Source organism: Castor canadensis, chromosome 6 (genome assembly GCF_047511655.1).
Source record: "Castor canadensis chromosome 6, mCasCan1.hap1v2, whole genome shotgun sequence".
NCBI classification, from domain to species: domain Eukaryota; kingdom Metazoa; phylum Chordata; class Mammalia; order Rodentia; family Castoridae; genus Castor; species Castor canadensis.
In genome coordinates this window covers 35,319,792-35,463,970 of record NC_133391.1, presented here as the reverse complement: position 1 = coordinate 35,463,970, position 144,179 = coordinate 35,319,792, and the positions used below count along the sequence as shown (strand labels likewise).

General features: G+C 41.4%; 3 protein-coding genes, 2 long non-coding RNA genes and 1 pseudogene across 14 annotated transcripts; 4 read left to right on the top strand and 2 right to left on the bottom strand.

The window, feature by feature from the left end:
* The first annotated feature begins 12,679 nt into the window (after nucleotides 1–12,679).
* C3ar1 (complement C3a receptor 1) lies at nucleotides 12,680–20,939 on the top strand. 6 transcript variants are annotated; one of them, XM_074076123.1, is made up of 3 exons: nucleotides 12,680–12,862; nucleotides 13,829–13,866; nucleotides 16,933–20,939. In XM_074076123.1, the coding sequence occupies exons 2-3, from the start codon at nucleotides 13,838–13,840 to the stop codon at nucleotides 18,401–18,403; spliced, it is 1,500 nt and encodes a 499-aa protein (XP_073932224.1). In that variant the 5' UTR covers nucleotides 12,680–12,862; nucleotides 13,829–13,837; the 3' UTR covers nucleotides 18,404–20,939. The 6 variants fall into 6 exon arrangements, with proteins under 6 accessions (XP_073932224.1, XP_020014919.2, XP_073932223.1 ...); XM_020159330.2 differs by having other exon boundaries at nucleotides 13,829–13,898; XM_074076122.1 differs by having other exon boundaries at nucleotides 12,680–12,924.
* Nucleotides 20,940–21,621: 682 nt separating this feature from the next.
* On the bottom strand, nucleotides 21,622–40,933 carry Foxj2 (forkhead box J2). 2 transcript variants are annotated; one of them, XM_074076120.1, is made up of 12 exons: nucleotides 40,796–40,933; nucleotides 35,076–38,194; nucleotides 34,495–34,841; nucleotides 33,089–33,163; nucleotides 31,788–31,856; nucleotides 31,471–31,611; nucleotides 30,775–30,973; nucleotides 27,797–28,213; nucleotides 27,269–27,370; nucleotides 26,504–26,713; nucleotides 26,064–26,162; nucleotides 21,622–24,369 (listed from the first exon to the last, which is right to left on the bottom strand). In XM_074076120.1, the coding sequence occupies exons 3-12, from the start codon at nucleotides 34,825–34,827 to the stop codon at nucleotides 24,281–24,283; spliced, it is 1,734 nt and encodes a 577-aa protein (XP_073932221.1). In that variant the 5' UTR covers nucleotides 34,828–34,841; nucleotides 35,076–38,194; nucleotides 40,796–40,933; the 3' UTR covers nucleotides 21,622–24,280. The 2 variants fall into 2 exon arrangements, with proteins under 2 accessions (XP_073932221.1, XP_020014921.1); XM_020159332.2 differs by lacking the exon at nucleotides 35,076–38,194 and having other exon boundaries at nucleotides 40,796–40,928.
* A 226-nt stretch (nucleotides 40,934–41,159) lies between these two features.
* Nucleotides 41,160–46,200, top strand: LOC109683472 (uncharacterized). 2 transcript variants are annotated; one of them, XR_012448880.1, is made up of 3 exons: nucleotides 41,160–41,298; nucleotides 45,327–45,454; nucleotides 45,902–46,200. It is a non-coding gene; the product is annotated as an uncharacterized lncRNA (long non-coding RNA). The 2 variants fall into 2 exon arrangements; XR_012448881.1 differs by having other exon boundaries at nucleotides 41,171–41,309.
* A 10,018-nt stretch (nucleotides 46,201–56,218) lies between these two features.
* On the top strand, nucleotides 56,219–136,189 carry Slc2a3 (solute carrier family 2 member 3). Of its 3 annotated transcripts, XM_074076126.1 has the most exons (11): nucleotides 56,219–56,286; nucleotides 58,880–58,957; nucleotides 127,323–127,415; nucleotides 128,016–128,176; nucleotides 129,701–129,941; nucleotides 130,147–130,309; nucleotides 130,720–130,907; nucleotides 131,790–131,894; nucleotides 132,250–132,351; nucleotides 132,855–133,058; nucleotides 133,740–136,189. In XM_074076126.1, the coding sequence occupies exons 2-11, from the start codon at nucleotides 58,937–58,939 to the stop codon at nucleotides 133,953–133,955; spliced, it is 1,494 nt and encodes a 497-aa protein (XP_073932227.1). In that variant the 5' UTR covers nucleotides 56,219–56,286; nucleotides 58,880–58,936; the 3' UTR covers nucleotides 133,956–136,189. The 3 variants fall into 3 exon arrangements, with proteins under 3 accessions (XP_073932227.1, XP_073932228.1, XP_020014920.1); XM_074076127.1 differs by lacking the exons at nucleotides 56,219–56,286; nucleotides 58,880–58,957 and adding an exon at nucleotides 96,652–96,677; XM_020159331.2 differs by lacking the exons at nucleotides 56,219–56,286; nucleotides 58,880–58,957 and adding an exon at nucleotides 124,994–125,374.
* LOC141424375 (small nucleolar RNA U3) lies at nucleotides 88,441–88,621 on the top strand (annotated as a pseudogene).
* On the bottom strand, nucleotides 125,397–126,306 carry LOC141424060 (uncharacterized). Its single transcript, XR_012448882.1, has 2 exons — nucleotides 125,991–126,306; nucleotides 125,397–125,604 (listed from the first exon to the last, which is right to left on the bottom strand). It is a non-coding gene; the product is annotated as an uncharacterized lncRNA (long non-coding RNA).
* Nucleotides 136,190–144,179: the final 7,990 nt, after the last annotated feature.

Sequence of the window (144,179 nt, the reverse complement as noted above, 5' to 3'; positions counted from 1 at the left end):
AAATGAATTAGAGGTGTGGCTCAAGCAAGTGGTAGAGCTCCTGCTTTGCAAGTACAAAGCCTTGAGTTTGGTGGAACTGAGTTCAAACTCCAGTCCCACCAAAAGAAACAAAAACAAAAACCTTTTTCATTCATAGTATCTTTTGTCCAACTAATTTCTACTTTGGACCTCCCTAGAATTACACTTTACTCATTTGTCTCAAACACTGAGAATAAGATGTACTCTTCATTTTTAAACAAAAATCAATCCAAATCTATTCATCTGCCAGGTTTACAGTTGTGCAGAAACTACAATAAGGTTTACATGACAAAAGATGCACCTAACCATGTAACTGTAATATTTTATCTTTGATTTATGCAAGCGGAAATATTAAACATTAACATTAAACCATTATTTTTGCTTAAATCACAGACAGTGATAAAGTTTGTCTCTTTAAAAAGATAGTTTTCAACTTTGATCACAAAAGAATTGCATCTGTCAAGGCAACTTTGCATGAATTTTCTCTATGTGTGACTTTCCAAGTTTAACCAAGTTCAATTACAGCACTTTTCTTGAGAATGATGGAGGCCTCTCTCATCTCAAATCTTGGTTAATTTAGATATAATTTAAAGATGAAAATAATTACAGTATTCCTAACTTATCCCCATCAGTAACATATTTTCCAGCTTTGTTCTTTACCCATCCATAAAGAGTTATCTACCGCATTTTAAAATTGTGACATACTTTTGCTCAGAATACTGCTATCGATGGTATTAAGGTATAATTTTCCTAGGTCCTGATGTTGCTACATATGCTGTGATAATAAAAATAATAGTGAGATTTCAATCAGAGTTTGTACATGTGTCTTATCTAGAATGGACATCAGTGCCTTTTCATTTAAATACTGCATTTTAAACGAGAAAGACTTAAATCCTGGACATAGTAAATTGTTTGTCCAAAGACATAGTTGGTTATGTAGTCAGGGTGGGAACCTCATATATCACACTTTGCAAACACTTTCCACCTCACCACACTATTTAATAGCAGAAGCACCCAATGCCAGGCTCTGGTGGCTCACTCCTGGTAATCCTACTTACTCAGGAGGCAGAGATCAAGAGGATAGCAGTTCCAAGCCAAAATAGTTCGTAAGACCCTATCTCAAAAACACCCAACACAAAAAAGGGGCTAGTGAAGTGATTAAAGCAGTAGGATGCCTGCCTAGCAAGTGTAAGGCCCTGAGTTCAAAAACCCCAGTACCACCAAAAAGCACCCAAAGTACTGGTTCAAAAATAATATGAATTGTAGTTTTGCACACATATTTATGTTTTTCACCTAATATACTTAAGTCATAAAGATATTTCCCAAGTATGCAAAGATGTATAAAATATTTATTGCACCTGGACACCCTTAGCTGATGCCTATAATCTTAAATACTCAGGAAGGAGAGATTGGAAGATGATGGTTCCAGACCAGCCTGGCAAAATAGTTCTTGAGACCCCATCTCCAAAATAATCAGAACAAAAATGGACTGGAAGTGTGGCTGAAGTGGTAGAGATTCTGCTTTGCAAGTGTAAAACCCTGAGTTTAAACCCCAGTCCCACCCCCCAGAAATATATTCATTGCATTATTTTTGTAATAAAAATGTTCATCAATTGGGAACTGATAAAATAAATTATGGCACATCTATAAATGAAATACTATGTTCCTATTAAAAATCAAAATTGATCTTTATGTGCTGATATGAAAAGGCAAATTAATAAATAAAAATGCAAGTTAGAAACAAGAGTATAATATTATGTCACTGGTAGAGTGTTTGCCTGACATGCACAATGTCCTGGATTTGATCCTCAGCAACACAAAAAGGTGGAGGAGGATGTAAAATATTTATACTTGGTAGGCATAAAATAATTGTGGAACTATAGATAGTCGTATCTATATTTATAAGGAACATCCTGGGAAATGCAATGGGAGAAAAAAGAAATTCTTTTTTATGTCATGCCCTACTTTATGTTACTCATAATAATAAATTATAAATTTAAAAACATAGAAGTAAAACTACGTATTTGTTTTGAAGGTATACATATAAAATAAAAGTATAAAAGCATGTATCTGAAGGTAAGGAGGGAAATAACAGATTTTGGTAAGGAGTATGTCAGGAGTTTCTACTCTATTTTAATGTTTTATAACTTTAAATATATATATAATTTATTTTGTAAATTGAATATATAATGTATATAATTTATAAAAAAGCAAATATAGCAAAATATTAACTTCATGATAAAACTGCTTAGTTATGGCTCACTAAAGCTAATGTTAACTATATAATTTGTTTTAAATTTTTCACAATAATAAAATGGAGAATGGAACTACAATGAGTAATGATGATAGAGTAAATAATGATGAAATGACCACCTGATAAATTTCAGAGTGATATGTGAGTTGCCAAATTTTACATAGTGTTTACAATGGGTTACATGCAAGGTTCAAACATGTATAACACACTCATATACTTAAACATATGTAGAAAAACTGATAGAAGTCACACAGCTAACATTTTACAACAGTCACCTCTGGGGAGATGGACTTCAGAGAAAAGTAGAGAAAGAATATTAACTTCTTTATACATGTCTACATTTTATTTTGTTTGTTTGTTTTGTGGTACTGGGGCTTGAACTCAGGGCCTTCACCTTGAGCCACTTCACCAGCCTTGTTTTTGTGAAGGGTTTTTCGAGATAGGGTCTCGTGAACTATTTGCCTGGGCTGGCTTCAAACCGCAATCCTCCTGATCTCTACCACCATCCCCGGCCTGCATTTGATGTTTTACAATATGCACAAATTAGTGTTGTGATTAAAAATGAACTCTTTTAGAAGTGGAAAACACATTAGCAGTCTTACCATGATTTTGTGGTGTCTTAATTAAACAGTCAGTGAAGTCACCCATTATGTAATGTAGCCATCCCTACCTCTTGTTCCCCAATGTTGTGCGGTTGCTATTATGTCAGGTTCAACTGGCCCAGCTTGGAAACGGACAGTCTCTGAAGGACATGGCTCAATAGGAGACACTGAAGTCCCAAATGAGAACTCTTCGTTAGGGTTCTGGATCCTGATGCTGTCAGGAAAAATATCCCCTTTGTACTTAGTGTCCAAGCTATAGCAGCTATGGAATGTGATGATACGTGGGTCCAGAGAGTGTGTAAGTGAGTCATTCTTTGAGAATCCCCACTTTATAATGGGATGTGAGGCATGTGGCAGATGCCAGATGTAATGTAGACAAGGATCAGACACTAGAACTAGAATCCACTTCCATCCCCCCTCCCCACCAACCACGATTCCCAGCTACCCCACCAAACACAAATCCAATGGAAGGAGTTTCTACTCACTGAATAGTTTAGGTACTACAGGATAATTCGTTATGGAAATACTGGATTTCCAGAGCAATGTCTGGAAAGTGACAATTCTTAGAGGACATTTCTCACACCATCGGTGGTTAAAAAAAATTAATTATCTGTCAATACCCAGAGCTGACAAAGACCTAAAGCAACAGGACTTAGGCAGTACCTAGTAAAGTTGAACATGTTCATGCCTCATCACCCAGGAGATCGCCACTCAGGGAAGACAACTCCTACAAATATACTCAAGGAAAAATGCACACGAATTTCATTACAGTATTACTTAGCATTTATAATAACAAGACAGTAGAAATAACTCAAAGGTTCATCATTAGAATAAATATATTGTGGCATATTCACATAATGGGACAAATGAGCTACATGCTATATGTACAACATGGATAGATGACACAAGCACAATGTCAAGTGGAGGAAAAACAAGTTAAAACAGTTTGAGAAACATATTTAGGTGGTAAAGAGAGTTCAAAAATATGAGGACAATGTGTCAGATGCTAGTGGCTCATGACTGTAATCCTAGCTACTTGGGAGGCTGAGATTGGGAGGATCATGATTCAAGGCCAGCCCAGGCAAACAGTTTTTGAGACCCCCAACTCTAAAATAACCAGAGAAAAATGGACTGGAGTGGTAGAGTACCTGCTTTGCAAGCATGAAGCCCTGAGTTCAAACCCCAGTTCCACCAAAAAAAGAAAAAATATATAGATATATGGATATATAGATACATGTATATGTATACATATATATGTATGTATATAGATATATATATATATGGAAATGACACATAAAAATCACAATTGTGGTTACCTGATAGTGGAATGTACAAGAGGGAGATCAGAGAAGTCCCTGAAAAATACTAATAACATTCTATTTCTGAAGCCCATGGGTGGTAATTTTATTATTTTCAGAAGATACATATTCATTATTAACAATATTCCAAATGTATGACATACCATACAATACAATTTTAAAAGGGATATGATGAATCAACTGAGTTATCGGGTACTGATTTCAATGATAAAAATTCCGTATAATGATAATAATAATAATTATATTACCTAATATTTACTTTGTACCTTTAAGATTAGAAGATGTTTCCATATACACTTCTTCACTTGTTTCTCAAAACAATCTTACCTCATAAGTATATTATTCTCATTTTTATAAAAATATGCTGAGATTCACAGGTCAGTGATGGTCCCTTTAAAATTTCAGTATCAGGAAAGAAAACCCTAAATTTCTGATACCAAGGTAACATGTATAACCTATATTTAAATGTTTGCATATATTATTAGTATTGTTCCCATGGTTGTTTTATACTAATGACTAGCGTTTATTAAGTACCTAGTACTTTTCTACATGTCTTAGGTGCAGTATATCTTTAATCCTCACATGAGATGGGTACGATTATTATCATGTCCATTTTACAGATGAAGAAGCGATACAAGTGTGATTGTCAACTGTCATAAGTGGCAGATATGGATCTAATTATCTCCAAACTCAGATCCTTAAGCAATTTGCAATTCTGCATCAATAATTTGTTCCTTCTGCCTTCAACATCTTCATCTACAAAATGAGCAGAATAGCTGGGCACCAGTGACTCACACCTGTAATCGTAGCTACTCAGGAGGCAGAGATCAGGAGGATCTCTGAAGCCAATCTGGGCAAGTAGTTTGCAAGACCCTACCTCGAAAAAACCCTTCACAAAAAAGGGTTGATGGAGTGACTCAAGGTGTAGGCCCTGAGTTCAAACCCCACTACCACAAAAAAACCCAGAAAACAAAAAACAAAAAAAACCAGAATATACAAGAGTTATAGCAACTATATTAGATTTCTATTTTTATGGGTTCCATATTTATGAATCACCTACTCAATAAATTTAGCTGTGACCTAAAAATCAGTATTTGGGGCTTTCACCTTAATTGTTTTTTTAAGTCAGAGTAAAGGCTTTAGTTTAGTTATTTGGGGGCATTTTATAGAGTATGTGTGATGCTGGAAACTAAAGCCAGGGTCTCACACATGCTAGGTGAACACTCACTCTACCACTGAGCTTCACACAGAGTCTTTCACTTCGTTCTTGCAAATGCAAAGAATGGCAAAAAGTTTGAGTCTCAGGTCATTCAAGAAACCCAGATGAGGTTGAATAAGATCCACTCTGCTTTCTTGTTTCCTTTCTCATACTGTTAGTAAGTGTCCTTTGCATAGTGGCACCATTTTTCATTTTTGTGGGGCTTGTTGGTGATTTCACCCTATGTAAGAAGGTCCCAAGCATTGTGCCAAAGGGCTGTCTGGTGTTTGTAAGCATCACAAGGCTTTAATGTATCTTACAGAGAAAACATGTTAGGTAAACTTCATTCAAGCAAGCATTATAGTGCTGTTGTTAGAAAGTAGACATTAATAAATAAACAACATGTATTAAATAAGGTGTCTTTTAAAATCCATTAAAATAGGAGCTGGGGGCATGGCTCAAGTGGTAGAGCAATTGCCTTGAATGTGGGAGACCCTGGGTTCAATCTCCAGGACCATAAAATAACTGTAATAATAATAATAATAAATCCATTAAAATTGACCCAAAATTTTATTTAGACCTACATTTATGAGAGCCAGCTACCTCTCAGTAGTTCTCTACCCTGTACCTACCTGAAAAAAAAAATTCCTGTGGTTTCTCACTAGATTAATTGAACACAAACTGAAGACTTGTGCCCTTGTCATGGAACTAAAGGCACAAAGGATAGTTAATGGAATGTGCCAATACTCCATGAGCTTCCCCTTCAGCCTCTTCTCCATGGCTGTCCTAGATAATATGTATGTATATATTATAAGAGAAAACCAATAACCAATAATTCAATAGAAGAATCCATGCCTGGCCAGGCTCCAGTGGCTCATGGCTATAGAGATCAGGAGGATTGAGGTTCAAAGACAGCCCCAGGCAAATAGTTCCCAGTACCCTATCTTGAAAAAAGCCATCATAAAAAAAGGGTTGGCAGAGTGGCTCCACCAGTGTGTCTGCCTAGAAAGTGTGAAGCCCTGAGTTCAAACCCCAGTGACCTGAATGATTTGTCATGCCAAACTTGGATGATTTCTTTCAAGATCCAGGCAAGGTGTTTCTGCTATTTTTTATAGTGAGATTAACACTTTTTTTTTTTCATTTTTGCTTTGTTTATTTTCCAGGTGAATTATTTTAATTCCTGGGCAATTTTATTCTTTAGTTTGTGTTCCTACTCAGTTTTACTAGAAAACTATGTGACTGATTAGGAATGGGCACATCTAATCGACATACTTAAGGGCAGTGGGTTAGGATTTAATTTGACTAAAAGATTGTAATTTCCCATGGGGAAGGGAACATTCTGTAAATCATTGGCTACATATTCAGGATAGGACAATGATTTTGGCCAAATAAGCCAATGGAATTCATATTAGGGCTTTTTTTTTTATATAATAGTAGCTAACATATATCACATGTCACCATTCTGGAAATATTTTCAGTGCTTTTTATGTATTTATTAATTTATTCCTAACAATCCTGTAGAGTAGGTAACAAATATTACCTGAGTCAATCATCATCCAGACTGGATATTTGAAACCATAGTAGACTTGTCAAAAGATTATTTAACACAGGACTTGGTTTGCAATACAATGAAAGAGGTTTGGAAGGTCTAAAGGAATAAGAAGGGAGATGGTGTTTTCTGTATGTTAAAAACTGCAGAAGGCTGCTTTCCTAGGATTGGAAGAGAAAAACAGAAAAGAATAGAGCCTGGAATGGGCAAGTATGCACTTGCCTTTGAGTCTGGAGGCTCTTGCTGCCTCTTAGCAGGAATCTGGGAACTCATCTGCTGCCACCACTGCTCTACTGCTAGAACCAGTAATACTGCTGAGGCCCACAGCTACTAGCAGCTGTCACTGTCACACATGCCACCTCCATTGTAGGAGCTTCCACAGTCGTCTGCTGCTACAAGACCAGAAGCTAAATGATTCCCCTTGTTTTTGCTGGATACTTTCAGTTTTATATATATATATATATATAGTGGTAAGGATGAAACCCGGGGCCTCACACATGCTAGGCAAGTGCTCTACTACTGAGCTATACCCCCAGCTCCTGTTCTTTTACTTTTGAAATAGATTTGCCATCTCTATGCACAAACTAAGTTATAGACTCAAATGCAATGATTTCCCTGTCTCTTCACCTTCTTGTCACATATGAACATGTTCTTCTGGTATAGTCTAGTAAGAATCCCACTAGAAGCCAGTCATGGTGGTGCACACCTATAATCTCAGCACTCAAGAAGCTGAGGCAGAAGGATCACAAGTTCGAGGCCACCAGAGGCTACATAGTAAGACCCTATCTCAAAAACAAACTAAACATCAGAGCCCCACTAGAGAGAAGGTCCAGGAAATGTAGCACTCAGGTTTCCAGTAAAGTGATGGCATGGAAGGATGGGCATGGGCTTGAGCCTCAACAGATGGTACCTGACACATTTCCTACTTTAAATGAAAGCATGGAGTTAATAACTTCAACACAGCCCCACAATTAGTAAGTGGCAGAGCTGGAATTCAAACCCAGGCTTTGGGGCTGGAAGAATGGTTCAAGTGGTATAGCACCTGCCTAGCAAGTGTGAGCCCTGAGTTCAAATACCAGTACTGCCAAAAAAAAAGAGAATAGGCTTCCTGCTACCTTCCATTGGTCCTTAGAATGTGCTTTGTCACTCCAGCCTAAGCACTTTACTTGTGCCATTCACGTATGTCAGGCTCACCTCCACCTTAATAAGTGTTTGTGTTCTTTATTTTAAATGCCTCTCATTGTCTTTTTCTCTCAAATGAGAGAATTCTAGATTGCTATATATAAAAACATATACAAAAAAACTTAAAGATCATCCAAGTGCACCCTTTAATTTTATACCTAAAAAAAATTTCTGGGTCACACATCTAACCCAAGGTCCAGTACCTGTTACTACAACTGGAAATCAAATCCGTTTCTCTACATTTCTAGTCAAGTGCTCTTTTCACCTCAAAAATCTTTTCTTGGAGGCACGCCGCAAGCCATAGAGTGCCTGCCTAGCAAGTGTAAAGCCCTGAGTTCAAACCCCAGTACCGCCAAAAAAAAACCTTTTCTTCCATGAGATTTGTCCAGGTAATCTTAATTGTCTTTGTTTTGCCCTTTTGCTGATCAATCACAGCTTTGCATCATTTAGCATTTGCACTTAGTTATATTTAATTTAGAGTATAGATTACTTGATATGATATCATAGAGTAACTGTCACATATTTATTTTTAATTCTCTCAGGCAAAATCTGCTAAAGACTCTGTGATTCTAAAACTTTTTTTATTTTGGCCAAATGAATCTCTTTTTAAATACACATCTCTATCACTGACAATGTAGAACTAATCAGTGACTCAAAAGGTTTTAATGTGGCTGTCTATAAAATATATACTCAAATTTTCATTCTTTTCATATCATTTGATCTTTGCTTAGAAATTTATATTTAGATATTCAAAACAGAACAAAACAGAAGTGTACCACATAAATTCCCCAGAGTTATCCACATTTTACTACAAACAACTTGTACTTTATAAGAAGAGAGAAGTCAACTAAAAAGCAGAAACATTATTCACAAGGTGCTCTCAATAATTTGCTTCCTGGGGCATGGGACGCAGCTCAGTGGTAAAGCATTTGTCTAGCACAGGTGAGGCCCCGGTTTCCATCCCTAGCACGGTAAATTAAAAATAATCGAGCCAGGTAAGGTGGTGCATGCCCACAATCCTAGCTTCTCAGGAAGCAGAGATTGAGAGGAAGAATGACCAGTGGAGGCCAGCCCCAGGCACAAAGGTCACAAGACCCCAGCAAAAAGCTGGGTGTGTGGTGTGTGCCTGTCATCTCAGCTACACGGGAAGCTTAAACAGGAGGATTGAGGTCCAAGCTGGCCTGAGCTTAAATGCAAGACACTATTTGAAACATACCTAAAGCAAAAAGGACTGGGAGCATGGCTCATGTGTTAACAGCACCTACCTAGAGCATGCAAGGCCCTGAGTTCAAATCTCAAACCATAAGTGAACAAGTAAATAATATTAATTTCCTAAGCAGGGAATGGTAGCATGTGCTTATAATTTTAATTACTCAAGGCTTTGGCAAAAGGATCTCAAATTTCCAGGCCAGCCTGGCCAACATAAAAGGCCCACTCTCAAAAATAATAAGTATGATAATAATAATAATTTCCTGAAAATCCAGGAAATAACAGTTAAGAGTTCCTAAACCAGTTTAAATTGCTATATAACCTTTAGAGAGCTAGAAATCAACCTGGTGTGGTAGTGCACCGCTGTAATCTCAACAGTCTGTAGGTGGAAGCAGGAAGATTGCCAAGTTCAAGGCCAGCTGGGCTATGCAGTGAGACCCTCTTTCAAAAAACCAAAAATAACAACAAAAATAAAAACAATAATCTTTAAAGAAACAGAAATCTCTAAAACTGACTCTATATGAAAACCAACTTTAAAGACTCATATTAACTCTTTTGAATTATATTCTGAAGTCAACATCCTTTTCAAGCAAACATTCATTCATGTTTTGCTGACAAACATACTAGGCACAATAGCAGGCACTGAAGGCGCAAGCAAACTCACGGTCTCATAGGGCAGAGATAGATAAATTATTACTTCACAGCACTACTAGTGTCAGTCAAACTTCTGCCCATCCTTAAAGCCCATCTCCAGTGCTACCTCTTCAAGGCGTCGACTTTCTGTTTGCTTCAGTGAGGATTAGTCTTCTCCACTTATATACTCCCAAAGTATTGGATGCACCCCTAGCAGCCCCTACCATCTGGTGTTAAGTGATCTTGCAGTACTTCTGCATTCCCTTACAGCACAGATGAGTGTGTCTACACTAGGACCAGAGTACATGTTCATGATATTGAACTCAGTGCTAAAGTCATCATCTTTTGCAAGTGGAGTAGATATACTATCATCTCTTTTGGTGGGGGTGAGAATGAATGACATCTCTGTAGTGGAAACTTTCATAGCTTTAGAAAATTTAAATAAGCATGCTTACAATTTAGCAACTCCAATTCTAAGGATCTATTCCACAGAAATATTGAGAGAGGCCTTAAATGCAAGAATGCTCTTTGAACATTGTACCGGTTTAAAATTGGCTCTATTCTGAGGCTCTAAATTCAAATGCCAGTACCGCCAAAAAAAATTTTTTTAAAAACTGAATATTAATCAATAAGTGAATAATTGATTAAATGAAATAAAATATGTAGCAAGCTTAGAGTAAGATTTATACTGATATGTCCTGACATGAAAAGGTAAGTGGAAGAAACTGAATTTAATAAAAAATAGGTGCTGGGTGGTGGCTCACACCTGTAATCTCAACTACTCTACAGGAGATCAGGAGGGTTGTGATTTGAGATCAACCAGGGCAAAAAGTTAGTGAGAACCTCCTCCCCACACCCATCTCAATCAATAAGCTGAGTGTGACAGTGCATAACTGTAATTCTAGCTACTCAGGAGGCATAGGTAGGAAGATGGTGATCCCAGATACCCTGGATAAAAAGTGAGATACTATCTTAAAACATAATCCAAAGTAAAAAGTGAAATACTGTCTAAAAAAATAAACTAAAGCAACCTAAAGCAAAAAGGCATGGCTCAAGTAGCAGCATACTTGCTTAAAAAACGCAAGGCTCTGAGTGCAAACCCCACAACCACCAAAAATGTGTGTGTGTGTGTGTGTGTGTGTGTGTAATGGGATTACATTTGTATTTATAAAAGAAGTTATTTCCAGGGAGTAAAACAAAGATAACGTGATGTTCAGGAAAATTTAGTCTTTAATGTTTCTGTGTTTAGTATTTGTCCATAAGAATTGGTTATTTCTATAATATATGTTAATTTATATGAATATATGTATGTATGTGAATACACACATGTGGTAATACTGTCTATCTTTTGTATGTTTCCTAATGCCTTCACTATTCAATGCTTCCAAATATTGGAAGGAAAGAAAACAAAAAGTGATTGAACTATATGCATCAACACAGAAGTATGTTCTGATACAGTGTTACATGAAAAAACAAGTCACGAAAGCACACACAAATTGTATTCCCATTTTCATTCAAAACTACATTTTTTCAGTGGCACTGGACTGGTGGTTGGAACTCAGAGCCTAGTGCTTGCTAGACAAATGCTGTAATACTTGAACCACATCCCCAACTTTTCAAAATGTGTGCTGTATTTAGAAAAAATTCAGGTTACCTCTGTCAGTGGAATAGGAAGTTCAAACTTGCATTTTTTTAGTCTTTGTACTGCTGTATTGTTTCAGTTTATATTTTTATAAGTTTATACTATTTTAATTAGCTAATAATAATGGCAATAACTTCATAAATACTACCCAACTCTTGGCATTTTTCTTTAATCTTTCTGTCTCAGAAGTATTCCATGATGGATTACTTGACTGCAAACAAGAGGAAAAACTGATGTTACTGTCTGGACAAGTTGATCAATATGGACTGAAGTCTTTACCACACAGACAACAGTGTTTCTCTAGAGTGGATGGAAATAAACTTTGTTTCATATGCATATATGTGAAAGAATGATCTAAATGAAAATTCTTCAAGATGTATGCTTTGAGCAGGAATAACCATGTCTTCACTACCATTTCTGCTGGAATGGCGCTAGATGCCCGCCGACACTGGTGCCTGCAGCACCCTCCCATTACCTGCTTTCAGCTAGACTACTTATACTGTAGTAACTTTTCACCTTTTTCTGCCTCTGCAAGTCCTATAATTAGTTAAGGACTTGCTCACATCTCACCCTTACCTTAGGACTTTCTCTATTGCCCCCAGCTAAACATATTCCTAGCTATTATATTCTGCTATTTTCCTTCCATTATTAGTTCTACTATTATACCAAATGTGGGTTGTATTACACATGTGTGCCTGGATGCATATTCCCACTTGATTGTGAATCTGTGAGGACTTGAATATAGTTTAATTCATCCTGATTTTGACACCACATACAGTTTTTTTGCACATATCAAATATTAAAGAGGTGTTATCTAAGATTAATTAAATGGGTTTGTATAGGTCATTCCTCCCAACCTCTCCTTATCCCTATTCTCCCATCTCATAGAGTCAATTTTTTTTCTAAGACAAAACAAAAGCAAAACTCATGAAGTGGATATCTTATGTATAGAAGTACTCTCTCCCTAATCATGAAGAAAATATGTGAGTTCAACCTCTCAGTTTCTGTTCTTCTGCTTTCCTTATCTAAGCCATTTAGAGATGACTCACTCAGAAACTTCCTGTGGAGTCAGATAGTGGTGTAGATCATGAGGTTCACTTTACCATCGGAAACAGAGAGCAAGGAAAGAGTGATCACTCAGCAAGTAGCCCAAACAAACTACATGACTTCATTGTGGCTACGTGTAGGGACCAAACTAGACTTGTGGGGACCTGTGGACTGGTGTTGAAGCCTATAGTTACTGTCTCGAGTTTTTGGTAAGAAAATCTAAATGGACCTGATGACTGTGCCTAGCCAGCTTTGCTCATTATAGATAAAGGTATCAAGGTTGGTATCTCCTACTTCACTCTAGTCCTTCTCCAACTTTTATTTCTCTTCTCTTATCCCCATGTCCACCTTTCTTTTTCTAAATATTCCGCATTCTATTTGTCTTTGCTTTTAATATATTTACCCTAGAAGTCATAGTGAATTTTTATGTCATTTATCCCCTCTTAAAGTGGCTATGCTTTTCCTTCTAATCTTTGTAGATTTCCCCATTAATTTTGTTTTTACAAATCATTGATTGCATACACACACATAAATTCTCATTTTATTTCCCTCTTTTCCTTCCGTTCTTGGGCCCATTCCTTATTGCCACTGGCTCTGTCATCCTACCATTACTATCTGATTCTGGGATCTACTTTTCTTTCTTTATCATAGATGAATTTTAGTTTCAGGATTTTGTCTTTTTAATTACTGCTGGTCAATAATCTGTATTGAGATCTAAATGGATATAATCTACTAATTTTAAGTGTAGAGAAACTGTTCATCCAAAACCTGGAGAAATGTACAAAAATTATCTTGTTCTGAAAGACTTCCAAGTCCTGACTTGCATATACTTTCATTTCAAGACAGAGAATATGTGATAGCTCATGACAGATAATTCACTTTCTCTTATGTTGGCATCTTGCTTTCTCAGCTCTTACAATTTCTATTTGTGCAGTCCACTTGATTAGCAATGCCATAGGTTTTTCAGTTCTGTGATGCTTTGCAGTAAAGTATTGCTTAACAGTCATTGCACCTCGCTTCTGAAAACCTCCCTACTTGTGATTATGTGAAAGTCACCTAATTTACTGACTTTCCATATTGAAAACCACAAAATTAAAATAGACAGGAGAGATGATTGTTAAGCTTTTGTCCAATCTAGCAATATGTAACTCTGTTCTTCTCTCAATATTCTATAGACCATATGCATGACTGCTGGAATAACAGAAGAAATCAGGTACATTTACCACAGGGAAGGAAAGGACCCTGGTAAGATTTGAGTATTTGGATAGAAAAGGGCACAAAAAAGAGGAATGGAAGTCATTTCTTCTTTTTGATTTTGTTGACTCGATATTTTAACTTCTGCTAATCATATAAAGCCCTGTGGTAACATTTGTTTAACTCAGCAGAACTACTTTGAAACACTTGGGTCTCTATAAAAAGAAATGTAAGGTGTTACTATATCTATTGAGAACCAGGAACTTAAAAACTAAAAGGAAGTTAGAAGAGACAGCATAGGAATTAAGGAAGCAGCCCTAGTAAGTATTAAATGGATAAGAGTTAGAATTTTCATTTAATTGAAAATGAATAAAGTCAACCCCAAAAGTGAACATCCATCCATTAAGTAATCTTTAGCTTTTATGTCATATAGGGTACTGTGCCAAATTCTGTGGAACAGCATTTATAAATAAGACTCATCTTTATCATTACAAAATTTAGGGCCAGAATGAGAGATAAGACAGATGCAATAAGAATTATAATACAAAACAAAGTATTCCAATGCATATAAAATATTTTTTAAAAGATCCAAACACATACACAGTTAAGAGACCAAACAATTAATTTCTATATGGGATTATAAGAGAATCTTTCAAGGAAGACATAATATTTGAGCTTAACCTTGAAGAGTAATCAGGATTTCAACAGGTAGAAAATAAGCATTGAAGAAAGAAGATGCTGACATGAAGGGTATAATTCCAAACAGAAGTAAACAGCATTAGCTAAGCAATAAAATGGCATTAAGAAGGAAGAATAGGTCACTCAGGAAAATAGGTTACATTTATGGGATTGTTCAGAATAAGGGGAAGATAATGTCACAGAGGCCAAGAGAACAGACTTAAGGACTAGGTGTGTCAAATGACATGTCTTATATTGTGGAGGATGAAAACAGAAGAGGTTTGGATTTGATTTCTAGAAGTAATTAAAGCAGAGTAAGGGGAGCAGAAGACAAATTACAAAGGGTTAAGAAGTGAGTGGTCAGAACACTAGTCTCCTAAATAAGCCAACATCCTTGAAAAGAGAAACTATGTCAAATCAAGACACTTGAGAGACATGAATGCCCTGATACAAACTATGATCCTAGACTGAGTATCACTGTGGAAAAACCAGCTATAAAGGGGTTTTTGGGGGACAGTTGGAAAATAAAGTAGGTAAGACTGGGTATTCCTTAAGGTACATTCTCACTGTGTAATGTGGAGACTGCTAACTGAAAACAGAAAGGAGTTTAGAATATGCATTTATAACATAAATAACATAAATATGAACATAAATATTGCATTTATGTTCATAACTGCATTATTCACAATATCCCAAAGGTGGAATCTAAATATCCATTAATGGGTGATTGGATAACCAAAATGTAATATACATATATATGTAATGTAATATATACTTATACATAAAATGGTTACTATATACGTATATATATATATTACATCTCTGTATATGTGTGTATATATATATATATATACACACACACACACACACACACACACACACTGGATACTGGCCTTAAAAAAAGAAGAAAATTGAGGGGAAAGGAACATGGTTGGCCCCAGAAACTAGCTGCTCTTGGCTTGACCCTCATGAGTACTGGGGCCAACAAGAGTGAGAACTCTTGGTTTCTTCAACAGAATTAGATTGTTTCTTTTGTTCAGTTGTTCAGACATTCCTAGATGCAGTTCAATCAATTACAATTAAAAGTTGCCTTTTTGTAGTTAAGAAAACAAAGGAAGAAAATTTGGACACTATACACATCATAGAGGATACGCTAAGTGAAAAAAAAGGCAGATAGGAAAAGAAAAAGACTGCATGATTTCACTTACATGAAAAATGTACAGGAGTCAAGTTCATAGAAACAGATAGCAGGATGGTGGTTGACAGAAACTGGGGAGAGGACGACATTTTTTTTCTTTTTTTTTTTATTGTGTTATTATTCATATGTGCATACAAGGCTTGGGTCATTTCTCCCCCTTGCCCCCACCCCCTCCCTTACCACACACGAGGAAGACATTAAGAATTATTTCATGAGCAGTTTCGGTTTTAGAAGGGAAAGAGTTCTCGAAATTGGTTGTGCAATAATGCAATATGGCAAACACTGATGAAATGTACACCTAAAAACAGTGGAGGGCTGGTGGAGCGACTCAAGTGATAGAGGGCCTGCCTAGAAAATGTGAAGCCCTGAGTTCAAAACCATAGTACCACAAAAAAGTTGCTCAAAAAATGCTTAAGATGGTGAATTTTGTTATGTGTATTTTACCACAATTTAAAATTTTAAATATACACATAAACATGCAAAAGGATGGATAGAAAGAGGATATAAATTAAGATATGAAGGTAGTCATCACTGACTGGTGGATATGACATTTTCATTTTTTTATATTGACTTGTCTGATTTGCCAGTTCTCAATGCACATTTTCTGATTTTGTAATAATAAAGCTATCTTTCCCAAGTTATACTCAGAAACCACAAATAAGTAAGAAATGATGAGGAACAGAAGTAAATGCAAAGAAGGTCAATATCTTGAGAAATCTAGTAATGAATGGAAGAAGTGGAGTTGCAGCTTAAGGGGCATAACTGAGTTGAGACTCCTTCTTTCTGTAGAAGGAGGCTTTCAAAAGTCTGCTGAAAGGAATGAGCGTCTTCTTCACACCATTTTAGGTGTGACCTCAGTCAGATTTGGGACTGTTAGTCTGGAAGTCCTTTTGTTTTTAGTCATTTATTTTATTGGCTTACTTTTAATAGGCAACATTGAATGAGGAAAGGAGCCAGTGGAAAATGAGAGGTTGAAAGTGCGAGAAAGAAGGGAAGTTTATACTGATATGGAAGCTAATGTTTTGTTACATATTTGAATGAATAGATTTTAAATTTTCTATCAGAGGATGTTTTCACGTGGTCTAGTAAGAAGTGAAGAAATACAAACTAAAACACCATGAGGGCCTCTGACTTTAGGTTGCCACACAGTTATGCAGGTTTTTACAAAGATACTGCTAATTGTAAATTTTTCTTTCATCTTTTTTACAGAAGTTTAGCAATGGAGTCCTTCTCTGCTGAGACCAATTCAACTGACCTACATTCACAGCCTTGGAACAAACCCCACATAATTTTCTCTATGGTCATTCTCAGTCTCACTTTTTTATTGGGACTGCCAGGCAATGGGCTGGTATTGTGGGTGACTGGCCTAAAGATGCAGCGGACAGTGAACACAGTTTGGTTTCTCCATCTCACCCTGGCTGATTTTCTCTGTTGCCTTTCTTTGCCCTTCTCCCTGGCTCACTTGGCTCTCCAGGGACACTGGCCCTATGGCTGGTTCTTATGCAAGCTTATTCCCTCCATCATCGTCCTTAACATGTTTGCCAGTGTCTTCCTGCTTACTGTCATTAGCCTGGATCGCTGTTTATTGGTACTGAAGCCAATCTGGTGCCAGAATCATCGCAATGTGAGCACAGCCTTTGCTATCTGTGGATGTATTTGGGTAGTGGCTTTTGTCATGTGTATACCTGTATTTGTATACCGGGAAACGTTCACTATAGATGGCCATAATATGTGTGGCTATAATTTTGGTCTCTCCAGCTCATTAGATTATTCAAGCTACAGCTATGATCTAGATCTACTGAAAAATGGGTCTCTTGACAACGCCATTGTTCAGCTGCCTGGAGAAGTGGATGATAAATCAGATCCTTCCTCTTTCCAAACAAATGATCATCCTTGGACTGCCACCACTGTCTTTCATTCTGAAACACTTCAAAGGCTGCCTGGAAATTCATTCCCTATGGATCCAGCAAGATTATCTACTCAACCTCCGTATTACAATGTACTTAAACCTGCCCAGGTGGTCTCACCCACAGTCCCCAGTCAGTTTCCCCTTGAAGATCACAGAACTAACACACTGGGTAACTCTGATAACTTTCTCTCTTCTAATTCAGAGCTTTCCCCTAGTGCTCCTAGCAATTTCTTCTATGTGCCTGAGCTATCACATGATTTCCAGGATGATTACTTAGACCAATTCATGTATGACAACCAAGTGTCAACACCTCTGGTGGCCATAACCATCACGAGGCTAGTTCTGGGGTTCCTCCTGCCTTTTATGATCATGGTGGCCTGTTACAGCCTCATTGTATGTCGCCTGCGACGAGGCAACTTCATCAAGTCTCGAAGCAAAACGTTTCGAGTGGCTGTGGTGGTGGTGATGGTCTTTCTTGTCTGCTGGACTCCATACCATATTATTGGAGTCCTATTATTGTATATCCACCCAGAAACTCCCTTTGGGGAAGTTCTGCTGTCCTGGGACCATGTGTCTATTGCTCTAGCATCGGCCAATAGTTGCTTCAACCCCTTCCTTTATGCCCTCTTGGGGAAAGATTTTAGGAAGAAAGCAAGGCAGTCCATGAAGGGCATTCTGGAGGCAGCCTTCAGTGAGGAGCTCACGCACTCTACCAGCTGTACCCAAAACAAAGTCTTTTCAGAAAGAAAGAGCATCAGCACAGGTGTGTGACAATAGAGTAGTCAACCTAAGCAGATGTTCTTAGGTGAATATTTGTAAAAAGAATACAGTGAGCAGGAGGCTTCAGAAACCATTAACCAGTTAACCAGGTGCTCTCAAAGTGTGGTCACAGTATCTCCTGGAAAGGTATTAGACATGCAAATTCTCAAGGTTGATTTGCTGAATCAGAGTCTCTGGGCAGTGGGGCCCATTAAGTATTTTGTTTTTGTTGTTTTGTTCCTGTTTGGGACCTTACTGGCAATTGAGCTCTGGGCCTCGCACTTGTTAGGCAGGTACTCTACCACTTGAGCTATACCCTTAGCCCTTTTTGCTTTGGTGATTTTTGAGATAGGGTGTCACGTTTATACCTGGGCTGGCCTAGACTATGATCCTCCTAGCTTCTAGCATAGCTAGGATGCACGAGCCACCATGCCCAGCTTTTTATTTTTTGAGATGGGGTCTTGTGAACTTTTTGCCTGGGCTGGCCTCAAACCATGAGGCTCCTGATCTCTGGCTCCTGACTGGTAGGATTACAGATGTGAACCACTGCACCCTGCTCCATTAAATGTTTTAACAGGCCTTCTTGTTATTGATTAATGTAAATTTGAGAATCATTATAAAATTTAATCCATTTCTATCCCTAACTAAGCCACATGAGTTAAACAACAATCTAGTCTCTTTTTAAATGCTTACATCATTAATTTTTTTTTTTAGCATTATCTAAAGCCTCTTCCAGACTCAATATAAGACCATTTCTTCTTGTCCTGAGTGAAAAGTGATCTTGTATTCAGTGGCTTTGTTGTGGGGGTGATGGTTTTAAATGAAAAGGTGTAAAAAAGAAACAAGGAGGTAGGAGACTGAGACTGGAGCAGAGTAGAATGCCAGATGCCTGCAACTGGGAACATGCCTGGAAATAGGACATGGGAATTTCAGGTTTCCATGTTTACCACTAAATAAGTGCCTATCATGTAATACAGACTATAGAGTCATCCAATTTTTTTTTTTTTTGAGACAGGGTCTCACTACGTACTTCAGGCTGTCCTTGAATTTTCAGTCCCCTTGCCTGGGCCCCCCAAATGCTGGCATTACAAGCACGAATCACCATGCCTGGCTCCCCTCCCTTTCATTCTTTTTCCACATCAGACTTTGTGCCTCAAATAACATCTAATTTCATAATTCCTTCCTCTTGCCCCAAGTTAATACTTTCTAAGAAATTCATTTCAAATGAGAGGAAAAGGATAGGGGATGGAAATTCTTTAATTCACTGCAAAATAACCCTGCCATCAAAAATTCACTTAAACACGACTCTAGGTATCTTTCATGACAAAAATTACCTGGTATATCTTTTTTGGACATTTAAAATCAATTTTTATCATTGTCGAAGTAATGGAAGTATTATCAATTTTAAAAGAATTCAAGGTTTATAATGAAATATAACATGCCGAATAACTGCCACCTCCCACTCATTTCCCTTGCAACAATTTTAGGTTTCCTAAATCCTGTGCTTATGCTGATGTTTTTCATAATCACAATAAAATGACTTTTTTCTTGTTGTGCTGGGTGGGAGTACAATGTTTAAATGACTTGTTTCGAAAGATGAAGATTTTTATCCACTTATTTTTAAAATTACTTATCCAACATCCCAACATCCATTAATAATCCTCATACTTTAATATGTTCAAAGTTTTTCTTCTGATTTGCCTATACATTCTAACAATCTATATAGCTTTCCTTCTATCCTTCATTTAAAAAAATTATTAACACACAGTGTACATATTAATGGAGTTCTGCATATTTCCAAACAGGTATACAGTGTGCACTGCTCAAACCCAACTGCCCTTTTCCACCCATTCCCACCACACCCCCACCCTTTCCCAAGCTCTAGACATCACTGATGTACTTTCAGATCGACTTCCTTAAACTTGTACCTATGAAAGAAAACATGTGGCACCTGTGTTTCTGCACCTGGCTTATTTCACTTAATATAGTGTCCCGTTCCATCCATTTTGCTGAAAATGACAGGATTTTATTCATTTTTATGGCTGAATATTGCATTGTACATGTCAGCTTTACCACATTATCCTTACCCATTCAGTTGTCTATAGGCCCCTAGGCTGATTTCATATCTTAGCTATTTTTTTTAAATATCTTAGCTATTATGTATAGTGTCACAATAAGACTTTGTTTTTAAAACACTATTCAACTCCTACCACCTTCTCCTTTTTCTGGGTATACTTTTATGTGATTAATACCTAAAATTTCAGGCTTGTTTATATAACACAGGCTCATCTAAAATGAATATGATTTAATCTAAAAATAGAAAATGAGATGTACTTTAAACTTGATTGACATTATTATTTGTTTTGTCATGAGGTGATGATTTGGGTAACAAATGATATAAACTACTATGTGGAAAAGTTCTGGAATTCTTTCAGTTGTGAGATAATAGTGACTAACATGATGTAAAATTTGCAGTGCTACCTTTCCATTTTAATTTGTTTGTATATTTTATTTGAATAAATGCTTTTTTCCTCCTGTCTCCTTACAAGGCTCAGAGATTCATGGGTCCTTTTAATTATATGATACTAAGAATATATCAGATAATTAAGAATTAATTATAAGAATGCAGCAAAAAAATCTCACAGTAAGTGACTGTAGACTTGCTATGACAGGAATTAGCCAGACTTCTGGAAACCCCAACATATCCCAACAAGACCCTGAGTACAAGTTCCAAACTCCTGGAGTTAGTGTGTAGGATTTAGGTTGAGTAAATGCACAATAAATAATTGAACTCCTTTTGAAAGTTTTGTTTACCTTTGGAATTCTGTTCTGAAGAAATTCCTATATAATTCGAATTCCCTCATTTCAGAATTTAAAACTCTGATCAGTAACGATTTTGTACAATTTCTTCTCTGAGAAGCCCTATACAAGGACTCAAATTCTCCCTCTCAATGTAGTATCTTGAATTTTTATCCTGAATTCAAGCAAAGTGGGCCTACTCCACCCACCAACCAGCAAGTGGTAACTGACTCTCCAACAAGATTTAACTAGATTTAATAGCATTTAGAAAACAGAAGGTTAAAGCCATGTCTTTAATTCTTCTTTTCCACCAATTTATAAACAAAATGCCAGTGGTGGGAGGTGGGAGAGGGGTTAAAGGCCAGCAGAAGTCAAATGTTTTCGTATTTCTCTTTTCCTACCCTGGCTAAAAGAAATTGGAGACCGTAAGATAAAACTGGAAACATTTTTTTTTTTTATTAAGAAAGCATGCAAAAAAACAACAACAACAACTTGTGAGACCATACACCCCTTTCCCAGCCTGCACCAATGCAAAGCATTATGGGTGGTGTGAAGGACTCACCAAACCAGAAACATGGGGGTTGAGAAGAGGAAGTTTGGGATTGGTGGATCAATACCAAATAATTGCTCCTTTGTCCCTCTCCTCTGCTCTCTCCCTTATTTCCTCTTGTAGGCAGTGAGCTCCTGCAACTTTGCACACATCACCCAAGACAACAACGACTATACTTTTATGCCCAGCAAAGCTGGAGCGACAAGAAAAAGTAGTATTCTTTGCATTTCATGGAGGGGAGGGGAACTGAGGCCCAAAGGGGGTCAGATTTGTCCTGTGCCATTTAGCAAGGCTGAGTTTGGTAGAGGGGAGCTAGAATCTCAGGAGACCTGGTGGCCCATCTCCAGCCCCTGGCCCCAAATTTCAGGATTCTTAATGAGACTAATTTTCAAGATACAATGAACAAGGGGCATTTATGTGTATGATTTAACCTATCCTTCCTAAACCCATATGGATCAGAGTTGGAAAGGAGTTTAGAAAAGAGGAGTGTTATTCTGTAAAACAGAAATCTTGGGGAAAACTGAAGGGAAGTTGTGAGTAGGATGCACCTTGAATAGAGGGAATAAGGAAGAGATGCCTAGCATAGGGACACTGGGCAAAGGGATTTGCCACCCTCTAAAAGAAATGCTCCTTCCCCCAATGGGAAATATTATGTCATACTTCAACCCCACCAAGCATCCTCCAACACAGTGGAAAACTGTATTGAAGGGCACATTTCTTTCATATACCTCCATTTTTTTTCTTACAAAGGTTTCAAAGAAATAAAGTGCTCTTTAGTTAACTGCTCTATCTTGCCCCTTTTCTTCAGCCTCACTGAATTTCTTCAATAAACTCTCATATATAACCCCCCTTCCAAAGAAAGGAAAGGGGTAGATGGAGGGGAAAAGCAGGAGAGTAGAAAGCCCAGTATCTTGGAAATTGTGGATAAATAAAACATGATCAAAAAGCAGAAATCATAGAAAGAGTGGCCTCGTCTACTCTTACATTGTGTCCTGCTGCTTTTAGAAAGGGGAAATTTAGTGAAATAAAAATGAAAGTAAACTTGTTCTTCCCTCTCAACTCAAATTCAACAATTAACTTTTAATATATGCTAAGAACTTTGCAGCAATACTCATAGCCATCCCTTGTTAAAGGAGGTAAGTTATCCCTATACTTTCATCTGGGCGACTCCTTGGCCCTCAATCAACTCTTGCCTCTAGATTATCTGCTCTCCTCCACCAATTTCTTTCATCTGTCAAAGACCTAATTGCAAAAGGTTTGGCCCTAATGATCTGGATTTTAAGAGAAGCATCTGCCTATATAGCTAAATAAATGAAAATCTCGACCCATGTCTGTGCCAGCTTCTTTTTCTTCTCCTTACCCTCCTGCTGTGATTTTCCGCTACGACAGATGGAAAGAGATTCCCCTAGCATGTGTAGCACATGATGAAACACAGAGTGATAATGGCTTGCTTTTTATTTCTTGAGAGTCCCAGAAAAAATGGAGGAAGAAAATAAGATGAGTAGAAGATTTGGGCCAACTAGAAGAGGACAAAGTAATATTTGCTGAATGGGAAAAGGTGATGGAGGATAATTTGTAAATGCAAGTAAGAGACACAGTAAATTTTCAAAAAGAATTATTTTTTAAAATCCAAAATGGCTAAGTTGAAATCATCTCCAAGAAGCTGAACCTATGCTGAATAGTGGTCCTCATGCCCTAACATAGAAGCAAGTTCAACCTAAGACCAATCTAATTTCCCTAGAGAATGGGCTAGGAATAAGCCAATGGATGCTTAAGTGAGAGGCAGCACACACCCAAGTTCAAACTGATTTATACAGTCCATCACTTCTCCACAGTGTTCTCTTCAACCCAATCCAGGTTTCTAGTTCCACTAAGATTTTATTGTCACCCTCCTGCACCACCATCAACACCCTTACCCTTAATGGTGAATGAGGATTGTCAGAAGAAGTAAGAATTGGAAGTATAAAGGGACAAAGAAGAGTTCAGAAGACAGAATTAGCACCATTGAGTAAAACCTGCAAATTCATGGCTGCCAGGCAGTGTTTTAGACCCCTTGTACTTGGTAATATGGCCTCTTCAATCCTGGCCTGAAACAGATGGGAAGAGAAAACAATTTAGAGCTGAAAGCTGAGATCAACATTGAGTTTCTCAGAGAGAAAGGTGAAACAGAATTTGAAACCCTTCTCTACAGCTATAATGGCCTCATCTTCCAGCATGATGATTTTAAATTATCAAAGGGAAGACACAGTCCATGTTGTAGGGCAGGAGACTTGGGACAGTATATAACCAATAATAATAACAATAATAATAAAATTAGAATAATAATAAAAGAATTAGGGAAAAACAGGAAGGGAGAGCGAAGAATGAGGCGAGGAAGATGGGATTATCTTCGGCAGCATCTTGAGGTGGCTTCTCTGACAGAGAAAGAACAAAAAGAAGATATATGTTTATATACAGGCGGGAGGAGGGACAGGCTGCGTTTTCCCCATGGCAAGACTTCACCACCGGGCCCTGGGCTGATGTCCATACTCTATGACGTATTAAGTGATCAAGTCCCAGTCGAAGTCATCAGGAATCTCCTCGTTGGCACCTGGAGGTGGGACTGGTGGCCGAGGGACCATATGATGTGCTGTCAGGAAGAAAGAAAGAGAGTAAGAGGCTGGATAAGAAGCTATTCCACCAATCTGGATGGAGAACACTAAGCTCCAACAATACCATAAGGAAGGACTTGTGACGGTATTGTCAGAAGCCTGGAGTTCTTTTCGTTGCAGGCCACCACTTCAGTGGAGTCTCAGAAAATAAATTAGAGTAAACTAGGTTCCATAACAATATAACATTATCCTGCCATTAAAAAATTATAATTATGGCATGGCACTGATGACTCATGCCTGCAATCCTAGCTGCTTAGAAGGCTAAGATTGGGAGGATTGCATTTCAAGATCTCAACCAAAGGCTGGATTCAGTGGCATGTGCCAGTCATATCAAGCTAGGCAGGAGGCTGAAGTCATGGTTCCAGGCCAGTCCAGGAAAAATGTTTTCAAGACCCTATCTCAATGGAAAAAAGCTGGGTGTGGTAGTGCACCTGTCATCTCAGCAATGGCAGGAAACTTCCAATAGGAGGATCATGGTCTAGACTGACCAGTGCAAAATACACTCTATCTCCAAAATAACCAGAGCAAAAAGGGCTGGAGGTGTGGCTCAAGTGGGAGAGCACTTGCCTCGCAAGCATGAAGCCCTGAGTTCAAACCCCAGTACTGCCAAAATATATATACTTTTGAAGACTATTTAATAATGATAAAAGAATGTAAATTTTGTACCAAAATTTGTACTTATAACATGGACAAAGAGTCAGATATCACCCCAAAAAATCAAAGCACTTAGGATAGGATGACAATAGTAATTTTTCTAAAATGTATCTAAATGTGAAAGATCTGTTCAATTTTTACTTTCTATAGCAGTTGAGTGTCTCTCCCTGCCCTTACCCTCACCATCAAAGATAGTCTAATCCAATCCCAGGCTAGGTATGTAACGTAGTGATAGAGTGCTTGCCTAGCATACATGAGGCCCTGAATACAATCCTCAGTGCCACAAAAAAACAAAAACAAAACAACAACAGAAAAAGGAGTTCAATCTCAGACCCTTGATACTAGTGACCAGGTGACAGGAAAATGGACGTGTGCACAAAGCGGTATGTTTGTATAAGAAATTCATTTTGTTTGCTTAAGTAAGAATATCTTCCACCTAGATTCCATGAATGTCCCATGTATCTATCTATCTTTTGCTTATACTTAGAATTTTACTTCCCATCACTATTGCAGTTACAAGCTAATTTTAAAATAAATCTAGGGCTAGGGATGTAAGTCAGTGGTAGAGCACCTCAAAATTAATTAATTTAGCTAAATAAATCTGCCTTTTTTTTTTTGGTGGACTGGGGTTTGAACTCAGGGTTTTGTACTTGCAAAGCAGACACTCCACTTGAGTCACACTTCCAGATCATTTTGCGCTGGTCATTTTGGGGATGGGGGTCTCTTGAACTATTTCCCTAGGCTGGCCTAGAACCACCATCCTCCTGATCTCGGCCTCCCAAGTAGTAGGATTACAAGTGTGAGCCATCCACACCCAGCTTAAATCTGCCTTTTTCCATCTCCTGATATATACCTCCCTAGCAGGTAACCCACACCCATCCTCTAGCCTGGGAAATCAGTATAATTAAGGCCTTTCTAACAGGTGCAGGAGGAAGGGCAAGCTGGGAACCAAAGGAAGAAACAACTGATAGGGGAAAGGGGTGCTGTCTGGTCTTGAAATATACTCCCCTTCTCTTACCTGGGCGATTGTATCCTGATGAGTCCTGGGTGGGAATTGGGTACATTGGTGATGGGCCAGAGTAGAGGTGGGGGGCTTGGGGGTGCCCATAAGAGTTCACTGCCAAAGCAAGACAAGAGTTACTTGAGTGGAGGATTGTTGTACTCAACAAGGCAGGAAGGAAAAAAAATGTGCCCTTCCTCCCCAACAATGTCTTTCTCCTTTCCCTGTCTTATTTTATAGCTCCTGCAGACAGGAAGGCTTTCTGCAAAACCTATCAGTCCTCACCTCTTAGGATAAAAAGGGATGGGTACTAGGGATTGTGAAATATCAAAGACAGGAGAATAACAAATATAGAACCATGCCCAAAAAACGGTTTCTCTCATTTCTCTATTGCCTTTCTCCCACTCCTCCTTTCCATCACAGTCTCCACCTCTTTGGTGACTGGTTTTGTGCAGTACCTTGGTTCATGGCTGGCTCTTGTTTTCCACTGGTGAGGGCACAGGAGTCAGCAATACGAGCAGGGGCTGGTGGCCGGTGGGAGCCCCCCTGGGGGGGCATGTGACCCGTCTGAGTTAGGAAGTGGTTGAGGGAGTCACACAGGTTGGCGATGTGATGCTGGTCGAGGGTCCAGTTCTTCTGCTCTGCCTGTCGTAGACTCTCCATCAGTTCTACAGACAAGGAAGCAAGCAATGCTAAACCTGGCAGAGGCACCAAAGCCTCTACCCAAGCCATCCCCATTTCACCATCCACCCACATCATCAGTCAACACCACCGATAACATGCATTAACAAGAATAATTTACACCTTTTAGAACTCTCCCTTTTCAAATTCCCATTCTACTTGTTCTTTGCTAAATTCTCACTAAAATTTTCATCATATTGATGAATACAAACTTTTAAAGCAACTAAATGAATTAGCTATGATGACACTGTCATAAAGTGTTGACAAAACTACAAAACAATGGCCCAGAGTTTCTAAGTTCCCAAGAGCGTTCTTCTAAGACAAAAGTGACTAGAATAAAGCATTGCCATTTTTTGAATTAAGACAAAAAATTAATTTGCGTTAAGTTGAAAATACTTAATATTATCCATCTTGTGTAATATCAAGAAGCAATGAAATCCTTAAACTCTAAACTTCACTGAACTATCCCATCTGGTTCTTGCAGTTTTCCCACTCACAACGTACCCTTCTCTTCCCTCCAGACATCATCCCTTTACACTGACCTGAGAACTGCGACTGTTCAATGCTGGACCAGTTGAGCCGGTTCACCATCTTGAAGCTTTCCTTTAGGGAGTCAATATTGGAGCACCAGTCCGGAGGAAAGGCTGTGAAGAGGAAAGTGAGATAAAGTGAAAGAGCAGTCAGCTGACATGAGGCTGACCACACAGAAGATTCCTGCACATACACAGGCTATGAGTTGCATTAACAAGGCAGTTTTGGACTCTCCTTCCCTAGCGACTTAGGACTGGTAAAGCTACCTGTGCTCTAGGTACAGTCCAGCTCATAGGCAGAATACACAAAACAATCCTCATTTATCCACAGATATGGAGGAGAAACAATGAGGTCCTCAGTCCCCAAATCTTCCACAACATTGAGCTCTAGGTTGCAACTTCCATTCATTCAGATGAGCTCTCTGGGACTGAGGCTAAAAGATACATTCATAATGACAAAATCAACTGCATCTCCAGAGCAGTCACAAGAAAGGGCTCACTCACCCTCTTGTTGGCTTTTTCTGCACCCTCCTTACTCACCAAAGCCAGTGCTGTTGATGGGGGCCTGGCCTTGTGCCTGCTGCTGTGGTGGTGGTGGCTGCTGGGCAGGGTGGGAATGGGGATGGTGCTGATGAGGGTGGTAGCCTCCATGCTGCAGTGGAGGGGGGTGCATGGCCATCACAGTGGGGGGCCCATAGCCTTCAGCACCAGCTTGCTTTCCTCCTTGTGGGGTACAACCATCAGGGCTTGGAGTATGCAGTGGAGGGGCACCCGCTACAGTTGAGGGGCCCTGAGCTGATGCCTGCTGCTGTTGTGGCTGTGATTGTTGGGGAGGTGGCTGTGGCTGTGGTGGTGGTTGCTGCTGCTGTTGCTGCTGCTGAGGTGGAGGTGGCTGCTGCTGCTGGTACATGTAGTAGTTGTTAGAGGGAGGCATGTCGCCCAGGAGAGACGAAAAGCCTGCAGGGTGAGGAGGAAGCAGGCAAGTGACTCAGGCAATGCAACTTCACTAACTGGAATTTTCTATGGGTAGAAAGATAGGAGACCTCAGATGAAACTGTAAAGTTAAAAGGATAAGAGGGCTCTGTGACAGCAAGGATTCCCACGAACCTCCTGGTAGATAACAGACCAGAAAGCAGTTGGGTTAGAGGAAGGCCTTGACATTGTGGTGACCACTGAAATTTTAATGATAAGGTCAGTGTGAACCTTTTATGCTGCTTTTTGGGAATTTTGGTATAGGCCTGGAATCACAGTTTCACAAATTAGGGGCTGGGAGTATGTTTGAGTGGTACAGCACTTGTCTAGCATTTCTAAGGACTGGTTAGTATCCCCAGTATGATGAAGACAAAGAAGAAAGGGAGGAGGAGGAGGAGAAACAGAGAGAGAGAGGAAGAGGAAGGGAGAGAGGAAGAGGGGAAGGAAGGAAGGAAGGAAGAAAGGAAAGAAAGAAGGAAAGAAAGAAGGAAGGAATAAAGGAAGGAAGGAAGGAGGGAAGGAAAGAAGGAAAAAAGGAAGGAAGGAAGGAAAAGAAATCAGACAGCAGGTGAAATTTTAAAATTAAATTACAAATAAAACAAAGTTGTTGGGAATTTATTCTTTTCTCTTCCTTATTGTCTCTGTATACCACTACTATTTCTGCCTTTTTTTTCTTTTGGTGGGACTGGGGTTTGAATTCAAGGCTTCATGTTTGCAAAGCAGGTGCTCAATGGCTTGAAACATACCTCCAATCCATTTTGCTTTAATTATTTTGGAGATGGGGGTCTCGCAAACTATTTGCCCAGGCTGGCCTCAAGCTGTGATCTTCCTGATCTCAGCCCCCCAAGTAGCTAGGATTACAGGTGTGAGCCACTGGTGCCTGGCTTATTTCTGCCTCTTGTATTCACCACCAACAAACAAAGGTTTAATGAGAAAAGGAATAGTGACAGATTAAGTTCTCAAACAGACTGATCAGGAGAGATCTATCAGTCACAATTAAGCTTGAGTGAATATTCTGTGTCCTTACTCCACTCAATCTTACTTCTTTATTTCTGACAGTCTTTTCAGGTTCCCTATCTCCAAACAACCAACCACCTAAGTTGGATTAATTTTTTAAGCAAATGCTACTATCTTGGAACACACTTGAGATGTTGATTTCCTGGGATGTAAAAGAAGAAATTAATATCTGGGTGTGGTGGCACACACCTCAGGAGGTTGAAGCAAGAGGATAGTGAGTCCCAGGCTAGCCTGGACTACATAATGAGACCCTATCTCAAAAACAAAAGTTATGACAATTAATATATTGTATTTTCCAAAAGTGACTTTTGCCCAGTTTTTACCATTATGTTCAGTCTTTTCTACCTACAAAGGTCAGTGCACAGAACAAGAAGTTCTGATACCTCACTGAACTCTTACCCTCAACCCTCTGTAATTTCTTTTTAACAAATATAGGAACTGCAGAGGGCTGAACCAGACTGTCTCTTGAGGGACCTTCGAAGACTTTCAGTCATTCTCACATAATTAGGGAAATTTGCAAATGAACAGATACTAGCTGATATTAAGAAAGTATTACTAAATGTGTGAGGAGTGATAATGGTATGGTAGATGGTTAAAGGAAAGCATCTAATGATGCTCATTGAAATTGTATTTATTGGTAGAAGGGCATCCTGTCTGGGAACTGCATTAGATTACTCCAACTTCAAAAGAAGCTTGGTGGTAAATAAAACAAGCTTAACAAAATACTACCAACTGTTAATGTTGGGTGATGGAAACAGGGGTTTATTGTACTGTTCACTCTACTTTGGCATCTGTTTGAAATTTTTCACAATACAAACATAAATATAAATACATGAAAGAGCCAGGCACTAGTTGCTCATACCTGTAATCCTAGCTACTCAGGAGGCAGAGATCAGAGGATTGTGGTTAGAAGCCAGCTGAGGCAAATAGTTCTGAGACCCTATCTCCAAAAAACCCATCAGAAAAAAGGGCTGGTCACGTGGCTCAAGGTGTAGACCCTGAGTTCAAACCCTGGTACCACAATACACACACACACACACACACACACACACACACACACACACACCACACACACACACACACACACACACACACCACACACACACACACACCACACACACACACACACACACACACACAACACACACACACACACACACACACCACACACACACACACACACACACACACACACACACACACACACACACACACACACACACACACACACACAAGAGGAAAGAGGCACTACTGCTGTCCCCTAGTGGTCATCCTCTAAATGAGTTGCTTGTGGCCATAAAATCACTACGGTTGGTGCTAGATGGGGCAATCCTCCAAGTCATTTTCTGAAGCTAATACCCCAGCTAGCCTCCTGAAACAGCTGTTCAACTCCAAACAGTTTTAATCCATGTTTCCTCTGACCAACATCTTCATGTGTTAAAAGTTAGAAATAAGAGAGAGAGAAGAGAATTTCACCACTTATTCAAAAATATAAGGATGTCCACAAACCATCCCAGTTCCAGACTCACCATGCTGTGAAGAGGAAGAGGACTTCTCTAGCATGGATTTGTACAGGTTGCGGAAGGACCAGCTTAGATCCTGAAAGTTGATCTCTGAGTAGGAGAATTTGAAGTCATGGTTGGTGCTATAGAGTGGGGGGGGACCGTCAGCACTTTCTCGGCCTGGAGCCCCAGCTGCCACTGCTCCACCATCCACAGAACCTGTGCCCTGTAAGAACAGGTAAGAAAGTCTTGACCCATGTACCACCTAAAGGACTAGTACAACACTTCAGCTCTCCTGCCTGTCCTCTTCATCCTCTTCCAATTGCTCAATGACACAGCTTCAGCTTCTCCTTTTCTCACCAGTTGTAGCTTGAATCTAGTCTCTCTCCTATCATTCTCTATTTCTTCTTTAAGTGCCCTTTCCCTATGTTACAACCATGCCCTCTTTCCCTACTATAGCTTTTTTGGCTCCCTCTCTCCTCTTCTCTCCACTTTTTCCTGAATTTTCTTGATACCTTATTCCTTTCCTCTCTCCCTCCTCCCTTCTCCCACCCCTTCCTTCTTGCTCTTTCTCTCTGAGTTTCTCTCTTCTGCTTTCCCCTTCTTCCCCAACTTATCTATCTGCCTAACATATCACAGACATTCAGCAGAAAAGTGTCTGAACCCACTGAACCATCCAGCCAATCAACCATTCCCCTGGCCCCTGTGCCCTCTGCTTCTTACCTGGCCATAGCTGGCCATCGATGTGGGGCTCTGAAGTGTCATCTGAGGATTTCCCTCAGGAGGCAGCGAAGCTTCTCCACTCCCTGGAAGACCTCCCCGAGGACTCTTGCTTGCCTCCTGTTCTGGTGAGTCTTGGGATAGCTGGAGATTGTGACAGAAGAGCAATCTATAAGCAGAGGTGAAATATCCTCTAAAGACCTGCAGTTTCCCCTCTGCTGCTGTTCTACCTTCACCATGGAAAGGATCGAATAGCCCAGAAAGATATGGAAGGAGCAACAGGCTCAGAAATGACATCTGCCCATGAAGGGGGAACTTACATCATCATCGGGAGGGTGTCTTCTCTTTCGGGAAATGTCAGGGCAGGTGTCAATTGTCCAATAAGAGCCCTGGAAGAAAAACCCATCCCTACTGAGAACAAAATCGTTACCTATAGAAGTTCCCACCTTTGGAAACAGGTATTTGCATAATTTTCACATAGGACAATAGTCATGTTAAGAAACAGGGCTGGTAGCTAGGAGCCAATAGCTCATGTCTATAATCCTAGCCACTTGGGATTAAAAATCATTGTTCCCGGCCAGCCCAGGCAAAAAGTTCATGAGCCCCTCCCCCCCATCTCAACCAGTACTGGACATAGTGATATATGCCTGTCATCCCAGCTGTGGCAGCAAACATAAACAGGAGGATTGCAATCTCTGAAATAACCAGGGTAGAAAGGGCTGGAGACATGGCTCAAGTAGTAGAGCACCTGCCTAGCAGCCTGAAGCCCCGAGTTCAAATCTCAGTACCAAAAAACAAAAACAAACATAAAAGAAACAGGGCTAGACTGAAGGTGTAACTTAGTGGTAGAGCACTTGCTGAGCATATATAAGGCCCTGAGTTCAACTGCCAGAACCAAAAAAAAAAAAAAAAAAACCAACCCAGGATCATCCTATTCTGGGTTTTACTGAGTAGTAAATTTGTCCTAAAAGTTAACTGAGTATGCAGAGGTACTTCTGTGGTCCGAACACAGGCCTCAATTATTCTGAAGAGGTAGAACAGTGGTATTTAATTCAAAGAGCTGAAAATGTCCAGAGACAGCCCTTGCCTTCTCTTATGACCTGAGTTTAGCATCCACATCTGTGAAATGGTAAGAATGTTCCACCCTTCCTTATGAAGGTAAAATCCAGAGATTTTAGTACAGAAAAGTTGTTATAAATGCTATTAAGTCAACCTTTCACATCTAGAAGAAAGAGTGCATAGCGGGCTAGAGGATCAACTCAAGTGGTAAAGCACCTGCCTAGCAAGCACAAAGCCCTAAGTTCAAGCCCCAGCACCACCAAAAGAAAAAGAAATTGCTCTAGAAAAGAGTGTCACACAAAAGAAAGGGGACCTCAAAGTCAACTTTACCATAAACATTTCTATTTAAAAAAAAAACAGATTTCATAATGTCATAATCTTCCTTAGTCACCTACTGTAGTGGGTGCCCATAAGCTTGACAACCAATCTTCCTTTGAGGAAAAATAACGATGCTTCTCTAATTAACATGATTTCCTCTTCTGGGTAATTAAAACAGCCACAGGACTCTGGGCCATCAAGTACTTCACTCTCCTTCCTGCTCCTCCCTACAGCAGTGTCTCACCTTCCCAGGGTCATCTCGAGGTCTGGGCACCTTCCGGAAACACTTGTTGAGAGAAAGGTTGTGCCGAATGGAATTCTGGGAAAGGAGAAGCAAGTTAGATGTGAGCATTGTGCAAAGCAGAAAACTTACCAATAGGACACTTTTGTGTTCACAAAAGAAAATGATACACAAAACAGTTCAAGTTTCAGGGAAAATTTAACACCTCTTAACTACACTAGAAAGCAAGAGCAATGGGATAAGAAAAATGTAAAACTCAAACTGACGACAGGTGATGGCTATCCATTTGACCACCAGGTACTTCTGAAGAGCTGATTATATAGTTTTTCAATCTTTCCACCCAGTTTACAACAGATACATAAATGCCTCAAAATCACATCTCCCTAGTTCCTCAGTCCAGTCTACTGATAGCAAAAGAAAGAACAATGTTTTTAAACTATTTATATAGATTAGAATACAGCATAAATCAAGAGTGAAAGAAAGTCACAGACCACCTTCATTTTCTCAATAGCCCACAGAATGGTCACATCCAGAGGAAAGAAAAAAAATATGTGTGTGTATGCGTTGGGTGGTGTTGGGAATTGTAGTCTAGCAGGGATGGATTTAAAAGGGGAAAACTGAATGCTTTCAAATAATCTTCAGTTCATCCTCTGGTTTATGTCAACTAGTGATTTATAGAGTGAAAAAACTACATTAAATTCCCATTCCTACTCAACAATTAGCAACTGAGATGCTGCTCCAAAAGATTAGACCATCAGCCTCCCTTCTTTGCTTAGAAGAGGGGTCCTGTCTTTCTTCATCTCTTGCCAAACAACTTAACCTTTCATTACTTGCTTGGTGAACCAGCTGTTGGTAAAGGACCTAATTATAGTTATTTTTTCTTGGTATACAAAATTTTCAAAAGATGATGACTATGTGCAATGAAGCTATGTAAATGTGATGGGTTTCCTACTTCAAAATTTAAGTCACTGAGCCATGCCTTGCTCAGTAACTTGATCATAGCAGAGGGGCAAGAAATAGTTGTGAAATGAATGTCGTTTTTTTTTTTTTTGGCAGTAAAAAAAACTCAGGTTTGAACTCAGACTTACTAAGCTGGATCTCAGCCCTGTGAGTGTCCTTTCTGAGGAATAAGAAGATAAGAGGATATGATGAGCAACAGCACCCTGTCATCCTCATAACTATACTTACTGGCTTGGCTTCAGTGGAGTTTCCCTGATACATCTTATGAAGGGTGCTCAACTCAAAAATAAAAAATAAATACAAAGTAGAGGGTAGAAGACATGAGATTTTAAGTTTACACATGTCTGAGACAACTAGAGTGAACTGGACCAGATGACAGGACAAAACAAAAGTAGAGAAAAAGGGTGTTGAAGGCTAAAAGTAAATCTAGGTTGTAGAAGCGGTCCCACCTTCCAACCAATGCCAGCATTCTTGTAATAGGGGAAGTTATCGCAGATCCAGCGGTAGATCTCGCTGAGGGTCATCTTCTTGGCTGGGGAGGAGTTGATGGCATAGGTGATGAGAGTGGCGTAGCTGTATCGTGGCTTGCCATCCTGGTGGACTGCTGCCTCATCTTTGCTCAGGGTGGCATTAGGGTCTGTGGGTGAGCCTGGGGAACACTTGCGGCTGCCCCCTTGAGGTCCAGCCTGGGAGGCACTCCCAAGCTTCTCAATGGTAGCTCGGAGAGTCAGCTGGGGGAGCCAATCTATGGAAGTAAGGCTACTCTCTAGGTCAGAGGCCATGGTATTTCTGGGCTCTGCAGAAAAGAGGGCAAAGCAAGAAGGAAGGTAAATGAGTGTTACTCCTGGTTACTAGGACAAGAAGGGGAAGAAGGTAAGTAGTTTCTTCCACTACAATTCCCATACTATGGGTTTGATCCCCAGCACTTCCAGAGGGATCCCCATCTTCTTCTAAGATGGCTCTCATTCAGTGATCCCAAAACTCCCAAGCACATACTTCACCAATCTATCAGATGTTCACTGCTACTTACCCTACAGTAGAGCGTGGCCAAAAGGCCTCTCCCTTCAGGCAGGACCTGTGATGAAGCCTCACACCAATTCTCCTTACTTACAGCCCCACAACATAATATTTTAAAATTCTGCAGTAATAATTCAAAAGAAGAAGAAGAAGAAGAAGAACCCACCTAACAGGTAAAATTAGCTAAAGTCCATTCTCCAATTATGTGGCACTTGTATATTTACATCCAACATCCATAGGTACAAAGCACAAATACACAGGTAAAAACAGTCTGAGTAAACACAAACATCTACTAAGAAAACACACATCAACACTTTTATATCTAATCTGAAAACATTAGATACCTTATGAACATTCATTTTTGTCCCACACATGTGCTTACGAGGCATGCTGACATCTCCTAAGCACAAATTATACAACAACCAGCATAGGACAAACATAAGAATGACACATGAACACTGGAGTACCTACAGAGATCATCATTAGATATACAGCATACATTACCAACACAGCACAAAGTCACACACAGAAGACACAGATCCTGAGTACACTGCTGCCCTTGCACCTGTAAAGCTACCCCTTGCATGCTCCCGCCCACAGACACCAATACCAGGAAGAAGTCATCAGCAAGGACCTCCCACCTCTCAGTTTGCTGGGCTTCACAGAGCCAGGGAAACACCCAGCTGTGTGCAAACTGGTAACAATCAGATAGCCTGGCTAAAAATAGCCACTCTGGGGCTAAGAGCTGGCTCCCCTTCCCACCCTCCTCCTCCCTCCTTCCTTCCAGGCACGCAGGCTCTCTGCACCTCCATGCAAACTCCTAGAGCTGCCAGACCGCCCACGCCTGATGTTTGCACGCCTTTCTGCCAACCACACTGCCAGGACGCTCTTGCCGACAGAGAGGTGTACCTAGTGACATCTTGATGGGGGGGATGGCAAAGAATCAGGGGTGCTGTCTGTACTGCAGGGTCTAGAAAGACTGGCTGGAACCACTAGGTAGCCATCTGGCACTCCCTTAGAGCCGATGCCAGCAAACCCCTAAGCACTTGCTGCCTAACAGGTTCGTGCCTGCACAGCTGCCAGATTCCACCTCTCATTGCTTCCTCTGTCCCACCAGGACATTGGTCTGGAAAAGCCAGAGGTAGAATACCTCAGAGTTCGGAATCCTGGTCAGAAACATGTAATGGAGGTGATGTCTAAATCCACAGTTAGAAGGATGCATGGGCATATGCATAAAAGTATACACAGATCTGCACACTGTGCAAGTCAAAGCTCAATCCCAGATAGGACCCTCTCCCCCTCTCTTCTGACCCCAACACAACTTTCAGGCTCTCACTCTTTCCTAAATTGCAATTCTTCTGTGTCAACACTTAGCACTCTGCATTCTCACTCAGTCTCCTCTTCCCCCTACTTCCCACCCACGCAATCTGCCTGTACACACAAGTACACAGCCCTGTGCTCCTAACCAGCAACATGTCCAGTCCACAAGACTGAAGGAAGCACAGTAGTGCCTTGGACCTGGGCAGCAAAAGACCTAACTGCAACCCAAAATAGGAAAACAAAAAAAGGGGGGGGGAGGTGGATGGGAGGCATGAAAACAGCATCATGAAAGGTTTCCCCTTTATCCTTAGCTCCCCACCTTCCTCCGTTTCTTTTTTTCCCCCATATTTTATTAGGGCATATTAATAGTACAATGTAGAGGTTTCTTTGTGATATTTCCATATATGCAGATAACATACTTTGGTCATATTCGCCTCCTTCATCTTCTTTTCATCCCCTAGCACCACCATCTTGCCCCAAACCATGGAAACTTGAAAAACAATGGGAACACTTAATCATTCCAGGAAGTCACACACCTTCTAGCACTTTGCTAAGTCCAAACACCCCAGCCTGTGGGCTATAATAGCAGGGTGTTTGGACAATATCTGCCCATTAGCTGAGTTCTCCCAACTCAACAGTAACATGCCAACAAATAGGTTCTCAATGTACAGAGTGCTCCCTAGAAGGAGGTCTGCACAGAAGTTTTACCCCCTAGTTTCTCTCTCTTTCTTTCTCTCTCTCTCTCTCCCCCCACTCCTCTCTCTTTCCCTCTCTCTCTCAAGTCTGGTTATGTTGCCCAGGCTTGCCTCAAACTCCTGGACTCAAGCAATCCTCCTACCTCAGCCTTTCAAGTAGTTGGAACTAAAGACACACCACCACACTCAGGTCCCTATGCCCTATTATCTTCTGCTAAAGATCCCTAGGAAGCCTCATCTCCAGAGCAAAGAGACCTGCAGTTGAAATTTCATCTGAAATTCTCAACACTGAACAAAAGCATGATGACAAGTTGAAAGTGCTTAGAGGATTTACAGAACCCATCTGGCACATGCCAATCATGGCAAATTCCTGAAAGAGCAACACTCTCAGCCCCTTACTAATGTTCTATGCCCTTCCTTACCCTTACCCCAGCACCAGGTCAGGACACTGAGGTTAAAGTTACTTTCTCCAGTCCCCTCCCAGTCAGCCCTCCAGATAGAACACTCAGCACTCAGAACACATTCCAACCCTACCAGCTAGATGAAGCTTGCAGGGTCTGGTCCTGCTGGTCTTCCAGCCCCACTCCCCTTTAACCCGTCCCACTTCCTCACCCCCTTCACTTCCCCATTCTCGAGTGGCAGCCCAGACTGAGGTTCCTTAGTTCTATTCCCCGTGCTGACACTGACTCACTAAGTGTCCCTAACCATCCCATGCTCCCTGATGAAGTCTTCATGCCTCAGTTTCCCCCTTCAGTAAAAGAGATAAAGTCATAAACTTTGCCAAAGCTTCATCCCTGGAGGGAAGGGAATGAAGCTTCATGAGCTTGTGGCTGCCACACATTCCATGCTCCCCAAAATAATGGCAGGAGGCGAGTGTACAGGGCTATTAATAGAAAAGCAAACAAGAGGTAGTTCCATTTCTCAGTCCAACCAACCTAGTTACCCAGACCTCTTCTCCAGGTGGGCCTTGTGCCACTGGGCTCAGGCAGAACCTGAGTCAGGCCACATTCTTCTCTACACACTGGAAGACTGAAAGGAAATACCCACAGAACCTGGGAAAGGCAGCCAAAGGACAAGCTCCATCACATCCACAGGATGTCTAATGAAGACTGTAGCCCTGGGGAAAAGGCAGAGAAAAACAGAAGGACATTCTGTAGGAGTGAAAGACTAATCACGGAAGATCCAAAATAATCGGAACTGTTTTCTTCCCATTTTTTTCTGGATGGCTAGTAGTAATTCTCAGTAAGGTCCAAAAGTTAGGTACTAAAACATGATTAACTTCCTGCCCTGTTCATAATATCGAAACAAATAGACCGGTGGCTGAGTATACCTCATGATCAGTCAGGCTTCTTGGGTTCCAATCCCAGTTCCAATACCTACTGGCTGTCCAATGACAGGCAAGTCACTTAACCTCTCTGTGCCTTAGTTTCTTTCTCTGTAAAACAGAGGTGATAACTGTTCCTACAATGGTTGTCATGAGGCTTATCTTAAGTTAGTATTTTTAAAGTACTTAGTGCTATCTATTACTTAGTAAGTCTAGCTATTATTTTTGATTAAGGAAAAAAGAATATCAGTGGGCAGTGGGTACAGCTCAGTGGTAAAGTGTGTGCTTAGCATGTGTGTGAGGCCATGGGTTCAATCCATAGCACCAAGAAAAAAAAAAGAGAGAGAGAATAGTAGAAATTAAAATTAGAAAACTGACAGACCATAGAGGCAAGACTGGAAGTATCAAGCCTGCACTGAGTCAGCAATAGTTGTCATGAGGTCAGAATCTCAAACTTTTCCTCTGAAGATCATATCACCCCAGGACTGATTAACTCCAAGGATGAAAGAATGGGGAAAATACCATCTCTTATCTTTCTAGAAGAATCAGATGTAGTCATAAGACATGTTCTGGAAAAATAGCACTCTTTTAAATCACAGTTAATCCAGTCCCATATATTGATTCCTGAGAGGTCAAAGCATTAAGGAAATGTGGTGTAAGCCAGGCAAGTTAAACTCTATAGCAATGATGTACCTGGAGCTGTTATCATACAGTTTGCCCTAAACCATTCAGAAGTTGTACTCCAGCATCTGGTAAAGTGCTTTGTAAGCAAGACTGCTGTTACACCAGAGAATTCTTTTTAAAAAGTAGGGAAGGCAGTTCTAGAAAGAGGAGTCAAGGGTGCTCATCCTCTCATCCTTTTGGGACTAAAGGTATCAGCAATGGAGCTCTCTCAGAAGTCCAAGAAGTGGTCCCAACCTGGGACTGGGTTGCCCTGCTGCATGGGATGACTGCAGTGTAGTCAGTCATGAGAGCACCAAACTTTCTTCCCAGCTGGGCATCCTCACTCACACCTTCTCCAGGTCGTTCAGAAGGTCACCTATTCCTACAGGCCTACCAGAAACACAATCTAGATTTTCAGAGTAAAGTCCGAAAAGCACATATATATACCTGACTCCACACACATACTCAAAACACCATGGCAATAGTGTCACACTCACCTGAATTAAGAAACACACACGTTGTTCCACAGCACAGCCATCCAAACCTGTGGATAGTCTCATATACTGTCACTAACATATCTTCCGGACCAAGTGGACATACTTAGGGACTTGGGCCCACACAGAGAGAGGAGGAAACATGAAAGCCCAAGGGCCTCTCACGTGGCCTTGCCGTAAGGTATAATACCTCTTACAGCAGATAGGGGCATAAGCTATCCTCCAATGGCTAGGCAGGAAAGCAGGCACCCAGCTAGTGACCTCAGGTTAAAAGTCAGAGCACTATTAGAAATAGTGCAGGCTCAGCCAGAAAAATTTCCTGGCACCTTTTTCCCTGCTTTTTCTGAAGATTCTAGACTTTGATGATTGCCTACCTTATGAGGGAAAATTTCAACACAATGTTTCAGGGACCAGAACTGAACAAGACACAGAAGGGAGAGCATGAGACTATCAGGTGCTTTTCTGGAAGGAAACTCTAATGACTCCTCTGAGGTCTCTCTGGTGGTCAACTTATTCAGATGGAAGACTGGAAGGAGGGAAAACAGCAACTCTCTTCTCTTCCTATCCAGGATTTGATTTTCCCTGAGGAACCATCAGGGAAGGATAGGAGGTGGCAGGTGAGGGTTGGGATACATCCAATATTTAAAAAGAACTTCATCTCTTGCACACTCTCCTCTTTTCACCTCAGGACACGTGGAATTCACATTCCCCTTTGGATTTTATGGGGAGAAACATACATCCAAACAGGACTGGGAATGTCAGAAGAGGTCTCTTGGGATCCAAGATAGAGGAGTGGGAATAGACTGTTTCTCTTGCTTATCAGGGAAGCAGTAATCCCCCGTGGGTTGGAAAGAACACCTCTGGCGGACATTAGCAACCTAGGCATGTCCTAGACAAGGCCAAGACATGAAAGCCACCATGACTTGGGTGAGAGAGTCCATTCTTCAGGTAAAAAGGCCCAAGAATAGATGGTGCTATGGGATCTAATTGGGTTGTATTGTGATTACACAGCACCTGTTGCCTGTTATCCCTTTGTCTTCAGTATGGAAACATCCACTTCCCTAGGAATTTCAAATAAATCCCATCCCTCTACTCCCCAAACATTAGGAGACCCATTAGCAGCAAGATGTTCAGTTCCAACCCAGAAGTTCCTTCAGAACACATTTCCCAGAGAGATCCACCGGTTCAGCCCCCTGTCCCCAATTGGTGCCAAGAGAAGATGGAAGAAAGCACTAACCTGTCTCTGAGGTTCCCCCCGCAAAGGGAGGAAACCACCCGGTACAGGAGTTTGGGGTTGGAGGGACTCCCCTCTTCAGAGGCTGATGACCAGTCTCATCCTCAGTGCCTCTTCCTGTGCTTGGCTGAACCTCCCAAGCTGGAGAGGGGAACTGGGTCTCCTGAAGATGAGGAGCCGAGGGAGCAGGAGGAGGGGGAGGAGAAGGAGGTCCTACCTGGGGAAGGTGGCACACCCCCCACACCCTGCCTGTTGCCCTGGGGAGGAGGGGAGGAGCCTCTCCTAACCAGGAGTTGTCTCCTCCCCCTTGGGGGAGTCCCCCTCCCCCCCAAACTGGATCTTTCGGGGGCGGAGGGCTCTGTCTGTCTGCTGGAGGTCTGGGAGGAGGGGCTCTACCCCGTTCCACTGTCTAGGCACACGGAAGTGGTAGGCAGAGGGCTTCCCCTCTCCAGGAAGGCTGAGAGCCGATGGGATCCACTTCGTTCCCTGGAACGTCCCCCGCTGTCGTGAGTACTGGGTGAGATGGAAGGTGCCTACTCCATAGATAGCCCCTTCTCTTTGCCTCAAAAGTCCTGAAGTGCTTAGAGTGTGTTTGGAGGGGTGGAAGCACGCTGGAGCGTTCCCGCTCGGGTTCTTTCAGGAAGGATCACCCCTTTCTACTTCGGGGGGGGGCGAGTCTCCTGCAGAGCCTGGATGGGGGCTTCCTTGCGTCTAGGAAGGAGAGGCGCGTCCCCTACAGCGATCTCTTCTTTCCCTCCGGAGTGGAAAGGGTCTTCCCTTCAACAGCGGGAGAAGGTGCCCCCGACCCCGCTCCCGCCTCCGCTCCTGGGGTGCCGGGGAGGGTGGGGTTCGCGTACTCCCCGCTCTCGCCCGGCTGGCCTGGGCACAGGGTCCGGGAGGCCGCGGCTCCCGACTCCCGTCACTCGCGGCTGCGGCGGCAGCGCCTCCTCTAGTCCCGCGCGGTCCGGTCCCCTCCCTTCCGCGCGTGGAGCTCCCCGCGCTGCCACCTCTCGGGCTCCGGCCAGTCGGGGGGCTTCCCGGCGAGCCAGAAGGTGGACGGACAGTGTCAGGGCTCGGCTCGGCTCCGCTGCAGGCCCCGGCTCCTCCCCGGCCTCCGCGCCGCACTCCGCGCCCCTCCCCCTCCCCCGCCCGCCGGGCCGCCGCCGCCGCCGCCTCCCCGCGCGGGTTAAGGAGGAGCGGGCGGCGCCGAGCCGCGGGCCGCGCAGCCCGGGGTGCGCTCCACCTGCCCCGACAGGGATCGCCGCGCCGCCGCCTCCCGATCGCGCGGGGAAGCGCAGCCAGCTCTCCGCTCCAGCCACCGCCCGGCCGCCGCGCCCCGGGCTGCGCGCTGCCCACCGGGTGACAGCCCTCCGCCCTGTCCCAGTCCCTCGTGACACCTTCGCTGTCAATCCCAGTTCACACACTCACTCTACGATGCTCACCTGTTTTCATTTTACTGTAGTCTGTCCAGGCGTGCATACCCAGTTCTCTCAGGAATGTCTTTGATGGACTTCTCTCCCCACCGCCGACGGGTTATAAAGGGTTATGGGGTGAAGTTAATGTTACCCTGTTACCATCCTGGAGTTCCGTAAATGCTCCTTGAGTAAGTGCATGCACAAAAGGATAAATGAGCTTGTCACAGGGAAATCAACATCAAATCTGGGTTCTATTTCTTGTTCCAGCTCTGTAAACTTCTGTAAGGGCCCTGTTTCTGGAATCTTGGTCAGCTAAGAGGGGATCTGGATACGGCCTGCCCACCCAATAAAGTTGTTGTAATGGCCGAATGAGATAATGTTATGTGAAAGTGCTTTTTTAAAACTGTACAGTATACAGAGAGTACAGACTATGACTGCTGTTCGGTTCACCTGACAATTCTATAAAACAACCCTAAGTGTCACAAAGTGTAGGGTGTTTTCATAGCACATCTCTCGGCCCCTTACAGCATCATCTCCACCCAGAGACAGAAAAGGCCACCGGGGAGCCCACTTTTCCTCCTCCAGTCATGCTATTCTGTTGCAAATTCTTAGCTATTTTATCCTCTGGCTGGCTTATTAAACTTTTCTCAAACTGTGTTCTGTCACATAAAATTATAGAAGGCAAAAAGATGTTCATTTAATATCTGAATTGCCCAAAAATGATTGCAGACTTAAAATTACAGCTTTATTACTACCTTGCACCTTTAGATAGTGAGGTTTTTTGTCTTCTGGCTAACAGTACATGCTACTAAAGTTTATCTAAATGATATGTACATAATAATTGCATTATATTTATAATGTCCCAGGCATTAAAGCTAAGCCCTTAACATGCGTTATCACATTTGATCCTTCTAGCAATCTCATGAGGCCCTGTTATTAGGCCTTTTACAGGTGCTTGGAGATATTGACTGTGTCTGAGTTCACATAATTAGTTCACTTAGTTTACATAATTCGTATTATTACATGAAGTCAGGTATTAACTCTAACCCAAATGTCCCCAGAACCTGGCTCTTAACCTCTATGTCATTGTCCTGAACTGTGAAAAATAAAAGTCATCCTTAAAAGTAAAGCCAGTGAAACCCAACTAAGCCCTTTGTTCCTCCCCACACTTCTAATATCCAATAAAAGCTGTGTTTACCCCCGCAACCCCAACCTTGGAGGCATTAATTCTTCCACAAACAGTAATTTAACAGCAAGCTTTCTGGCAATGTGGTGAATGTTTTGTTTATTTTTTCAATGCTTTCTTACATTTGCTGTGTGTGGAATTTAGAGAGCAGGGATGAGAGCAACAAGTAATTTTAAAAAGTGGAAAAGCTAGGAAAAAATTAGAATTCCCTTTCCTGGAAATTTTGAGAAATAGAAAGCTCAAGAAATTATTTGATATGTACAAGATATTTATTGCAGCATTATTTGTACCTGGGAAATTAGAAAAAACGTAAATATCCAACATAGGAGAAAATTAAATAAACTATGGTATATGCATATATAATACAATACCATTTAGCATTTAAGACAAATTATATTTACTCTGAAATAGAATTAGTAAGTTGTTATTATCTTCTTTATCACTTAGATATTTTGCAATAGATATGATAATTGTAGTGAAGAGTTTTTTATATATATTTGATGTCTTCAAGAAAGTCATATTTAAGCTGGGCGTTTCACACCTGTACTTGTAGCTACTTGGGAGGCTGACATCTGGAGGATCAAGGTTCAAGGCCAGCTGGAAAAACATTTCTAGAAACACCCTCATCTCCAAAATAACCAAAGCAAAATGTACTGGAGGTGTAGCTCAAGTGTTAGAGTGCCTGCTTTACAAGCACAAAGCCCTGAGTTCAAACTCCAGGAAAGAAAAAAAGAAAAAAAAAATCAAGTTTAAAAGTTTGTCTAATTCAATCTTTTTTTTTTTTTGGTGGTGGTACTGGGGCTTGAATTCAGGGCCTTACACTTAACCAGGCAGGCGCTCTTAGCACTTGAGCCACTCCCTTTTTTGCAATGGGTTTTTTCGACATAGGGTCTCACTATTTGCCTGGGGCTAGGTTCGAACTGTGATTCTTCTGATCTCTGCCTCATGAGTAGCTGGGATTATAGGTGTGAACCACCAGTGCCCAGCTCATAAAGCTGCTTTTAAAGTATGTACTTGTGTGTATACATATATGCAGATTTACAGCAAAAATAACAGTTTAAATGTTATTTTAATTTACTTCATCTTTTACTGTTTAATGTTTATTTAGGGTTTGCTTATATAATTTTTAAATTCTAAAAATACTTGGTAAACCTAGTTTGGCTTTGCCTTAAGACATGAGAAAGCACTTGTATTCATTATTTATTTTCTAGTGAAGAAGATGATACGGACCAAGATTCAAAAAAGAAAAAAAAAGAGACTGAAATATGCAAAAAAAAAAAAGCAAGATGTAAGACTCTTGTAACATACACTTCATGAGTGTTAGTCCACTTTGAACAACTCTTCTTCATAATATTAGTGACTAATATGCCACAGTACACATTTTAGAAGCATTTTTAAAAGATCAGTGCATTGTGTGAAGCATGATATAACACATAAAATTCATGTGTTCAAGACTCGGGTTTGACACTTAGTAACTGAGAACTGCCTGGACCCCTGGGCTCAGGCTTGTAATCCTAGCTACTCAGGAGGCAGAGATCAGAAGGATCACTGTTGGAAGCTAGCCCCCCAGGGCAAAGTAGTTTTGAAACTCTATCTCGCAAAAAACCATTGCAAAATAAGGGCTGATGGAGTGTCCCCAGCAGTAAGAGCATCTGCCTAGCAAGCATGAGGCCTGAGTTCAAACTCCAGTGCCGCCAAAAAAAAACAAAACAAAACTGAGAACTTAGGTAAGTCACCGCTTTGATAACTCCTTTGTGACTCAGTTTCTTCATCAGTAAAAATGAGGATAATGATGGTACCTATTTCATAGAATTGTAGAAGGGTTTTGTGTTATGTATTTGCATTTAGGGGGGAGTAGTGAACCTAGAAATTAAAGGAAGTTTAAAAGGTATATCAACTGCCTGATGTCAGTGGCTTACTCCTGTAATCCTAGCTACTCTGGAGGAAGAGATCTAGAGGACCAAGGTTTCAAAACCAATCCGGACAAATGGGCAAATAGTTCACAAGAGCCTATCTCGAAAAAATCAGTCATGGCAAAGTGTTGGTGAAGTGGCTCAAGTGGTAAGTGCACCACATAGCAAGTGTGAGGCCCTAAGTTCAAACCCCAGTACCGCTGAAAAAAGAAATTCTTTTGTTTTAGATATATTAATGAGATTTTGCTGTTTTTTTGAAATTTTTTTGTTTTAGATATATTAATGAGATTTTGCTGTTTTTTTAAGAATCTTTTTTTTTCATGTACACAGGAGTACTTAGACTTGAAATTTGATTCAAAATAATCAAGTGATGGAGGAGAAAAGTATAGATGATTAAAGATTGGCCAAACGCTACCTGTTACATGTTTAAAAATACTATTCTGTCTACTTCTGTGTGTACTTGAAGTTTTATAAGTTTTTTTAAAATACTGTTTAAAATGAATATAGAAAAAATTTATTATTGTGTGATTTGTATGCATATTACCTATTGTTTGTGCCTTTCAGAGTACAGTGTGTTTTTATTTATGTTTTTTAGTACCCACACTCAACATTACAAATGAAAAGATTGAACCAGAGCCCTGACCACAAAGGACCTGCAGTGTACCATCCCCATTCCTCAAGCTTCCTGGGGACCCTTGGTGAAGGGAGTAGAGAGGGAGCCTGCATCCACTGGACACCCGGACACCAGGCTCTTGCTTCCTTTGCATACAATGATCAAACAAAACTTGAGCTCGTATTTATGCATCAGAATAAAAATTATAATTGCCACTTTACAAAAAGATAATCTTGGTGAGAAGAAGATAACAGAAGCTATTAAATCATGAAGGAAAAGTTCTCTGCCTAGTTTGTACTTGTTTAAGTTTGCTACATTCATGTTATATCCTCTACCCAACCTGATTAATCCCCTAAAGATAAGACTAGAACCAAGGTTCGGAATCTGGAGATGAGGAGCCCTGTGGGAATGGGCTGGGAGGCCCAGCAGCCCAGTTCCACCTTAAGAGGACTCAGCCTCTCCCCAAACCAGCAGCTGGGCTCCTCCCACCCCCGTGTCAGCCCGGGCCGGGAACGTGGAGGAGGGAGGAGAGACGCACTGAATGGAAAGATTGGCGCCAGCCGCTGCGGGATCTCTGCGGCCTCGGGAGCCGCATGTGACGTCCCTGACCATTAGGATTGGGGGTTTTTCCGGAGGATTTCAGGGATGGGAAAGTGTGCTACAGAAACGCGGGCGGGGTGGTATGTGAGTCGTGGAGCCCATCTTGGGGTGGGGCTGAAGGGGACAAAACTGGGCATGTGAGATAAACGACATGGAACGCAGCGATTGTTAGTAGAAAGTTGTCACTTGGCTGGTTCGGGACGCACCTCTCCATTTCCAAAAGAGGGGGCAAGTTTTCCGTTCTCCGCCCCACAGGTCCTCATCTTCGTTTTAATTGGTTGGGTTTGAGATGGGCTGGGCCCAGTGCTGCTCGTTGATTGGCTACGTGAGTAGTCTATCACAAGCTGACGCAGGCGAAGGGTGGTTATTTAGGGAGGAAGTGAAGATTATTTGGGTACCGCCTACTCTAACTGCTGATTGGTTGAGATTTGCAGTGATGCAAAACAAGGCATAAAAATGTCCGCTAAAGGGAAAGGCCCATTGGCCGTTCTTTGAGGGACGAAGTCTAAGGTGGGACTGGAAAGAGAGAGCCGGACTCTGTTATTGTAGGGAAGGACCAAATTGATTGAAACCCGGAAATGAGTTAAGAAGGGAAATGAGGGAAATCCCGCGGCACCTTCCTTGCAGTTATACAAGGTCATTTCCTGCATGGGATCGATAGTTTCCTGTTTACTCCTCCGAAGTTAGCGTGCACACTGGCTTCCTGGGTTATAGGTGACAAATAATTAGACCTTCATCAACTTTGGTACCAGACTTCTTATATACTTATGTCACCTAAGAGAATGAGTGAGATGGAGAAAAGGAAAAAACATAGGGTTTATTCCTGTCTGTAGAAAAGGATAAGAAAATCGAGATCCTAATATTAGAACGCTAACTTGCCCCAGGGTTATGGTATCGGAGCAGGTAGGTTCCAAGAGAAACCATTCATGTAATAATTGGAGAAGGTGGATGGAGGTGAAGAGAACTGTAAAGATTTGTGTGAAGGAAGGGTGTTGATCACATACAGAAACTTTCTGCATAGGGACTGCATTTTCTTCTATGTCCCGTGCTTGTCAGTGTGGGATGCAGAGTAGGTACTGAACTCAAACAAACCAGAGTGAGGAGAAAGTATGCTGGACAAATCCTAAAGGTGTCAGACTTAGAATATGTTAGATTTTGTTTGGTTGGTTTTTGGCAGTACTGGGGCTTGAACTCAGGGCCTCATACTTGCTGGCAAGTGCTCTGCCACTTGAATCACTCTGCCAGCCCTTTTTTTGTATTGGGTATTTTCGAAATAAGGTCTCCCAAACTATTTGCTGGGGCTGGCTTCAAACCTGATCTCTGCCTTCTGAGTAGCTAGGATTACAGACCCGAGCCACAGGTGCCCATCTTAGCAACCATATGTTTTTAAAGGTGTCCTTGCCGATTTTATGACCCTGAAAAAATCTTTCACCCTTTTACAGTCTGGCTTAATTCAGCTGTAAATTCAGGACAGCCTGGAAAGCTGTCCACCTGGGGAAATGCTACCGTTTTTTTTTCTTTACTACCCAGAGGACTTTAAAATTTGAAAGCAGATTGCCCCTCAGCCTACTTTTCTAGAAAAATGAAAACGACAGAATTGGTTAAAAAAAAAAAAGAAAGAAAAAGAAAAGAGTTCCTCCATATTCAGTGAATGAAAAACGATTGCCTACACTCTGAGGTGAAAAGCCTGGTGAGCTTTGAGAGATCATCTACATAAATTACATTAATTACGGAATCATTTGCTTCCCAGCATGAATGTATGCTTTTTTCCTAGTCCACGGTTTTTAGTGCATCTAAGACAATGTTTTAACGTTGTCCAAAAAGTGTGCTCTCCAAAAAATAAAAGTAAACAAAGAAAAGGTCTACTCTGAACATCAATGTAGTATGCCAAATTGTCTCCTTGATATTATAATTACCCCCACCACAGGACTCTCAAGGGCTATGGGTCAAGATTGTGCAGCAGGGCCAGGCACAGGTAACTCACACCTGTAATCCTAGCTACTCAGGAGGAAGAGATCAGGAGGATTGAGGTTTGAAGCCAACCCAGGCAAATAGTTCACAAGACCCTATCTCAAAAAAACGCATCACAAAAAAGGGCTGGTGGAGTGGCTCAAGGTTATAGGTGTAGGCCCTGAGTTCAAACCCCAGTACTGCCCCCCAAAAAATAATTCTAGCATAATAAGGGACATGGTGGTTATGCCAAAAGAGGGGGAAATGTTAAGTTTTTCAAGAATTTTTTAAAGTGTTTACGAGTGCTTTTGTTCCTGGCAATGTTAAATAAATCATGCAAAAACATATACTCATTTTAAGTTAATAATTCATATACTTAACACTGTCACTTTCCCCTTGATAATATTTATTAAGCAAAAACTGAAATTTTTTTATTGTTTTATTATTCATATGTGCATACAATGCTTGGGTCATTTCTCCCCCCCTGCCCCCACCCCCTCCCTTACCACCCACTCTGCCCCCTCCCTTCCCCCCCACCCCCTCAATACCCAGCAGAAACTATTTTGCCCTTATTTCTAATTTTGTTGAAGAGAGAGTATAAGCAATAATAGGAAGGAACAAGGGTTTTTGCTAGTTGAGATAAGGATAGCTATACAGGGAGTTGACTCACATTAATTTCCTGTGCATGTGTGTTACCTTCTAGGTTCTTTTTGATCTACCCTTTTCTCTAGTTCCTGGTCCCCTTTTCCTATTGGCCTCAGTTGCTTTTAAGGTATCTGCTTTAGTTTCTCTGCATTAAGGGCAACAAATGCTAGCTAATTTTTTAGGTGTCTTACCTATCCTCACCCCTCCCTTGTATGCTCTCGCTTTTACAATGTGCTCAAAGTCCAATCCCCTTGTTGTGTTTGCCCTTGAGCTAATGTCCACATATGAGGGAGAACATACGATTTTTGGTCTTTTGGGCCAGGCTAACCTCACTCAGAATGATGTTCTCCAATTCCATCCATTTACCAGTGAATGATAACATTTTGTTCTTCTTCATGGCTGCATAAAATTCCATTGTGTATAGATACCACATTTTCTTGATCCATTCATCAGTAATGGGGCATCTTGGCTGTTTCCATAACTTGGCTACTGTGAATAGTGCCGCAATAAACATGGGTGTGCAGGTGCCTCTGGAGTAACCTGTGTCACAGTCTTTTGGGTATATCCCCAAGAGTGGTATTGCTGGATCATATGGTAGATCAATGTTTAGCTTTTTAAGTAGCCTTAAATTTTTTTCCAGAGTGGTTGTACTAGTCTACATTCCCACCAACAGTGTAAGAGGGTTCCTTTTTCCCCACATCCTCGCCAACACCTGTTGGTGGTGGTGTTGCTAATGATGGCTATTCTAACAGGGGTGAGGTGGAATCTTAGTGTGGCTTTAATTTGCATTTCCTTTATTGCTAGAGATGGTGAGCATTTTTTCATGTGTTTTTTGGCCATTTGAATTTCTTCTTTTGAGAAAGTTCTGTTTAGTTCACTTGCCCATTTCTTTATTGGTTCATTAGTTTTGGGAGAATTTAGTTTTTTAAGTTCCTTATATATTCTGGTTATCAGTCCTTTGTCTGATGTGTAGCTGGCAAATATTTTCTCCCACTCTGTGGGTGTTCTCTTCAGTTTAGAGACCATTTCTTTTGATGAACAGAAGCTTTTTAGTTTTATGTGGTCCCATTTATCTATGCTATCTCTTAGTTGCTGTGCTGCTGGAGTTTCATTGAGAAAGTTCTTACCTATACCTACTAACTCCAGAGTATTTCCTACTCTTTCCTGTATCAACTTTAGAGTTTGGGGTCTGATATTAAGATCCTTGATCCATTTTGAGTTAATCTTGGTGTAGGGTGATATACATGGGTCTAGTTTCAGTTTTTGCAGACTGCTAACCAGTTCTCCCAGCAATTTTTGTTGAAGTAGCTGCTATTTCTCCATTGTATATTTTTAGCTCCTTTGTCAAATACAAGTTGCTTATAGTTGTGTGGCTTCATATCTGGGCCCTCTATTCTGTTCCACTGGTCTTCATGTCTGTTTTTGTGCCAGTACCATGCTGTTTTTATTGTTAGTGCTTTGTAATATAGTTTGAAGTCGGGTATCGTGATACCTCCAGCATTGTTCTTTTGACTGAGTATTGCCTTGGCTATTTGTGGCCTCTTGTGTTTCCGTATAAATTTAACGGTAGACTTTTCGATCTCTTTAATGAATGTCATTGGAATTTTGATGGGAATTGCATTAAACATGTAGATTACTTTTGGGAGTATCGACATTTTTACTATGTTGATTCTACCAATCCATGAGCATGGGAGATCTCTCCACTTTCTGTAGTCTTTCTCAATCTCTTTCTTCAGAAGTTTATAGTTTTCCTTGTAGAGGTCATTCACATCTTTTGTTAGGTTTACATCTAGGTATTTGATTTTGTTTGAGGCTATTGTAAATGGAATTGTTTTCATACATTCTTTTTCAGTTTGCTCATTGTTGGTGTATAGAAATGCTAATGATTTTTCTATGTTGATTTTATATCCTGCTACCTTGCTATAGCTATTGATGATGTCTAGAAGCTTCTGAGTAGTTTTTTGGGTCTTTAAGGTATAGGATCATGTCATCTGCAAATAGGGATATTTTGACAGTTTCTTTACCTATTTGTATTCCTTTTATTCCTTCTTCTTACCTAATTGCTCTGGCTAGGAATTCCAGTACTATGTTGAATAGGAGTGGAGATAGTGGGCATCCTTGTCTGGTTCCTGATTTTAGAGGGAATGGTTTCAGTTTTTCTCCATTAAATATAATGCTGTCTGTAGGTTTGTCATATATAGCTTTTATAATGTTGAGGTACTTTCCTTCTATTCCTAGTTTTCTTAGAGCTTTTATCATGAAATGATGTTGGATCTTATCAAAGGCTTTTTCTGCATCTATTGAGATGATCAAGTGGTTTTTGTCTTTGTTTCTGCTAATTTGGTTTATTACGTTTATTGATTTTCATATGTTGAACCACCCCTGCATTCCTGGGATGAAGCCTACTTGGTCGTGGTGAATAATCTTTTTGATGTGTTGTTGAATTCAGTTTGCCATTATTTTGTTGAGGATTTTTGCATCAGTGTTCATTAAGGAGATTGGCCTGTAGTTCTCCTTTTTGGAGGTGTCTTTGCCTGGTTTTGGGATAAGTATAATACTGGCTTCATAAAATGTGTTATTCAGAAAAACTGAAATTGTTAGAGACAGTGGGAAGTGGAGCTGCTGGTAATCTGAAGCTTAAGGAAGAAAAAATTTCATTTTCCCTAATCACAGATCCAATCCCTCTGACATGTGAAGGTATGGTATCTTTTTTCCCTCTGTGGTGCTGGGAATCAAACTTAAGGTCCTGTGAACTTTAGTATGCATTCTACCATTAAGCTACATCTCCAGCCAAGGGATGGTGTCGTGATTGGTAAGAACATGAGATACTGAGATAGAAATTTGGGGGATTTTTCTTTGTTTTGTTTTGGGGGGATTTGAACTCAGGGCCTCACCCTTGCTAGGCAGGCACCCTACTTCTTGTGTCACTCCACCAGCCCTTTGTGTATGTTGGGTATTTTTGAAATAGGGTCCTGAGAACTATTTGCCCTGCTAGACCTCAAACCACAGTCCTCCTGATCACTGCCTCTCAAGTAGCTAGGATTACAGGCATGAGCCACAGGGCCCAACAAACTTTGGGCTTTTGAAAATCCTCAGTCTCCTGAAGCCTGGCTGCCTGTCCTCCTGAAACAACAGTATCATGACTTTCTTTCATCTCTGGTAGCCTAAGAAACAACTACTAGACCTCAAAAGACAAAGGATGAGAGCAACAAGTTACACTGCATTTAGTATTTATGGAAAGAAGAAAAGGAAGATCAGTACAGGAGGGGCTGGGAGAGGCATAAAAGGAGCATACTGTTACTGACCCCTGTCAGGTTGGCTATAGTAAACAGAAAGCCCTTTAAGGAGAAAAAGGCTATGTAACAGATATTTCTGTGCTTACAAAATTGTTGGAAGTCCTGGAAGAACAGAATCTGTTCTATCCCAGAAATGGCTCTAAAGATGAGACTACTAAAGTCATCCACCAGGGAAGCTTCAGAACGGTGAGGAATTGAGACTACATGGCTGAAGTTATTGAGTTGAAAAACACACTGCCCAGAGCTGTGATCCAAGAATCAGGAAGCTACTGTGGCTAACACTGCCTGATAGCCTTCCACTGTCATGAAGCTAGTAACGAGGACCTGGAGTGTTGCTGCAGAAAAGCCTGCAGTACTCCAGGACTATGCTGGCTAGCAGCAAGAGCCAAAGCAGCCAGCAGATGTCCCCTGCCTCCTCACTTCTACTTTTCAATAGTCTTGGGTGTGCAAATAATTTCTTTTTTTTTTTTTTTTTTTTGGCAGTACTGGGGTTTTTCAGGGCTTTGTGCTTGCTAGGCAGGTACTCTACTGCTTGAGCTATACCTCCAGCCCAAATTATTGATAAATCCTGGCTGCCAGAAAGTCTGGGAAATACAGTTTTTGATTTTTCCATCCTCTTTAGTACAGGAAAGAATATAAAAAGATGATGATTGAGAAGAATTCTTGGGCAGTAGCTATAGTAGATACTACAGTAAATATTAGAGGGAAATATGTCTACCTTACAGTGGGGCAATTCTGTACCCACCAAAAACAGTACTAGTTTTTCCATTTTCACTACAGAATTCATGTCAAAACTATCAAGAAAGCTGAAAAAAAAAAGATAGAATGTGAATCAACCATATCCACAAGTACATATAGATCTACATTTTTAAAATTTCTTTGCTAACAAATGAAAGAAAAGGATTCAGAGCCCAAAGCAGCACAAGAATGAAGGAAAAGTATGTTTTAGACTCTTTCTTTGTATGGTGCTGGGGAAGGAACTCAGGGCCTTGCACATGCTAAGCAAGCACTCTATCACTGAGCTATATATCCCAGGCCTTGTTCTAGACTTTTTCATTTTATAAGCAAATGGGGAAATAGGAAGAGCCCAGAACATTTTATATAATCAGGTAAAAACATGACCAACCATTGTGTATTATGAGCACCATTTCATAAAAGAATTAATATTTTAGCTTGATATAGTGGTACACACCTGTAATCTCAGCATTTAGAAGGCTGAAGCAGGAGGATCACAAACTCGAGGTCAGTGTGGGCTACATAGCAACACTCTGCCTCAAAAAAAAAAAAAAAAGAAAGCCAACATTTTAATACCAAAAAAGGCGGGAAGGTTAAAGTCTCAGAATTTAATAGATAAATTTAACAACAAAAAAGTACTATTTTGTCTCTTCCTTTTGTGGCAAACATTTTGTTCCAGTGTGGTCTTACATCACTGTCCTGGCAGGGAAGAAACCTCACTTCTTCCTAATCCTGCTTAGGATTTCTGGAACAATCTTGACCAAGTCAACTTATGTGTGTGTATTTATTTATTTATTTATTTATTTATTTATTGGTGCTGGGGTTTGAACTCAGGGCCTACACCTTGAGCCACTCCACCAGCCCTATTTTTGCGATGGGTTTTTTTGAACTAGGGTCTCAGGAACTATTTGCCCTGACTGGCTTTGAACTGTGATCCTCCTGAGTAGCTAGGATTACAGAAGTGAGCCACCAGCACCCGGCTGTGTGTGTTCATTTATCACTAAGTAAAATTAGTACTACAAATAAATCTTAACATTTAAAAGGGGGGAAGAAAAGGCTTTGAAGAAATGGTTTCTATTTTTATTTAATATTTTTAGTCGTACTGGAGTTTGAACTCAGGGCCTGAAGCTCTACCACTTGAGCCACACCCCCAGCCCTAGGAGAAACAGTGTATAAAATGAACATATAATAAGAAAAATTGCAGCTGAGGTTAAGATTTCAGGCTGTCTTCCAACTGAAATCTCAGTGGTCTGTGTATGAGAAACCTGACATCAGATACTTATGTAAGGAAAGTGCTAGAAAAGCAAATGGATAATGCTGGTCATATATGGCCTTTCTGAGATTTCCTTGGGAATCTGCAAGAACTTCCCCTTCCCCCTCCCCAGGAAGATCATTTAAGTGTGGGGAGGGAGAGAGAGAGACAGAGAGAGAGAGAGAGAAGAAAGAAAAAGGAAGGAAGGAAGGAAAGAAAAGAAAGAAAGCTGAAGATGTGGCTCAAGTGGCAGAGCGCCTGCCTAGCAAATGTGAGTCCCCGAGTTCAAACCCCAGTATTGCCAAATGAATGAATGAATAAATAAAAATAAGATTTAAAAATATGAAAGGCATTAGATGAGTGGGCCTTTTAGTTCCTTTACAATTTTTAAAGTCTGTGGAACTCTTCCTGGAGTATTTCATAATAACTTTTCTCCTGGATTTCAGCTTCTCGATTCTACCCACACCATCTCATTCCCATTCAGCATCCTGGATCTCCCAAGTGACTCCTATTTTTTTCCATCATTCCTATTCAGAAGCATTCCACAGCTACCACTGATGAACAAATTATAACCCATACTTGAAGGCCTCATCAACATGGTCCCAATTCATACTCACCACCATTCCTGTTTCAGAAAACTCTGACTTGTATCACCTAAGTAGGCATCTTTGTTTCTTTTACCTTCTCCCCTGCTTCTTTTGAACAAGTATTCACAGAAATTGTTGAGACTCTTCTATATGTTTGACTTTGTGTGAGCTGCTTCAACAGTTCAAAGATGCATCAGGCCCAGTTCTGCTAGGGAGAACAATAATCCCATGCTGGGCAGGACTATTCTTGATTTAGCACTGAAGGTCCCACCTCCTGGGAAGCTCTTCAGTTCTGGGAAAACTGAGACAGTTGGTCCCCCAACCCCCTGCCCACAAGAACCTTACAAGGACCTCAGCATTTCTCCTAATCCCGAAAATTCTTTTTTGGGGGGGGCGGGGATGGTGCGCTGTATGGGGTTTGAACTCAGAGCCTCACACTTGGTAGGCAGGTGTTCTACCACTTGAGGCACTCCTCCAGCCCTGTTTTGTGTTGGATATTTGCGAGATAGGGTCTCTAAAACTATTTGCCCAGGGCTGGTTTTGAACCTCCATCCTCCCCAGTAGCTAGGATTACAGACGTGTGCCACAGGTGCACAGCGGACCCAAGCATTGACTTCTATGTTTGTGTCATTTTTCTACATTCTGGAAGGCAGAAACATCCAGTATGTAACAGTGTCTTCCATAGTGATTCTAAAATGATTGTTAAATAGAAAGGAACTTGCATGAATTAACACTTCAGGATTTTTTCTTGACTATAGAACTTTTAAAAGTAAAACACAGGGCTGGCAGAGTGGCTCAAGTGGTAGAGCTCCTGCCTAGCGCTATCAACTCTGTCAGGGTTCAAGTGAGCACTTTCCTATAAGTCATGCAGCCGTGGAGAACAATCTCTCCCAAACACCTCGGTGTGGTCTGTGGGGTCTCTGATTCCCCACACATCAAAGAGGCAGAGGGGACACCCAAGCCCAGAGTCCTTTGCAGAAGGTGGAAAGAAAGACAGCTGGGCTCTTCACCAACACACAGTAACTGGGTCCAAAAGAACCACCAGAAGTCGCCCCCAGCCTTCTCTGCCCTGCAGGGAAATCTGGGGTCACCATGGGGGAGGGGGGGCCTGGAGGCGCGAGGGGCACAGGTATCTCTTAAAGTAGAAACGTTAACACCCTCTTAACGGTAGCGTTGGGGATGTAAAGGACGGTGGGGCCCAGAACAGTTGCCCCTTAAAGGGCCGCCCATTTCCCCCGCAGGACGCCGCCGCCTGGGGGGGACACCCGGAGCACCGCGGCCGGCGGATCAGTTGATGTAGAGGTGAGGTGACCGGGGCCGGGGTGGGGGCGACTGGCGACGGGGACAGGGACCTCGCTCGGACGGCGTCCTGTGGTCTCCGTGGCGTTTGACAGCCACGCCAACGGACCATTCGGAACGCCATGCCAGGCCGGCCCCGGAGCGCGGGGTCCTAACGGCCGCGGGGCGGAGGCGTGGCGGCGCGGTCTCTGTCACCCCGGCGCGGCGGCCCGGGCTGCGGGCGGTTGACGCGGCCCGAGCCGCGGGGCAACCGCAGTTACGCGGCGGGATGGTGGGTGCGCAGCGTGGCCCGGCAGGTGGGGACCCGGGTGGGAGCTGGGGTCGGTCGGGGGACGGGGCCCGGGAGGGGATACTGACCCACCTACCCACTCCTGTGTCCTTGTGTCCCCTGTCCTGCCCAAGGCTGGGGTTCCCTAGTGGACCACATGCGCAAAGACCCTGCCCTCCTGGACCGTATGTTCTAGGGACGAGACAGACAGGAAAATACATAGATTTACAGTCACGTGCCAGACAGATAATTTATTAAGGAAAATACAGGAATAAAAAAGAAAAGAAAAATATAGAGAGGGGAAGGGGATAAGAAAAAGTAATGAAGCCGGGCGTCGGTGGCTCACACCTACTGTAATCCTGGCTACTCTGGAGGCAGAGATCAGGAGGATCGAGGTTCGAAGCCAGCCCAGGCAAATATTTCGTGAGACCCTCTCTTAAAAAAAAAAAAAACCATCACAAAAAGCGCTGGTGGAGTGGCTCAAGGTATAGATATATGCCCTGAGTTCACGCCCCAGTACTGCAAAAAAAAAAAAAGAGTGATGGAGGGAGTGAATTTAATCAAAGTCCATTATATGAATGTATGGAAATATCACAGTGAAACCTCTTTGTGTAACTAATATACACTAATTTTAAAAAATAAAGTATATATAACGGCCAGGAAGTGGGAAGAGGACTGTGTTAAGTTGAAGAGGGGGCTGAGAAAACCTTTCTAAGAAAGTGTTTTTTCCCAGACCTGAAGAAAGTAAGCTGTAGAAGAAGAATGGTTCAAGCAAAGGAAAATGGACCAAGGAGAGGGACTGTGTTGGCCTGGGAAGATGTCTACCAGCAGTTTAAATCCTATGCAGACCAGACAACTTTTGTAGGTTTTAGCAAGAGGAAAAGTGGTATTTCAGATTCCTTCAGTGCTTTACTCCTAAAGTGTGGGAGAAAGGATGAAAGGCCAACTGCCATGGGCAAAATACTGTTTTTAGTTTCTCCCAGTTTAGTACATAGACTAAGTGTAGAATTTCACAGGATTTCAGGAAGGGTCAATCAGTTAATTTTACAAATAACATTTTTTTTTCCATACTTGGGTTTAAACTCAGGGCTTACACCTTGAGCCATTTCACCAGCTCTTTTTTTGCGATGGATTTTTTTTTCTAGATAGGGTCTCCAGAACTATTTGCCTGGGGCTGGCTTTGAACCATGATCCTCCTGATCTCTGCCTCCCGAGTAGCTAGGATTACAGATGTGAGCCACTAGTGCCAGCTACAAATAACTGACATTTAAAGAAAAATATATCTATTTGAATTAAAAGAGTAGTGAGATTTTTTTTGGTTTACTTGTTTTTCCCAGATGAGAAATACCTAGAAGACAAGCCCTAGCTGTCAGAGGAAAGAAGAGAGATGAGGCCAGGGCTAGGGAAGTAGCAGAAGACAGAAAAGGAGGCTGTGTAATAATCAAAGGGAGAATGTGTCCTAATTGTCCTCCTCCAAATGAACTCAGTAAATAGTCCTAGTATTTCAGCATATGGCATCTCAGCTGACCCACATAAGTCAGGAGACGGGAGTGGAGGAAACAAGCTCAGACTCAGTGATGCTGACAACTGGTTGAGCAGAATGATTTTTTTTTTGGTATTGGGGCTTGAACTCAGGATCTACACCTTGAGCCACTCTACCAGCCCTCGTTTTGTGATGGGCTTTTTTTAAGATAGGGTCTCGTAAACTATTTGCCTGGTTGCTTTGTACCTTGATCCTCTTGATCTCTGCCTCCTGAGTAGCTAGGGTTATAGGCGAGAGCCACCGGTGCCTGGCAAGAATAATTTCCATCTTCGCTGAGCTCCCTGAAGCAGTGTAGGTTAAGGTGAAGCTGAGGTGGCAGCTTGTTTCAAGTATTTTAAATGTTATGTGACAAAACAAGCCACATTAAATCTTAGGCAGGTAAGTCACCTAATCCAATCACTGCTCATTTTGCAGATGGGAAACCATGCTAGTTGGTGATAGAACAATGACTCAAAATATAAAGATGGCATTTTTACCACATCTGACTGCCTTTTTCTTTTCTCTCCCCTTAACTTGATAAAGCTCTTTGCCCTAATTGAACAAGTAAAAAGAGTTTTGCTGAGGATCCAAGAGCCGAGTTAATCTAAGACACCATTAGAACTGTATGAGATTTCACCTTCCACAAGAACAATGCCCATAAATGACCCAAGCATTGTATGCACATATGAATAATAAAACAATAAAAATTAAAAAAAAAGAACAATGCCCAGTTAGTGAGGGCTAAATCACTTCTCTCAGGGATCCTAATTAGAGTCAATAAATAACAAGCCAATTACAATTTACAGGAAGCTGTATCTTGAAGAGGAATTGGAGGAAGAATCAGTTCCCAGTATAACAGAGAGATGGAGAGCAACACACAGACTGTGAGTACTAAGGACTCATGTCAGACTGATATCAAATTGGTTTGTCACTGTTATGTTGATAATAACATACTTATAATCTTTCTGAACTTTTCTAATCTTGATAATGTGTGACATACATAAGTAGTGATGGGAAAGTCTATCGTAGCCAATAGACTTAGTATGTTGCTACATCTCTAAAATTGATTCACATTTGCCATTTGCACTTTGTGCTTCAAGATATCATTTAGAACAATAAAAATGATAAAAAGTATTCGTGTTTGGCATTGTAAATAGGCCTCAGTAAAAATTACGCACAAAACTGATTTTGAGGAACTCTTCTTAAAAAGAGCCATGGATATATAGATGTGAAGGGTAACAGAGAAATATGAATGCGCACATAACAAATAGCTGTACTTACAGAGCAGATGCTAGAGTAACTGAATCATATTACTTGCAAAGCATTGATAAAGATGCACAAAAGGTATTAAATAATATTTAAGTCTTTGGAAGAAAGAGGGTAGGGTAGACATCTTCTGATGGTTATGTCAAGGAAATGAGTAACTTGGGATCATATCTGGAAAGATTACATAAACTTGTTCCCTAGGAATTTATTGGTATCATGAATAACTTGCATCTCAGGCTCTCAGATGTTCAGATTCTGAGCATTTTAATGAGCATCCTTAAGGAAGCAGAGCTGGGAGAAAGGAAGTAAAAGGAAACAATTCTTTAGCACATTTTCCAAAATATTCGTCTTATAAAATGTGTTGACTTTATAAATTTTCCAAAATAAAACCAACACAGTTGAAAAGATGGTACATTTATATGGAAACTGTTAAGATGGTTTTGGAAGACATTAGAGGCAAGAGCAAGCTAGGAGATATAGAAACTAGTTAGAGTGACTCCTTTTTAATGTGTTCATTTTTCACCAACCAAGAGCAAAGCCGCTGTGTCCTTGGGCCTTTCCAACTCTCCTCCAAGCTCTTATATAGATCCTAGCTGTGGCTCACCCTGCTTATTTAATTAAATAATTAAATTTTACTATGTAAGACTAGGAGTTACTCTGTTTTCCATTTCAAAAATCATAGCTAGTCTACCTGTTATTTCTGGGCTTCCTAAGTATGTCAGCATTTTCATTATTTAAGGTATCATATATCATTATTGTATTATTTTAAAAGAAGTATATACCCATGAAACTTCCAGTAATAAAGAACTTAAAGGGTAAAGTCTCCTGAAATTTGGTGGGAATTAAGATTAAATAAAAGTTAAAAGTGTTTCTTGCAGTTGTTACTAATAATTAAAAAGTTATTTTACTTTTGACAAGGCTATTTTGACATAGCTAGATATAACTGAGTGAATATTTGTCCAATATTATACTAGTAGACAGGTCAAGAGGTCCAGACTTCAAGAAGGAATCAGGAGAAGGAGAAGAAATGTTTTAGGATGGCTCAGACAGAGAGATGGGGCACCAAAGCTTTCAGGAAGCAAGATTATTAAGCAAGCCAGCAGCGACTCTGGACTCGAATCCAAAGGCTGAGCCCCGAGAACAAAGGGGGCTTCCCTTATATACCATTTAGAGCAGGTTACAGAAATGAGGATGGGGATACAGCTTGTCCCATACATAGTCACATGTTATTTCATTGGCCACTTTAACCTCTGGGGCGAGGTGACCCTTCTCTGGTCTTACCCCAGGAAACGATATTCTCCAACTCCGGTTTTTCTTTGTTTCACTATAGCACTCATTATCTCTCTTCTCTCTCCCTGCCTTCCTGCCACATTCCCCCCTTTGATGCTTGGACCCACTTCTGGGTCAAAGAGCATCATCTTGATCTAGGGGTTTATATTCCATAATGGTCCCGAAGGACCACAGTACCACGGGGATTAGGCAGAGTAATATCAGGCACGCTCCTAAGACAAGGAACATTGCCCCTATTAAGGTTTTTAATTCAACTGGGTTGAGAACCAGCCCCCAAACAAGTCACTGGGACTCCATCCCTTCCAGGTCTGCCCAGGAATAATAAGTATGGAAAACCAGAGTTTTGGTAACAACACTTCCTGCTCAAGTAGTGCATATACATGAGTCACAGTCCAAGGCCTGGGGGTCCCCAGGTAGAGAGCTGACCAAGATTAGCAAGAAGAAAATAGAGAAGGGACTCATCCTCAAAGGTGAGATGGGCGACTCCTCAAGCTTCCACCGTGCATAGACTAGTCAGCTTCTGGAGTGACTAGAGCAGGGCTGATGTCTTGTCTGTGGTCTCCTGCTGTCTCCTGGGAGCAGGGTTCTGCCCTCCTGCAGTCAGCTGGAAAGCCTGCATGAGAGCAATGAGCTACTCGGCTCTGGTGGATCCAGAGAATGATCTCTGCTACCTTAACTATAGTGGAGGTGGATAAAACAACAACAAAAGGGCCCCTCCAATGGGGTTTTAGTGGTTGAACATTTTATTCCTTTACTTAAACAGCATCCCCTGGTTTATAAGGGTGTGTGGGGGTTGTCTGGCTAACAGGGAGTCTCTCTCTGACCCAGTCATTGATTTTTTAGAGAGCCTACATCTGCTGTCTCAGGGTGAGGTCACCTATTTTCTTAAGGCCCCCTCGTAGACCCTTGACTAAAGGGGGTGGGCACCCAAAAAGAATTTCAAAAGGGGAGAGACCCATCCATTTGGTGGGGCTAGACCTAATCCTGAGCAAGGATATGGGCAGTAACTGATCCCACTGTAGGCGGGTCTCCTAGCACAGTTTTCCCGTTGCAACTTTAGAGTCCTGTTCATACGTTTTACTTTCCCTGAACTATGGGGGGTGGTAGGCCCTGTGTAGCTTCCAAATTATTCCTAATCCCTTAGCCATCAACTGTACCAACTTAGCCACAAAGGCTGGCCCATTGTCTGACCCAACAGACACAGGTATTCCAAATTGAGGGATGATTTCCTTTAACAGGCACCTGGCTACTTCCTGAGCATTCTCAGTCCGAGTAGTGAAGGCTTCTACCCATCCTGAGTAAGTGAAGACAAACACCAGCAAATATTTACATCCTCAGGCCTGTGGCATCTCAGTAAAGTCCACAATCAGGTTTTTAAAAGGAGTTCCTCCAGCACTTTGCACTAGGGTGGCGCTCTTGGCCCCTGTCAGGGATTATTTTTGGCACACAATATGTACCTCTCACATATGCCAGAGAGCTTAGGGACATAAAATGCTGGGCCAAGGTGGTCTCGGGAGCTGTTTGCCCTGAGTGAGTTCCTTTATGGAACTGCTTGACAAATGTAGGAGCCAGCAACTCTGGGATTGCAATACGGCTGTTGGCAGACTTCCACCATCTGCCCAGTAGAAAACTTTCCTCCTCAGTCTTAAACCAAGCCTGTGCTGTGGTGTGTATCATGGGTCCCATTCAGATAAAGGGCACAGGAACAAGGCAGCTGTCAGTGAAGTTGAAGTTTGTCCTCCTGTGAGAGCTTCTCATTTGGCTTTCTTATCAGCTCTTCCGTTTTCTCAAACACCTGTTGTCTCCCCTTCTGGTGCCCTCAGCAGTGCATGAGGACCATACAGCTTCTAGCAATTCCAGAATTGTTTGGCCATGCTTTAAAACAGAGTGGGGAACTCAGATGTTGAGTTCTTGTGCCAAAGTAAGTTTGTCTGCCTTAGCCACCAAGATGGCAGTGGCTACCAGGGTGTGCAGGCAGGGCAGCCAGCTTCAGGAAACTGTATCAAGTTGCTTTGATAAATAGGCCACCCGGCGGTGCCAGGAAACTAGCAGCTGGGTCAAGACTCCTACAGCTGTCCCCAGTCTCTCATGTACATAGAGGAAGAAGGGCTTCATCATATCCGGCAGGCCCAGAGCAGGGGCGTTTGTGAGTGTCCTCTTAATTTTTTTTAAAGGCCTTTTTTTTTTGCTCCTTTCCCCATATCATGGGCTCCCATTCTCCCCCTTTTGTGGTTTCATAAACGGGTTTTGCCAAGAGAGTAGTTGGGGATCCAGATCTGGCAGAAACCTGTAGTCCCTAGAAATTCTCTAATCTGTCAATGGGTCTTGGGGGCTGGAATGGAACAGTTGGCCTGTTTCCTCTTAGGGTCCAGTCTGTGTTGTCCTTGTGACAGGTGAAACCGAAGGTATTTGACAATATCCTGGAAAATGGCTTTCTTTCAGGAGAGAAAGGGACAAGTTTCTTCCATACAATCCTCCTGAGTTGGTCCAGCCAACAGAAGGTCATCTACATACTGGAGGAATGTATCCCTTTTCTCCCGTCCTAGAACTTTCCTATTGGAAGGCAAAGATGGGTTGGCTCTGGGGCCAGGTAGATGCAAAAAAATGCATCCTTAAGGTCCAGGCAGGTAAAGAACTTTGCCTTGGCTGGGATAAAGCCCAAAATCGTGTATGGGACCACAAGGTGTAAAGTGACAGTTGCTGAGTCGACTGCACAGAGGTAGTCTGTCCAGATGTTTTTGGATCCCAATTTAGGCCTTGCAAGGAGTGTAGTATTGCCTTTGGCTAATGGGGATAGCTCCTGGCTTTAATTCTCCCACCACCAGAGGTATGTTCCAAGCCAATCCACCATTAGGTCAATGGGACAGCCCCCTATCTTCAGTTGGACAATAGGCAGGGTTCTGGGGGCCCAGCAGAATGGAGCCTGGTCCATCCTAGTCCTCAAAAATGGCCAGCCTGATGATGTTTTCCTCCCAGGGGCCACTTCTCCCCTGAGCAGGCCAATACTATTCTTCAACAACTCACCTCTGCCTTTGGTCTGGGGGGTCTTCTGAGGGTCCTTGGGCCATTGGGGACATTAATTTTTTCAGTATCCTTCCTGACAACAGTAGGTACACTGGTCTTGCCTTAGTTCCTCTCTAAGAGGCTGTTGTGAGGGTGCTGACCACTGTCCATGGGGATTGCCTCTTCCTCTGCAATGGTATATATGCTACTGTATCTGACAGTTCAGCTAGAGCCACAGCAAAGAGATCCATCTTCCTTTTCATCTTTCTATTAGCCTCCCATTTGGCCTCCTGATCTCGATTGACAAAGACTGTGTGGCCATCTCCAGAAGCTGGCTGGCATTCATAGCAGCAAATCCCTCAAGCTTTTGTAATGTTCACCTCATGTCCCCCTGTGCCTGGCTGACAAATGCTGTGTTAATCATCCTCTGGTTTTTGGCTGCCTCTGGGTTAAAAGGGGTATACAGGTGAAAGGCCTCATACAGCTGCTCATAAAACTGGGGTTTTCATCTGGCTCTTGGAGGACTTCTCTTGTCTTACTGATATTTATGGCCTTTTTTCCCTCCTTTTTTCATGCCTCCTGATATTGTTCAAGCTGCTGATAATCTTGGTCATCATTAGAGTCCCAGTGGGGTTCCTCCTTGGGGAACTGGCCCTGAACGTAGGCTTGGGCATTTAGAGTGTCCACAGGGGCATGATCTTTCAGCCACTTTAGAGCTGCCAAGGTTATATAGCATCTCTCCTGAGTATTAAATAGAGTCAAAAGAAGCTGTCAGCAGTCTGTCCAGGTGGACTTAAGAGTTAGGATGATGGATTGCATTAGATCAGTCAGAACCTGAGGCTTTTCCATGAAGGAGGGGGTATGGCACTTCCAATTAAGGAAGTCTGTGGTGGTGAAGGGCTGGTAGATGAATGTCCGCCTTCCTCCTTGTATCTGACCGTGCTGGTCATAATATATTTGGCTCTGGACCTCTCTAGGAGGCATCTGCAGGGCGTTGGGTCCCAGCATGGAGGCTAGGCCCATACTGAGACTATTCAAATGTTCCTGGTTGAACCTAGGGGCCAGTCTCACAGAGGGCTGCTGAGTGAGGACTGGTGGGCTTGGAGTGAGCATGAGGTTCATGGGGCCTGAGGATGGTGGGGTTGTTGGAATCTCAAGGAGTCCTGGGCCCAGCCTTATGGGCATATTTGCTGCTGGGGCTTCTCCCTCTGATGCTGCTTCCCCTTCTAAGGGTGGAGGAAAAAAGGCAGATGGTTGTGGCACAGCTGGGTATAGTCACACATAAGGGGTCAGGGTCTCCTCAGGGTCCCCCACTAATATGGATTTCTCCAGCTTTTTACATTTGTCCCTGCACATGGAAGTTGCTGCCACTCTGGCTACCATGACCACCCTACGTGCTTCCTCTAGGTGGGGCTTTAGCCACATGGGCCAACATAGGACTGCAGCAATCAATAAAAGGAACCATCTGGATGTCCAGGCTCCCCTACAACCACTTCAAAAACTCTGTGGACTATGACCCTATCTAATGATCACTCCAAGAGCCATCCTACACCAAAAGTAGGCCAGTCTATTTCACAGAAGTTCCTAAGCTTGTCAGGAGTCAGCTTGACTCTGTAACCTCCATTAAATCCCTTGTAAGCATGCACCCCGGCGGGGGTGGGGATTCTTACTCTGACCTCCTCCCATTCCTCCAATTACCAGACATCAAGACAAAGACAGAGACAGAAACAGAAGGGATGAGAGTTGTGGAGAAGAGGTAAGGGGTCCTCCTCTCCAGCACACAGGGGAAAACAATACCACTTGCTTCATCTCTCTCCTGCCGCTCTTCTCACAGGGATTTAGGCATCTGTTGGCCATAGTGAGTCCGTATAAGCCCTGGACCAGAGGCCCTGTTAGGGCTCACCCTGGACCATATAAGTTTGCCACAGACCCACAGATCGGGACTCTGAATTCACTTTACAGCTGGGCTGCATCTCAGGCTCACACTTTCACACACTGTCACATAGCACAGTACTTCCACCCCACTCCCTGGACCTGAGAAATGTGCTTTTACCCCCAAAAGGTGGTTACTCGGGTTGGGAATTGATCAGATTCCTCTTCTGCCTCCTGAGGCAGGCCTGAATTTGAGCCCGGGTTCTTTCCAGTCTGATAAGCAGGGCTACAAGTTGGTTCCTGAGCCTTCCTGGTTCCTTTGTGCAACCAGAAATTGCCTCTCTCACCAGGAGAGAAGCTCCCTCCCCCTGGAACAACAGGTCTGGTGGTGCCTGGCAGGGGAGGCCCTCCTGGCAGGCCAGGTGCACTGAGCCCGTGACAAGGAGATGAAAACACCACCCTCCGAATCCCAGGCGAGCACCCCAGAAATGTTGTAGGAGGGTTCAGACAGACAGATGGGGCACCAAAGCGTTCAGGAAGCAAGTTTATTAAGAAAGCTGGCCACAACTCAGCAGACTCAAGTCCAAAGGCTGAACCTGGAGAACAAAGGGAGCCTTTCTTATATACCATTTAAAGCAGGTTACAAAGGTATATAAAAAAGCATGTATAGTACAGCTTGTCCTATACATGGTCACATGTTATTTCATTGTCCACTTTAACCACTGGGGCAAGGTGACCCTTCTCTGGTCTCACTCCAGGTAACATTCCCCAACACCAGTTTCAATTTGTTTCACTGTGGCGCTCATTATCTCTCTTCCCCCTCCCTGCCTTCTTGCCACACAAATACATACTGTGGAAAAGATAACCTATATTATCTATCCATTGGATTTTAGTTTAGGTTCAAGAGGGGTCAGGAAGCCTGGTGCCAGAGGCTCATGCCTATAATCCTAGCTACTCAGGAGGCAGAGATCAGGAGGATCTTGGTCTGAAGCCAGCCCTGGACAAATAGTTCTTGAGACTCTATCTCAAAAAAACCCATCACAAAAAAAGGGCTGCTGGAGTGACTTAAGGTGTAGACCCTGAGTTCAAACCCTGGTAAGGAAAAAAAAACAAAAAAAACAGGGATCAGGAAGGAATACAAATTTGGAAACCAAAGACTTTTTTTTTTTTTTTTTGAGCCTTATGTAATTCCTCAGCTTAATATATTGGGGAATGATACAGAGGTAAAGTGACCCATAAACATCCCTTACCTAAACCATAATGGGAATCAGGTTTTTAATCTTTTATTCAAACATTCTTCCTCTAACAAAACAACTTATGGGATAATAAGTAGCATCTTTTTTTCTGGAAAAATGTAATGGTTCCAATGACTCATTCATTCAAGTATTTCTCAAATGGCTTTAATATGACAGGCACTATTGGTGCCTGGGACTGCCATTATAGAGCTTAACATTCAGTGAAGGTGTAAGAAATTCTAAGAAGGAAAACAAAGCAAGGTGAAGGGATAAAAAATGGAATGGCAAGGGGGTGAGGAGTTTGCATATTCTAAGTACCATGGTCACAGAAGGACTCTCATTTTTGGACAGAAGCCAAAATGACAATAAGGAGCCTGCCATGAAAAGATCTGGGGATAGAGGGTTTCATACAGAAGGAACAGCATATGTAAAAGTCCAATACTACAAAGGCTTACCAGATAGAGCAGGAGTCAAGAAATTCTTGTGTAAAGAGCCAGAAAGTAAAGATGTTAGGCTTTGTGGACCATATGGTCTCAGTCACAACTATTCAGCAGCAATAATGTTGTAGCATTAAAGCAGCCATAGACATTATATAAATAAATAATCATGGCTCTGTTACAACGAAACCTTGTTTACAAAAACAGGCAGAGTCTTGACAACAAGAGCACAAGCCATAAAAGGAAAAATGGATAAACTGGGCCTTATCCAAATGAAAAACTTTTGCTTTGCAAAAGACCCTGTGAAGATGACCTGTAAAAAGACAGGCTACAGAGAATACATTTGCAAACCACACATCCACAGTGGACTATGTCTAGAAAATATAAAGCACTCTCTTAACTCTACAGTAAAGTTCAATCAGACCAGTGAGGTACTAGCATAAGAAGAGTCCAGCTGGGCGCAGGAGACTCACAACTGTAATATTAGCTACTTGAGAGACTGAGATTAAGAGTAGTATTACAGTTTGAAGCCAGCCAGGCCAAATAGGTTGAGTGACCCCATCTGCAAAATAACCAGAGCAAAATAGATTGGTGGTGTAGCTCAATCAGTAGAGTACCTGCTTTCAAATGTGAAGCCCTGAGTTCAAACCCCAATCCTACCAAAAAAAAAAAGGAGAGTTCAGAAACAAGCCTTTTGTGTTTTTTAGGGGTTTTTTGGTTGTTGTCTGGGGGTTGGGGTTTTTTTTGGGGGGGGGTTCCTGGGGAGGTTCCTGAGACCCTGTCTCACTGTGTAGTTCAAGCTGACCTTAAACTCGAGATCCTCCCACCTCAGCCTCCCAAATGCCAGTATTGCAGCATGAACCACTACATGTAGCTCAGCTGTATTTTAACAAGAACACCAAGATCATTCAATGGGGAAAAACTAGTCTTTTCAACAGATATTACAAGGACAACTGGAAAGCTATATGCTAAAGAATGAAAGTGGACTCTTACCTCACAGTACATATAAAAATTAACTCAAAATGGATCAAAGCTCTAACTGTAAAAGCTAAACCATAAAACTCTTAGAAGAAAACATAGATGTAAATCTTTGTGGTTTTGGATTAGATTGACTCCTTAGCTATGACACTAAAAGCAGGAGCAATGAATGAAAAAATAGATATACTGGACATAATCAAAATTTAAAACTTTTGTGTTTTGAGAACACCATCAAGAAAGTAAAAAAAAAAAAAATTAGATGGGTGCCAATGGCTCACACCTATAATCCCAGCTACTCAGGAGGCAAAGAGCAAGAGGATCATGGTTTGAATCCAGCCCAGGCAAATAGTTCTTGAGACCCTATCTCAAGAAAACCCTGCACAAAAAAGGACCTTGAGCCACTCTACCAGCCCTTTTTTGTGATGGATTTTTTCAAGATAGGGCCTCATGAACTGTTTGCCTGGGCTGACTTCAAACCATGATCTTTCTGATCTCCGCCTCCTGAGTAGCTAGGATTATAGGCGTGAGTCACTGTGCTCAGCTTATCACTGTGTACTTTACAGAATCTCTAAAATGAAAACTACTGATTACACCAATTGCTATTGAGGATGCAGAGAAACTAAATCATTCATATGTTAATGGTGGAAATGTAAATGATACCAGAGTGACTACTCTGGTAAACAATATGACAGTGCCTTACAAAAGTAAACGTGCATTTATCATATGAGTCAACAATTGCATTCTAGGGTATTTATCCTAGAGAAAAAAAAAAACATAATAAAAAAATCATACAAAAATCAGTACATCAATGTTCATAGTAGCTTGGTCATAAGACTACACTTGTAAGCACCCACATGTCCTTTTACAGGTAAATGGTTAAACAAACTGGTGGTACATGTGTACTGTAGAATACTGAAACATGAGTTTCAGGCCATAGGCCCAACTCCAGGAGTTCCACATGTCAGTCCCGAGCACTTACCCCAGTGTGCCAAGTAAAGGGAAGGGCAGAAAAAGGAGGTTTATTACTTAGCGTGGGCACCCCAGGGGAAGAAGCAAATTAAATAGAAAAAGAATTGGGCAGGGGACAGAAGGTATGCATAATTATTAGATAGTTCTGGTGAAAGTATGGCCTGGCTGATCATTATCGAGGGGTTCTAGACAAGTTGTTATCACTGTCATCTCTTGAGGGGAGCAATCTGGTCAGGATAAGCAAGTCATTTTTGCCTGGTGGGTGGTCTGTCCTGGGGAGGTTCTGCTGCCCTTTTGGGGGCAGTTTCCTCTGTCTCTCTTTGTAAAAATGTTATTGATCAGTCCTGTCCTTCCTGGATTCCAAGGTAGCTGCAAGGTGAGAACTATGGAAAGAATGACAGAGCAAAGGACACAGATACAAAGTGCAGGCAGCAATGCCAAGCTTTCAGTTAATTCATGGGCTTTTTAAAAGCAGTCTTAAAATACCTATTACAATTCTACTCAGAATGAAAAGGAACTAATTTTTTTTTCCTTTTTCTTTTATTATTCATATGTGCATACAAGGCTTGCTTCATTTCTCCCCCCTGCCCCCACCCCCTCCCTTACCACCCACTCCGCCCCCTCCCTCTCCCCCCACCAATACCCAGCAGAAACTATTTTGCCCTTATTTCTAATTTTGTTGTGGAGAGTGTATAAGCAATAATAGGAAGGAGCAAGGGTTTTTGCTGGTTGAGATAAGGATAGCTATACAGGGCGTTGACTCACAAGGAACTAATTTTTGATGCACACAACAACTTAAAATGGATTTCAAGGGAATTACGAGGAATGAAAGGACCCAATTTCAAACGGTTAGATAGTGCATAATCCTACATGTTAACATTTGTAAAACAACAAAATTTTGGAGCTAAAGGACAGATAAATGGTTGCTAGTGATGAGGCTGGGGAGAGATGATGGCCGTAAAAGGGAAACATGAAAGATCCTTTCGAGGAAACTGTTCTGTGTCTTGATTGGGATGGTGGTCATAGGAATCCACACATGCTAAAATGCATATGCACACTCAAAATGAGTGCATGTAAAAAGTAAAATCTGAATTCAAGGTGGGTGGATTGCATCCATATCCATTTCCAGGTTGTGATATTTTACTGTTATGCCACATGGTGCCATTAAGGGGAGTAAAAAGAGTATATGAGAGCTCTGTATTATTTGTCATTCTTACAACTACATGTGAATCTACAATTATCTCAAAATCAAAAGTAGGAAAAATAAAACAACAGCCTGGTCTTGGCCCACAGACCATAGTTTGTCTGCTGAATTTAAAACCAGCAAGAAGGGACTATAGTGCATCAAGGAAAAGAGTTGTGGAAAACAAGGCTGAATCTGGGAACCAGAGCTCACATCTGTAATCCTAGCAACTTGGGAGGCTGAGATTGGGAGAACTGTGGTTCCAGGCTGGCCTAAACAAAAAGTTCACAAAACCCTATCTCACCAATAGCTGAGGGCAGTGGTGCACACCTGTCATCCTGAGCTATTTGGGGAGGCTAAGATAGGGAGGATTGTGTTTCAAGGCCAGCCTGAGCAGAAAAATATGCAAGACCTTGGGCATGATGGCATGTGGCCATCAACCATGGTGGGATAGTGGGAAGCATAAAACGGGAGGATCTTGGTCCAGGCTGGCGGGGGGTGTGGGGACCCTATCTCCAAAATAAGCAGAATAAAAAGGAGTGAAAGTGTGGCTCAAGTGGTAGAGCACCTTGCAAGCACGAAGCCCTGAATTCAAACCCCAGTAGTGCCACAAAAAAAAAGTGGGGGGAGTGAGGAGACAGCGTGAAATATTTATTCTAAATATGGTAGAAAGCCACTGCAGGGGTTTCTACCAGGGAAGAAATGAGATCAGGTTTATATTTCTAAAGATGACTTTTGTTGTTGGTTGGAGAATGGACTGTATTGGGGTAAACATAGAACCAGATTATTGTAGAAATTACAGGATGGAAGTAGTGGTGACTTGGGCTAGTAGAAGCAGCGAGGTTTGTGCTGACTTCTTGATCAGAGGGGACAAGGATAAGAATCTCACCCCACACACACACCATGGTCCAATTGCCCGCCAAGACTTTGGAGGACTTATTTAATGAACTGGACATAGAGCATGAAGGTAATACAGAAATCAAGACGAGTCCTCTGTTCTGGGTTTAAGCCATTGAGGTGGGAAAATTAGAGGAATACCATTTAGAGTGGAGAAATGGGGCAGCAGCCTGAAGCACTCTTCAGTTTGAGATTACCGTCAGCCATCCAGGTAGAGACATCAAGTCTGCAGCTCAGAGATTAGGTCTGAATTGGAGACTGAGATTTGATATGGATAATATTTAAGGTCATGGACCTGGGGGGCCCCAGGGACTGAGTTTGAAAGAAAAGAAAAGAGCTGAGAAAAGACCATGAGATAAAATAGAAACCCAGACAAATTAGTGTATAAAAAGCAAGCAAAGAAATTTATTTGAGCAACAAGGAGGGAGCGATCAGTTTTGTTAGATATAATTGAGTGGCTAAATAAGAAGGAAAGAGAATTGACCGTTGAATTTATTAGGATGGAATTTGTTGATGCCCTTGGCAGGAATGTTTTAAATGGGAAGTAGGGACAAAAGCCTTATTGGCTTAATAGAGAATGATTTAAGGAAATGGAGGAATTTTGTTTTAAAGTACCCAGGGACAGCAGGCATGATGGCGAAAATCTATAATCCCAGCACACTGGAGGTGGAGGTAGGAGGATCATGGGTTCCAGGCCACCCTGGGCTATATATTGAGATGCTATCTCAGAACAAACAAATGAATAAGTTATTGTTTGTTAAGATAAACATTATGGGGTGCTCATCTTGAGAGAGACATAAGAACAAGAGAGGAACTTTTTTTCTAATTCCTATGAAGAAACCTGTGTGTTCTAAGTTTTTGTTGGTTTGGTTTGGTTTTTTTTTTGAGATAGAGACTAAGTAGCCCAGGCCAGCCTCAAATTCATGATCCTCTTGCCTATGCCTCCTTGAATACTGGGATTACAGGTATATGCCACCATATCCAGCTAGAATTTTTTCCTTTGAATTTTTTAAATGAATGCCTTGACACCCAGCAGACTGCTTAAGAAATAAAATCTTGGATTGGCAGAATCACTCAAGTAGTAGAGTGCCCACCTAGCAAGCATGAGTCCTTGAGTTTAAGCCCCAGTACTGCCAAAAAGAAATAAAAGAAAGAAATAGAAAATAAAATCTTGCTGGAGACTTGGTTCAAGTGTTAGAGCACCTGCCTAGCAAGCTCGAGGCCATGAGTTCAAACCTCAGTACTGCAAAAAATAAAAAGTAGAGTCTTATATATAAGAATCTCCTCTAGCTTCTCACTAACTGAGAATTATCTACTTTTCCGAATTTTGTAGTTATCATAAGGGAAAGGCTTATTAAAAGATATTGAATCTAATCAAGGTATATTATAAGCACATATGGAAATGTCATATATGGAAATTCCACTGTATATGCTAATAAAAATGTAAATAAACAAAAAGATATTGTTAGGGCTTGGGGCATGGCTCAAGTGGTAGAGCACTTGCCTAGCAAGGAAAATTTGATGATATAAGTAAAATGCTTTCAGGACAAAATTCTTGAGTAGATGAGAGGGAAGGAGTTCCTGCTCCCTAGTGGAAGAGCTGGCCTCAGGAACTAAAACAATTGAAGAAGACAATTCATCTTTTTTTTTTTCTCTTCAGTACTGGGGATTGAACTCAGGGTAAGTGTTCTACCATTTGAGCCAATCCCTAGTCTTTTTGCTTATAAATTTGTTTTTTAGATTGGTCTTCAACCCACCATCCTCCTACCTCTGCCTCCCAAGTACCTGGGACCATGGGCATGTAGTATCACATCCAGTTTATCTTTTTAGGTAGTGTCTCACTGTTTGCCTGGACTGGCCTCCAGGTGATCATCCAACTCCACCTCCAGAGCACTGGGATTATAGAAATCAGGCAGCACTGCACCTGGCCTTTGAATCACCCATTTTAACAGGTGAGAGGCTGAGTGTGTGCATACTGATATAGTTGAGCCAGTACATTTGTTAGTGAAATGGGAAGTTGAGGCATTTTTCTTCTTTTGCTTCTATTTTCTCAGTGTAATAATAAATGAGATTATCTGCTAAGAGTGAAAGGGGAAAAAGAAATCTCAGATATTTAGCAGACAGGAAAAGATGGAAAATTGTTGTCTTGGAGAACAGAGTAAACTGATTTGAGAAATAAAGCTTTGTGGAAAGCCCAGGAGATTTACATCTTAATTTTAACATGAGACTAGTTAGCATGATTTTGAATTTTCCTCCAGCTATGTTTATTAATGAGTGTAGGCAAGCAGAGCTGGACTTAATCAAAGGCTGGAATTTTACCAGTGAACACAATAGGAGGCAAATAAGTGCCAAGAAGTGGGCATTGGTGCTGGCTTAAGTGGTAGCGTGCTTGCCTAGCAAGTGTGAGGCCCTGAGTTCAAACTCCAGTACCACCAAAAAAAAAAAAAGTGGCAGGGAGTTTCAAATTTATGCAGGGGAGCATTGAGAGTTGATGAATCAGAGAATCTAAATCGGGCAATGAGAAAGTCAAAAGAGAAGGAGAAAGATAAGCAGTGAAAAATGGATAGGGTTAATAGTTGAGAGATTCTGCTCCATTGAGAAATTTGGGGAAAGAAAGTGATGGTAAGTGTGAGATGCAAGAAGCAGAGGTTTGGGGAGGGTGCGTTTATTATTAACGTCCACAGCCAGGCTGTTGCTATGGGAATAAGGGAGTAAAGTGCGCTGGAAAACAAGATGATATGAAATGAGTGGACAAGGGCCTGAGAGGTCAGTATATTAGATGAACTGTCTCCAAGGATAATGACCCAGAACTGATGACAGCAGGAGTGCTGTAATCCAAGAGAATGAGTCAGATTTCAAAAATCTCTAGGGAATGAGGGGAGGTTACCCAGGAAATAAGCAGGTTGTAATATCCTAATGACAGGGACTTCAGAAGTGATTTTTGCAGGGACTAAGGACCAAGAAACAGTTTGGAACAGGCAAAGAGGAACTTCATAAGAGAAATGAAATGCTAAACCTACTTTTAAACACTGAGATAAGGGTGATACTCTGAGAGATGAAGAGGATTATGGGGAAAGAGGCATTTGCGGTGTACTTTGGAAGATGAAAGGAATTGTGAGAGAAATAAACTTGGAGAGATCATTACAGGCGAGGAAAACGCCGTTACCAAAGAAGGAGCCGCCCACGACCGATGCTTACGCGAATCCGCCTCTGCCGCCTGTTGCTATGGTGCTAATAGCATCCTTGGTCCTACGATAGCTATTTGACAGTACGCCGCCAGGTGGCGATGTATATCCTTGCTGCTCTCCTCCCAATACTGACTACTCATATGGAAGATGCAAAGACAATTCGCATAGGCATAGCTGAGGGGGTCAGTGGCATGAAAATTGGTGCATTTAATTAGGCCTCGGAGACAAAGCCCCCGGGAGAAGAGAATACATATGAAAACATTTAGTAAAAATATCAGAGAGAAGGGGAAAGGAGAAAGGCAGTTGGTTCAGGGTAGAGATAAGGGCTGTGGGCTTTAGAAAGTTTAGGGCAGGCCTACCCACCTCCACCTCCAATCCCCAACTCAACACGTTAGGTTTAGCCAGGAACTGGGAAAGAGACCCATGAACCAATAAGTGGTGAACAACCTAACCAGCTGCAAAGTAGAACCCCCAAGAATGTGTGTGGGGTTTGAATGCCCACCAGGACTTTGAGAATCACCGTGAGGAAAACATCTGGTGAGGAAAGGTGTAAGACTTGGGATGATTTGCAGATGAGTTCACAATGATTCACTGACCAGCAACAATCCTTCCAAGACGGTTAAAACAAATTCCCTCTGTCTGTACTGAGCCAGGAGTGGAGTTTTAAATCACACTGCAGATGTTGTGTTATCAGCCTTTTGTCACTGCAACAAAATAACCTGAGAATACTTATGGGAGGAAGGATTTCTTTTAGCTCATAGATTCAGAGACTTCAGTTCACAGTCACTTGGCTCTGTGTTTTTGGGCTGGTGTGTGGTGAGGCAGAACACCATGGCCAGGAGGAACATGTGTCCACCTCATAGTGGGCAGGAGGCAGAAAGGGTCTGGACACAAGATGTGCCTTTCAAAGACACACCCCCAGTTACCCATCTCCTACAAATAGATTGTGTCTCCTACTCAGGACCAATCTCTTCCCAAAAGCCCATCAGCAGGCAGCCAAACCTTAACTCATGAGCCTTTTGGGGGAACACTCCATATCCAAACCACAACTGATGTGTAAATCAACTGTTTTAATAAATCTGTTCAATCTGTTGTTTGAAAAGAAGGTAGAGTGGCTCTAAAGAAGATAGAGTGCTTGCCTAGCAAGCACAAGGTCCTAAGTTCAAACCCCCAGTACTGCCAAAAAATGAAAAGATGATGAAGTGGCGACAGCAGCAGCCAAAAGGAGGAACCAAAGAGAAAGGAAGAGACTTGCAAACTTGTGGTGAAGGGTGGGAAACAGGCACTGGTCATTAATGAAAGAGAAACAGGAATATGCAAACTCTGAGACTTTTTTTTTTTTTTTGCTCATTTTCTCACAAAATAATTCTGTAAAGCTATGTAAACCTCTCACACATTTTTAAGTTGACATCTAAAATTTTTTAATGTTTAAATTGCTTCTAGAGATTAACTTCTGCTCTCTGATATTTTGCATACAAGCTTTCAGAGTTATTGCTAACCTTCCCTGTGCCTTTGTGAAAGGTGCTTGTCTGGGAAAAGCAGGTTTTCTAAGACCCTTGTGCAAAGAAAAGCTGCCTCTTCCTCTGGCTGAGGAGCAGCCTCTGGCCCATGGATTTCAGGGTCTTCTTAGCCCAAGAAACTACACAATTCAGCCTCCACTTGTTCCCCAAACTGTACAGTCGTACATGAAGGCCTTTAATTTGGTGTGTGAAGGAGAGAGGATGGAAGAGGAGGTTAAAACCTTGGAATACAAACATAGCTCTGATATAGTTCATTCAATTTATGAAAATACAAACTAAGTGTCAAAACCATTGTTTATGGTCAAGCCCATGAACCAAATCAGACTTCTCTGGTGGAGTGGCTCAAGCGGTGGAGTACCTCCCTTGCAAGTTCAAACCCCAGTAACACCAAAATAAAATAAAATAAAGCAGAAATATATGCTATGGAATTTTACTTAAGGTTTGTTCACTAATTGATGCTCCTAAGAATCAGCTGGAAGGCTTCTTGGTCCTACCCTCAGGTCTGGAGTAGAACTGAGAATTTGCCTGTCTAACAAGCTCCCTGGGGGTGGCGATGTTACCCATACAGGGACAGTCATACTGTGAGTAACAGTGAGTTAGGATAGGTGCTGCTGTGCTAATAATTTACACCAATCCTATACCGATGTTGTATCATAGTAAAAGTTTAAAGTGAATTAGAGATAAGCCTTTCTTTTCCAAAGTGTGAAAAGTAGAGAAGAAGAAGGTGCAAACCAGGCACGTTCTGAAGGAAACCAGTTTTAGGAGAAAAACACATGTAAATCAAATATGTAAAAAATTACTTTGATAAAAACAGGTACCTAAGCCGGGCTCCCATGACTCACACCCATAACCCTAGCTACTTGGGAGACTAAGATGGCAAGTAGTTCCTGAGATCCCATCTCCAAAATAGCCAGAGCAAAATGGGCTGGAAGTAGGCTCAAGTGGTAGATCGCCTGTTTTGCAAGCAGGAAGCCCTGAGTTCCAACCCCAGTTCCACCAAAAAAAAAAAAAAAAAAAATCAGGTACCTAAGTTTGAAAACTATTGAGCTAGTGGACCAAAATACTCCTAACCAAAGTAGTCAGAATTCTACATGTCAAATATTACACACAAGCACACATAAAGCTTTACACAATATGGTATGACTAATTATGATTATAGAATATTCTTGTTGGTTTTTTTTTATGGTAGTGGAGTTTGAACTCAGGAACTACACCTTCAGCAACTCCACCAGCCCCCTTTTTTTGTGCCTGGGGTGGCTTTGAACCTTGATTCTCCTGATCTCTGCATCCTGAGTAGCTAGGATTACAGATGTGAGCCACCAGTGCCTGGCCTAAAATCATTTTTAAAGTCTATGTCATGTTATGAGTCTGATACTTTAAGAAGGAGCATTTGTGGACTGGAAGGAGCAATGATAAATGTTTAGGAAAAAGAGGGTAGCACAACCTGATCAAGGAGAATATGAAGCTACAGGTGTATTATATGACCTGTTTAGATGTCTTCTTAAATTCCCAGCCTTGCTGACCCTGCCATTTGGGGAGCAAGAGGAGCAGTCATCAGAAAACAAACAGAAACAGAAGTCGACATCACTATCGTCTGAGGATGTAAAGATGGATCTCCTGGTGTCCAGAGTGGGAGCCAAGGACTTCCCTTGGGAAGTGATGAAGTCATCTTATGAGCAAAGGATGCTTCATTGATTTCCCAAGCCAAGTCAGAAGAAAAATACCTTGAGGAAAGTCAACCTTTAGGATAAGCTGTTCCATGACCTCCAGTTCAAGGAATCCTGACTTCCTGTACTACATGAGATTCAGACAATAACAACTTAGTACTCTACGATTTTCAAGGAACTTCAATATATGTTACTTAATCCTTCCATTGATGTAATGCCTATCATCATTTTATATATGTAAACTTTAAAAAGGCCTTCTATTTAATGCAGTGAATTCTACATTTGAAGCTACTCAAGGTAAAGCTAGATATTGATACCAAAAGAAGCTATAGTATAACTAAATCACAGTAATCACTAGCAGATTTCCTTTCCTAATTGTTTTTAATCCAACATTGAATATTGTGTTTTCATAGTTAAGACAGATGGACAGCAGAGAAAAATAAACCAGAAGTATGCTGAGAGACTGGGGTTTGAACCCAGGACCTCGTGCTTGCTAAGCAGGCATGCTACCACTTGAGCCACTCCACCAGTCCCCTAGAATTTAACTTTTTAATGAATAGACTTATACATAGGTCCGGCAGTGGAGGCTCACGCCTGTAATCCTAGCTGCTCAGGAGCAGAGATCAGGAGGATCGAGGTTTGAAGCCAGACTGGGCAAATAGTTCCTGAGACCCTATCTCGAAAAACACCCATCACAAAAAGAGGGCTGGCGGAGTGACTCAAGGTGTAGGCCATGAGTTCAAACCCATAGTCTACGCATGAACACTTAAAAAGTCTAAATCCTCAATTTGAGTATTGTATTAGGTACTTCCTTCACTTTGATTTAATTCACCTAACAACCTATGGGGTAAAATAGAATTTTTTGTGTGGTACTAGAGTTTGATTGCTAGGCAGGCACTCTACCATTTGAGCCACTCTGCCAGCTTTTTTGGTTGTTGTTGGGTATTTTTGAGAAAGGGTCTTGCTTCCATTTTGCCTGGGCAGGCCTTGAATGGTGATCTTCCTGATCTCTGCCTCCTGAGTAACTAGGATTACAAGCATTTAGCTACCAGTGCCTGGCTTAGAATAAAATTTACCCACCTCCACTTAAGATTGCCAGATAAAATAGTTTTTGAGGGGGCTAATGATATAGTTCAGAGGTGGAATTCTTGTCTAGCATGCACAAGGCCCTGAGTTCAATCCCCAGCACTGGAAAAACAAGCTCTCCGTATTGTGTAAGGTATGCTTATGCTTTTAAAAAAGTATTCATTAACTGGTTAGCAGTCTGCAAAAAACTGAAACTAGATCCATGTATATCACACTATACCAAGATTAACTCAAAATGGATCAAGGATCTTAATATCAGACCACAAACTCTTAAGTTGATACAAGAAAGAGTAGGAAATACTCTGGAGTTAGTAGGTATAGGTAAGAACTTTCTCAATGAAACCCCAGCAGCACAGCAACTAAGAGATAGCATAGATAAATGGGACCTCATAAAACTAAAAAGCTTCTGTTCATCAAAAGAAATGGTCTCTAAACTGAAGAGAACACCCACAGAGTGGGAGAAAATATTTGCCAACTATACATCAGACAAAGGACTGATAACCAGAATATACAGGGAACTTAAAAAACTAAATTCTCCCAAAACTAATGAACCAATAAAGAAATGGGCACGTGAACTAAACAGAACTTTCTCAAAAGAAGAAATTCTAATGGCCAGAAAACACATGAAAAAATGCTCACCATCTCTAGCAATAAAGGAAATGCAAATTAAAACCATGCTAAGATTCCACCTCACCCCTGTTAGAATAGCCATCATCAGCAACACCACCACCAACAGGTGTTGGCGAGGATGTGGGGAAAAAGGAACCCTCTTACACTGTTGGTGGGAATGTAGACTAGTACAACCACTCTGGAAAAAAATTTGGAGGCTACTTAAAAAGCTGGACATCGATCTACCATTTGATCCAGCAATACCACTCTTGGGGATATACCCAAAAGACTGTTACTCCAGAGGCACCTGCACATCCATGTTTATTGCGGCACTATTCACAATAGCCAAGTTATGGAAACAGCCAAGATGCCCCAGCACTGACGAATGGATTAAGAAAATGTGGTATCCTCCTGTGATTGTAGAAAAGGCCTTACACTAGTCTTTTCTGAACTTCTCATTGGCTTCTTGCATTGTTTGTAATTTAAAAAATTGTAAATGGATAATAAAGATTACATCTGACTATAAAAAAAAAAAAAAGAAAATGTGGTATCTATACACAATGGAATTTTATGCAGCCATGAAGAAGAACGAAATGTTATCATTCGCTGGTAAATGGATGGAATTGGAGAACATCATTCTGAGTGAGGTTAGCCTGGCCCAAAAGACCAAAAATCGTATGTTCTCCCTCATATGTGGACATTAGATCAAGGGCAAACACAACAAGGGGATTGGACTATGAGCACATGATAAAAGCGAGAGCACATAAGGGAGGGGTGAGGATAGGTAAGACACCTAAAAAACTAGCTAGCATTTGTTGCCCTTAATGCAGAGAAACTAAAGCAGATACCTTAAAGCAACTGAGGCCAATAGGAAAAGGGGACCAGGAACTAGAGAAAAGGTTAGATCAAAAAGAATTAACCTAGAAGGTAACACCCACGCACAGGAAATCAATGTGAGTCAATGCCCTGTATAGCTATCCTTATCTCAACCAGCAAAACCCCTTGTTCCTTCCTATTATTGCTTATACTCTCTCTACAACAAAATTAGAGATAAGGGCAAAATAGTTTCTGCTGGGTATTGAGGGGGGGGAGCGGGAGGGGGTGGAGTGGGTGGTAAGGGAGGGGGTGGGGGCAGGGGGGAGAAATGAACCAAGCCTTGTATGCACATATGAATAATAAAAGAAAAAGGAAAAAAAAAAAGTATTCATTGTTTATCTGAAATTCAAATTTAATTGGACAGCCTGTTTGTTTTTGCTAAATCTGACAACCCTACCTATTTAACCTTCATGTTAAAATGAATTAATTTTCGGCCAGGTGTGGTAGTGCATGCCTGAGGTCCCATCTACTCAGGAGGCAGAAGTAGGATCTCAGTTCCAGGCCAGCCCTGGCAAAAGTATGAGATTCTATGTGGAAAACAAATGAAAAACAAAAACAAACAAACAAACCAAACTGGTGTGGCTCAAGTGGAAGACTGGTTGGCCTAGCACATATGAGGCCTTTGTTCAATCCCTAGTACCGTAAAAGAAAAAAAAAAAAGTATTTTTCTTCAAAACACATTGCAAACTTCCCTAATACTCATTTGTCTTCATTACGATGTTTGGGTGATAAGAGGAGCCAAAAGTTAGAGGTGAAAAGTTGTTAACATTTTGAATATCATTTACAGAAATCTACCAAGGAACTGCATCAAGTCCCAGAAATTTTACCTCTACTATTCACAGATTTCTCTTTGAGACTCAAATCCTAACCCTAACTTTAAGGAAGACTTTAGTTCTCTTTATAAATCAATCCTGTGAATAGATATATTGATGCTATCTTACAACAAGCATTGTAAAATGTTAGAACTGTAAAGGACTTGGATATCATCTAGTCCCTAGCGATCCTAGACCTTAACCCTAATCTCAATCCAGAATTGTTGTCTTTAGGCTGTGCAAGGACTGTGTATATAGGGATTCCTGTTCCTACTGCCAGGAGGTCACCAGCCTGCCTCCCCATTCCCCTGTTCTTGCCTACTTCTCTGCTGAAACTGTCCTTGTCTGAGCACCCAACATTCCAAGTGTCTTTTGTTCTTAGGTTTTAACATCTTATCTGTGGCTCCAAAGTGACTGCGATAAAAGCTCAGCAGGAGTGGAAAAATGATATGGAGCCATTGGAGATGAATATAAGCAAACTGAGATTAGGTGAACTATTTGTAGACTTGCTCCCACAAGGAGAGCCTCCAGCCCTCAGAAAAGCTGATTTGCACAGCAGATAGCACATTTTAGAAACTTAGCAGTGATTTTAAGCCATAGAATATGATATCTTTCTATAAGTTTACAGCAAATAGTGCTAAAACAGTCAAATATATAGTAATTGATTACTAAATGTTAATTGAAAAAACACCCCAAGGTCAGGTTCTACATTACTTTTCCGATTTGTTACAACTATTTGTATGCCTTATTTTTCATATCTATATTAGAGAAAAAATCAAACAAGAAGTAGTCATAAGATCTGCCTCTCAAGGAAGTTCACTTGAAAACAAAGGTTTGCTTGCCTTAGGTGTACTTTTTAAGTCTTCTTGATGCTGGTATTTTGAAACCACTGCCCAGTATCTCAGTCCCAGTCATCATTATTTTTTAGTATAACAGCTCCTTACTTGGTTCTATAATGTACTCAGTGATTCTTTTTTTCCTGGTGAGACAGGCCTCAAACTCAAAATCTTCTACCTCAACCTCCTGAGTACTGGGATTACAGCACACTAAGCTAATGATCTTTCTAGAATTCAAATTCTGATCATGTTATCAGCATGTTTAACCTATTAGTTTTCTCTGGTATTCAGACAGAAGTCCAAACTCCTTGACGTTCTATAACTAATACACTGGGCCACTTTATACCCCTTGGCCTTCTATATGGCAAGCATGCCAGAATTCTTGCAGGGCCACAATCATACTGTGCCCTGTCCTTCAAGCTTTGCTTTCACTGTACCTATAACTTAGAACATTATTTTCTCCTATCTGCCACCATCTGATTTATCAGAGTAACTACTGCTTAGCCTTCAAGGCTTTCTAAGTTTACCAACTCAAAAAGCAAGTCTTACACACTACCACTCACCTGCCTCTTTAATTTCTTTCTCCCTTCCTTTCATCTCTCTGTTTGAACTCAGGGCTTCATGCTTGTGAGTCAGTGCTCTAACCTCCAGCTCACATGCCTGCCTCTTGCTTGAATTGTGTCTCTTCCACATCCTCCATGCTAGACTGGAGTCGGCACTGCCCAGCTCCAAGGAGCACCATTCATAGACTGTGATGTGTTCACAATCAGACAGACACAGCCTTCAGTCTTACGCAGTGTATCCATAGGAATTTATATGTCCTATAAATCTCCTATGTTTCCCTTTCTAGTAGACTAATGGTCTATAGGGATGTAACTGTTAGAATTCTAGGTAAAACAAAGAGAAACTAAAGTAATCGATATGTACACTACAGGATTACAGCTAGTCTTCTAATAAAGCAGTTACTAAAAAGTAACACTTAGGAAAACATGACTGTTTCTGAGAGTTGAAAAGATCAAGAGTGCAGGAGTATCTGAGCTGGGTCTTCTAGGATGTGTCAACAAGCAAAAATGTAAGCATATTCCAAGCAAAGGAAGTCACAAGAAAAGAGGGCAGAGGTAATTTGGTGCTACCAGATTAGATAAAAGGAGGGAATTAAGATAAATCGTGTAGGGCTCTGAGTGCTACATTAGTCCATCTGAATTTTATTCTGATGACAGCGAGCCATTGAAAAGTTTTGAGCACAACAGTGATATAATATAATCTGTGTTTAATTATATACATATATATTGCTCAGTATTATTTTTACTATAAGTCTAAGCATGCTTGTTTTTGTTTTGGTGCTGTGCACATATGCATGTGTGTATGTTTATAATTCATTTATTTATAAGAATGAAATCATCCTAAACATGTTTTGCCAGTGTTTTGTTTTGTTTTTTAAAGTAATGGTGAGTATTTTGGTTTGAAAATACAAATCACACAGATAATTATCAACCTCAACAAAAACATAAGCGTATGTAAATATACTCTTTCACTAATATTTTACATAGAAATGACGCCCTATTTCACTTATGACATTGGACACATCCAAAAGCATAAATAGCAGGTATAGGAGTACACTTCTGTAATCTCAGAACTCAGGAGGCTGAGGCATGAAGACCATGAGTTCAAGGACAGCCTGCACTACATAGCAAGTTTGAGACAGCCTGAGCTAAAAGCAAGACTGTCTTATAAAAAAAAGATTAATATTCAATTTTGGTGGGGATATAACAAAAAAGGTACTCTATAATTAGCAGGAATAAAATTAATACTTTAGGAAAGGGTAATCTAACAATCTTTCAAAAATTAAAAATTCATGTATCTCTGAACTAGCAATTCCATATCCACAAAATTTCCCTATAAGATGCCCTCAGAAGTTCACAAGGGTAAATGCACAAAGATGTTTATTGCAGCATTATTTGAAATAGCAAAGCAACTTAAGTGACACTAAATATGGTGTCTCCTATCATATTATACACCACTGTATAGCATGTTTGAATCCTCTAAGGAAAGAATGTCTATGACATACTGTTTGGTGAAAAAACACCAAAATGCTGAAATGATGTAATATTTATACAATGCCATTTTGGTAAAATTATACATAGATGGAAACAGAGAGCACATATATACATAGTCATTCAGAACACATGTCCATAATATAATATATGTGCTCATATTTGTGCGTACACTCGCCCATGACACCATGGTGAAACTTGAATAGAGTAGAAAACCTGTGAACATCTTCAACTTTTTATTTTTTACATTGTATAGTTTCACAGTGATGAACTTACAAGTTTTAAATGAAGGTATAATGATATTTCATTCTTTTTATAATCTTATAGTCTTTCATTGCATAGCTACACCATTGGTTTATTCTGCACTTTTTTTTTTTTTTTTTGTGGGACTGGGCTTTTGGTAGGAACTCAGGGCTTCAGTGCTTGCAAAGCAGGCACTCTACGACTTGGCCATACCTCCAGTACATTTTGCTCTGGTTATTTTGGGAATGGGGGTCTTGCAAACTATTTGCCTTGGCTGGCCTCGAACCACAACCCTCCCAGTCTCAGAACACCAGTGCCTACCTATTTATTCTACATTTTCTGAGAGGTTATTCTGTATTGAGCACCATACTGCATATTGAAAGAAACAACAAGCATTTAAAAAATAGAAATTGCCAGGCTCCAGCAGCTCACACCTGTAATCCTAGCTACTCAGGAGGCAGAGATGAGGAGGATCCCTTTTTAAAACCAGCCCGGGGAAATAGTTTGAGAGAACTTATCTTGAAAATACCTAACACACCAGGCGCCAGTGGCTCATGTCTGTAATCCTAGCTGCTCGGGAGGCAGAGATCAGGAGGATCTCGGTTTGAAACCAGCTTGAGCAAATGGTGTGCAAGACCTTATCTCGAAAAACCCTTCACAAAAATAGAGTTGATGGAGTGGCTCAAGGTGCAGGTCTTGAGTTAAACCACAGCACCAAATTAAAAAAAAAAAAAAAAACCATAAAACAGGACTGGTGAAGTGGATCAAGTGGTAGAATACCTGCCTAGCAAGTACAAAGCTCTGAGTTCAAACCCTAGTGCCAATAACAACAACAAAAAAGAAACCTGGAAGAATGGTTGGGGAAAGACTTTCTCCATAGTGACACGGAAGCTAGGATCTAAAAGAATATGCTAACCATGGGAGCTTTCTTGGCAGAGGAAGCAAACAGAACCCTAAGGTACAAAAGAGCTTGGTGCACCCTAGGAATTGAAAAAGTATCATTGTATGAATACAGGGAGTAAAAAAGGGGCAGTGATGGTTCAAGGTGAAAACGTAGATAACATTTTTTAAAACAAATTCTCTTAGACTTTTAGGTTGTTTCCACATTTCCTTGTGGCATTTAATGCTGCAGTGACCATCTTTGCACTTTTATCTGTGTACATGTAGCAATATTTTGAAGGCTCCTCTTTGTATCTTATGAAAATTAAGCCCTTGTTATATGGGTTGCACACTTTTTGCCAGTTTTTCTTTAAAGATTTTTTTGATGGAAATAGAAAATTTTAGTTATGATAGAAGTTTTAATTTTATGTAGACAAAAGTACACAAATTTCAGATTTCATCCTTTAAAATCACATGTTAATTATTTGCTTAAAACATATCTGTATCTTACATGGTCGTCTAGCAGTGATAAGGAGGTATGTGCATGACAGGAGTGGACTGTGGACACTGAAGAAAATAAGACCTGTAATTTACTCGATATAAATTTAGGCTATGCCGATGAGCATGGAGGAATAGAAGAACAATTTGAGGGACTTTAAAAAAATATGTATATCAGGGCTGAGGGTATAGCTCAGTGATAGAATGCTTACTTGCCTAGTATGTACAAGGCCTGTGTGCTGTCCACAGTACCACCACCAAATATGTGTGTGTACATACATATATACACACATATTTAAAACAGCTTTTTTTTTTTTTTTTTTTGTGGTACTGGGGTGAACTCAGAGCCTTCACTTTGAGCCACTCCACCAGCCCTTTTTTGTGATGTTTTTTTCAAGATAGGCTCTCTTGAACTATTTGCCTGGGCTGGCTTCAGACTGCAATCCTCCTGATCTCCGCCTCCTGAGTAGCTAGGATTATAGACGTGAGCCACCAGCACCTGGCCTAAAACAGCTTTACTGAGATATAATTCACATGTCTTACAACTTACCTACTTAAAGTGTACAATTTTTAGTACAAAAGAGATATGCAAACATTAATTCAGTTTAGAACATCTTATCACCCTAAAAAGATTCCCCATTGCCATTAGAAGCCATTAGCATTTCTCCAACTGCTCCAGGTCCTAGTAAGCACTAAACGTCTTTCTTTTTTATACATTTCTTATTGTGGGCATTTCATGAGTGGAATCATGAAATGTGTGACTTTTGTGACTGTCCTCTCCTCTTTCAGCATACTGTTTCAAGGTTCATCCATGTTATAGCATGGATTAGTACCTCATTCTTTTTTTTAACAAATAATAGTATTCCATTGAATGATTATTTTACATTCGTTTATCCATTGATCAATTGGTGGATATTTGGGTTTTATTGTTGGTTTTTTTTTTTTTTTTTTTTTACTTTGGGCTATTGTGAATAGTGCTAACTAAAAAGTTTTCTTGATGTACTGGGACTTGAACTCAGGGCCTCATGCTTACTACTCAGGCACTCTACCTGAGTTCACATTTTTATATGGACACATTTTCAATTTCCTTGGAGAAATTTTTCCTTGAAGAAAAATTACTGAACACATGTTGTCAATTTCCCTAGTTATATACATTGCTAGGTCATATGATAACTTGGTTTAACCCTATGGAGGAACTGCTGAACTGTTTTCAAAGTACTGCACATTTTGCATTTTACAACAATATGTGAAATTTCAAATTACTCCATATTCTCACCAACAAATAATGTTTCTTTTTGACTATAGCCATTCGAGTGCAAATTGTGGGCTTAATTTGTATTTCTATAATTACTAACGATATTGACCATGTTTTTTGCTAACTGGCCTTGTATATTGTCTGTTGGAGAAGTGTCTATTCCAGACTTTTGCCCATTTTTTAATTGGGTTGTCTTTTTATTGTTTTAAATTCCTAAATATTTCGAATATATTCATTATCAGATAGATGAGTTGTAAATACCTGCTCCTATGATGCAGGTTGTCTTTCACTCTTCAATTTTTATCCTGAACCCGGGCCTCATGCATGCTATGCAAGTGCTCTACACTGAATGCATCCCCAGCCCGTCTTTTCACTTTCTTGGTATGTGAGCCATGCCCCAAGCCCTTTTTTTGCTTTAGTTATTTTTCAGATAGGGTCTTGTGCTTTTTGCCCAGGTCCAGCCTCACACCTCAATCATCTAACCTATAACTCCTGCCTAACTAGGATCTGCCTGGGCTGGCCTAGAGCTGTGATTCTCCTGATCTTGGTCTTCCAAATAGTTGGAATTACAACTGTGAGCCACTGTGCTTGGCTCTCTTGGTGGTATTCTTTGAAACACAAAATTTTAACTTTAATAAAGTCCAACTTATCTAATTTTTTTTTTCATTTTTCTTTTATTATTCATATGTGCATACAAGGATTGGTTCATTTCTCCCCACTGCCCCCACCCCCTCCCTTACCACCCACTCCGCCCCCTCCCTCTCCCCCCCCTCAATACCCAGCAGAAACTATTTTGCCCTTATTTCTAATTTTGTTGTAGAGAGAGTATAAGCAATAATAGGAAAGAACAAGGGTTTTTGCTGGTTGAGATAAGGATAGCTATACAGGGCATTGACTCACATTGATTTCCTGTGCGTGGGTGTTACCTTCTAGGTTAATTCTTTTTGATCTAACCTTTTCTCTAGTACCTGTTCCCCTTTTCCTATTGGCCTCAGTTGCTTTAAGGTATCTGCTTTAGTTTCTCTGCATTAAGGGCAACAAATGCTAGCTAGTTTTTTAGGTGTCTTACCTATCCTCATCCCTCCCTTGTGTGCTCTCGCTTTTATCATGTGCTCATAGTCCAATCCCCTTGTCAACTTATCTAATTTTTCTTTTGTTGTGCATTTAAAGTTATATCAAAAAAAAATTTTAACCCAACATCCCCAAGATTTATATTTAGATAAGTAACCCCTTTTGAGCTAATTTTTATTTATGGTGTGAAGAAGGGGTACAACTTTATTTTTATGCTTGTGCTTATCCACTTTTTATAGGACTATTTTCAAAACAAAAATTGATCTTGTCATTGGGTGTGGTAGCCACAGCTGTAATCCCAGACACTTGGGAGGCGGAGACAGAAAGATTGCCTGGGCTACATAGTGAGACTCCATGTCAAAATTTTTTTTTATCTTATCAATAATCAATCCAGTTTTGTGAGGCTTTTTTTTTAAAGCAAACTTGAAAGGATTTGACAACTAGAAAGTGAATAAGATAGGAGAATCAAAGATTTTATTGTAGAAATTAGATAATTAGTAATGCTTAACTAACTTAGGCAAATCAAGTAAACGAGTAAAAACAGAAGAATTTTAGAAGAGGGGTTGTCTGCTGTTGAGTTTGATTTGTATTTAGGATATCCATGTGGGATTTATAGCCAACAATTATAAATTTGGTCTGGAATTCAAATGAAAGTTGAGAGTGAGTGAATATGTAGATTACTGGAAACAATGAGGAGGAAGTGCAGTGTGCTCTCCTGAGTGTGAAGCTGGCTCTTGGCATTGCTTTCTAAAACTGCTATGTGTCATTGATGGTCATTCTTTTCCTTTGGAGGAGTAAAAGAGAGAGAATGAAGTCTGAATGGAAAGAAACTAAGGAAGGGAGGAAGGAAGGAAGGAGGGAAGGAGGAAAGGAGGGAGGGAGGAAGGAAGGACGGACCATAATGAAGAAAGTCATAGATTTGGGAGTGGGCTTCTGTGGGAAAGGTTGAGACTGCTGAGAATCTGATCAAGATGAACTCAACATTTAGGAATCACTGAGGAGGAAGAACCAGTGACAGAAGAGTAGAATTAGGAGTTAAAGAAGTTGAAGAATACCTAGAGAATGGTGTGAAGCCAAAAGAAGTTAGGGGAGGAGTCACTAACAGGTTAAATGATGAAGAGAGGTAGAATTGGAAAACAACCAAGCCGGTCACTGTTTTTGCAATTCAGTCATTGATATCTTTTACAACCAAAGTCTCAGTACAGAGGTTGCAGTGGAATGTGGGGAAGAATGTGTGAACTTTCAAGCAAAATCCTGTTTCCTTTGGAACTTATTGCTAAAGACTGTAACTACCGTCTTGGTAGCCTAAGGGAAGATGGGAAGGGCAGAGTGCCTGTCTCTCCATTAACTCTAGCTTAATACTCCAGTACTTAATGCAGTTAAGATAAGCTTGGAATGTTGTAGCAAGACTGTCTACCATCTTTTTATCTCTTGCTAGGAGATAAAAGAAGAAGAAAACAAGAGTTAAAAGATTTAGGAATAATAGATACTTCTCTTATAGTGAAGTGTTCACTTACTGGGTTTTCTCGGAGAAGCTTCTGGCCTAGTTCAATTTGTGAGAAGACAATTTAGCCTTGTTCTTCTGGGAAGGTCTTCGAACCATCTAAATGCAAAATCTAAAGGAGTAAGGCCTAGTTTCCTTCTACATTTGTGTAACCATTCTCCTTTCCCTTTTGTGTCTCACCTCTGTCCTCCCATATTGGGAGAAAAACATACATTCACACAAGGGTAATGTTGTCACAGGAAGATAATCATGTCAACAAAATAAATAAAAATCCCACCATACAAGGATATTATTAGTAGCAGTTTTTGTGTACAAACCTGATCTGTGCAGACTGGTAGATACTCTGAAATTTGTTAATGCTGAATAGGAGGGAAAGACAGAAGTCTTGAGCATAGCTCACTCTTTGAAGGAGTTTGATAGTGCAGGGCAGAGGACCTTTTGGAGAAATGAAGTATAAGACTGAAGTTACTTCAGGATGGGAATATATTAGAATCCCTTTGCAGCAGGGGAAGGACCAGGAGAAATTGAAAATTTTAAAGCAGGAATAAGAATGAAGAATGGTAGGGTATCCTGGATCATAGCTGGGATAACAATCTATGGAGAAGACAACAGAAATTTCTAAAACAAGCAGGACTGCAGAATGAATAGATTATGAGTGAGGAAAGAATAAAGAATGAAAATTAAAATCCATTTCCTGAAAAAAAAAAAGTAATAAGGTCTGGTCATCTGGGTCAATGGAGCAAACATAGGGGTGTGATTGGACTTCCAGAGGCTGGGAAAGGGTTTGTCTCTCCGAATGCAGTATTTCTCCATACCCTACTTACACGTTGAGTTCTGCTGCTTTAGGAAGATGTATTTCCTGTGCTTAACCCTTCAAAGATAACTGCTTGTTGAGTAAGTTGAACTACAGAGGTTTCTATAAAATCACTAATTGGAGAAAATGTTAATGGCATTAATAAGTTAGGAATATTGTTCATTCTAATGCAGCACACAGAGCCATAATCCCCTTTTTCCCATTGAGACCCTCAGAAGCAGTCAAATGAAACAACCAGAATAGCTACCTCTTAAAACTCCAAATAAGCACTCCATAGCCAATGTGTTTTATGTTTTGGTTTTTTTTTTAACAAAGGACTTCATGCATACTAGGCAAGTGCTCTACCTCTGAGCTATGTAGCCCAGGGTGGCCTCAAACTCAAGATCCTCCTGCTTCAGCCTCCTAAATGCTGGGATTGTAGGTGTGTACCATCATGCCTGGCTTTAGCGTTCTTTGATGCTACACCCAGGATGCTGAAAATAATTCCACAACTGGGAAAATGATTGGTACAATTTTAAAGTCATAATCGCTAATCTTATTGAGTTAGCAATAATGTTCAGCACTCCATAATCAACTAGTCCAATTTCCTACTCCATGTAGGAGTAATTATCCAGCTTGCCTACATTATTTGGTTACTCATTTAGTAAACAAGTACTAATTGAGTATCCATATCTATTAGGCTCCTTCTAGACATTAAAGATACGAAGCAAATAATGTTGATATTCAGAGTCCCTATTGTAATAGACACAGACAATAATCAAAGAAATAATTTCTGGTAGTGATAAGAACTACCAAAAAATTAAAACAAGGCAGTGCAATAAATAGTGGATGACTAGAGAGGCCACATTAGATAGCCTGGTCAACGAGACCAGGAAGTGGCTTTTGAGCTCCAATTTGAATGACAAGAAAGGAACCAGGCATTTGGAGATCTTGTGAAGACATCTCCAGGCATACTCAAAGGCAGAAAAGAGCTTGATAAGGGACAAAAAAAAAAAAAAATTCTATGTATCTTGATATTGGTGCATCGACAGGGAGGCTGGAAAGGGAAGAAGGGGCCAGGTACAGTTTTGTTAGCTTTTTAAAGAATGAGCTATAGCTGGGTGCTGATGGCTCACACATGTAATCCTAGCTACTCAGGAGGCAGAGATCAGGAGGATCCAGAATCAAAGTCAGCCCAGGCAAATAGTTCACAAGACCCTATCTCGAAAATACCCAACACCAAACAGGGCTGGCAGAGTTGCTCAAGTGGTAGAGCACCTGGTCTAGCAAGCATGAAGCCCTGAGTTCAAATCCCAGTACCGCCAAAAAAAATACAAGCTGTAGAAGAATAAGAGTAGCATCAATAAAACTTATTAGGAAACTATCACAATAGATGAAGTGACAGATTATGATGACTTTGACAAGTCTGGGGCAGCAGAAATGCAAGAATGTAAGGAATCTGGGCATATTTTGGAAATAAAGCTGACCGTTTTCACTGACAGAAGATATGTGGGAAAAGAAAAATCCCAAGTAACTCCTAGCTTTTTAGCTTTTGTGGTAAGATGAATAGTGAGATGGAGAATGTTGGGAAGTTTGGAAGAAAACTCAGAACTTCTCCTTTAGCTATGCTTAGATTGACATGCTTTTTGGCCATTCAAGTAGAAACATAAAGTAGGGGATAGATACATGACTCGAAATTCCTGGAGATAGTTTTGTTGTCATGACTGCAAGTCAGCAGTGAGAAACTTACTTTTCTTTTTTTGCAATACTGGGGCTTGAACTCAGGACCTACACCTTGAACCACTCCACCTACCCTTTTTTGTGAAGGGTTTTTTTGAGATAGGATCTAGCACACTATTTGCCCAAGCTGGCTTCAAACCACAATCCTCCAGATCTCTGCCTCCTGCGTAGCTAGGATTACAGGCATGAACCACCAATGCCCAGAGAGAAACTTACTTATAAAGCAGTTCATTACACATTGGCAAGATCTAATTACCAGAAAGTTCTTTTCTGTTACATTTATGAATATAAATCCAATACAAATATGATGTCCTTTTCCATCTGGAGTTACTAAAAATACTTATTTTTGAAGCACATCAGATATTTGAAGAAAGTTATTATGTTCTCCCCCAATGTATTTTATTGGGAATAAATAATTAGGATTTATTTATTCCCAATAAATAAATTAGGAGGAATCCTAATTCCTCCTGCTGTCCCTCATGACATTTCATCATGGTAGCCATCCCTTTTAAAGTAGCATGACAAGGACAAAAGTGTCCTTAATAGCACCCACAAAGAGTAGAGCTTTATCCCTGTGACTTGCTACTCTTCCAAGAATATGTTTGCCTTGTATAATGTGTCTGCTTTCCTGTTATCATTAGTGAGTCGGGTCTCTTCCTGTAACATAGGATGTATCTTCTAATTTTCTTCTACTTTGTTGTTGGACTCAGAAAGCAAATAACCAACATAAGTTCTGTATCAGATGTTAACATTTTGCTTTGTATGTTTGGAAAATTTTATAACAATTTATAGAGTATTTGCCTTCTGAGAGGGCCAAAGGAGCCTTTCTATGAGTAAAGCTTTGAACTTTATGAGAAGCACTTTTTTCTTTGTTTTTCTAAACTATATTCAAAATTAGTTTTCCAAACAGCTGAATTTCAGATGGCTGAGATATTTCAGCCTTTTACACAGTTTCTCATTGGAGATTTTCTCAGATGCCATGCTGAAATCAAGATGTGCACGATACCAAAGGTAGTAGTTCTCGGCCAGTGCTGGTTTTCCTCCCCAGGAACATTTGGCAATTTCTTGAGATAGTTTTGTTGTCATGACTGTAATGAAAAGAGTGCTGGCACCTAGTGGGTAGTGGTCAAGGATGCTGCTAAAAATCCTACAATGTGCACAGGACAAGCCCCATAACAAAGAATTACCCAGTCCAAAACATCAGTAGTACATAGATTTAGAATCCCTAGACTGTAGTATTTACCTGATTTTATTAACTTTAGTGGAAAAGTTTGACATGTCATGTTTTCAACTTAATGAGTTAATTCTACTTCCAACTCATCACTGCTCTTTTTTGCCTACCAAACACCTGATGGTAATATTTCCAGAATTTAGTTGGAAAATAATGAAGACTATTTTTTTTCACTTGAATTTTTAAAATTTCTTGTCACTTCTCTCAATAGTCATGATTTTTTAGAACAGTAATAGTACTCAGTGATTTAATTTGGACATTATTTTCCTATACAGATATTAAAAGAAAATTATACTCTCATTTATCTCATTGCCCTTTCTGGCCTTTACTTTCTTTCCTATGTTTTATTTATTCTACAAGGAAATGAGTCATTTTCCCTAAGAAGGCAAATAATCTACTTTTTTTCTGTCATCTCTTAATATTAGATAAATACAATTTAAACTCTGTTCTTTGACGAGCCTCAATGAAGCATGCAGCTGTTTTAGAATGTGACTTTACCAAAATGTTGACTAGTTAGTCATTGGAGAGATAGGTGGGGCAGAAGTCGTGGTCCCACAACTGATTGCACTTAGAGGTAGAGGTGTGGGAGACAAGAATGCTGTTCCCTGCACGTCCTCCATGGTGGGAACACGTGAATGTTTTCCTGGGGCTGTTTTATTTCTTTGTATTAACTGCAGCTGTCAAGAACAAAGAGCAACTAAGAGACAGAAGTAAATAGTTTCAGTCTCAGAGTACCTGGAAGGAGCAAGATCTGATGGAGATTAAAGGTGAAAGGGGAAAAATAAATTATTTTCTCAGCCATACCCAGAAACAACTAATAGCTCTTTTTCAAATGCTTTTAATTTTTCAAATTCCAATCATGTTATCACTCAGAACTACATGGCAAAAAATAATCTTTCCCAAGCACCTTTATGTTTAGAGCTAGAGATTCAACCATTCATTCAAATGTTTATTGAATATGTCTGCAAGTACCAAACACATACGTGAACCAGGAAAAAAGTTCCAAAAATTTGGAAATATTTCAAGTAAATAGTTGAAAGAAGAATAAGTGAATACCTCCTTAGTAATTGGAATACTTCTATAACTTATCGCCTGTCTTCCAGTCTGTAAAGATTACTTTATCTGTGTGAATTCTAGTTTGTAGAGACAGTGTGATTGTAGAACCCTTGAGAGTAAAGAGAACAGCAGAGTCTTTTTCCTTTAGCCATGAGACCACCTTTTAGAATTAGGTAATTCCTCAGTAACACACACACACACACACACACACACACACACACACACACACACACACACACACACACACACACACGGCAAGAAAGCTGAGACACAGGCTTGATAGCTCAAGTTTTTAGCATAGTCTGTAGCATCCCAAGTCAATAGCAGAGTCTGTGTGATACCTGGATTTTCTAACTTTCAACCTTGTCTTTGTTCTATAAGAAGAAGTGAGAGCCGATTATTTGCAGAAAACACTTTCTACTCTTGTACCAAGTTGGTTTCTCTCCAGAGAGCCTTCTGACTGAATCATTGGATAGGAGAGTGAAGTGAAGCAACCAAGCTTCAGCGTTTCAGGGTTGGGGTTGAGAGAAACAATGGAAAGGCAAGATTAGAAACAGCACAGTGGTTGGGGATGCAGCTCAGTGGTAAAGTGTAAGACCCTGGGTTCCAAAACCAGCACTTAAAACAACAACAATAAAGAAAACACAGAAGGAGAAGAAGACATGTTAATTGAGGTGAAGAATATAAAATAAAGTGACACAGTTGACATATCCAGAGTACAAGTACGATGTGGTTTCTGTGAAAAAGAAAAAAATATATAATACGATTTTACTTCATTCCCTACCTGAGAGCTTACACTCAAAGAAGCATCATGGTATTCAAAGACTGTTGCAGCATGGCCCGAATTTGCTGCTCCAGCATTATATTTTCCTGGATCCCAGTAAACTAAAGGGGACTAAGCACTGTTCCTCAGGCTCCCCCACAAACTTCCTACCACATTTTCCCAGGCCTTTCCATCTTACTACCAAATGCCCTTTTTAACCTTAGTCTCTCTTAGCTTTTAACCTTCTGTTCCCAGATTCATTCCAAATGTAGCAGACCCCCTTTGCTCTCAGTTTTGGTTTTCACTGTTTCAGTTACCCATGGGCAACTGCAGCCCAAAAATGTTAAATAGAAAATTCCAGAAATAATTCATAAGCTTTAAAACTTTATTATTTAATAGTGGTCCCAAAGCACCAAAGTCGTTGATAGGGCAAAGGGAAGCCCTAAATTGTTACTTTTCAGTGAAAAGGTAAAAAATTATCATAGGTACGTATGCATATGAAAAAAAAAACATAGTGTATGTAGGGTTTGGTACTATGCACAGTATGGGCGTCCTCTGAAGGGCTTTGAACTCATGTTTCATGAATAAGGGGAAACTTTTGTAGTAACCTCAAGACACCTTTCTGGTCACTCCCACATGAGTAACATGTCTTGACTCTCTGCTTCTTCTTCAGCTTTTTATCTTGTCCTCTCCATAAGGACAGAATTCTCATTTCCTGCATTATTCAGTAGAGTGCTGTGCATTTTGTAGGCTTTCTCCTTGTGTATACTTGTGCACATAATTTTTTCAAGAACACCTTTGAGGGGTAAAAACCTACCATGTATGGCAGTGCATGCCTGAAATCGCAGCACTCAGGAGGCTGAGGCAGGAGGATTCCAAGTTTGAGGACTTGGACTACATAGTGAGATCCTGTCTCGAAACAAAACAAACAAACAAACAACCACCACCACCACCTCATTCCACTCTTCCTGGATTTAGAGATGTTTGAGCAAGATGTTATCTTGTTCAAAGATTAAGAGTTCCAAGTACAAACTCAACTAATGGATGAAAACAGAGTGGAATTGGAATAAGCAAAACTGGCCAGATAGGAAGACAAGGATGACTATAGGGAAAGGGAGAGATGAAAACAGAATGGAGGGCTGGTGGAGTGGCTCATGTCATAAAGCGCCTGCCTAGCAAGTGTGAGGTCCTGAGTTCAAACTGCCAAAAAATTAGAAAAGAGAATGGAAAGACATAAGGGGAAAATAACAAGAAAGAGGGAGTTATGAAAATGTTGCAATACAAATATTGAAGAGATAGAACAGTCAAGACACAAGGGCTGGGATTGTAGCTCAGTGGTAGTGTGCATGAGGCCCTGGGTTCATCCCAACACGCAAAAAATAAAACAAAGACACAAATTTATGTCTAGGGGAAATATTCCTAGCCTTTGGTTGCCTTAGGGAGGTTTCTTTCTGTGCAAGTGGGAAAACCACATGCAAGAAAAAGAAGTGGAAGACAATGGAGAAGTGAAGGTACACTCTTTATAACCTCCCAATGCTCCCTTCCCGGGAAACAGGAGTGACTCAGAAAGGCAGATGAGGACAAATAAACACTTCCTAGGAACTGTTCATAGCCAGGATCAATCTGCAGCTGCTGTCTGCTCAGTCCAGTGTGATCTGGTTCATCATCTGACTGGGGCTCTCCTCTCCTGTGTCTCCACATATATTTCAGGCCCCAGGGTCTGCTTATGTCTGTTGCCTTGGTTCCTCTACTCTGTTCCTCTAACTGGGCAGTGCCTCCATCCATTATGTAAGGTAATTTGTTCTGGCATTTTATCTCTTGTGTAGTTCTTCTCTTGACTGTCTCAGTTCTCATCTATGTTGGCTCCTGGTCCTTTTGCCTTAGTCTTTTATTTTTCTTTCTCCGCACTCTTTCCCATTTTGCTTCTGTCACTGCTTTTTTCTCTACCAGCTGGCTTATATGACGAAACTATCCCCATAGCAACCGCTCTCTGGGGAAAAATGGGAGGAAGGAAAAAGATGAGTGGGCTAGAATACATGGGCACAAAGAAGGCGGAGTTGGAGTTGGATGGTGAACATTTGATTGAGTCCTGAAACAGAGTACAAACTATGATGATTGATGCCAGCCGAGTTACACAAAACCTGAAGGGAAATTGGGCACCAGTGGCTCACATCTGTAATTCTAGCTATTTGAGAGGCTGAGATTGGGAGAATCGTGGTTCAAAGCCAACCTCAGACAAATACTTTGAGAGATCCCCATCTCCAAAATAACCAGAGCAAATGGACTGGAGGTGTGGCTCAAGCAATAGAGTGACTGTTTATAAACTTGAAGCCCTGAGTCCAAATCCCAGTCCCACCAAAAAACAAAACAAAAAAACCTGGATTTGATCCCCAGCACTGAAAAAAAAAAACCTCACCAACTGTGAAATGATATTTTTCTCACTTATATAGGACCAGGGAAAATAAGAGACTAAATAAGTAATCAAGATTTTTACCAACAATGCGATTTGTTTCATATAGAGAAAGGCTACTCAATGAGTTAATAGAGTCATTCTGCCCAGAGATTCTTAAAACGTCCAGATACATTATGTGCATAAGGGAAATTAGCTGTCATCTCCCACTGCTTCCTTTGACCCGGATCTGGAGAGCTTGTTGAACACAAATGCCTGAGCTCCACTTCTACTGATCTTGGTTCTGTAAATCTGGGGAAATGGAGGAATGGGGGTTTCCCAGGAAATGCTGATGCTGTTGGTCTATGAACCACAGTTTAAGGAGCAGTAGTCTAGATGGTCTGTAGTGTCAAGGAGTAGAGGTAACATATGTAGTGCATAAACGTGGATACTGCATTGTTTCTTGATTAAAAATATCTTTTCCTTTGAGAATGAGGGAGCTTGAATGAGCCGACACAGTTACTCATTGTTTTTTGTTTTGTCTTATTTTGTTTTTTGAAGAGTCTCACTGTGTTTTTCAGACTGGCCTCAAACTCACCCTCCTCAACCTCTCGAGAGCTGGAAGTATAGGCATGAGCCACTGTGCCTGACTCAGGTTTTGGGTTTTATCTGCCCATTTTCAAGCCTTGACACCCATTTGACTCCTTGTTTCATAGAGTAACCAAACATCCAGTGCCTTTTGGTGCTAATAGTCCTAGACAAACTTGAATAGATTGGGTGACTTTGTCCATTCACATGAGAAGGAATCTATAAGGAAAAATTAACTTGAGCATATTTGGTTTCTAATTCCAGTTCACACTCAGAAATATTGGGGCATTTAAATTCACTGAGTTTGTTTCTATGCCTGTAAAAATAAAAATAATGGCTGGGTGTGGTGGTACACATTTCTGACACCCAGCACTCAGGAGATTGAGGCCGGAGGATCAAGAGTTTGAAGCCAACCTGGGCTACATAGTGCAACCCTATCACAAAACAATGGAGACAGTTTTACCTACTCTATTTACTACAAATGTTTTGAAGATTTTCTAGGATAATGTATATAAAAGATTTTTATTGGGCTGGCGGAGTGTCTCAAGTGGGAGAGTGCCTACCTAGCACGCATGAGGCCCTGAGTTCAAACCCCAGTACCACCAAAACAAAAAATACTTTTATTAAAATACCACACATAATAAGGCAAAGATGTAGCTCACTTTTTTGGTATAGAATTTAATATTTTGGCCTAGGGGTATAGCTCAATGATAAAATGCTTATATGTGTACTTCTTAAAAAAGGAAGAAGAACTCACCCTCAATTCTAATATTGCTAGCATGAGGCCTTGGGGTTGATCCCCAGCCCTGCAAAAGATTTATTATGTATTGCCAAAGAATAGCAACCCAGAAATCCCATTCCTAAGTATGTACTTAGGAGAAAAACATTCATACACTTGACAAGTGACAAAAATGTATATAATGAATCAGAAGTGGAAGCAATAACGTGAACATCACTAGAAGAACAGATAAACTTTGGCATATCCATAAATAGAATACTACTTGGGGATACCAGAATGAAACACTGATACATACCACACAATATTTACAGACACCATGTTCAATGGAAAAACAAAATAAACAAATCTGTTTGCACCAAAAAGTATATATTCTATGACTCCACTTACATTCACATCGGGAACAACAAAATTAATTGATGACAGAAATCAGTGTGGTGGTTCCCTCAGCGGAGGGATGTTATAGTCCAGAACCAGCACAAGGAAACCTGGGGAGGTAGAAATGTTCTAGAATCCAGATCTTGATCTGAGTTGTGGTTAACAGGTGAATACAGATTTAAAAGAAAAAAAATAATAAAGATACCCAGATGTATACTTGAGATGAGTACTTTGTGTGTGTGTATATGGTACTGGAGTTTGAACTCAGGGCCTCACACTTGCTGGGCAGGCACCCTTACTACTTGAGCCACTCTGCCAACTGAGAGATGAGTGCATTTTTACCTGTTTACTGTGTGTGTTCTTGAGTAAAACAGAAAATCTCACCCTCAATTCTAACATGACTAGCTGACTCATTCTTTTCTCTTGAAATGTTTACGTTCTAACAGCCCCCACCATTTCTAGAGAACTAAGTTAAACATGTGATTTGAAGATCTAGAGGTTATCCCTCATTCTAAGTTGATGATCAGCTATCTGGTTTCTAGGCTTGAGCAACATGACTGTGAAAGGAAGTGGAAACCCTGTGTCACTGGTCAGGAAGAGGGCAGGGTTTACATTCACATTGCAGCAAATTTAGGGTTTAGGATTTTCTTTTCCTTTTGTGATTTCTTCCTTCCTCTCTTATTTTTCATCTTTGTGACCTATGCCTACTTCTCTTAGGTTGGTTTTCACCCTCCCGGCCACAGCACACCCTTTGGGGAGGAGAGGTCTGCTTTTCCTCAGCTTTTCTCAGCAGCTTACTTTCGGGTCTTTTCTAGTGTCTAATTAAACTCAATGGCCCACGGTGACATTCTTTTATGAGTCTATTCCAGGGATTCACATCCTGTCTGCCCTGGCCAAGGAGCCATCTAGGAGCTTTTTTACAACTGCCCTCCCATACTTTTACACACTTGTTTTTGAAACAGCACCTGTGATATTCCCGTTTCATTAGGGCATGCCCCCTCCCCTCCGGGAAATTCTTCCTTCATCTCCCACAGGGCTTTCTACTAAGCACCAATTCTAAGTCTGAGGGTTTCTTTGCCTTCGGCCTTCCTCAGGAAGAAAGAAAAAAAAAAAGAAAACAACGAATTTCTCAGGAAGGATTAGTAAACTGACCTTGTAGTCTAAGGAGCTAAAAAAGGTGTGAGGGGGAGGGGTATCAGAAATATTGTACATAGGTGGAGGAATAGTAAAACACGTGCGCCTAGGTACCCGCGTCTCCTTTTTAAACTGATTTGCTCTAGTTTCTTATTTCTGTATCTCCAAGTGTTTGGTTCATTAGTAAGTGCTTAATATTTGCCAATATATGAAAAAAATGAATGTATGGAGAAAAAACTTATAAGATGTGTAAATGAGGGTGCAGAGGAAACTCTCTGAGAAGGTACAAATCTATGTGGTGATGTGGTTACAGGCATAAAAAGTATGTCCACGTTTGTCAAAAGTCATTGGCCTGTACACTTAAAATGTGAGGGTGTTATTGTATACATTAATAAAATGTAGGAAAAAGAATCAGCGTGTTGTGAGGCGTAACGAAGGGAAAGGGTTTTTACAGAAGCACTTCGCGTGGAAACGTAAATTTGAGACGTGGGGTGTCTGTAGGAGGGAAAGAAGGCGCTGCCGCTCAAGAGACAGTTGTCGGGGTGCGACGGAATGGGACAGGGATGTTGGAGGACCAGTTGCCTAGACCAAAACCATCTGCCATCAAGGCAACCTCTTGCAGAACGTTCTGCGGCTCCCTGGAGATGCCTTGATTCCTGAAAATTGCAACTTTCTCTAGCCAATCGGCTGAGAGCCCTGCCGGCTCCTCCCGGCATCTGCCGGGAGCGCTGGGGACTTGCGAGACGTCCGGGTGAGCCTTGCCTTCCCGTCACCGCGAGGACGTGCGGAGTGGCACGGCGCCCACCGCGCCCAGCGCCCGCATGCGTGTGCGTCCGCGCCCCGCCCCGCCCCGCCCCGCCCCGCCGCGACCCGAGCGGCGCGGGGGCGCGCTCTCCCTTTCCCACCCGATGCACAGACGCGCGCATTTTTGTTCTGTTTCTCCTTCGGTCTCCTCCTCCAGCCTTTCTTGAGTAAAGGATGGAGAGATGATGGAAAGTGGAAAGCCTTAGGGGGAAGAAGCTAGAGAAGAAGACTGGCGCTCACGACAGGGAGAAAGCGCACTGCCTGGGATGCTGTGCGCCCTTAAAAGAGGGGGAAAGGGGTAATTCCAAGTAGCCGAAATGCTGAGAACCTAAGGCACGACGGGGGGCCGGGCGTGGGGGGAAGGGAGTTCGGGAGCAGCTCAGCGGTAAAGCGCTCCTCTGCGAGACCCTGGGGCCATCTCCAGGGCACCCGGGGAAGATGGGAATGGAAGACAGTAAGAATACAGTTCTCTCAAAAAAGGGAACCGTGTTGGGAAATGGAGGAAAAGAAGGTTGCAGGCCGATGGGGGTTGGTTTGCAACCTGCCATTGCAGAAGTGCCTCAAGAGAAATAATCAGAAACCATGAAAGGGGAAAGTGAAGTTAAAGATTCCTTGTGCCGTCATTTTCCTTACTGTTCAGCTGTTAATAATTCTTCTATTTTTCGTGTCTTTGTTTTCCTTCACACTATGTCAAAAAGGAGGCACCACGTTCTTAAAATTAGATTCATGTATCATGACATTCTATTGTTGTATTTTAGTTATGTGCTTAGTATGTCCATCCATTTAATATAACGTTTTGTTCGGCATATGACACATCTTTGGAACAGCATCTGACATACTGTAGGCCAGTTTTAGAAAATCCAAGCATGTTATGCTTTAAACACACCTAATGGGCCAAATCAGAACTTGGAAACATGAATCAGAACAATCATATCATGAAATTATGTGGAACTTTGAAAATTATGTACGGCTTGGTCAGGCTTGGTGGCTCATGTCTGTAATTCCAGCTGCTGGAGAGGTGGAGATCAGGAGGATCTGGTTTCAAGGCCAGCTCTGGCACAAAGTTAGCAAGGCCTCTGAACTCAAAAAACCAGGTGTGGTCTGGGAACTGGTAGCTCTTGTCTGTTGTAATCCTAGCTACTCAGGAGGCAGAGATCAGGAAGATCATGATTCAAAGCCAGCCCCAGCAAATAGTTTGTATATCTCAGAAAAAAACATCACAAAAAAGGGCTGGTTGAGTAACTCAAGGTGAAGGCCAGGAGTTCAAACCCCAGTACCACAAAAACAAACAAAAAAAACAGATGTGGACTTGGGGAAGTGGCTTGGGGAAGGTGGTAGAGCACCTGCCTAGCAAGCGGGAAGCCCTGAGTTCAAACCCCAGTACTGCAATAATAATGACAATAACAATAATAATGAAGCCAGATGTGATGGCACTCTTGCACCTATGGTCCCAGCTACTTGGGAAGCCATAGGTAGGAGAATCATGGTGGAGACAAGACCCAGCAAAAGTGAGATCCTACCCGAAAAAGCAAAAAATCCGGAGGTGTGGCTCAAGTGGTAAAGCCCTGTGCTTGAAAACCTTAGTATTTCCCTCCCCTTCAAAAAATTATGTAGGCGTAATTATGGGGCATGGTAGTACATACCTATAATCCCAACTACTCAAGAGGGAAGGGAAGGCAGGAGGATGGAGAGATCAAGGCTAGTTGGGGCAAAGTTTTCGAGGCTCTGAGACCCTCTCTCAGAAACAAAATACAAACAAAAGGCCAGGGGGCATGGCACAAGAGGTAGAGTGCTTGCTTAGCAGGCAGAAGGCCCTGGTTCAATCCCCAGTATCACAAAACAAGTGAAAAAATTATGTAGGACTTGATATTTTTAAAAGGGGAAAAAAGAAAGGAATAAGGAAACATCACAGTAGTGGAGGGCTTGGTCAAGGTACATGTTAACTAAGGATTGGAGAGATACTAGAAATTTGAGATAGGGTGGTACAGTTACAATGTACAATCTGTTCATTTCCCTTTGCTTTGTTATTTTCCATATTCCTTCAAAATTATTAGTGTCTGAGATTTGTAATACTTGGAACCATATTTAAGGCACTCATGCTACCTTTGTACCGGTTGTTACTATTATTATTATTTTAAACTTTTCCTGTCCCTATTGCTCATTATTTTTCTATTTCCTTATTCTCAGATTGGCAGACTTGTGCACTTTATCTTGGAACTCACAGCTTAAAAATCAGTTTGTTTTTTGCCACACCATTCCTTTTGGGTATCACCAAGCCACCAGTAAAAAATACTTTTATATTGTTTGTAATGGTCATGGTTAGAGGAAGATAAGGGATAGTCATGTCAAATGCATGAACCTTATTACTGATTACATATTATAATCAATGATCAGATCTGTGATTCAGCAGGTGACTCAACATACAGTAAGAAATCATCATATAGATTTCCTATCTATCGAAACTGAAACATTTTTGGCATAGAGCTTAAAAGCAATAATATTTATATAGCAAGCTGTTTTTATATTCGTGTGTGGGATCAGTTTCAAATACTTAATATCTCATTACTTTTATTAGATAATAAAGAAAACCTGTATTTTCTATCCATGCTTGTTTGACATATTATCAAATTTAGGCACTGCCTAAATAGATTTAGCCACTGGGGGAGTGGCTGAAGTATTAGAGAGCTTGCCTAACAAGCACAAGCCCTAACCCCATTACCACCACAAAATAAAAATAAAAAATACTTGTGGACACTTAAAGTTGAATTTCACATAACCCACAAGTCATGAAATACTATTCTTATTTAATTCCCACCACCACCATTTAACATGTAAAAGCCATTCTTAGTTTATGGGTGGTCAAAAAAAACAGGCTTGGAGGGAACTTGTAGAGCACTTGCCTAGCATGTACAAGACCCTGGATTCAAATCCCAGCACCAAAACTATAAAAAAACAGGAGTTGAGTTGGATTTGTCTCTAGCACCATAGTTTGCAGATCCCTAGTCTGACTGAGTGGGGAGATAATCAGTTCTCCAAAGTCAGTATTCTAAGGTGTTTCTTGCTAACAGAGTGAACACTGGCAAGGAGCAAGAGCTTCCCTCATCCAGCCTCCCCTCCTGCTGTCTTCATCTTCCCTCCACCTGTGAGGATCTGCTGTACTTAGCCCCAGATGAGGTCTTTACTGAACCTGTGGGGAGGGCATGCCCCTTTTCCTATAACTCTTCAACAGCCACATATCACCAGCAGGTTTCTTGTACCCAGGCCATGTTTCCTGTTTATGACAGGTTGCCTAAGAAGGAGCAAGAATAGGCTCCACTTCTAGCAATGATGGGGTGGGGGGTGGGGATGGAGCTACTTTAGCTGTCCCTGATATTTTTTCTTAACTTTTACTGGATATATCCATCTTTAAATCTATAGGAATATAGTATAGTACACTCAGACAGTTCATTCTGCCCCAAACCATGGGTCCTTAAGCACATTAACTAGAGATTTCTTGTGGTAAATCAAGTTGATAATATTGAAGTTAAAATACTGCTGTGGATTTTAAATGAGGTTACATGATAAGTAACTGACCATAAAAAATGCTTTGATTTCAGAAAAGCCTATTACTACTATTGCAGAGAAGAATGTTTCTGTGGTGATTTGTCTGACTCTTCACATGTAATTGAAGAATCTTTGGAAAGTCTAAGTTTAGATACTTAAAAACAACAGGGAGTAGGGCTGGTTATGGATCAAGTGGTGGAGTGCTTGCCTAGCAAGTGAGAGGCCCTGAGTTCAAACCCCAGTACTGCCTCCTAAAAAATGTGAGGAAATGAGAATGTAGACATTAACTGACTTGAGTGACTTCTGTATCTCTGAGCATGGATACAGAGTGACTTCTGTGTCCATGAAATTAAATGGATATGTTTATTTCATTTTTTAATTGTACACTTATATGATGCTTTCTATATACCAGACACTATTTTCAGTACTTTGCATATATTAAGTGACTTAATTTAATTCTCATAACAAATCTTATGAAGTAGACTATTATTGCTCTCATTTGTACATGAAGAAATAGAAGCTGAATGACCTCCCCAAGACCATGCAATGGAAGTGGCAGAGCTAGTATTAAAACTCAGGATGTCTGGCACCAGAATCTATGTTCTTAACTACATTTGCTTTAAAATAGTACTTGCTGAACATGGTGGTGCATAACACTCCTTAACCTCAACACTCAGGAGGCTGAGTCAGGAGGATCTCAAGTTCAAGGCCAGCCTAGGCTACAAAATTTCATAGCCTGCATCAAAGAGAAGGGATGTGAAAGGAGAGACATGAGAAGAGGAGATAAAAAGAAAGAAAACGTGAAAATGTGTATATGTAATTCCACCCCACCAGAATTTAAGCTCCAAGTAAGCAGGGAATGAAACCCTTGCCACCTTTACTATAGTACCCCAATGTCTAAAACTAGGCCTGGCATATACTGTTGCATGAATGAATTCAGACCTACATCTTCTCGTGGATTTCTCAGGCTATTTGTCTTTCTTCACTCTGGCTATCAGTGTGTTGACTGTTGCTGCATATTACTAACATTGAAGGGAACTAGACAGAGAATATTGAGGAAAGGCCCAAAACCCTTATAGGACCACTTGTCAGGGTCTAGGATTTAATGGATTATCACTTTCCTCTGAATTCTGTAAAAACACAAACTTGCTTATTATAAATTAGCTTAAAGCAGTCTTGTATAATTGGAATAAAATTGTACTAAAGTGTCTGCCTGGAATGTGATTGTAATCAAAGTAATTTCCCTATATTTGAACATTTGGACAGATACAGGACTGTGGGAATGGGCCATCAGAGGCAACACTTCATTTTTAAAATAGGTGCATATTCATTCAATAAGTTTGCATCCAACCATGCATGTACTCAGGGTTTTTCACACTCATGAGATTGTGTAGATTCTTGCCCAATAGAGACCTAGAACCAAAGAGGATAAAGTAAAACAGGACAATGAGAGAGAGATTGGCTGCATTCCTAGGCAACATCATCACGAAAAATAAAATTCCATAGAAGGTGGGGAGATGTAGATAAAGAAGGGACAGGAATGTCTGATCCACTTTGAGTGATGGAGATTCAGCTGACCAGCTGACGGTCTGCAGTGCACGTCTGCACTTGCTTACGCAGTTGCCTCCAAAAAAAAAAAAAAAAAGGTGGGCGGGGCTAAACTAGAGGGGAAACACAGACTAGAAGAGATTCTTTGGTTTCTGGGCCCGCCTCATCCAAATATTTCTGTGACTGTCATTCAACTGGAGGCTGAAAGTAAGGTCAACAGCCTGGGTTACTTGTGAGAAGGATGCTCCCATTAGGGAGGCTGTTTTTATTTATTTGGTTGGTTTTTTTGCAACACAGATTACATGGCACTTGTAAATGAAACATGTACAATAGAATAGGCATCAAATCAAATGTAGGAAAATTTTGTTTGGTGCACATAGTATGGAAGGAAGAAGCAGCTCACAGTTCTGTTTAGTGTAAGAGAGTTTGTCTCCACTGCTTCACATTTCTTCCTTGTCAGGGGGCTAAAGGCAAATGCTAAAATGTTAACAGCAGCTGCTTGGACAATTGAACATTTCAGTCTCTTCAGAGACTGTTCTGAGGATGCTTCTTCTTGCCCAAGTATCCTAATCCTAATCCAGCATTATCCCTGCAGCAGAGAGAATGCTGTGTCTCAAGCTCCCCACTGCTAGGAAGGAATTAGAGTCTCTGGTTTACACAGGGATTGTCCTTTGTGAGTCCACCTGGAGCCAGACCATCCTGAATGGTAGGAGGAGAACAGACAATGCCTGCAGTTCCCACCCTGCAGTTTCCCAAGGACTATGGGAGAGAGGCATTCTTCTTCCCCTTCCTACAACTCTCAATGCTTGGCAGCCCCTGTAGCTGTTTCCTGAGTCTTTTTGACACTGCGAGATTTTGGTGCTTTCCTCAGAAAATCACACTGAAATACAACATTTGCATTTACTTTCTTGGGTTTGTATACTTGCCTAGTTCATCTTATAACCTCAGAATAAACACACTTGGAGCTCTATAGTCTTTTTCCACCTTGAGAATTTGCGTCTTTTCTGAGAGATTAGGTTCTGCCAGGCTTGAGGGCCATCAAATTAGGGAAGAGCCCTGCCAAAAGAACAGAGGCCTTTAATTATGAAACAATGTCCACAGGCTGGCCTGTGGTTATGGTTTTTGAAAGGGTGGATGTGAGTCAGCATGAGTACTTCAGTTATCATATAGCTATTTTCCTATAACTAAGCCAGGCAGGGGTATCCTGGTGATAATGATAATAGCTACCCAGAAAAGGAAGGACATTTATAGTTTTATGAGTATTGTAAGAATAAATTTAAGAAACTGAAAGAACCCTCTTTGCCTTATGCAAGCAATGGTCTGTGTTCCCTATTAGCACTTAAATTGAAATTTAAAACACTCGTTTATGATCCCTAGATCATCTTCCTTGAACTTTACCCAAATGAGTTGAAATCCTCCATTCACACAAAAACATGCATGCAAATGTTTATAGCAGCTTTATTCATAATTGCTAAAACTTGGAAGCAACCAAGATGTCCTTAAGTAGCCAGATAGATAAACTGAAGTACATTGATCTAATGGAATGGTGTTCAGTGATTAAAAACAAATAGGCTATCAAGCCACAAAAAGACGTGAAGGTGCCAAGCATGGTGGCTGTGATCCCAGCACTGGGAGGCTAAGGCAAGAGGATCATGAGTTTGAGGCCAGGCTGGGCTATGAAGTGTGTTGAAGGCCAACCTTACATATTGAGACCCTGTCTTCAAAACAAAGACATGAAGGAAATTTAAGTGCATAAATAGAAGAAGCCAATGTGCAAAGGCTATCTCATGGGTCCAACTCTATGACATGCTGGGAAAGGTAAAATGACGAAGACGATGAAATGCTCAGTGGTTGCTAGTGGCTGGGGAAGGAGAGAAAGGAGGGCAGAACATGGGATTTTTAATGCAGTGAAACTGTTCTGTGTGATACCGTAATGGAAGAAACATGTCATTATACACTCATCAAAACCCACTTCCTGGTTGAAGTAAATGGCAGCTCCAGTTCTCCAGTTTCTTTGGCCATATCATTCTTGCTTCCTCTTTTCCTCTCATGCTGATATCTAGACCATCAGTTAATCTTGTTGGTTCCACCTTGAAAATATATCTAAATTCAGCAACAACTCACTATCACTCTAACCCCTGTCATTTCTCACTTGGACCAGTAGCCTTTGAGCTGGTCCCTCTGCTGCTGCTTTTGTGCTCTGTGCATTTGTGCTGCTTTAACAATAAGTAATTTATAAATAATAGAAATATACCTCTCATAGTTCGTACGACTAAGAAGTTTGGGATCAAGCAACTGGCAGCTTTGCTGTCTGGTGAGGGTTCCAAGAGGGGTCCTTTTTGCTGCAACCTCTGGAGGGAACAAAAATGTGTCCTCACTGATGGAAGATGGAAGGCAAAAAAAAAAAAAAAAGGGACAAACTCTCTGGTGCCCTTTTTAAAAGGCATTAATCCATTCATGAAAGTAGAGCCCTTGTGATATATAATCACTCCATCCCCTCCACCACTACCACTTGTGCTTGGGATAGAACCCAGGACCTTGCATGCTAGGCAAGCACTGTTCCATTGAGCTACACCCCAGTCCCTAATCACTTCTTAATAGCAACACAATGGGGATTAAGATTCAACATGAATTTGGAGGAGACACACATTCATGCGCTTGGACCCTCCTTCAGCATTTCTCCACTCAAAAGAAAATAGGTTTTTTTCTAAAACATAAACTAATGGCATTCCTTTGTTCAAAAACTTTAAATGGCACTGTAGCTCCTTGAATTTTGCCACACTTAAAATATAGTCCAGAACCTCCACCATTGCTTATGGTGCCACATATGATCAGACATCAGCTATCATTTCTCCTACAGCTCTATCCCTGCTTCTCCAGTCCTGCCAAATCTGCCTTTTGACACTCAAGCCAAGCACGGATCCTCCTTTTGGCGCCTTCGCATTTGAAAAGCCTTCTGCTTGAAATGCTATCTCACAGAAACTCCTGAGGCTTACTCCCTCACTCCCTCATGTAATTCAGGTTTCTGTTAACAAGTCACCTTTACTGAGAGAGCAACCTGGACAACCCTATCTCAATCCCATTCTTTACCATCTGACTTTGTATACTGGTCTTCAAAGTGTTCCCTTATTGTTACTTGACATTACTTAAATATTTGGTTTTTTATTGTGTGTTTATTAGTTGACTTAGGCTGCCACAACAAAATGCCACAGACAGGTGGCTCAAACAACAGAAATTTGTACTTAGTTCAGGAGGCTGAAAGTGCAAAATCAAGGTGCCAGCACATTGTTTTTTCCTGAGACCTCACTGTTATCAGCTTTCCATCACTCCAACAAAATGCCTGAAATAATCAACTTATGTAGAAAAAAAGTGTATTTGGGCTCACAGTCTTGGAGGTTCCACTCCATGATCAGTTGGCCATTACTATGGGTCTGTGGTGAGGCAGCATATCATGGCCAGAGCACATGACTGTGCAAAACTACTTACCACATGGACAGGAAGCAAGAAAAAGAGGAAAGATTGGTGACCACAGTGATCCGAGTACCTCTCACAAGGCTCCCACCTACCAAAGGTACCACCATCTCCCAGTAGCACCATCCTAAGGACCAGGCCTTTGGGGTACATTCAAGATTCCAACTATAGCACTCCCTTGTTTGTAGATGACTGCCTTCTCATTATTTTCTCACATGGCCTTTGCTCTGTGCGTGCACATGCCTACTGGCTCTTCTTGTGAGGGCACCAGTCATATTGTATTAAGGGTCCATCCTTATGACCTCATTTAACCATAACTACCTTTTGCAAAGCCCCATCTCCGGATACAGTTAGCATTCTAAGGGGTTCAGCATATGAATTTTAAGACACAACTCAGTTCATAACACTTCAACCACTGCCCACCTCCCCAGTTCATGTCCTCCTCACATACAGAATACCATCATCTCTATCCAAAAGTTTCAATCCATCAATTCTAGATATAGTCTCATCTGAAAGTCAGATATGAATACAAGTTACGTGCTTTCAAAATATAATGGTAGGACAGGCATACGCTAGTCATTGCCAACAGACAGATGAAAGGGAGAAATGAGGAAGAAGAAAGGAGTGACCCATTGGTTTTTCAATGAACTCCACAATCCTGGCAAGGCAAAACCCATTAGTTTTTTGTTTTCATTCTTTTTATTGTGGTAAAAATTGTAAAAATTGCATAACAAAATTAATCATCTCAACTATTTTTTTTGACGTTTAGCAAGGATTTATTTTAGTTTAACAGGATAAAGTAAGGAGACATGGGGGTGGGTATTTCCTGTTCCCCACTCAGGAAATGAGAGTAAAGTCTCCCATCTCTCTCTCTCTCTCACTCTCTCTCTCTCTCTCTTTTTCTTTTTTGGGAGAACTGGGGTTTCAATTCAGGGCTTCATACTTACAAAGCAGTCACTCTACTTCTTGAGCCACTCCTTCAGTCCATTTTGCTCTGGTTAGTTTGGAGATGGGGTCTTGAGAACTATGTGCCCTGGATGTCCTCTTAACCTGGATCCTCCAGATCCCCAAGTAGCTAGGATTGCAGGCGTGAGCCACCGGCACCCAGCTAAGAAGCCCATATTAATCATTTTTACCACAGCTATAGCTTTAAATTCTAATTTTTCTTAGCTTTATTGAGGTATAAGTAATAGATAAAATTGTGTATTTTTAATCTGTACACATGGTGATTGGTGTGTGTGTGTGCGTGTGTGGTACTGGGGTTTGAACTCAGATCCTGGCACTTGCTATCACTTAAGGCCTGGCACAGCCTCACAGGATAATCTGATAGCTATATATATTGTGAAATGATTGCCACAGTCAAGATATTTGGATAAGTGTCTCCCCAGTGGCCCATGTGTTAAAGGCTTGGTCACCAGCCCTTGGCATTGTTGGTGGCTGGTGAAACTTTTAGTTGGTGGGGCCTACTGGGAGAATTTAGGTATTGGCAGACATGCCTTTGAAGTGGATATTAGTGCTTTAGCTCCTGTGCTTCCTTCCTCCCTCCCTTCCTGACTGCCATAAGGTGAACACACATTCTCCATGCCATATGCTCCAAGCAATGCTGTGCGGTGCCACGACAGACCCAAAGGCATCAAGGCCAAACAACCATGGACTGAAACCTCTGAGACTGTGAGCCAAAATAAAGCTTTCCTCTTTATAAGTTGGTCATGTCAAGCATTTGCCACAGTGACACAAAGCTGACTTACACAGCACATGAATCATTTTGAGTGTATATTTCAATCATATTAAAGGCTTTTCCCATTGTTGTGAAATGGTCTCCAGAATTTTTCATCTTGCACGTCTAAAATTCTATACTCATTAAGCAACTACTTCCCTTTCTCCGCCCACTGAGCATTCCATTTTCTGATTCTATGAATTCAAGTACTTTAGGTACCTCCTGTAAATGGAATCGTGTAGTATTCATCTTTTGGTAACTGGCTTACTTCACTAAGCATAACGTCCTCAGATTCAGTCATGTGAAAGCATGTGGCAAGATTTTCTTCCCTTTGAAGGCTGAATAAATGCCATTGTATGCATAGCAGTTATCCGTTCATTGGTCAGTGGACACTTGGGATGCTTCTACCTCTTGGCTGTTGTAAAGAATGCTCCTGTGAACATGGGTGCACAAATACCTCTTCAAGATGCTATGTCAAAGCCAGTGTGATGGTGTATATCTATAATCCCAGCACTCAGAAGGTGGAGGCAGGAAGATCATGAGTTTGAGGCCAGCCTGGGATACATAATGAGCTTCAGGCCAACCTGGGCTATGGAACTCTGTCAAAAAAACAAGCAAACGAACAAACAAACAAAAAACCAAGCCAGCTGCCACCTATAATTCTAGCTGCTTGGGAGGCTGAGATCCAAAGGACCACATTTTGAGGCCAGCCCAGGCAAATAGTGAGACTCCATCTTAATCAAGGTGGCACATAAAAGGGAGGCTGAAATTGGGAGGACTGTATTTCCAGGCCAACCCTGGGCAATAGGAGACCCTATCTCCCCAACTTTTTAACAGAAAAAAACTGATGTGGTGGAACACACCCGTCATCCCAGCTATGGCAGGAAGCATGAAATAGGAGGATCTCGATCCAAGCCAGCCAAGGGCAAAAAGCGAGACCCCATTTCCAAAATAATGAGAGAAAAAAACCAAAGATCCTAGTTCAGTTCTTTTAATAGGTAAATAGATACCCAGAAGTGGGACTGCTAGATCATATGGTAGTCCTATTTTTAATTTTTTAAGGAACCTCCACACTTTTGCATAGCAGTTACACCATCTTAAAATTTCATTGCCGGTGCACATGGGTTCCAGGTTTTCCACACGCTGTTATTTACTAAGCCATCTTAACACACTTGCTTTGGCAGCACAGTCACTAGTAGCCAATATCTCATTGTACTTTTGGTTTGCATTTCTCCAGTTATTAACAATGTTAAGCATTTTTTCATATGCTTATTGGCCATCTGTATATTTTTTTTTTTTTTTTTTTAGATAAGGTCTCACTAGGTAGCCCAGGATGGACTTGAATTTGAAATCTTCCTGTCTCAGTCTCCCAAGTGCTGGGATTGCAGGTGTGTGCCATCATGCCTAGCTTCTTTGCTCCTTTTTTAATCGGGTATTTGATTTTCCTGTTGTTGAGTTGTAGGAGTTCTTTATACATCCTGGATTCTAACCCTTTATCAGATATTTGACCTGCAAATGTTTTCTTCCATTCCATAAGTTGTATTGTTTTACTCTGTTCATTGTATCTTTCAATGTACAGAAGTTTTAGCCAGGCACTGGTAGCTCATGTCTGTAATCCTAGCTACTCAGGAGGCAAAGTTCAGGAGGACCATGGTTAGAAATGAGCCCAAACAAATAGTTCACAAAACCTTATCTCAAAAAAAAAAAAAAAAAACATAACACAGGTGTGGTGGATTGGCTCAAGTAGTAGAGCACCTCCCTAGCAAGCATGAGGCCCTGAGTTCAAACCCTAGTACTGCCAGAAAAAAAAATTGCTTTGTGGTGTATACTTTTGGTGTCATATCCAAACAAAAAAGTGTTCCATCAGAGTTTGATGGATAAGAATAATTCCTTGGGGCCAGGATGTAGCTCAGTGGTGGAAGGCTTCCCTAGCATGTCTGAGGCCCTGGATTCAATTCCTAACATCACAGACAAACAAAAGACAAACAAATAAAAAATCCTTTTTTACTAGACGCTCAGCCCTCCAAGCCTTCTAGGACAGAGGCATCATCCACGTGGCCTTGGGCAGCAGCCTAGCTCAATGAACCTGAGGAGACAGCCCTGTCCCCTGGACCTGTGTATTATGGGCACTTTATTTCTTAAATACAGCATTTATTAAATAGTCTCATAGTAATGGATAATCATTTAGATCTTATTATATTTTAAGGAAACATGGTCCAGGCATGGTGGCTGGTGTCTATAATCCCAGCTACTCAGGAGAACAGAGATTGGGAGGAGCATAATTCCAGGTCAACCAGGGCAAAAAGTTAGCAAGAACCCATCTCAATCAATAAGCCAGACATGGTGGTATTCGCCTGTGGTTCCAGCTATGTGGGAAGCCTGTTCAGCCTGGCACAGGGAAAAAATGTGAGACACTATCTGAAAAATAACTAAAGCAAAAAAGATTGGAGGTATGTATCAAGTGGTAACCTGCCTAGCAAGCACAAGTCCCTGAATTTAAACTCTAGTACTGACAAAAAAAACAGGAAACATACTTTATATCATTTCTTATCTTACTTCACTAGGATCCATCAGTTTTCAAATTCATCTTGCCAACTAAATTGTCCCTGAAGGTAAAATATCTTGCTATTCCCTACTATTGAGTGTAACTTTCTGACTTCATGGTTATCTTTTGAATAAAAGATAATTTATTCATCACTGCCAATTCATAACTTTCTGTTCAGACTTTGCTCACTATTCACATTGTATTAACAAAGATTCAATAGTGTGGGACTCAAAAGGTTTGCCTTCTCTGACTCCTCCTTCCTCCCAATTTTGATACAGAATAAGTGGTGACAGATGGGGTTCATATTTTGGCATGTCCTAGGCATTCCCATGGGGGAGCTCGGGATCCTAAAGGCTGCTCAGACACTAAAGAGATGGCAAGAATCATAAAATACAAGGATCATGACAAAAAGCGAGACCCCCATCTACAAAATAACCAGAGTAAAAAGGGTTGGAGGCATTGCTCAAGCAGTAGAGCACCTGCCTGTCACGAGTTCAAACTTTAGTACCACCAAATATGTGTGTGTGTGTGTGTGTGTGTGTGTGTGTGTGTAACAATATTAAGCCAAGATTTTTGCCATTTTTTAGGAAGTATTACCCTTACTCCAGTTTCCAGTGACATGTTATTTCCACCTGAGAATCACCTTTAACAGCCATATCCCTACAAACAGCCAAGGCAATCTAGGCTTTTCCTAGACTGTACCACAATTCTTCCAGCCTCTCCCGATTGCCTATTTCCAAAGCCACTTCCACATTTTTAGACATTTGTTTCAGAAGCACCCTACTTCTTGGTACCAAAAATCAGTATTAGCTCAAGATTCTCCACACAGATCTAGAAGGTTGTGTGAGATTTCTGTTAAGGAATTGGCTCACACCATTATGGAGGCTGGCACAATCTGCAGGGTGGGTAGGCAGGCATGGACACCCAGTGTGCCAGTGTTACAGTTGAAGTCCAAACGCCGGCTGCTGGAAAAATTCCTTGTCACTCAAGGAAGGTCAGTGTTTTTTCTATTTAAGTCTTCGACTGTCCGGATGAGGCCCACATTATGCAGAGAAACCCGCTTTCCAAAAAAGCCACAATTTAAATGAAATCTCATTCAAAACACCCTCAAAGAAACATGCAGAATAGTGTTTATGAAATATCTGGACACTGATCCAGCCAAGTTGACACATAAAATAAAGCATCACATGTGTCTTTCAAGTTAAAATTGAAGGTGTGTCAGGGTGGAATGTTGTTGTAGTGGACCTGCACTAGCTGCAGCGGAACTGTAGCTGATCGCAGTGAGTATTCCATAAGCAAGTGATGGGAACACGACAGACTGAACGCATGAGAGTTTGCCAGTTCAACAGAGCTTATTAGGTACTTTTCACTCGTATCATCCTAGATATTCTAGTAATCCTACAAGACAGATATTTTGATCTCCAATTTAAATACTGAAATTGTGATATTGATAAGTTAAATGATTTGTTCAGACATCAAAACTCTAGTTCATGTTCAGGACCAGGCCTCATATTTTACTCTTTTGACTTATCATCATGTCCTCAGTGAACTACATCAAATGTAAATAATTCTTCCTAGTGTTAACAGTAAGAGGAAGTAAAGGAAATAATAATGTCAAGTCTTGGATTATCTTTTGTCTTCTCCATGCAACTTGGTGTTAAGCAATACACAATGAGTACGGAGGGTATTTGCAGCAACCCTGCCGAAGGTACCAGGCAGCCGCCCTCAATCAGTGGAGGTGTTCAAGAAACCGCTTCTGCTTTAGGGCTTCTCCTATAGGGCAGATCCTCACTTCAGGGAAGCACCAAGGTGCTCTGGGAGATTTCTTTTCTAATCCTAGAGCAAACCTGCTAGGAAAACACTGGGGTCTATTCATATAGACCCAAAGATTTTTCTTAGTGCTGCTTGTCTTTCTGGGTTACTTTGACATAAGAGGATTGGCAAGAGTTGGAGGCTGTTGTACAGCTGTTGTACAAGGTAGTGGGTTTTCACATTTAAATTGTGACATAGATACCCACTTCTGCCTCTTAGTAACCTGTTCCTTTTTCCTCGCAGTGTCCTTTGTCAACTATAATGATTGCTTATCTTTCTAGATACTGTCTAGAGCATGCTCTCACATGTTATTGAATATTAACAGTAAGTACAATATGCATGATGTTATAGTATGATAGAATGAATTTAATCTCTGCAAGTATTAAAAGGTACCCACTCCAATAATAATAATTATTACTATTACCTGAAATTGACAAACAGACTTTGAAAAAAGAATAAAATGAAGTTGCTAAGGAGATAAATATCAAGTAAGGTTATTTACTCAAAGTTTAGGAGTATGACTGATAAGTATTAAAAAGCAAAGTTGACTTACTTTTCTTTTCATACCAATTAATTGCTCAGTAGAAATTAAGAATTGAATTTCATTAAAGAGGTAACAATGAGCAAGGTGGTTAACTACTTAGATAGAGCTTAAAGTGTCATTTTTGGGCTGACGAAGTAGCTCAAGTGGTAGAGTGCCTGCCTAGCAAGCATGAGGCCCTGAGGTCAAACCCCAGTTACCATTCTCCCCCTGCCCCCACAAAAAAGGGTCGTTTGTGCTTCAGAAGCTGACAGGAGACATTGTAAATTTTTAATTGGCATTGTGGTTTACCAATAAGAATGAAGAGCTTGGGTTAAGGGTGTGACTCAGTGATAGAGCAGTTGACTAGCATGTTTGAGGCTCTGGGATCGATTCCCAGAATTCCCCTACCCCCCCACCTCAAGAAGACTGACCTCGTGTCCAGTCAATGCATTCTCCCTTACAGAACTGTCTGCTCCAAAATAAGGTTTTTGCATGGGCTGGCCTGGAACTGTGATCCTTTCTGTCTCAGCCTTTCAAGTGGCTGGGATTACAGTCCTGAGCTATATAGCACCTGACTTCCACAACCTCCTAACATCACCACACCGTGACTAAGCATGTAACACATGAACCCTCCAATCCAGAGCATACGTTGACCAGATATGCAGATTTTCTGAGGCAATCCTGATTTCAGTGTTGCATACCAGTTTCAGACTTTAATATGTCAGTTGTGAACAAGATGGATTTGTCGCTTGAGTCTTCCATTAGTGCTAAATTATGTATTCAGTGATAGCTCTACAGTCATAAAGAATAAAAGAAAACCCTGAATGCTTGGTAATGGGTTAATATAGTCAATAATCTTACCTCCACTACCAGCCTTGTCCAATTTGTGTGGCCCAGAAGCATGACTGTGTGACTTTCCTAAGCCAAATGCTTTAATAGGAGCTCAAGTTCCTGCTAGAATAAATTTCACTCAGTTGTTTATTACAGCGCTATTTGAAGTGCCTGAGAACAGAGAAAAGAGACAGAATCCCCTGCTTTAAAGGCAAAGATTAGGGTTGGGGGTGTAGCTCAAGTTATAGAGCCTTTGCCTAGTAAGCTCCAGGCCCTGGGTTTGTTCTCTAATACATTAAGAAAAAGAAAAAAATCTATCTTAAGAAAAGGTGGAGAGGAGAGAGGAATGGAAAGATAATGGTCAGAGTGAACTTCTTCAAAGTACACTGAGTGCATGTATGGAATTATTACAATGAAAGCCCCTTATATAGCCAGGCACCTTTGGCTCATGCCTGTAATCCTACCTACTTGGGAGGCCTCAGGAGGATCAAGGTCAAGGCCAGCCTGGGCAGTTAGTTCATGAGACCCCCCCTTCTTCAAAATAAGCAAAGAAAACTAGACTGGAGGTGTGGCTGAAGATGTAGAGCACCTGCTTTGCAACCTAAAATTAAAAGGTGGGGAGCTGGATTGTGGCTCTACTGGCAGAGCCCTGCACAGTGGTGCACACCTGTAATCTCGGCACTGGGGAAGCTGAGGCAAGCCTGTGCTACCCAGAGATAGCCTATTTCAAAAAACCACCTAAATAAATAAATAAAGGCACAGATTCACTGTGTGATTCACATATAAACTAGGGAGACAGACAAAACATCATTTAAAGGCCCAGGAGCAGACTATAAGAAATCAGTTTCCTAGAGGAAGAACTAGAAGGTGTCCCAGCCCAGCACCATGGCATGCATCTGCAGTCCAGTTACTCCAGAGGCTGCATCCCCTTCATTAGGTTTTCCATCACCCTTCAACTTCCACAGATTTCTGCACCTTCCACATGCAACCACTGACCGATTAGCTAACATGGATTGAGCTATTCTGTTCTGGGCCTCACAGAAACACCCAAATCAGATTATGCACCTGTGGAGTTCCACGGTACACATTGAAAGTTTAAGATGAAGTGGAGTAGGTACCAAAGATAGGGATAATCTTCAAATGCCTTTAAGGTGGCCAGGAGGCTTTTGCTTTTAAATTGACTCATAAATCTTTCCTAAAAGATTTTGCAAGCAAGAATGCTTGTAAAGTAAGACAAAGTAAAAAACTGAGGCAGGAAATGGAACTGGTTTTAAAACTGACAAATAGTTTGGTTTGGCTGAGACAAGGAGAACTGTGGCAAAAGAAAAGATACAGCAGGGCAGTGTAAAATAGTTTTGTAACAAGTTTTTCTTTTGTTTTGCTTTAGTGTACCTTAATTGTACAAAGTAAAGGAGTTCATTATGACATTTCCATACATGGATACAATGTACTTTGATAATATTCATCCCCTCTGTTATTCCCCCTCCTCCTTCTCTTTCCCCCTTCTTAAACCTTCCTAGTAGGCCCCCTTTTACTTTCGTGACCTTGGGGTTTTTTTTTTTCCCTAGATTCCACAAATGAGAGAAAACATGTACCACTTCACTTTGTGGGACTGTCTTATTTCACTTAGCATGATAATTGTCAGTTCCATCCATTTTCCAGCAAACAACATAAATTCATTCATTGTAGCTGAGTAAAACTGCATTGGGCATATATACCACATTTTCTTGATTCACTTGTCTGTTGATGCTGATTCCACTAATTTGGCTATTAAGAATAGTACCATAGTAGACATTATGTATTTAAATTGACTTATGGGTCAATTTAATCTTTGTATAGCTCTCTAGTAGACTTTGATTCTTTTGGGTCTACCCCCAGAAGTGGTATGGCTAGATTATATGGAAGTTCTTTCTTTAATTTTTTGAAGAACCTCCATATTGATTTCCTTAGTGGCTGGACTTACTTTACATTTCCACCAGCAGTGACTAGGGTTCACCCTCCCGTCCTCACAGTCATTTGTTGTTTTTTTGTTTTCTTGATAGTAGCCAGTCTACTACTATGCTTTGGTTTGCATCTCCCTGATGGCTGAGGATGTTGACCATTTTGTTGACATATTTACTGGCCTTTTGTACTTCTTCCTTTGAAAAGTATGTTTGGTTCCATTGCCAATTTACTGATTGAATTATTTGCTTTTTTGCTTATTTTTTGAGTTTTTTTATATTTTTAAAGTTGTACATTTCACTTTGATTACTAAAAATTTAATTATTCCAATTGAGAGATGCTGTAAGTATAAAATATACATTGGACTTTGAAGGCCTGGTTAAAAAAAGTGAAATGCGCATTAAAAGTTTTATATTGATAACATATTAATATGAGCTTTTTGTTTGGTTGTTGTTTTTTGGTGGTACTGGGGTTTGAACTCAGGGCCTCCCACTTGCTAGGCAGGTGTCCTATCATTTGCGCCACTCCACTAACATAATATGATAATTTGATGACTGGGGATGGGATGTAGCTCAGTGGTACAGAGCTTACCTAGCATGTATGAACCTCTTGGTTCAATCCCCAGACTGCAAAAAAAAACAAGCAAGAGAGAGAATTTGAGGGTATATTGCTTAGATAAAGTATAATATTGGAATTAACCTATTTCTTTCCATTTTTTTTAATATTGCTACTGGAAATTTTTAAATTATATATGTGGCTTACATTATATTGCTATTCAACAATGCTGGTATAGGCTTTATTCAATAATCAATGAAGATATTGAGTGGGAGATTGATATGATTAGAATTTTAATGTACAGTAATTCACCTAATGTATTACTTTCTCTTTTTTGGAATGTATTAGTTTTGAAGACATTCAGAGGAGGGAAGATCCTGCAGAAGGTGATAAGGGCCTGGGAGCTGCAATTAGTCCCTCAAGATCAGTGGACTAATGAGTGGTTTAATCCCAGTTCAAACAGGAAAATCAACATTTCTCAAATTTTTTCTTCACTCTGAGGGCTTATTTTCTAGTGTTTTCATTGTTTTTTTTGGCGGTGCTGGGGTTTGAACTCAGGGTCTCATGCTTGCTAGGCAGGTGCTGTTACAACTTGAGACACTCCACCAGCCCTAGTGTTTTCATATTCAAAGTGAACTCTGCCTACACCTACCCTGATAAAGGAATATTTAAAAACATACTGTAACATGAGTTCTTTATAATGCAAGCAAAGAGAATAGGATTAATTTTGACAGTCTTTAGGGCCACTAACTTTTTGTGTGCATTTTTTTATTGTTGTGCTGGGTGAGGGTACATTGTGGCATTTACAAAAGTTCTTACAATATACCAAATATATCATACTTGAATTCATCCCCTCCACCATTCTTTTTTATCCCTCTTCCCCCCCCATTCCTGGAATAGTTTCAATAGGTCTCATTTTTCCATTTACACACATGTGCACACAGTATTTTATGTGTGCATTGACATGCCATTTATGTTATAGTATGAAAGCAACAGTTTTTCCTTGTCTTTGTGTCACAGTTTGAGTGCTTTGATTTTAGGATTGACTGGGTTTGGTTTTTTTGGGTTTTTTTCCTATTTGCTCTCTGATTTTAGGATGGATTTTTGTTTGTTTGCTTGTTTTTGTTTTTCCTATTTGGTTATCACACAAAGTCACAAAAGCCTGGATTTAAGGTTTACATTCCACAGATATCTGCATTTAGAAGGAAGATCCCTGGAACCATTGTTTCCATCAGTCCCTTTCTTCTAAGGAGAACTTCATCACTGTTTGCTCCTGAAACTATTCCATTTTGAAATGTACCCATCCCATTTCCTCCTCTTTACTTTCCAGTGAAGATAAATCTCACAGGGAATCAAATGACTCAGGATTCACCTTGTAGGACATTAGCCTGAGCATACTCACACCCTCAGGATTTGGAATCTATTAGGACCTCTTCCCACAGTACAGTGAAGACCCCAGTAAACTAATTAGTCTCCCCCAAATGCATCAACAAATAGTTAATTGAGCAACTGTTACCTGTTTCCCAAGGTGAGGATTGTCTTACTTGGACTCTGCTACAGGATCCAAGGCCAGTACTGATTTTTGAGCATCAGCGGCTACTTAGGTCCCACTTACTTGGTCAAGGAGCATTTGTCTCAATTTGTACAGCTCACTTTTAGATTCTTCAGAATCAGTTGAATTCCAGGTGGCTCCCCACTATAATCCAAAGTAGTTGGGAGGCTAAGACTGGGAGGAATGCAGTTCAAGGCCAGCCCAGGCAGACAGTTAGGAAGACCATTGGGTGTGGTGTGGTGTCCTTGTGATCCTGGTGATAGAAGGACGAATAAAATAGGAGGATCATGGTCCAGGCCAGCCTAGGCAAAAAAGCAAGACCCTATGTCCAAAATAGCTAGAACAAAAAGGGCTGAAGGTATGGTTCAAATGGTAGAGCCTGGCAAGTGAGAATCCCCTGAGTTCAAACTCCAGTACCCCCTCCAAAAAACACACCATATATTGTGCCATTTGTGGTGCAGCAGCCTGTAATTATAATACTCAGTAACCTGAGGCAGGAGGGTGGTCAGTTCACGGTCAGCCTGGTCTTGAGACTGTGCCTCAAACAAAAAAACAAAAAAAGTTTTTTAGACTAGGGAGAGAGGTGGTGCACACCTGTGATCCCAGCCCTTGGGGAGGTTTAGGCAGGAGGACCTGGAGTTCAAAGCCAGCCACAGGTTCCCTCACTCCACCCCCAATAAATGTATGTGTGTTTATCCATATAAATGTATGTATGTATGTATATATATATGTATAGATGTACACACCTCTCCCTTTCACTGCCAGCCAGCTCAGGTTTGTTTGTTTGTTTGTTTTTTGGTGTGTGGGGGGCTGTTGAGACAAGGTCTCGTTATGTGTGTAGCTCAGGCTGGCCTAGAACTCAAGATCTTCCTGTGCACCTCCCATGCTCTGGGATTACAGGCCAGCACCAGCACCAGTTTTGCATTTTTAAAGCTAATCTTCTCAGCCTGAATTTCCTCTATGAAAACAGGTCTCAGAATTGCCTCCCTTTCACTTCCCTTCTGTTTTTGTTTGTTTGTTTGTTTGTTTTTGCAGTACTGGGGCTTGAACTCAGGGCCTTCACCTTGAGCCACTCCACCAGCCCTTTTTGTGATGGGTATTTTCAATATAAGGTCTTAAGAACTATTTGCCTGAGCTGGCTTCGAACCTCAATCCTCCTGATCTCTGCCTCTTGAGTAACTAGGATTACAAGTGTGAGCCACTGGCGTCTGAAAAACTTCCCTTTTTTCTTACCAAGAAGAAAATACTCTATTTGTTACTGGCTTCAAAACCGACCCTCAGTATTATCTTTCTCCATAGTCAGGAAAAGACATAATCCTGGGCCGTCATAATTAATTTGTGCAAAGGTTCCTAAGGCAAACACTGGGTTCTGACTTGTTTTGGAGCCTGCTCTGACTTGGAGTATCTGAATGTAGTAGCTCAGATCTGCTTTTTACTTTTGCTGGTGCCATCTGCTCTTGCAAAGCATTAGAAAACAGTTTTTCTAAGGCTAGGAAGAGGGAGAAAGACAAAAAGTGATTTGGACCTAAGAATGACATTTTGGAGGGCTGGGGGCATAGTTGAGGGGTGTCTAATGCTTGCCTAGACTGTGGGAAGCTTGTAGTTCTATCTCCTCCACTTCCTGCCCCCTCCCCCCGCCAAAAAAATCTAGTGGTAAAGAGGGGCCGGTGTTGTTTTGTTTTTTGGTTTTTGTTTTGTTTTTGCCATACTGGGGCTTGAACTGGGACTTCACCTTGAGCCACTCTGACAGCCCTTTTTGATGGGTATTTTGGAGATACGGTGAGAACTATTTGCCCCAGGCTGGCTTCAAACCTTGATCCTCCTGATCTCTGTCTCCTGAGTAGCTAGGATTATAAATATAAGCCACAGAGCCCAGCTGGGATGGTGTTCCTCCTACAAGCTCAAGGTCCATCCATTTGCGCCATGTGCTATTGCACAGTCACACTAGGCTAGTGGGCTTGAAGAACTGAATTGTTAGTTTTAATGAAGTTAAGTTTTATAATTGAAGCAATTTAAAATATTTTTCTGTTAAATAGCATAATAAAACTCACTGAAGGAAGGAAAGAAAGAGCAAAGCAAAGAAAAAAGAAAAAGAAAACTGGGTACCAGTGGTTCACATCTGTAATCCTAGCTTTTTTTTTTTCACTTTGCAAGTACAAAGCCCTGAATTCAAACTCTGAGTTCAGTCCCACCAAAAAAAAAAAGGGGGGGGGGTGGTGGGTAAGAAAGAGTAATAGAGGGGGTTAATTTATCAAAGCACAATATATACACATATGGGGATACCACAATGAAACTCCCTCTGTACAAATAATATATGCTAATAAAAAATTAAAAATAAACAAAAAATAAGATTTTCCTGTTAAACACAACTTTGTTTTGGTGTTTTGGTAGTACTACATATCACTTGTAAGGCTTAGTATAAAGAAAAGAAAAGAAACTCATTGACTCTATTTTGTTGGTTACATGCTAAAGTAATATTTCAAATATATTAAAGAAGTTATTAAAATTAACTTGTTTCTTTTAAAACTGCTAATGTGGCTACTAGAAAATGTGGTATTGCACAGATGACTTATATGATGTTTCTGTTAGAGAGTGTTCCCCTTGGGATAGTCTTTTTCCTTTACCTTCATTAGCCATGGCAATTAATGGGGCCTCTGGCTCAGGGTCCCCTGGAAAGGAAGGATGAAGTGGGGGAGGGGAGGTGTGATCTTGGGAAGGTTTTCAATTCCACGTCTCATTTCACTCATCCTCAATTCTCTCAACTAAGGATCAGAGTTAGGAAATATGCCAGTGTAGGGAAAGAAGAAAACACAAACTGGTTTTCAGGTCCAGGGGAACCAATTTGGATTGTAGGCCCCCAATTAAAACCCTGGAGAAAGATGTACCTCCTGCAGCTCACGGTCTACAAAAGTTCCCTCTTTTACGCAGCTGCACTGCTTTCCCCTACCCCAGCCTTGGCGTGGAAGGGGTTGCTTAGCTGCAAATTAATGGCCAGTAGGAATGTGACTATTATGTTGCCCCTCAGGCAAAGCCTGGAAACTATCTCTTACTTACACAACTGTTGAATCAAAGCAACTGCATTGTTTTGCTTTGCTTACTCTCACCCCAGGCCCTCCTCTCTCCCTACCTTATCTTCCATCTCCTCACACAGCACTCATTTTTCTCATTTTTTTCTATTCATCTTGTTCAGTTTCCTTGTCTAGCACATTAACCAGACGTTTATCTCATACTTCCAAGAAATTCACAGTGCATACTAAGAGCATATTATTAACCCTTTCCCTTTGTGTAAGAATCAGTTGCCCTTGTCCTTAAAAACAAATTTTTTTCTTTTAAATAGAAGAAGGGAAACACTAAACTCTTAAAGGCTCAGAATCTTTTGGTCATATTCAGTAAAGAATCACCCTGATACATGGCATGTGCTCAACAAACATCTGTTTAGTTGGATTTGGTAGTTATTGCATTTCCTAATGCTGAAGCCTATGGCTAGAGACAAAGAGTTGCAGAATTCACTGAGGTGATACGGTAATGGCCTATTAAAGAATCTGAGTTGTGTCCCACAAGCAGTGGGTTCAAAGCCCACAAGAGCCAATGACTGCTAGAAACTGAGTTTTGTCACCCCAGGCGAGAGTTGAGATTATGCTAATGAGAGGACTACTAAAGCCAAAAACTGGCCAAATTCTTCCCACAATTTTCTTCTGTCAGGCTGACCTATAAGATTACAGACTCAGTTTATAATCAAAAAGGGGCTGATACATTGTGCATTCTTTCTGTTTACACTCCTTGAAATGACTTTTAAATCTGATAGTACTGCCCATTCAACTCTGCCTTAGATAGATTTATTCTCATCTCTTTGTAAGTTGACTCAGTCCCAAGAGCACTCAAAAACAAAATGTCCTGTATTTGCCCTCCCTCTAGGCTTTTCTAGCAGCATTTTGTCTGTGAAACTAAGAGGCTGCTACAGATGAGCTTTTTTTTAAAAAAAAAAAAAGAAGAAGAAGAAGAAGAGGAAAGAAACCACAGGGTGAAGAGGCAGGATGTGGTTTTTAAAAGGGAGAGGGCGGGAGTGCCTGGAAGGGGGAGGTGGTCCAGAGGCAGGGAGGAGTTGTGAAGTCTTGATAACCGAGGTCACCAAATTCCTGAGGTCCCAGGTTATTTGGATGGGGGTGTAGGGTGTGGCTGGGGGAGGTTTTACAGGCTCCACCCTTTGCAGAGATTTTAAATAGACATTACTCCAGCCTCAGCTAGAGAATCTTCCTCTAATGGTTATAGTGAATACTGATCGCTGAAGACCTCAAGAAAACTTGCTGCTCAGAAGGACATTTTGAAGGTTTTGTTGGCTGGAAAAGGTGTCACTGGAACCCTACCCCTAGATCTTTCTTAAAGACTTGAAAAGAATTAAATTAGAACCATGGGGACACAGAAGGTAAGAATGATGTAATTATTGGTTTGTTTTGTTTTTTGGGGTTTTTTTTTTTTTTTTTTGCTTCTTTGGATACACTCGGAAAGGCAAATGTTGGTGCTGATTGTCATGCAGTTTTCCGTAAGTCAGCAAGCCATCTCAAGGCCTTTTCGTTTCTTAGCCTGTGATGCTAGCGCCTCCAGTTCTCTTTGCAGCCATATCTGAAGGAGTCGTCCTGGTTCCAGTCACCTTCCCTATCATAGGAAAGTCACCAGAGAAGATGTGTTTGCTTCTCGGGTTTATTTTCCATAACTGTACTGCAAGATGGTTGATTGTTAGGATGTGGGCTGCTGGGTGCATGAATTACAGTGCAGATCTCAGAGCCAGCATGAAGGCATCTGTAAGCAGCAGACCTTGAGAGGTCCTTGGGTTTGTGCAGGAGGGCAGGTTAGTGTCCAACAATCTGTTCTGTAACTCATAGAATTCTCCAGTATTTGTAAGGAGAAAGGCATTATCACTAAGACAAATTTATTTGAAAATAAAGGAAATATGGAAAAAATGAAACAGAAAAGGAAAAGGCCCTCAAAGATGGTGAGTGACAGGCGGGGAATAGTTTTTTACTAAAAGGAAAAGGACTTACCAGGCACAGTTTTGTGTGGCAGGCACTGTGGGGTTAAGACTGAGATGCCGCTGGGAAGGTTGTGTCAGCCGAACAGCTGAAGCTCCCACTCTGTTTGACCTGAGAGGAAAGAAGTTTAAAATAAGGAGCTTGAAGAGATTCTGGGGGAAGATGGCCTCAAGACACAAAATTTGAGTTGCCCGAGGTGAAAATCTAAGATTATATTCATCCGCCAGAATGATTCTCAGCAAGGTGAAAGATGACTGATTAGTTTCCCCCTGCTCCCCCACTAAAAATATCTTTTAATGTACTGGAAGTGAGCAAGTGTTGTCCCCAGCTGAGTGGGGGCCAGCAGTTCCGTATTTGGCAAACAGGAAGACTTTAAAGGGGGGCCAGGATGTAACTGGTAGATATTAGATTATGTAGTCCACAGATAAGAGCAGCGGGTGAATGAATAAAGAAAATATAGGGTATATAAATATACATATATATACTTGAAGAAAAATGCCATTTTCGGGAAATTGATGGAAGTGAAGATCATGGTAAGCGAAATAAGCTAGACACAGAAAGACAAGTATCACATGTTTTCTCTCATATAGAATCTTTGGAAAAAAAAAAAAAGAAAGCCCTGGAAGTAGAAGATGGACTGTCAGGGAAGAGGAAGAGGGGAGTGAATGGGGAGAAGGGAGACTGAACATGATAAAGGCACATTATATGCATGTATTGAAACAGCACAGCACAGTGAAACTCATTAATTTGTGTAATTAATGAAAAAAGAGCAGCCCTGAGGCAACACTGCTCTGGCCTTTAGAGTCTAGGGTTTGGGTGAGACCAACTCTGGAGCTAGCTGTTAGATACGGTTCTTAGGAGCCCTGAAGCTGACTTTCCCTCTGCCTACCTTCCCAGTTCTTAAGCATAATTCTATGCTTGTCTTTACCTGGTGTGGGTTTTTTGTTTTTTTGTAGTACTGGAGTTTGAACTCAGGGCCCACACCTTGAGCCACTCCACCAGCCTTTTTTTGTGATGGTTCCCCCACCCCTGGCCCCCAAGACTGGGTCTCACGAACTATTTGCCCCTGACTGGCTTCAAACCGCAACCCTCCTGATCTCTGTCACTGAGCAGCTAGGATTACAGGCCACCAGCACCCGGCTTTTTTTTTTTTTTTTTAATGCTTCCAAAACAATTAACCCAGTTTTAACGTCTTCCCTCCAAAATTGTCCTGCAGGTTGTATTTTTGTTGTTTTCATACCACTTGTAGGTCAGTTCTAATACATCTGCACAATTAATAAGAGATCTCATTAGTCAAAGGATTTAAAGATTATTTCCTCCTCACTGTGCCCCTCTACCTTTCAGGTGACCCCATCTCTGATCTTTGCCATCTCTGTTGCTACAATTGGCTCTTTCCAGTTTGGCTACAACACTGGAGTCATCAATGCTCCCGAGACGGTGAGTGTGGAGCACCAAGAATTCTGAATTTAGGGGGCTGGCAGATTGGTTCAAGTGGCAGAGTACCTGCTTATCGAGCATGAGGCACTTGTTTCAAACCCCAGAACCACCAAAAAAAGAATTCAGAATGTAAGACAGACTTTATCTAGCCTGGCTAAGACAGAGGAGGGAGAATGTACAGGGATGTTATGGGGTGGACATGGTCTCAAGATGAGTCATTTAATGAAAACAAGAAGCTCTTTTTTGCCTCACGCGCTGGCTGTACCACTTCTTTCTCTTGCCCTCTTAGGGAATCCTGAGGGGTTAGTAACAGAGGGGAGAGGGAGGTTTTTAGAAGGCAGGGGTAGACAATGAACATCAGCGCTGCCACCTATTGGGAGTTTTATAACAAAATTTTTAAATTACTTTTTGAGAGATAATAACCTTAATTAAAGTATGTTTTACTGGACTGTATGTGGACTATGTGTCATTGGTCTCTTCCATTCCCCATCTGTTGATTATGTATAAATGATAGTGGTGTTATCCTCTTGGGAAGGAAATGATCCCCAGTGTTTGTCTCTTCTCATCCAACTGCTCTCATACCAACCATCTCATTTGCAGATCATAAAGGACTTTATCAACTACACGTTAGAAGAGAAGTTAGAAGACCTTCCCACTGTGGGGTTGATCACGGCCCTCTGGTCCTTGTCTGTGGCCATTTTCTCTGTTGGTGGCATGATTGGCTCCTTCTCTGTTGGACTCTTTGTGAACCGCTTTGGCAGGTATTGATCAGAAACTGGGCAAGAAATAGAACTGTATTAGTTGCATTGAGGACAAGCATAGAAGTTTAGGTGAGAGAGGCAATGATGCATCTGAACGAGGATACCTGAGCTTCTGGTCAAGGGAAACCTAGCCTAGCTGGCACTGAATATGACTGCTCATGGTTGCAGTTCTACTACCTTCCATAGCTCCCACTCATCCTTCAAGAGATGAGCCCTGTAAAGGAGTGGCCTTTGCAGTCCAGCTTATGCTTGAGTTACTTTCTAGTAAAGTCAGCTATGGAGTTGTCCTAAAACATACTTTACAGAAATTTAAATGGCTAGAAGTTGTTTGCTTTACCAAAAATTTTTAAGGTTTCATGCAAGTCTTCATTATTTTATACTGAAAATATTTTCAGAATCCTTGGTTTGTGGCAAATGTGGACAGTGGCCAAATAACAGAATTTTTCCCCAAAAGAGAAAATCGAATGTTCTCAGGCAACACTCACTTAATAATTAGTCTTAGAGGGTAGAATACTTTTAGGAATAACTGAAGGAACCATTTAGTAAATTAGATGTTCTAGATATATAAATGGAATTAAATTAATAAGGCAAAAAAAACCCCACAATAATTAATAAAGCAACCTATTTTACTGAATAGTTTCATTTTTATTTTGGTTTTTGAGGGCTACCTTCTATCTTCTAATTTTTTTTTTTCTCTTTGTTTCATGGTACAAGGGATCAAAACAAACCCAGGGCCTAGAGTCTGCTAAGCAAGTGCTTTACCACTGAACTACACGCCTATCCTCAATTTTGTCACTAAGATTCTACCTGATCCCCTCTACTGATAATTAACATGGTCTTCTTCCTATTATTTTATTAGCAAAAAAAACCTCATAGAGGAGAAAACAAGGAAAGGTATGCAAAGAAAATGAAAATGGAAAGTAATTTTTTCCTGACAGTTGTTCTCCACCGTGGCTGCACTTTTTTTTTTTTATTATTCATATGTGCATACAAGGCTTGGGTCATTTCTCCCCCGTGGCTGCACATTTGAAGTCTCTTGGGGGAGCTTATAAAAGTCCCAATGCAGAGTCATACCACAAGCCAATTAAATGAGCCCTCTGGGGAGGGGAATCCATGTAGCATTATTTTTCCAAACTCCCCAGGTAATTCCAGTAGCAACCCAAGTGAAGAATTGCTTAAGAGTCATGATACTATTCTGGAAAAGGAGAACTGACATTAAATACTGTTTCTTTTGTCTAAAATAATTTACCGTCATTAAGGCATTAGTGATATCTAAACAACTGCGTTGCATGAAAGCATAGAAAGGGGTTGGGGTTGTTCCTCAGTGGTAGAGCACTTCATGGCATGTGCAAAAGTCCTGGGTTCCAGCCCTAGCACTGCAAAAAAACAAAAAAGAGTGGGAAAGAAAATTTAAAATCAAAACAGTAGATATGAGAATGGAGAAGAATAGAATAATGAGAGCAAAGGAGAGGTGGGGATCTTTTCTCTTGGCTGACTTCATTTTGTCTTTAATTAACCTTTCAGGCGCAATTCCATGCTTATGGTGAACCTATTGGCCATTGCTGGTGCCTGCCTTATGGGGTTCTGCAAGATAGCTGAGTCGGTTGAAATGCTGATCCTGGGCCGCCTGATCATTGGCATCTTCTGCGGGCTCTGCACGGGTTTTGTGCCCATGTACATTGGAGAGGTGTCGCCCACTGCTCTGCGGGGGGCCTTCGGCACTCTAAACCAACTGGGCATTGTTGTCGGCATTCTGGTGGCTCAGGTACCCTAGAATTTCAGATATTATTGCTACTGTAGAGCTCATGAATTGTAGCTTATGAAGCAGGCTGGACAGAGATAGGAAGAGAAACACAACTTGTTTATCTTTTTCTCTGGTAAAAGAATGGATGATTTTCTAAACTTTTGAAAATGAACTTATGGTCTAGGAAGAGTGGAGTTTATAGCATTCCTGGTTGTCTGGTTTCTAGATCTTTGGTCTGGACATCCTTTTGGGGTCTGACGAACTGTGGCCTCTACTTCTGGGTTTTACCATCATTCCAGCTATCCTGCAAAGTGTAGCCCTTCCATTTTGCCCTGAAAGTCCTCGGTTCTTGCTCATTAACAAAAATGAAGAAGAGCGTACCAAGGAGGGTAAGTACCCTTCATACTTGATGATAGGAATTTAGCTGTGATTTGTTAAGGGTGAGGATGTTTGATTTTTTTGTTTGTTTGTTTGGTCATTCCTTTCCCTCCTCTTAGAACCAAGAGTTTTCTGATGACTTTTTTTTTTGTGGTACTGGGGCTTGAACTTACAGCCTTCACCTTGAACCACTCCACGAGCCCCGCCCTGCCTTTTGTGTGTGTGTGTGTGTAAGGTTTTTTGAGATAGGGTCTCACGAACTATTTGCTGGGGTTAACTTCCAACCTTGATCCTCCTGATCTTTGCTTCCTGAGTAGCTAGGATTATAGGCATGAGCCACCAACTTCCCAGCTGTCTGACAAAAAAGCCACTTGGGGGCAGCACAATATCTTTATCCTTTCCTCTTTGTTTTTTTCCCCAGTCCTGCAGCGTCTGTGGGGCAGCCCAGATGTGACCGAGGACATCCAGGAGATGAAAGAAGAGAGTATTAGGATGTCACAGGAAAAGCAAGTCACCGTGCTAGAGCTCTTCAGGTCACCCAGCTACCAACAGCCCATCCTCATTTCCATCGTGCTCCAGCTCTCACAGCAGCTCTCTGGGATCAATGCTGTGAGTATCTTCCTGGGAATCAAAGGCTCCCTGCAACAGTTCACCAAAAACACTGGTCAGCCTGGCACAGCGGCTTGTGCCTATAGACCTAGCTACTGAGGAGGCTCAGGCAGTAGGATCGCTTGGAGCCAAGAAACATACCAAGACCCATCTTTAAAGAGGGTAGAAGGCCGGGTGCCAGTGGTTCAGCTATGACCCTAGCTACTAGGGACACTGAGACCTGAAGGATTGCAGTTGGAGGCCATCGGTAGAGGGCCTGTTTCGCAAGCAAGAAACCCTGATTTCAAACCCCAGTCCCACCACAAGAAAAAAACCAGAACTTAAGACCTAAATAAGGTGGACATAAGGAAGATTAAAAGGAGCAGTGGAAATAAACATTAGAAGAAAAGAGAGAAGTTAGTAGAAATGGCGAAGAATTAAGAGAACGAAGATAATTTGTGGAAGAGATAATGTGAACAAAGCATCTAGAAAGGGCTCCTAACCTCCTGGGACTTTTCAGTTTATTTATTTTTCACTTTTTTCTTGTGTATATGAATTGTGCAAAGGGATTTCATTGTGCATTTCCATGCATGCATGGAGGAGAAATCACATTCAACTCCTCTTACTCTTTTTAACAGGTTTTATTGTGCTGTTTTTATGCATGTGTATGAAGTACTTCAATCATCTTCCCTTTCCCATTAGTTTCCACCCCCAAACAGTCCCCCCATTCCCCATTTTACATTCTTTTTTAGGGGTGTAGGATTTTTTTTTTTTTTTTTTGGCAGTACTGGAGTTTGAGCACCACTTGTATCACACGCCCAGTCCTTTGGGTTTATTTTCTGAGAGTTCTGTTTAACTGTTACATACATTCATATAAAAAATGCATCTTTTCTTTCCTACTAGGTGTTCTATTACTCAACAGGAATCTTCAAGGATGCAGGAGTCCAGGAGCCAATCTATGCCACCATCGGAGCAGGCGTGGTTAATACTATCTTCACTATAGTTTCTGTAAGTTGGATGGTGATCACTTTGGGAGGTCAGAAAAGAGGAATTCTTGCTACAGATGTTCAAAGGTGGCTTGAATGTCTTTAAAGCTCCCTCCCTTCATTTACTTAGAACTTTTTGTTACTTAATTTCTCTTTGGGAAAAAGAATGGTGAATGATGGGTGTGTGGTCTTCACAGCACGGGAAAATGTGGGATGGGTGGGAAAAGGGGACGGATAGAAGAGATTATGGAACTGGAGCAGGGAAAGTACAGCTATAACAAATGTTCTACTCCTGGTAAGGCGGATTATAAATCACTCATACAGAGTTTTCATGAAAAAGAAATTAGACATTTCATGTTCTGTTATTCATCTTTTAGGTATTTCTGGTGGAAAGAGCAGGAAGAAGGACCCTGCATATGATAGGGCTTGGAGGCATGGCTTTCTGTTCCATTCTCATGACTGTTTCATTGTTACTGAAGGTGAGTGCTCTTTGGAGTGGGGAGAATGAGGATAAGGTGAATAATCAGAGATAGGTGAACCTCTGATCATGTATATAACATGGCTTATAAATACATTATTTAATTCTTAAAAGTCACCTGAGGTAATCCCATTTTATAGATCCCATTTTATAAATGGTGAAGCATTCTCAGTGACAGGTGAAGTACATAGCTGAGATTCAGAAATCCAAGGCTGGCCAGGTGCCAGTGGCTCACGCCTGTAACCCTAGCTACTCAGGAGGCAGAGATCAGGGGGACTGAGATTCAAAGCCAGCTGGGGACCTTATCTTGAAAAAAATCCCTCATAAAAAAGTGCTGTTGTAGGCCCTGAGTTCACACCCCAGTACCACACAGATACAAAAAAGAAACCCAAGCCTTTTGACTCCAAGTCTAGTAATTGGAACTTAGCACTTAGTCAGTGCTGATGAGTACTGGAAAGCTGGCCCCTGTGTTGTGCTGTCTTTAACACCAACTCTCCTTTACAGGATGACTATGAAGCCATGAGCTTTGTCTGCATTGCTGCTATCTTGATCTATGTGGCATTCTTTGAGATTGGACCAGGCCCCATTCCCTGGTTTATTGTGACCGAACTCTTTAGCCAGGGACCCCGCCCGACAGCCATGGCAGTGGCTGGCTGTTCCAACTGGACCTCCAACTTTTTGGTTGGACTGCTCTTCCCCTCGGCTGCAGTAAGTAAATTAAAACCAAACTCATGAGCCTATCTTGAAACCAGTCCACTTAAGCCAATATGTTTAAGATACACCTTAATAATTGTTACTGAGTCCGTGAAAGATTAGATATCAAGGGTTTTCAACTAGATTTCCTCCTCATTTTAAATGAAATGTAGAAAACAGAAATAACAGCAGAAAAGATTAAAGTAGGAAGGCAAAACTGGGAACTTAAAAAGGCCCACTAGTCTGAGATGACAAAATGATAGTAAAAAGATTCCAATACTTAATTCATAGTTTAAAATAACATTAATGACTTTATGATCATAAGGCTGTTTACAAACCAGTTATGTCCTGTTATAAAATGATGAGGCACTGATGTGTCCCATAAAGGAACGTGGCAATGGACATCTAGAAGAGGATGCATGTCTCATTTCTGAGTCTTTGAGTCTTCAGAAGCCCAGATTTTAAACATAATGACCAAATGTATAAAATACTCAGGTGGTGGACAGTGTATGTGTTCTGTCACTTTGCTCTGTCATTTTAGCAAATAAGTAGGAAAAGAGTGACAAAATTGCCAGACATATAATAAGTTAGCAATGGCATCATAGATGAATCTCTGCTGTTCCCATTCACTATGAAAGGATTCTAGTTTGTCACTGACCAGGATTTATCTCACTTTCCTTTTTTCTCTTTCACTAGTCCTACTTAGGAGCCTACGTCTTCATCATCTTTGCTGCTTTCCTTGTCATCTTCTTGGTCTTCACCTTCTTCAAAGTCCCTGAGACCCGAGGCAGGACTTTTGATGACATCACCCGGGCCTTTGAAGGGCAGGCACAGGAGGCCAGTAGATCTGGGAAAGGCCCTGGAGAGATAAACAGCGGTCAACCTGCAAAGGAGGCCACCACCAATGTCTGAGGTAGACCTCCTTCCACCTCCCTCCCAACATGGAAAGCAACCTCTCCCTGAAGAGGGGGAGACTTCATCAGGATGAAACCAGGACTGCTGAATGCTGCTACTTGATTCCTTTCTCATCCCACACACTTCACGAACACTCAGATGAACCCAGTGCTGGGGTAGTCAGCTCTTCAATGGCTTCTTAAGTATTTCATTTCTTGGACATTCTCTTCTGTTCAGGAGAGACCAACTGAACCTACCTTCATTTCAGGAGGGATTGGCTGCATGGCATGACAACTTTGCCAGCTCTTCTGCCCTCAGGTTCTGTGTTTGCCTCACTAGGGCACATAGGGGAGTAGGTGCAGTCCCCACCTCAGCTTACCAGCAAGCAGATATTCAGAGGCGAGGCCCACAGGGAATTACACAGGGCCCTTTCCTCACTTCATACAGCTCTGCACAGCAAAGTAACTTGAGTTTTATTTATTTTACTTTCTGGTTTTATTGCATATTTATTTTTTTAAGTATAAAATAATTTTACCAAATAATGAAAACCATAAGGAAATTGATGTTAGAGGGAGGTGTCTAGAGAGGTCATAGGGTAATGTTTTGGTACTAGAGAGTTGTTAAGTAAGGTGCAACAGAAAGGGAAGAATTGGAGTGAAATGTCAGTCGTCCTGGAGGGGTGTGGATGTAGGTTTGCACGATGTGTCTTAACAATTTCTGTACTGCACATAGAAACTCTTCGGTTTAGTTTCTCAGAAGAGTCATTGCCTGTATAAAAAAAAGCTACTGGTTTCCTTTGGAACTTTTCTTTATAGTTTATACATAGTATTACTTGAAATCTAGGATCGTTACTAAGATGGGCATTGTAGTTAACAGTGGTTGATAGACTTTCATTTTGGATGGAGTCCAAGAAGGGAAGGTTATTTGTAGAAAATCTCCCCACTTCCCTGCACCAAACAACTCCTTCTCCTTGTAGTGGACTCACTTTTTTTTTTTTAAAGTGATCCCACCCATCTGGTGGGAGAGCCCTCCAAATGAGAAATCTAAAAAAGTGGTACTTGGTAGAGGCTTGGAATTTCTTCATTTTGTTCTTTAAGAGATTTTACGTGTTGACTTTTATTTTATTTTAACTTGTAGCTTTAAGGGGATTCTGAGAAGAATGTTCGCAGCTAACTTGGAATTTGTAATCTCAGCTCTGGGAGAGGATCTCTCCTGAACGATTATTGCCTAGTTTAAGTGTGCTGTTGCTCTCGGGTCATGGCATGCTTATCTGTCTGTCCCTGTGTCAAGTTAGCCTTGTCACCATGTTACTGTGATGCTATTCCAAGTCTCTTTAGGGGCCTTGACTCTTTTCTGATACACACGTTTGAGATAGTATGAGTAAAGGTGCAGTGTAGCCCACACATGAGAATTTGAATGTATGTGCATTGTCACTTTGCTCTGGGTGAAAGTAGTTTATTGGTGACTGGTTTCCTTTGTTCCTATAGTCTTCCTTTTGAATAGAATGTATTAAAAGTCATCCCTGTGTATATAAGTAACACTGCCTCTGCTGGGTGGAGTTTACACCCAGACTTTAGATTCTGACTCATCTGGCTACCTTTCCCTGTGGGTAGGAGCTGCCTACATCATGGGGTTGAGGGTGGAGGGCTCAACCTCACTCAGATGGGAGCGACATAAGAAAGTGCAAGGTCAGGGCATGTGGCTCTTTGGAAACCCTGTTGTAGGGAGACAGAGGCTTTTGTTGAAGGGGATAAGAAACACATGAAGACTTTCTTCTAACTGGAGCATTTGAGAGGTTAGAGGAGATGACAAGACTCCTGCTGCAGGTCACAGACACCTCCACACTTATCTCTTCATTCCCTGTCCTTTGTAAATGGAGATTGGACCCTTAAGACACTCTCTCCTCCCCTCGCTTTTTTGTAGGTTGCCTGATCTCCCTATTCCTCCTTGGTGCTTACACATTTCAGACACTTTAGCCAAGCCCTGGCATACAACAGTATTTTAGTCTTCAGTTCTCACCATCTCTCTGGTTGTTGAGCCTTTGATAAAAACTCACATAGCTATAGAGGGGGCTTTGCTGGAAGGTGACTTTTTTCTAACAACTCTTGTGGCTCCTCGGTGAGTTGACAGTAATGCAAGGTGAAATTTTTCCCATTTCTCAGTGACCAGATTGTGAATATCTGCATATGGGTTTTCTATTAATGTTACTGTGGTTCTTTGTTTTGAAATAAAAATTCTGAATGTACATATGATATCACAGGTCATTGTTATTATTATTTTATGACAAAATCAGCTTTAAATCATGGGTTGGCTATTCAGTAGATACCTGTTGTAATCTAGAGCAAGTTTCTTAGAGTCTCATACATATGACAATAGCAGTATCTGTTTATTATGCATGGCTCTTCATACTTAATAAATTGTGCTGCTATCTTTGCCCAGTAAGAATTAGCTGTTTCCTTCTGTTTTTCTCTCATATCATTTCTTGCTTCCTCCGATCTTTGCTCTCTAGAATTCATCTTATCTTTTTCTTGTTGGTGGTACTAGGGTTTGAACTCAGCCATGAGCTTGCTTTATTAGGTAGATGTTCTCTATGCCTCTACATGAGCCACACCTCCAGCCCTAAAATTCCTGAAGGGATCTCGATGACATGTCACTGTCCTGTTTGAAATCTGTGAATGGCTTCCAGTCAGCTACAGAAAACACTTTTAAGTCCACTAGCAGATCACACATTCCCTCCAGAGCAAATTACTGTTGCCTTTTTAGTTTGACTTACCATGTGTCTAATAAAACACCTCATCCAGTACTGCATCCACTCAGATCCCATGCCTCTGTCTGCCAATGCTGACCATTCACATGCTAAGACTATTTCTACTTAGCCCAGGCCTGAGTCCCCAACCACACACACTGGAGTCTAAAATCAGAGCCTTGAGCTCACTAGATAGGAGCTCTACCACCTATCTCATACCTCTGGCCACTTTATTTATGCAATTGCATCTTATTGTTTCAAAGAGAACAAATGAGGTGGCAAAAATATTTGCATATAATAAATCCTAGCTTGTAAATGACATCTAAGTGCAGGTGTGAGCTTTAGGAGCCTTCCTCTTTCTCATAATTCTACTTGTACTATGGTACTGTGAATGTTAGAGTCCCAGAAGAGCCTCACTGGCCAACTACACCATCTTCACCCTCATTGTTAGCTGTCTTACTGTCTTAGTTGCATTTTTCATCCTTGCTTCCTTGTAATTCATTATCCACATAAGCAAAAAGACCTCTTAGAATTTTTTTCTTTTTAGCACTATACATCAAACCTAGTATCTTTCACATGTTAGGCAAGTCCTGTACCACTGATCTATATCCTCAGCCCTTCAGAATCAGATGGTCACTCCTTTGCTTAAAATCTTTCAGTTATACTGGGCACCAGTGGCTCATGCCTGTAATCCTACCCACTCAAGAGACAGAGCAAGTTGATCTCAGTTTGAAGCCAGCCCTGGCAAATAGTTCTCAAGACCCTATCTCAAAAAACACCAAGACAAAACAGGGTTGTTGGAGTGGCCCAAGTGGTAGAGTGCCTGCCTAGCAAATGAGGCCTTGAGTTCAAACCCCAGTATGCAAAAATAATAATAGCCAGGAACTGGTGGCTCATGCCTGTAATCCTAGCTACTCAGGAGGCAGAGATCAGGAGGATCGAGGTTCAAACCCAGCCCAGGCAAATAGTTCAAGAGACTATCTCGAAAATACTTAACACAAAAAGGGCTGGTGGAGTGGCTCAAGGTGTAGATGCTGAGTTCAAACCCAGTACTGCAAAAATAATAAGACAGAAATGACACATTGATTTGAAACATGGAAATTTTAGTGTAAAGAGTATCAAGCTGTTGTCGGGCACTGGTGTCTCACACCTGTAATCCCAGCTACTTGGGAGGCTGACATCAGGAGGCCAGCTAGTTCACAAGACTCCATCTCCAAAATAACCAGACCAAAATGGACTGCAGGTGTGGCTCAAGCAGTAGAGTGCCTGCTTAGTCAGCATGAAATCCTGAGTTCAAACCCCAGTCCCACTTTTTAAAAAAAAAAAGTATCAAGCTTTGTAATCCAAGTACTACAAGGTGTTAGAGAACTCAACTGAGTATCTCAGGACTGAGGGAGAAGGGAAGTACAAACTGGAAAGGAGGGCACCTCCATCTCCAAACATGTTCAGACCTTACTGGAGAAGGTGTAGTGGCTGCCCACTGGCAGAGAACTTTGGTACATTGTCCAGGCAGGAGCTGGTGTGGGGACTCTGAGCAAGCAGGTAACAACTCCAGGTGAGCCACAGCTGGATGTCAGACGTGCAGGCGTGCAGAAGGGCACTAGTGTGGGTAGGAAGCCTGGAGCCTGATGTTCCTGTGGAAAATGGTCACTAGCCCCAAGGCATAGCTCAGGTGGGGCACCATGAAACATCCATCTATCCTGCTGGCCTATGGTGTAGACACCAGAACCAGCAAGAAACTTCGTCTTCCTCCTGCAATCTCTTTCTAGCACCATCTACTGAGAAAAAACTGTGCTCAACACTCAAAGAAATGCTTAAGAATCCCATCCATTAAAAAGCAGGTATGGGTCTGGCAGAGTGGCTTAAGTGGTTCAAATGCCAGTACTGCCCCAAAAAAAGCAAGTATGAAGCTGGGCACCAGTGGCTCAAGCCTGTAATCATAGATATGTGGGAGGCTGAGATTGGGAGGATCACAGTTCTAGGCCAGCCTAAGCAATAGCTCTCAAGACACCATCTCCAAAATAACCAGAGCAAAATGGACTGGAAATGTGGTCAGGTAGTAAAGCACCTGCTTTATAAGCTCAAAATCCTGACTTAACCCCAGTCCCACTACATAAATAAGAAGCAGGTATGTGTGCTGGACATGGTGATACAGTTATAATTCCAGCAACTCAAGAGGTAGGGATAGTGAGGATCACAGTTTGAGGACAACCCAGGCAAAAAGTAAAATACCCCCATCTCAACAAGCCAGGTGCATGCCTATAATCCCACATAGGAGGTGGAGGTGGAGGTAGAAGGATCATGGTTTGAGACGTGCTGGGGCAAAAAGCATGAAACCCTGTCTGGAAAATAAAAGCAAAAAGGACTATGGGCAAGGCTCAAGGGGTAGAACCCAAGGCCCTGAGATCAAACCTAGTAACCATGAAAAAAACAAAGCAAAACACAGGAGCCTGATGTGGTGCAGGGCGTGGTGGTGCAGCCTGTAATCCTAACAGGAAGCAGAGGTAAGAGGATCTCAAATTTCAGACCACCCTGCGATACTTAGCAAGACCCTGTCTCAAACAGACACACACAACTCAGGCATGCGTGGAAGGGTGAACCTGGAGCTCACAGTCTGTAACTGTCGTAACGTGTTGGATGTTAGTGATCCTCTTTTGGCACCCCCCAGATCCACCTGGACTTTGGATAAAATTCAAGTTGAAATGTCACTTTCTTTTTTTGACCCAAAGTGTTTGTTGCAGAAATTTGGTCAAGGTTCTGTTCGGCACCAGGAGAGGTGGCCTGTGGTCCTCCACCCAGGGATGTGGGTAAGCCTGGCAGGGACAAGGTAAAAGGAGTGCTTCTGGGCAAAGTTCAGAGGGAGGTGACCTGCTACCAGGCTGCAAGTGAGGCCTGTGCCACCATCACACCACCCTCACCTGTTGTGAACCAGACAGCCAGGGCAGCACAATAAATCATTGGTAACAAATCTGTTACCTTGGTTGGGGATCTCTGAGCTGCTGATCCCAACAAAGGTTACCTTGCTCCTCCTGATCTCCACCAGAACCCTTGAGTTCCATAGCTACAAACTGTATTTCTCAGCTACAAAACACAGTGACCTGATGCCACCAAGCCCGCCAGGCGTCCTGATGCGACAAGCAGTCCCCCTGACCCCACCTCCAGGTCCTGGGCACTAGCTGGAGCCTGGATGACAGGAGCTGGCCTCACCCTGCAGAAGGCCAAGGCCAAAGTCATAGAACACTTGACTACTCTGTTTTGCTCATGCTCATTGAACTAATTGTTTGCCATAATGCAGGAAATGACTATAGACTCAGCAACATTCAGATACAGGTAAGTAAATTTAAATACCTTCCTGATGGCAGGAGGCCTTGCGACATTGTTGTAGGATAACTCAGACAGAGAGATGGGGCACCAAAGCTTTCAGGAAGCAAGCCAGCAGCAACTCAGCAGATTTCCATCCCTAGCTGAGTCCGGAGAACAAAGGAGGCTCTCCTTATATACCATTTAGAGCAGGTTACAGAAATGGAGGGTACAGCTTGTCCCATACATGGTCACATACTATTTTATTGGCTACTTTTAACTTCTGGGGTGAGGTGACCCTTCTCTGGTCTCACCCCAGCTGCTATATGACATTCCTTAAATCCTTTTTTGTTTTTTCTTCACTGTTGCACTCATTGTCTCTCATTATCTCCCTCATTGTCTCTCATTATCTCAATTCCCCCTCCCTGCCACATTCCCCACTTTGATGCTCAGACCCACTTTTGGGTCAAAGAGCATTATCTTGATCTAAGGGTTTATATTTCCACAGTGTCATTACATGAGCAGCTGTCTTTCTTTCTATAGTGGTTTCCATATGGTCCTGAAGAAGGGGATTAGGCAGGGTAATATCAGGCATGCTCCTAAGACAAGGAACATTATCCCTATTAAGGTCTTGAAGCCACCTAGGGCTGAGAACCAGCCCTGAACAGGTCACTGGGACTCCATCCCTTCTAGGTCTGCACAGGGACATGAGCAAGCTTTCTCATCTTGTCAGTAATCTCTTCAATTACCTTTTCCTCATCATCACTCTGTAAACAGCAGTTACTCAGATTGAATTTTCCACATACGCCACCCTCCAAGGCTGGCAAGTAGTCCAAAGCCAAACAGTTTTGGTAGATGGTGTTTCATATTTTAGTTTGTCGTTTGGCTAATATGTTGAGGGCTTTAGCTGTTTTATTAGTTATAATTTCAACTCCTGACTGAAGCCAAGTGACGTAGCTGAGTGTATAGATTGGGGTGCAACAGCCCTGGGAGCCATCTTCTGCCTATGTAGTGGGAACATAATATTGAATGACCCGCTCTGGAGGCCATTCATCATCCTTCCAGTCCCCTATCTGTAGGGTATCTCGCTTTTTACTGTTTACCATTTTTTCACATATGGAGACTTCTAATTTTTCACCTTGTCTGAGGGTGAGCAAGAAGAAAGAAGGCCTGATGGTGCCCAGCACACAGGATCCTAACTAGTCATTGGGAAGGAATGTGTAAGCTCATTCTCCACAGATCCAATGTAGCCCCTTAGGCGCCCACCACTCCATGCCTGCGGTCAGATTATTCCAGGCTATTGCAAGCTTAGGGGAGTTGGCCAGTGGGTGAGGTTGGGACTCCGTGTGATTGGGACCCCACCACCACCACCACTGAATCTCCTGAGCGGTATCATTGTAAAACTTTTGTCCCAAACAGATCGGGTCCCCACCGGTGTGGAGAATTGGGAGATACAGTAATTCCTGATAATAGAGGTTTTTAGTTTTTTTTTTAGGAGCCAAATGCTCTCCCCGTGGCTAGGAAGAGTGGTTTTATTAAAGGGCTATTGTGGGTTTTCTTTTGTCTCCCATGGTCAATGGTCTCCCATATCCGTTCTTCTACAAACATAACATGAAGTTACATTGAGAGTTTGGGTTATGGACTCAGTACCAATGCAAAAGTGGGATGCTGATCCAGGTGACAAGAAGGTGAAAACACCACTCCAAATCCTGGATGAGTCCCCAGAAATGTTGTAGGAGGGCTCAGACAGTGAGATGGTGCACTAAAGCTTTCGGGAAGCAAGTTTATTAAGCTGGCAGCAACTCAGCGGATTCACATCCCAAGGCTGAGTCCCGAGAACAAAAAGGGCTCTCCTTACATACCATTTAGAGCGGGTTACAGAAATGGGGGTACAGCTTGTCCCATACATGGCCACATATTATCTCATTGGGCATTTTAACCTCTGGGGCGAGATGACCCTTCTCTGGTCTTGCCCCAGGTGCTATGTGACATTCCTCAAATCCAGTTTTGTTTGTTTCACTGTTACACTCATTGTCTGTCATTATCTCCCTTCTCCCTCCCTGCTTTCCTGCCACAGCTTAATAGGACTGGGTCATCAGAGTTGGGAGGATGGATTTCCAAGATGAAATTCAAATCTTGTGCAAGTAAATTCAAATCTGTTTTTTTGTTTTTTTCCTCTGGTGCTGGGAATCAAACTCAGGACTTTGCCAGGCACCAGTGCCTCACTCCTGTAAACCTGACTACTCTCTGGAGGTAGAGATCAGGAAGCTAGAAGTTGGAAGCCAGCCCAGGCAAGTAGTACTGAAGACCCTATCTCAAAAAACCCAACACAAAAAAGAACTAGTGGAGTGGCTCATCTGGTAGAGTGCCTCCCTAGCAAGCATAAGGCCCTGAGTTCAAACCCTAGTACCACAAAAAAAAAAAACAAAAACTTTTCCTACCTGTGTTAAGCAAGCCTTTCACCACTGTGCTATACTTCCAGTCTCAAATATCTTTTTATTTTTTAATTTACTTCTTCTTTTTTTTTTTTGTGATACTGGGATTTGAACTCAGGGCCTCATACTTGCAAGGCAGGCACTCTACAAGTTGAGGGACCCCGCCAGCACTTTTTGATGTTGGTTATTTTTGAGATAGGGTCTTGAGAACTATTTTCCCAGGGTGGCATCAAACATCCATCCTCCTGTCTGTTTCTTGTTTTGGGTTTTGGTTTTTTTTCTTGTCTGTTTCTTCAGTAGCTAGAATTATAGGTGTGAGCAAATACCTAGCCCACCCCCATGAGGTTTTACTATCTGATTTCGTGCTTCCTGTGTGATTAAGAAACTATGATGGAAGACCAAGGGTATAGTTTGCCTAGTATGTGTGAAGCCTTGAATTTGGTCCTCAGCACCACACACACACACACACACACACACTGAGCAAGAAACTGCAAATGGAAAATGGTCGTAGGTTAGGACAGGCCCCAAACAATTGACAGTAAACACAAATCTTTTCTGGACAAATGTAAGTTCAACGCAGGGCTAATGTCATTGAAATTATTCAATAGGAGAATTATCCCATGAATAAACCTTAGAAAGGATAAATTCCAAACAATTAAAGGATTAGGTAAAGAGAACCAACCAGAGCCAAGCACCAGTAGCTCATGCCTATAATCCTAGCTACTTGGGAGACTGAGAGTAGGAGGATCAAGGTTCCAGACCAGCCGAGGAAGATAGTTTTCAAGACCCCCATCTGTAAAATAACCAGAGCAAAATAGGTTGGAGGGGGTGGCTCAAGCAGTGGAGTGCCTACTTTGCAAGTGCAAAGCCCTGAGTTTAAACCCCAGACCCACCAAAATCCTTATTACTGAAAAATAGGCATGTGGAGGAAAATAGAGAATAAGGAACCTCCCTGAGAATAAGAGAAAAGCATGCACGTAAACACAGGAAACACCGTCATAAGCCCTATGGTCGGCACTAGCCCTGCAAGTCAAAACCAGCCCTTCAGGCTCCCTAGCACTGACCTGAGGGGTCTTGTGATTCCGTGTGCAGCGTGTGGAGATTTTGTTGTATGTTTTTCCCGGTCTGTTGTGGATACCTCAGGATGAGCTACTTCCTTCTCCCCTTGTGGACAAGACTGCCACAAGGTTCTAAAAACCTAGAAGTACCTTTTAAGCTTTAGGATATTATGTGATGTGTAGTCTGCAGAGGAGTTAGACTCAAGCAACAGCTTAATACCTTTGGGCTTTCACTTTGCAGTATGGGGCAGGCATGCAATGAAATGCCCATATCCATGAAGATGGGCTACACAGACATGGTGGTGATGACTGTGTTCCAAGGCTCTGCCCACTTCACAGAGAGCAGTTTTTAGCCCGGCACTGGTGGCTCACAACTGAAATCCTAGCTAATTCAGGAAGCAGAGATCAGGAGGATGGAGTTTCAAAGTCAGCCCAGGCAAATGGTTCAAAAGACCCTACTTCAAAAAAACCTATCACAAAAAAGGGCTGGTGGAGTGGCTCAAGGTGTAGGCCTTGAGTTCAGAACCCACTACTGCCAAAAAAAAAAGAAGGCAGTACTTGCTCCAAAAACCTTTAACTAGACCAGATACCAAAGGTGGAAATGCCTCGAGTGTTGGTTTGGCAGCCAGTGCTCCTTCTAAAAGGGAACTTAAGCTTTTCTGCTCACTCACTACCTCCACGCCCAGCACCCCTTGGTCTGCAC

What these genes read in the sequence shown, in the direction of transcription:
- C3ar1 (XM_074076123.1), top strand. Translation starts at nt 13,838, where the DNA reads ATGACTGCTGGAATAACAGAAGAAATCAG. An exon ending in GGAATAACAGAAGAAATCAG is followed by an intron (nt 13,867 to 16,932) that starts GTACATTTACCA and finishes TCTTTTTTACAG; the next exon opens with AAGTTTAGCAATGGAGTCCT.
- Foxj2 (XM_074076120.1), bottom strand. Translation starts at nt 34,827, where the DNA reads ATGGCCTCTGACCTAGAGAGTAGCCTTACTTCCATAGATTGGCTCCCC. An exon ending in CATCAACAGCACTGGCTTTG is followed by an intron (nt 27,371 to 27,796) that starts GTGAGTAAGGAG and finishes TCCTCTTCACAG; the next exon opens with CCTTTCCTCCGGACTGGTGC. An exon ending in ATCAGGATACAATCGCCCAG is followed by an intron (nt 24,370 to 26,063) that starts GTAAGAGAAGGG and finishes TCTTCCTGACAG; the next exon opens with CACATCATATGGTCCCTCGG.
- Slc2a3 (XM_074076126.1), top strand. Translation starts at nt 58,937, where the DNA reads ATGGAGAGCAACACACAGACT. An exon ending in TTTGTGAACCGCTTTGGCAG is followed by an intron (nt 128,177 to 129,700) that starts GTATTGATCAGA and finishes TTAACCTTTCAG; the next exon opens with GCGCAATTCCATGCTTATGG. An exon ending in AGAAGAGCGTACCAAGGAGG is followed by an intron (nt 130,310 to 130,719) that starts GTAAGTACCCTT and finishes TTTTTTCCCCAG; the next exon opens with TCCTGCAGCGTCTGTGGGGC.